The sequence below is a fragment of the Amphiprion ocellaris genome, chromosome 8 (assembly GCF_022539595.1).
Source record: "Amphiprion ocellaris isolate individual 3 ecotype Okinawa chromosome 8, ASM2253959v1, whole genome shotgun sequence".
NCBI classification, from domain to species: Eukaryota; Metazoa; Chordata; class Actinopteri; family Pomacentridae; genus Amphiprion; species Amphiprion ocellaris.
In genome coordinates this window covers 2,646,116-2,786,987 of record NC_072773.1, presented here as the reverse complement: position 1 = coordinate 2,786,987, position 140,872 = coordinate 2,646,116, and the positions used below count along the sequence as shown (strand labels likewise).

Genomic DNA, 140,872 nt, shown 5'->3' with positions numbered 1-140,872 from the left:
GAACCCAAATATTACTGATATCGAAATAATGGATCAGTGAGTCGACTTATAGCTAAATTGTCGCTATTTTTGGCATATTCATTAAGAAATACGTCAAATTTTTGGTCATATTTGCCAATTTTGTCATGTTTCCTGGTGTGTTTGGTTGTTTTTGTTGTGTACATTTTTTTATATACATTTTTTTTAAAGATTTGTCCTTTTTTTTTACATTATTTCATGATCCGCATAGAATAATGTTAGAGGGTAAATGTGTGATAGAAGGTAAATGTAGTGGTAGAGGGTAAATGTAATATTAGGGGGTAGATGTAGTATTTGAGGGTAAACGTAGTGTCAGAAGGTAAATGTAGTATTAGAAGGTAAATGTAGTATCAGAGGGTAAATGTAGTATCAGAGGGTAAATGTAGCATTAGAGGGTAAGTGTAGTATTAGGGGGTAAATGTAGAGTCAGAAGGTAAATGTAGTATCAGAAGATAAATGTAGTGTTGAGAGTAAGTGTAGTATTAGGGGGTAAATATAGTGTTAGAGGGTAAATGTAGTATTAGGGGGTAAATATAGTGTTTGAAGGTAAATGTAGTACGAGAGGATAAATGTAGCATCAGAAGGTAAACGTAGTATTAGAAGGTAAATGTAGTATTAGAGGCTAAAAGAAAAGCATTTTTTTCAATGAAGATAACATGAAATGAATCATAAATCCAGTCTAGACATTGTTAATGTGGTAAATGACTATTCTAGCTGGAAAAGGCAGATCTTTGATGGAATATCTACATAGACCGCTATGTAGAGGCCCATTTCCAGCAACCATCACTCCTGTGTTCTAATGCTACATGTGTTAATTATGTAGAGCAACTTTGACTCATTTTTGAGCAACTTGAACTAATAATATCAACCTTATCTAATATAGAGCAACTTTAATTCATAAACACTATTGTTCAGAAGTTTGGGGTCACTTCAAAATGTCCTTACTTTTGAAAGAAAAGTATTTTTTTTAATGAAGATAACATTAAACTAATCAGAAATACAGTCTAGCGTGAATACAGTGGAGACTGACTTTCTACTGGATTCTAACCCCGACTGATCCTGTCTCCATGTCAGGAATAATTTATAATTCTAACTAATTAATGTACAAAATTTTGTCATTTTTATGTCACTCCTATGGATTCTGCTGCTGTCTGCTGGTGTTAAATAAACTCTGAAGAAATAGTTCTAAACATCTGGAAGCAACAAACTAAACTGTGACAACTCAAATGTCATCCTGTCACCATGTCAGGGATCGTCTAGAATTACAAGTTATTTATTTCTTCTACTAACTGGGGAAACAAGAGGCAGGTTCATACTAATGAGGGCGATCAAAGAGGAGGGAAACAGAGACAAATGGAGGAAGTCAAATGAGACACTCAAGAGCAGGGATCTGTGCAAAATAAAACAGGAAAAAGGTAAATAAAGCTTCAGACCAGGACAAAAACTGTCCCATCTGTGGGACTACAACTAAAGAATCCACAGTAAGGAGGAAGAATCGCAAGAATCTCAACATCAACTTTAAGAAAAGACAAAGTTCCATTTATTCTTGCAGTCTGGAAACCTGCAGACATTTTGGTTTAATAGAATATTTTTTTTTTACAAAAAATATGTTACTGACTCAGTCAGTTTGCAAGAATCCTGGATGGCGATCCGTCATGCTTTTAGCAAAATATTGGTTCCAGGCAGCTAATTTCTGTGTTTATATTCAGTCAGATTTTGAAATAAACATTTAAAATGATTCATGTAGAAGTGTGACAGCCCTGATTAACACCATTCACATGCTGTTTCCCTCAGTTTCTATAACGGAGGTTCAGCGAGGCACATTAACCGGGAAACATGCAGGATTCCTCTCTAACATTTGCTTTTAACAATTATGGACCAAACATTTATTTGGTTGAGGTGTTTCTGCAAAAATCTGTCATGAAATAAGTCCAGTAGTAATGAGTTAATAATGAGATGCAGCAGGTTATTGTTTTATTTCTTTCACCTGATCTCAAAAGAAAAATAAAAAGCATCAGTCATGGCAGGAAAAAGGCGAGGAAGCAGGTTTTATTTTGCTAAACGGATTATTTTCTTTTGGAAATGTTTACCAGCGACAGGAGGCGAGGAACATTAATTCATGTGGAGCGAGCAGATTTCTGAAATCCATCTGAGTCGCCAGTTTCCGAGAAAACAATCACAGATTTACAGAGAAACAAACAAATAAGTATTCTGATCAGACCTTTAGTTTATCTATCTATCTATCTATCTATCTATCTATCTATCTATCTATCTATAGTCTATCTATCTATCTATCTATCTATCTATCTATCTATAGTCTATCTATCTATCTATCTATCTATCTATCTATCTATCTATCTATCTATCTATCTATCTATCTATCTATCTATCTATCTATAGTCTATCTATCTATCTATCTATCTATCTATCTATCTATCCATCCATCCATCCATCCATCCATCCATCCATCCATCTATCATCCATCCATCTATCATCCATCCATCCATCCATCCATCCATCCATCCATCCATCCATCCATCCATCCATCTGTGCTGTTGTCCTGCAGACTGTCTTCACACTCTGCTGTTTCTGCGTCTTCCTGTGTTGTTTCTTCCACCTACGGCCCTCTGCTGTGAGAAATCATATTTATAACCGTGTTAAAAATTAAACATTGTCGCTGCTCAGACAGTCAAGCAATCGAGTGTCGTTGTTGTTGTTTTCACGGAGCTAATGAAGTGAAGTTAAAGCCCAGTACTCATATTTATGCTGCTGTTTGTCCATGTATGCATGCACAGGAGTTCTACTGATCTCTGAATGTATTAAAAACGTGTAAAACAACTTCTTTACAACTCCTAACGTGCTTTTACTTATTTATTAGCTCTGCTTTGGCGTGGGTCTTTGATCTGACAGATGAGGTTCATGTTAAATACTCGTACTGTGATGAGTGTCGCTGCCAGATGTTGATGCTGGATCTATTTAACTGTAGAACAGATGAGACGATGCAGCCTCAGTGTCACATCCTCTAACTCGTCAATGGATAAGTGAAGACTGTCGTGGCCGGTGTCCAAAAATTAAAAACTACCTTCCAGTCAGCACTCAGGGAATTAAAACCTCAGAGGGCAGCAGAAGAGAATTAAGTAATGCAAATATAAAGGTTGTACTCACATACATTTTTCTCCATTTCACCACTTTTTATGGATTTTATCAGCTACTTTGATGTGCTTTTCTAATTAATTATTCTTCAGGATGGGTTACTCTTGGCAAGAAGGTAGCCAGTTTTGGAAAGTGGAAAAGGACGAGTTAGATCAGTTTTTATCTTAATCTTAGACTTAGATGACTTTGTTTATATGCCGAGGGGAGTTAAGTTGTTACCGCAGCATGGATATTCAATAACGGGGTAAACAATAAGACAAGACAAAATGTTAGGGTGTAACGTAAAGGTCAAAAAATTTAATTAAAGTTAAATTAAATACGATAAAAATACATGAAATAAAATATAGAAAAAACAAAAACAAGACAGCACAAAATATAAAGGTATAAAATGAAGGTAAATGAAATAAAAATAAAATAAATAAAATAAAGTTAAATTAAATAAGATGAAAAATATATAAAATAGAATATAGAAAAAACAAAAACAAGACAAAGAATATTAAGGTATAAAGTGAAAATAAAATAAAATTAAATTAAAGTTGAATAAGATAAAAAGATATATAATAGAATATAGAAAAAATTAAAACCATAATACAACACAGAATATTAGGTTATAAAGTGAAGGTAAATTAAATTAAATTAAATTAGAAGTTAAATAAGATAATTATATATAATATAGGAAAAAATAAAAACAAGAAAACAGAATAGTAGGGCATAAAGTGAAGGTAAAATAAAAATAAAGCATAATAAGATTTAAAAATGTAGAAAATATAATATAGAAAATATCCACAGCCTATACAAGAGTGACAGTATTGATTTATTTTTTAAGAGTATATAGAAATTCACAAATCAGAATGTGCTGGGAAATCTTTAACTTTAAACTATTTACGTTGTAAACAAACATGGCAGGAAACATGTTCAACATAAAGAAATCTGTACTGTAATTAAGATAAGATCTACTTTATTCATCCTGGAGGGATTATTTTAAAAATTATTCAAAACCAATAATCTAAAGGCTTTCCAAGGTAATTAGAGAACACAGGACCTCAAAATTTCTAAGCTCACCAGTCGTGTTTATTGGACTTGAGCTAATAATATAAAAAGAGTAAATATTGTGGGTTGAAGACGAGGAGCCAGAAGGCTGCTCAGCCTGGATGTTCCCTGATGAGGAGGCAGAAAAGTCCGGGTGATGGATTTATGAGGCTGCAGAGAGCTAAGCTAGCTGACGGGCCGAGCTAATGGACTGCTCTCCACTCAGCAGTTCAGACAACATTCACAGATCAGCTGAGAACTGGTGGCTGCTGCTGGACGGGCTTCAAAAACACAACCAGAGATCACATTTTAACATATAAACAACCAAATTATGCCTAATTAGTTGATGTAAAGTTTACGCTTCACAAGCTAGCACATGTAAAACTTTATAATTCGATAAATTTATAGTGACATTTGAAACCTGTCAGCTAATACGCATACCACAGGAGGAACATTATCCATATAATCAAAGATATTTACAACCTACCTTGGATGAAGGTGAAACATCTTCAAGAACCTACAAGAGAAGTCCAGTTGATTTCTACTGAAGCTCCTACGATCTGGAAAATCAGGAATCAGGAATCAGGATCAGGAAATACCATTTCCATGATGGGTGTAGATGGTCTGGAGCAGTGCTTAGGTAGGAGGTACGTGTTAAAGAAACCTCCATATGGACGGTAGCACCAAAGGTTTCCCAGCAGAACGTCGCCCAAAGCATCACACTGCCTCTGCCAGCTTGCCTTCTTCCCATAATGCATCCTGATGCCATGTGTTCCAGGTAAGCAACGCATCTGACCGTCCACGTGAATTCTGAGTTATTCTGGACAATTGTTTATGTGTTTGGAACAGGTTTTAGTCAGTTTGGACTAAGTTTGGATAATCTTAGGTCATTTGGTCATGGACGGATTTCACCTAATTCTTGACACATTTTAGGAATTTTGGATCACTTTTAGTCATTTAAGACATCTATAAAAATATTTTTGACAAGTTTATGTCATTTTAGACTAATTTTGAGTAATTTTGAGAACATTGAAGTCATCAAGGACACAATTTGACTTTATTTTTGGACACATTTGAGTCATTTTAGACTTTTTTCTGTCATTTTGGACACAATTTAGACAAATTTGAGGGATTTGTTTAAAAAGTTGCCGTCAGTTTGGTCTATTTTTGGGTAATTTTTGACCAGATTTATGTCACTGTGGACTCATTTTGAGTCTAGTTTTGTGTATTTGCAATGATGTGTGTGGCTAGAAGCAGAACAGCGCTAGCACATCACTAAGTTGATAAATCAATAAATTTGTCATTAAATTTGAAACTTGTGTCATCTTTTACACATAACACAGCAGGAACATTATCCACGTGATCAAAGACATTTACATCTGCAACAAGGTTGGTGGCAGCAAAATCTGTAACATAGAGGTTTAACATGTACAGGTAGATTAGCAGTTAGCATGTTAACAACAATGCATTGTGTTTCAGACACATTTCTGTCCCAACGGTTTCCACAGTGGAAGGTCCAGTTGGGCTCTATGCAGTTTAAAGTGAGACTCAGTAAAGAGAAATTAGAAAAAGATGCATTATTTATTTTAAAAAGATCACATAGAATAGTTTCAATACTACAGTTGTTTACAAAAGTTCACATCCACTTCTAAGGGAGGCCACATACATCATGGCAGACTAGAGTTTCCAGCGGCTCCAATAAAACTGAATTTTCTATGATGGAACCATTGAAACGCCTGAATCTTTGTCACTAATAACAATCATGTATTTAGTTTTTTTCATAGTTTTACCAAAGGTCTTCTGGAAATATCACAAAATCTGTTGGATCATAAATATACAAACATCAGTTCTAATATTTCTGCAAATTTGTCTATTTTCACCTCAGTTTGGTTCTTTTGGTTTCAATCTTCTGGTTTATCTTTGACTCCTCTGGACTCTATACCTACCGTCAAGCATGGAGGTGGCAGCATCATTATACTATCAATTTAACTGATTCAAGTCTGAGTCAGAAAGGCAATAAGTTTAGTTGAACCATTTCTTTACCACATCTGATGTATGTTTGGGCTCATTGTCTTGTTGAAACGTCCAACTGTGTCCAAGATCAACCTTCTGCTGATGGTTTTAGGTTTTCCTGAAGAATGTGGAGCTAATCCTCCTTCTTCATTATTCCATTTACTTTGTGTGACGATCCAGTTTCACAGAACATGATACTGCCTCCACCATGTTTGATAGTAGGTTTGGTGTTTTTTGGGATTAAAATAAGACCTAAAAGTCCTTTAAAAAAAAAAAAAAAAAAAAATTCCTAAAAAGGTCAAAAACCAGGACCAAAATCAAAACTAAAGTCCCAAGAATGTTCAGAACCAGTCAGAATACAGTCTGGAACCAAAACCAGAACTGAAACCAGTTTTAGAAAAAGTCCAAAACCAGTCCTAAAAAAGTTAAATACCAGTACAAAATCAGGACCAAAACCTAAACTACTCCTAAAAAGAAGTCCAAGACCCACCCAAGACAGTCTGAAACCAGTCCTCATCCAGGATCAGAGCCAGAATAAAATAAATCCTAAACCAACTTTAAATCACATCCAAAACCAGGAGAACCAAGACTGAAATCAAACATAAACCAGTCCCAAGAAAGTCCAGAACCAGTCCAGCAGTCTGAAACCAGTCTAGAAAGCCCCAGAACATGATACTGCCACCACCATGCTTGATGGTAGGTTTGGTGTTCTTGGGGTTAAGACAGTCCTAAACCAGTCCCAAAAAGGTCTAAAACAAGGAACAAAATCAAACCTAAACCAGCCCAAGAAAATGTTCAGAACCAGTCAGAATACAGTTTAAGTCAGGACTTTGGGGATATTATTATTACTATATATCATTACATTGATGCAACATTATTACATTACCCACAATTCATGAAAGTAATGTTTGCAACTGAAATGGTCTATCTAAATCAGTAAATTAGAATATTTGTCTTTGAATTTGGCAGCTTTAGTTTCTTACCTTTGTATAAAAACGACATCGGAAACCCAGTTGTCGAGACGCTGCAGTTTCAAGGTGCTAGCATATAAAAAAACAAACTACTGGCATATAAAGAAACACCAGATGGATGCAGTGACAAGATAAAAATACGTATAAAATACGTTTGTTGGGGGGGGGGATCGGCACCAGAGTTGAGGGAGTTTAGGGGATCGATTCTCATTTACATATTGACACTGATTTGGTCGACGTACAACCAAGTGCTGGGGTCCTTCCTTAATTTTCACTGCAGAGCGTCTTTAGGCTGCTAGTGGATGAAGCAGCATCATTTGTTGGGAAGTTTTTAAGCTTCCGAATGATGAAAAACTGACCTCAGTTGATGCTAATGCTAATGCTAACTCCCCTCCATGACTTATGTGTTATTCAGTGGAACTGTGAAGTCAAAATAGATGTGAATAAGTTTTCCATCGATATAAATCAGGTAAATCTGCTTGTTTCTCTAGGCGACAGCGTTAACGATAATATTTCCCTTCTTTCTTTCTCAAGACGTGATTTGATTCAATGCTATCGGTACGAAAAGGCTCCCTGCAGGCGAATCAAACGCACCCGACTGATGATTGGATTTCAGACATCAGCGGTTAAAGGCACAGCATGAAGTGATTTTTGGAGAGAGCAGACGTTCTGGGATCCTGGAGGATTTCTCAGATTGGTGAATGCTCAGCAGGCTTCGTGGAATAAATCTTCTCCTTTAAGGACTTTTTTTTTGTCTTAATCCTCCTGACTGATGTTGAAAGTGACCGTCGCTGCTGCCGCCGGCTCAGAAGCTGATCTCACCACATCAGCCTGTGTGCTAAAATGAAACGAGCCTTTTTGTCAAGCTTCTTTCTTTCTGTTTAAGTGAGCCAAAGTACAATCACCGACTCTCACTGATTGTTATTCCTCAAGTTTATTCTTATGGATTCTTCTGACATGATTTTCGGTGCCTAAGTCAGCCCACAGCTTTGAGAAAACCCAAATAAATTATTATCAAAACGTGCAGCCCAATCAGGAATAGTGTGCTGTGACTTTTGTTAGCGATTTATTCTACAGTTTTTATGAAACTTGTAAAAAACTGCTTTAAAAATCCCCATTTAAATGAACAGGAAGTCGGCTGGAAAACTGCCAAAACCAGCCATCTTTGGAAGCCTGTAGCTCTGGCAGATTTTACAGTAGAAACTTCATTTGATGTTTAAATGAGTCACACAGCTTTGAATATATTCATCTCAATCAGTGTTTTGATATCTTTTACGTTTTTTATGCAGGCACAGTTTCGATTTTTATTAATTTTTGGAAAATCCAGAAATTTTCTTCAGCTGCAGTGAGTGGCATTGCATTTTCATTTGAATTTTTGGGGAAAAAAGTGCAGTTAACCTCGTCTCCTTCTCACAATTTCTACCCTACATTAGTGCTGGGCGATATGACGATACATATCGTGAGAACGATAGAAAAGTGTGTATCGTGCCATTTCTCTTCTATCGTTTCTATCATTTCTAACCTAATTTTATTAGTTATTACAGCAAATATATCATTAAATAGCCTGCGACGATTGTATTAGTGTTTTCTTGTCACTATGCATACTCTAAGTTTATATATGTGAAAATAAAGTAGAATAAAAAAGATTTTTTGCAAAGAAACTCCGTCTTGTGGTTTTTGCGACATGACGCTGCTTTACGTTCTCTGATTCTCACGCGGGTTTGCGACATGCTTTACGTTACTTAACTCACGAGTGCTGAACGATGGACGCGCAACAGGTAGGGCTGGACTGAATAACAGTTTCTGGGCTCCGGATATTCGGTCCCCTCCTTAACGTCCGGGGGAGGAATTTGACGGACGGACGAAGGAATGACTTGACTATTCGGTTCGGTCCGTGAGGCCAGAGGCGGTGAAGTGACGGAGGAAAGAGCCGAATTTTCGGCTCGGTTCGTAACGCCCGACGGGGGGTGGAGGTGGAGGTAGGAGGGGGCGAATATTCGGATCTCAAAATAAATACCCGCATACCACCATGGGAACCGAATACTGGGGTCCAGCCCTAGCAACAGGTTGAAGTTTCATGGAGAAAAGTAAGCAATGAAATTTTTGTGAAACTTTTCAGAGAATAACTGAAAACATACTTTGTGGTATATCGTCATATATATCGTTATGGTGATATAAAATAATCCATATCGTGATATATGATTTTTTCCATATCGCCCAGCACTACCCTACATAAACAATTTATACATAAAAACGTAGGTATTTTTTTTAATCTTCTTTAACCTAATTTAAGCCTAGTTAACATAGGATTTATAGTTTTTTCATAAATCACCTCAGAGCTCAGAGTGTCGACCAAAACTCTCACTGACTCCCATTATATCTGAGCTGTAAAACCAGAAACGGTGAGTCTCTTTAATCTGCCACCAAATCTGTAGAAAACCCAGAATGGACATGAAAACAGGTCAGAATGTTCACAACAAGATTCTGCTTCACGCGATGAAAGAATTTCTCTGATACGACTTTTAGTTTTTGAGCTGTGACTGTTTGAGTGTCTAATCTTTAGTCTGCCTGCTCTGCTCACTGCAACCAACCAGAGACTCACAGCTGATTGGCTGATTGATGCACTTTCAAAGTAAAAGCTCAAAGATGTTAAAAGCTGCTGATCAGGGTTTGTGAAACATGCTGCCTTTTTTTCTACTTTTATTTTCAGTTTGACATCAGTTATCTTTATCAGTATTTTAAAGCTGCTCCTCCAATCTCTTATCAATAATTTAGCGTTTTGTGCCTTTTCTCCGGTCTTCTGTTCTTCTTTCGGTTTCTCTTTATTTCTAAGATTCTGTCCTTGTCATTTATGTTTTTCTTTCCCAGACTTTCTATTGTTTGTTTCAGCTTCTGCTCATTTTGGTCTTTTACCAGATTTCCATCTGTCGTCTGCAACGCTGAATTTTCTACCAGAAGATTGGTTTCATTTTTTTAAACTTCATTAGATTTTTCCTTTTTGTTATTGTTCTTGATGTTCGTTCTTTATTCTGAGGTTTTATTCTCTATTTTCTAGCATTTTAGATCCTCTCATCTTTCAGTTTTTCTTTTCTGTGATTGGATTAAACTTTTAGGAATGTAAAAGAAAGCATTTTTTGCTGCTGTTTGAGTTTCTATTTCATGTAAAATGTATTTTAATCACAGAAAATAAAAAAATGATGCTAAATATCTGTAAAAGAAAAAAAACTTTTTTCTAGTTTACATGTAATTTAATAAAAATGCAACTACAGATTAAATTTTTTTTACAGTCAACATGTAAAAAACAAAAAACAGGGAAAACCTGTAAAATCTTAGCTTAAGTCAGTTTTAATCTCTAATATAGACATTTCATTAAATAGCAGCAAATGTCTGTCAAACTAAAATATTTTTGCTGATTTAAATACAGTAAACCAAATGGCGTAATTGTGTTAAATGTTGTAAAATAATGCAATCTTTTTTTTTTTGACGTGTAAATTATTCTGTAATTTAACCAGGAAAAGAATCAGTAAAATAACACAATAAAATTATTAAATATTTTGAAATTCTTTATATATATATATATATATATATATATATATATATATATATATAAATGTTAACATTTTTTTTCTGATTGAAACACAATTTTAAATTTATTTACAGCTTTTTAAAAACATTTATTGTAATTTACTTTACATTTAACATGTAATTTTTTTCATTGATTGATTTTATTTATTTTTATTTTCGTAATTATTGTCTCTAATTTTACAACAGAGAGAAAATGTGTAAAGTTAATATACATTTTGTTTTTAAAAATACTTTTTTGATTTAAACACCATTTATTAAAAATGTAAATAATGATTTTTGATTTTATTAACATTTTTTTAATTATTGTAATTTTCTTTGCTTTTAACGTAAATTAATCACTTTTTATTTATTTTTGATTGATTTTATTTGTTTGTTATTTTACTAATTATTGTCTATAATTTAACAAAAATCAGTAAAATTTATACACATTTATTTATTAGAAATGACCATATTGTTTCAGATTTAAACACCATTTTTAAAAAAATATATATACTGATTTTTGATTTCATTTACTGCTTGTTTTTTCAGTAAACTTGTAAATCGATACTTTTAATCTCTACTTTTTTCAATAGGAGTAATTTATTTTAAAGAATTACAGTTAAATTGTGTGTAATTTTACAGTTAAAGTAATCTAAATTCAGTTTCTTTGTAGAAATGACTGGACTTCATGAACTAAAGACGCTCAGCAGAGTCATTTTAAGACACAACTGTTGGTTTAGCTTCATTATTTTCTGTCACTCTCCACTGACAGTCGAGTCAAAATGTAAAGAAGGCTTATTTTAAAGCAGCACAGATGTTCTAGAAGCGTCTGTGAAGCCGGGAGTCTGTCTGAAGCCACCAGAGTGAAGCACATCACTGATCTGAGACCTTTAATTAGCTCCCTGAGCTCCCACACTCATAACGACCCTCATTTGTCAGGAAATGTGCAGCAGAAAGCGAGCGGTGAGTTCGGATGAAGCAGAAGGAAAACTGTGACTGTCAGGGGAACGTTTTAAAGCAACACGGTTTATGTTGACTTTCTAAACAGGAGGGGGCGCTATAACTAGAGGACAGAATGTCACTGAAAGCTCAGCTGAAAGCTCTGAGAGGGGAGCAGCATTTTATTTTATTACATTACAGTGACCCTGCAGCAGGTAGAAAGACACATCTTTTTGTTTTAACTCCCAAAAGTTACACAATTACAGAGCCAAAAATTTAGAAAAACGTAAAGAATCATGGGATTTCCAACTTTCTGACGGTCCTCAAACTCCTCATCTACACCTAAATCGAAGCCTAAAATTCTAATATTTATTCAAAATCGCTTTATTCTTCATTTTGATTTTAAAAAAATCTGCAAAAGTTATTTTTTATTCTGTAAAAAAAAAATTGAAAAAGTAATAAAAAATAAGTATATTTCTGCATTTCTTGGTGTCTGACGGTCCTCGGACTACTCTTCTGTCTCCACATCTGAGCTTAAAATTCTGACATTTATTCTAAATCACTTTATTCTTCGTGTTTCATTTAAAAATTCTGCAAAGACAAATTGTCGTTCTGTAAGAAAATTAAAAATAACAAAAAAAAATAAATGAAATTCTGCATCCCTAGGTGCAGCCATGAAGCTGTTATCATGGGATTTCCAACTTCCTGATGTCCTTGAACTCCTCGTCTCTCATCAAAATCACTTCTTTTCTCGGGGTGTCCTGCTTCAACCGGCCAATCAGGACACATCTTTTGTCATATCTGAAGTCCCGCCTACTCAATGAACCAATAAAAGAGCAGCTTTGGAGGCTGTTTCCTGTTTAACGTCCAGAACAAGATGGAACTCCAGGAACTCTGAGGGATCTTTAAGCTGATGTCTATTTAACATTCTGCTGCTTTAATCTCACAAATAAACTTTATAAACCACATTTTTATCTATAGTTACGTTGTTTAAATAAAATAAACAAAAAACATCTCTAAACACAACAGAACTTTTGCTTCCTAATGGAGACAAATTAAAAATGTGTCATTTTTGCATCTTTTAGTGTCATTTTACATGTTTTAGTGTAATTTTTGTATCTTGTAGTGTCATTTTTGCATCACTTTGAGTCATTTTTACATCTTTTGTGACATTTTTGCATCTTTTTGTGTAGTTTTTTTGCATCTTTTAGTCTCATTTTTGCATATTTTTTGTCACTTTTGCATATTTTAAGTGTCATTTTGCAATTTTTGGTATAATGGTTGCATCTTCAGTGTCATTTTTGTATCTTTTAATGTCATTTTTGCATCTTTGTCGTTTTTTGTCTTTTAGTGTCGTTTTTGTATCTTTGAGTGTCATTTTTGCATCTTTTGGTGTCATTTTTGCATCTTTTAGTGTCGTTTTTGCATCTTTGAATGTCATTTTTGCATCTTTTCGTGTTGTTTTTGTCTCTTTGTGTCATTCTGACTGTGTCCTACTGACAGAAGTCATCTCTGAGTTTCTTCTCCTTCTTCATGTTGTTCCATCTCCACGGAGCTGCAGAATTTTCTATTGTAGTGAAAAATGAACCACAGTGAAGAAAAATGAGCAAAGAAACGCTCAGAAACATTACGAGCTGAATTTGAAAATCAAGATAAATGTCATCATGGATATGAGTAATATATAATTTCTTCCATTACGTTTAATGAATTTAATGTCTGTTTCACATCCAGCTGCCTGTAGAATCTGTACCTCGTCATATTTCAGACGTTTAAAGGGTCTGATCAGTAGAAAACTTCTCCTAAATGAAGCTTCCCAGATGGTTTTAACGACTCACTGCTGTATAATTCACTGTTCTGCTTTTTGTTCCGCAGCATACATCAGAGAAACACAGATTTGTCTGAATATTTCTCCTTTTTTTCTGATAAATGACGCCCATTATGAGTTTGAGACTAAGGGGAGCTAATTAGAAATCATCTCTGCTCAGACTGTGACACACTTTAGTTCTGAAAAAAGAAACTCACTGTTTCTAAACACAACTGGAAAATGAAAAGTTTCACAACAAACAAGCCTGAAAAGTTCGTCTTACTGTAACAAAAGGAGAATTAACATCAATAAGTAGGTCTGTCATCACCAAAATATGGATAATATGGAACACAGATGCTGCTGTTACCATGGCAACATGCCCAATAGCTCTGAGTTGGATCTTTAGTTGAGTAAAACCTGAAGTCACCTGTACATAAATACAAATGTTATTGTAATTATCTGGATAAACACGACTTTATTCAGGAAAATCTATTTCATGAGTCAATAAATCAGCAAAAGCAGCCTGAACTCTACTTTAATTGTTCAAATTTCTGTCCAAATGTTCAAGTAACTAAAGAAAAAATATCATTAACTGTCCTTTTTAAGTAGAAAAATGTTTGTTTTTTCACCACTCCTTAATTTTAAACATCTGACTAAATAATTCTGGTTTATTTGCACAGTTTTGGGTTTTTCTGTGCAAATTTCACAGTAAAAATGTTGTCAGACTTAACAGATATGCAGTCATGATTGTTTTGCCAACATGAAACAACCACATCAGAGGTGAATGTTGGGTAAAACCTCCGGGGTTTTTCAAATACAGCATGTCGAGTCTTTGGTGTTTAACCTTCCGAACTCCATGCAGCAGCAGTTTCTGGCCGTTTTCTGCTACTGTCACGTTTCTTCACTGGAGTTTCGTTTTTCTCTGCAATCCAAAGTCCTGCATTTCTATAAAAACAGAACAACGAGAAGAAGGAGAGAACTCAGAGATGTCTTCTGTGCAGAAAGACACAAATACAAAATGGCACAAAAATTATACTAAAGGATGGGAAAAATGACACGAAAAGATGCAAAAATTACAGAAGATTGCAAAAGTAGCACAAAAAGACACAAAAATTACACTATAAGATTCAAAAATGACACAAAAATGACACTATATGATGCAAAAATGACAGTACAAGATGCAAAAATGACAGTAAAAGACACAAATTACACTATAAGATGCAAAAATTACACAAAAAGATACAAAAATTACACTATAAGATGCAAAAATGATACTAAAAGATGCAAAAATGACTAAAAAGATGCAAAAATGACAAAATGTGCAAAAATGACAGTACAAGATGCAAAAATGACAGTAAAAGACACAAAAATTACACTATAAGATGCAAAAATTGCACAAAAAGATACAAAAATTACACTATAAGATGCAAAAATGACACAAAAGTTGCAAAAATGTCACTAAGATGCAAAATGACACTTTAAGGCGCAAAAATAATACAAAAAGACACAAAAACTACACTATACGATGCAGAAATGACACAAAAGATGCAAAAATGACAAAAGATGCAAAAATGACAGTACAAGATGCAAAAAATGACACAAAAGATGCAAAAATGACACTATATGATGCAAAAATGACACAAAAATGATACTATATGATACAAAAATGACAGTACAAGATGCAAAAATAACACAAAATATGCAAAAATGACAGTAAAAGACAAAAATTACACTATAAGATGCAAAAATTACACAAAAAGACACAAAAATGACACTAAATGATGCAAAAATGACACTAAAAGATCCAAATATCCAAGTGTCCACTTGTGTTTTTAATAATGTACAAAAAAACGTCTCCATCTAGATGAACACTGTCTGCAGTTCAACCTGGTTTGGCTGAAAAGTGTCTTCCTGGTTGTGCAAAGTACATTCAACACTTTTACTTTGTTTTTTTCTTTTTAAACATAATCTTGTCAGAGCAAACGCTTTATTATCATTGTTATTATTTAGCTTTGTTTAACGAACCTAAAAATGTAGAATAAAGAGTTTTTAATAAAACATGATTCAGTGTAGATTTGGTTGCAGATGAGTTCAAGGACCGTTGGAAAGTTGAAAATCCCAGGATTCTTTCTGTTTTATTTTTATTTCTTCGTAAGATAATGCAAAGTTTTGATGCCATAAATATTAAAGAAAAAAATAAAGTTAAATTTCTGTATTTCCTTGGTTTAGAAATTAACTAGAAATCTAACTGGTTGTGGTGAGGAGTGCAGATTTTTCATTTTATTTAGTTGTTTTAAAGAATCAAGTTAAAGCCAACTGTATATTTTTGGCAGTTGTCCAATAATAATAAGATTTTTAGAAGATCTTATAGTTTTTAAGCATAAACTTGGAAATGTGACAGTTGTTTCAGTTTCTGGCTGATAAATGTGTAATTTTGATGGTATTACAAAGTAAACCTGCTTTGGGGTGTAAAGTGTTGAATATTTTGGAAGTTTCTGGTAGATCTTCCTGCGTCTCTGGTCCCATCAGGACTCATCCTGCAGCTGAATCGACTCCAGACAGAACCAGAACCCAAACATGAACCAGAGCAGATGAATAAACAGACCTTCCTATCTGGATCTGCAGATGTTTGGGATTGACCAGAGCCGGAACTTTCCGGTTTTACTGCCGCTCCAATCAGCTGCTGCTGGAAACGTACCGGTGGATCAACGGTTTTCTGCATCGCCACCTCGTTACCATCAGACAGAGAGAAATCTAAATCCTTCTTCTTTATCTTCTCGTTGAGGACGAATCCTGTTAAAGAAGCAGAACTAATGAACCAACAACACGTTTGTCTGAATCTTCATCCTCATCATCTTTATTACACATGAAGGAGAAAGAAACCACAAGTTTCTTCATGTTTTGGAACTCAATCCAACATTATATAGATGAAAACGTCTAATGGAATTATGTTCAACCAACTAAATACACAGAGTTGTAATTGGCTTTTCCTCTACAATAAATACAGAAAAAATAATTAGGGAATGTTTAAATAATAATAATGTTTCATACGGAACTATTTTTTGTTTATTCATAGCAAAATCATTTATTTACAAGAAAATATTTAATGATCATATTTCATTAAGGAATGTAATTTGTTTATTTGTGAAAAAATATTTATTTATCTATTGATAAATATTTAATAATTTAGTAATTTTTCATGTTATTTGTGTATTTACAAATACTAACTTACTAATAAATGTTTCATGCGTAAACATTATGGTTGATTTATAAGAATTTTTAATATTTAATTCAAAGCAAATATTTAATAATATTTCATACATAACTATTTTTGTTTATTTATGCTAAAATAATTTATTTATTTGATATAATGTTTCATATATAAATATTATTTATTTTATTTATGACTAAACAATTTATTTATTTTCATAAATATTTCATAAATAGTAATGTTTCATACATAAATATTTGTTTATCTATAACAAAATTATTTCTGTATGAGCAAATATTTAAACAATATTTGATATGTGAGTGTTTTTGTTTATTCATAACAAAATATTTTTTATTTACAAGCAAATATTTAATGACAATATTTCATTGATGAATATCATTTGTTTATTTCTGAAAAATCATTTATTCATTTATTGGTAAATATTTAATAATATTTCATACATGAATATTATCTATTTACAACAATATAATTTATGTATAAGAAAATATTTAATAAATAATATTTCATACATAAATATTTATGTTTAGTAATAACAAAATCTTTATTCACTTAAATGCCAACATTTCATGATATTTAACTGATATATTAAATGTGTTAATACATAGCAAAATCATTAATTATTTATTAGTAAGTATTTAATAAATTAGAATATTTCACACAAAAATGTTATTTATTCATTAAAATTTTTATGTACAACAAAATATTAAATAAATAATATTTCACACATCAATATTTGTTTATTTATAGCAAAAATATTTATTTATTAATAAGCAAATGTTTAATACTAATATGTAATTGATAAATAAGACATGATAATTTATTTAGAGCAAAATTATTTATTTCATACATTAATAATTTATTTATAACAAATTATTTATGTATAAGCAAATGTTTGATTTAAAATATTTCATATGTAAATATGTTTGTTTATTCATAACAAAATTGTTTTATTCATAAGCAAATGTTACTATATAATGAATAAATATTATTTGTTTATATATAACAAAATCATTTATATATTTCTCAGCACATACTTATTAGTAATAATATTTGATATGAACATGTTGCTTATTCATAAGTAAATTATTTATAAGATTTATTTATTTATATGTTCTGAATTTGAAAAGATGATTTATTTTGTTGTTTTTGCGTTTTTTAAAGGTTTGATTAATGCTGCAGCGGCATCTTTAATTCTGAAATAAGAGCTTTTTACATGCTGGATTTATATTTTTATTGATGTATTTCTCATGTCGCTGTTGTTTCCAGAGAAAACAGCCTCACTGCAGTAGTTTTTTAAATGTATTCCAGGTTTTTTTTTCCTTTGCTGTGCATGTTTCTGAAGCTGGAACATTTTTTAGTTTGTTTTCATGGAGAAACGTTGAGGCTCCTTCAGGATTTTTACGTCTTCAGATGAAACCTGGAGCTGCTGTGATCCAACAAACACTCCATCAAAGTTTAACTTCCATGTTTCTGTTCCATTTTTAATGGACAAGAAAAGCTGTGATGCTTCGACAGCAGAAAAACAACTACAGCTGAGAACTTCTTTAATCTGCATATTTTAATCGTATTTACTGTCAGTAAAATCATGCTTCTGTGATTCTCCCTGAAGGCTGAATCCTCAGACTGCAGATTTATGATGATATGTTTCTCTTCTTCATGAAAATCTGTTGATGTGTAGAAATAGAGTTCAGACCAGCCAATAAAATGTCCTTCCAGCTTCATTTCTAATAAACTCTTTGGACAGTTTGCAGCAAAATAAAGAAACAATTTTTATTAAGTATTTTTGAAATTAGTTGAACTTCATGATGAGTTAAGAAAAACCTGGAAAAATGTCTTTAGTTTGGTTACAAATGATTTTTAAGGCACTGATGTAAAATTAAAAATCACTTTCACCTTTTCTTATTGAAGAAGCATCAACATGCAGATTACACTGTAAAAAATGTAAATTTATAGCAGGCTTTTAACAGTAATTTTTTAAAAACAATTTTCTATATTGTTTTGTTTACAGAAAATAACTTGTAAAATCAGTACAAAAATGAATTGATTTACATGTTAACAATAAATAGAAAAATAAATAAATTCATTTTAAAAATAAATAAATTGACAAATAAATAAAAAGAATAAATAATAAACAAATAAATAGATAAATAAATTTTAAAAATAAATAAATAAAAGTAATAAATAAATGGATATGTAAATAAATTAACTTTAAAATAAATAAATAGATAAATTCATTCGAAAAATAAATAAATTGATGAATAAATAAACACATAAACAAAAGGAATAAATTAAATAAACACAAATAAAAAGAATGAATAAGCAAATAAATAGATAAATAAATATATATATATATATATATATATATATAAATTCATATATATATATATATATATATATATATATAGAAAGAAAGAAAATCTATGGATGGTAAAGATTTAAAAAATGCTAAATACATACGGCATATATATAGTCACTGAAAAACCACATCAAAAGTCTACTTTTACAAATAATAATAATATATATATTTAAAATTTTTATTTTCATAATGCGGGAACATAAAATTACAGATTTACTGCATTTAAATCCTGACAAATCTAATTATCTTATAGGTGTGAGCATTTATTTGAAAGAAAAAAGTCCAATAATAATATTCTTCTTTTATAAAGTCACAGCACAGTCAACAACATTACAGTTTCACTGCATTAAAATCAGCTGTAAATATCTTTATTTTACAAGTATTTGCCTTCATTTAAAAGAAAAATGATGCACAGTAAGGACTGAAAGAGAAACATTTACATAAAACTGAGCAAAATATCAAAAATCAGTTTTTACAAATAGTATTGAGTTATTTTACAGTTTTTCTGCTTTAAATGTGATTATTTTGCAGATATTTTCCCCATTTTAATACTTTATGAATGTTACTGAGTTCAGACTGTTTTTAACTTTTTAAATTTTCTTTCTGCAAATTTTTGACAGAATTTTATTTTACTTTTTCTTCTGCGGAAGATAAAGAGGCAATGATTTGTAAACCTGAGCAGAGAGAAGAACCCATCAGAATCTTTCTAACCCTCCACATGCAGCAGCAGCTCAGATTCATCTCCATGTTTCAACCGTCACTGACTCCTGCAGCAGCACCTGAACGCATCATTTATTACCTGCGGACCGTGAAGTGTCTCTGATCAAACACCTGAAGGTTTACCGGGAGGACCGACCGTCCTGCAGCTCTGGAGCCGTCCTGCCGGTGTCCCGGTGTTAATGAGGCTGTCCGTTAATTGGCTGATGATGAGGCTAGTTATGATGTAATCTCTCCCTCCCTCCCTCCCTCAGCCTCCCTCCTCTCTCTCCGTCTTTCTCTCCATCCTAACCAACATGGCCGCTAAGTCGGATGGAGCAGCAGTGTCTGTGGAAGATGACAACACGCCCAGGAGCCTGTCGGAGCCCGGGATCCCCGCCGCCCGGCTCCGCTGCAGCGCCGCCGGCGGGCAGCCGTTCACGCTGCTGGACTGCTGCTGGGTTCTGTGCGCGCTGCTCGTCTTCTTCTCCGACGGCGCGACCGACCTGTGGCTGGCCGCCGACTACTACCTGAGAGGAGACTACTGGTGGTTCGGCTTGACGCTGGTCTTCGTCGTGGTTCCCTCCGCGGTGGTCCAGGTGCTGAGCTTCCGCTGGTTCGTCTACGACTACTCGGATCTGAGCGGCGGAGACGGAGCGGCGAGCGGCAGCGGCGCGGCGGCGGCAGGAGCGGCAGGAGCGGCCGCGGCGGGTGACGCTTTAAGCACCAAGGACGGCGAGCAGCGCGGCGGGAGCGCGGCGGCGGGGAACGCCGCCAACGTTACCCCGGTGTACACGTCCTCCGGGGCGCCGGTGACGGCCGGGAGAGTCGGGGCCCCCCAGAGGTGCTGCTCCGTCTGCATGTGGGTCTTTCAGACCGTCCTGCACGTCCTGCAGCTGGGCCAGGTGTGGAGGTAGGAGAGCTGCGGGGACCGGGGAGTGCATGTGAGCGTGTGCGTGTGTGTTTGATATGTGCACATGTGAGCTCTGCGTTCTGCAGATGTGTGCGTGCTCGCCCTGTGCGTGTGCACGTGAATCCTCCGAAATGTTCCCTTTTCTCGCTGACATGGAGGCAGAGATGAAGCTGCTCCTTCTGCACAACTTTTCAGTGTAGTAACTGTGTGTGTTGGTGTCCAGCTGCTCCAGATGTGATCACATCCTCTCCTCTGCTGCTGCTGCTCAGCTCTGAAGTGGGTTCTTCTTTTGCTGTGCCTCAGAGATAAACTGAGAGAGAACGCATGAGAAGAATGTGTTGAGGTTCTTCTGCAGAGCTGCAGGTCCACTGGAAAGTTTTTCTGCTCCTTAACTCTCTAAAAACTACGATGTTCAGACACAGTGAAGCACATTTTCATCTTTTGGGTGAGTTTATTGTGGAGCCTGAAGAGAATGAAAGATACAGCAGGACTGATGTTTGCAAATTTAGCCAGGAAAAGTGTTTTAGTGCAGTTTACTTATGTGGAGACGAGTTGGAGCAGCTTGGAGTCGAGATTAAATCCAAATCAAGGCTCTGTAAAGTCGAAACTGAGACAAAAATATTTCTAAAAAAATGGAGAAATTTTCTCTAAATTTCTTAGATGCTTTTGTTTCATTCCGTTTTTTGTGACCAAAAGAGGTAAAAATCTCCAATAAATCACTAAAATATGAGTAATAGATGAAAATCCCAAAATAAATCAACATTTTTGCAGCAGAAATCTATTTTTTCTTCATTTCTCGCCACCCACTTCTCAATTTTATCTTTGAGCTGGACGTATTTTACTGCATCGGTTGGATTTTAAATGCAGGACTTGGAGTATTTTTACATTCTGGTATTTCTACTTTCTTTTAACTAAAATATCTCAGCGTTTAAATCATTGCAGCCTTTTAGATTCCCTCTTTCTGAAGCTGAAGCTTTTCCTCAGCCTGTTTGTCTGAATGTCATCCATACGAGTGTTCATTTCCTCATTTCTTCATTTGATTTCATGTTTTTGCTCGTATGTGGCGTGAGCTGATGCAGTATTTATAACCTGAGCCGGTTTGCAGTTTCTGTCCCTCGATGGACCTTTTGAAATGCACAGAACACGAAAACGCAGCAACGTGTCCATACATTAGAGCAGAAAACACAGAAACAAAGAAGAAAACACCCTGCAAGATGCAAAGAAATGCACAGAAACACCAACAGTCACGCAACAGAAGCAGAGTTTCCTGAACCAGCGCCTCGACAAGCAGCAGAGATGAAAGTTTTTGCAGCTTTGTTGGTTAGATTTCAGCACAAAAACAGCTCAGTTTAGCAGAAGGTCAAGGATGCAAATGCAGATTTTTTTTAATGAGAAAAATGAAACTAAAAGATGCAAAAATGACGTAAAAAGACAAAACTGACATAACATGCGAAATGTTGCAAAGTTAACTCTAAAAGATGCAGAAATTACAATAACATACATAAAAATGTCACTATAATATGCAAAAATGAGACAAGAAAATGCAAAACTGACACAAAAAGATGCTAAATATTGCAAAAAATGACACTAAAAGATACAAAAATTGCAATAAAATGCATCAAAATTAAACTAAATGACACAAACTGTTGCAAAAATGATACTAAAAGATGAAAAAATGAAAATAAAATACATGAAAATGAAACTAAAAGATGCAAAATGACACAAAATGTTGCAAAAATAAAACTAAAAGATGCCAAACAGCCACTAAAAGACCAGGGGCAAAGTTTTCACAAAAATTTACAAAAATGATGCTAATAGATACAAAACTGACACAAAATGTTGCGAAAATGACACCAAAGATGCAAAAATTACATTAAAATACATGACAATTAACCTAAAAGATGCAAAATTACACAAAATGTTGTAAAAATTGAACTAAAAGATGCAAAAATTACAATAAAATAGATAAAAGTGAAACGAAAAGATGTGAAATGTTCCCAAAAACTTACAAAAATGACGCTAAAAGATGCAAATATTTTCTTTAGTGTGTCAAATGTTTAAGTTTCTGGTGTTGGATGCAAAAAGATCGAACAAACCTGTTTAGTTTTTAGTTTTTTCAGCATCATAAATAACCAGGTGGCTGCAGCTCCTTTTGCAGCTTTCACAAGTTTAGTTGGCAGAAAACAACTTAATGTTTGCACGCTTTAAGTCCATTCGCCAAGTTGGATTTTCCCAAACCAAAGTGTTTGTGCAACTTTCTGAAGCCTGCATTTAAAGAAAAACCGAAGCTTTCAAGTGATGCAGCGACGGCGTCTCTGGAAAAATAAAGAAATAAAAACATCCAGCTGGAGTTTGAGGCGTTTCTGACTCGATCAGATCAGCTGATTAATGCAGAACTCTGCTTCTAACAGACCTGGAAGCTCCCAACCAGATTCAGAAGTGATGGATTTACATGAAGAGCAGAAAACAACGTGGAAAATCTGCAGAGTTTTATCTGCATGAAAGATATGAACACCAGCTGGGTTATTCTGGTGGGTTGATGCTTTAAAGGGTTGAGAAAAACTGAAATGGACAATATGACAGAAAAAATAAGGTGATGGAGCAGTCAAGGTTTTAGGAGATGTAAATGTTTGGTTTGAAATTGGAAATAAACCGCAGCATCTCAGAAATGTCTTCTGTGTAGTACGACACAAGTACAGAAACAGCACAAAAAGATGCAAAAATTACATTAAAGTCCATGAAAATGATACTAAAAGATGCAAAATTGACACAAAAAAATGCAAAATGACAATAAAAGACATAAAAATGAAACTAAAAGATTCAAAAATGGCATTAAAATGCACAAAAATGAAACTGAAAGATGCAAAATGACACAAAAACTTGCAAAAATGACAATAAAATACACAAAAAATGACACTGAAAGATGCAAAACCGACACAAAGACAAAAATGAAACTAAAAGATGCAAAAAGGCCAATAAAATACTTGAAAGTGAAACAAAAAGATGCAAAATGGCAAAGTTGCAACAATGACACTAAAAAATGCTAATGTGACACAAAGACATGAAAATTAAACTAAAAGATGCAACAGACACAAAAAGACACAAAAATGAAACTAAAAAAATGCAAAAACGGCAGTAAAGTGCATAAAAATTAAACTAAAAGATTAAAAATGACAGACGTGAAAATGAAACTAAAAGATGCAAGAATGACATTAAAATGCATAAAAATTGAAGCTAAAAGATGCAAATGATGTAAAAATGACAATTAAATACACAAAAACTTACACTAAGATGCAAAACTGACACTGAAAGGCAAAAAGGAAACTAAAAGATGCAAATGTGACAAAGACACAAAAATGACACTAAAAGATGCAAAAATTACACAAAAAGATGCAAAAATGACAATAAAATACATGAAAATGAGACTAAAAGATGCAACAATTCTAATAAAATACATGAAAATGAGACTAAAAGATGCAACAATTATAATAAAATACATGAAAATGAGACTAAAAGATGCAACAATTCTAATAAAATACATGAAAATGAGACTAAAAGATGCAACAATTCTAATAAAATACATGAAAATGAGACTAAAAGATGCAGAATGCCACGCCAGCAGTTATATGTTCAATCAGAGGGTGATAAATGCAGCCAGTCATAAGAAGCTTTCTGCTACTTTGTTTTGCTGCCAGCAGAACAACTTTTCTGTGTCGTTGGCTACAAGAGAAATCAGCGATGCAGAAATAAAGAATAAAGTCAAATCAGGTCTCAAGACACCAGCGAGATCAAGACGAATCTGAAAAAACCCCGTCCCAAAGTCCGACCTGACGCCTGAATAATGCAGCGTTTGTGTGCAGATGTTTACTGACGACGTTGTTCTGCAGAAAAGAAAAAATGCTCAAAGAAAAATGAAACTAGAAGATGGAAAAATGGCATTAAAATGTCAGAAAATGAGACTGAGACGCAAAAATGACCCTAAAATATCAGAAAATGAGACTAAAAGGGGCAAAAATGACACTAGAATACATGAAAATGAGACTAAAAGATGCAAAAAAACTTACAAAAAGACACTAAAAGATGCAAAAATTACCCTAAAATATACAAAAATAAAGCGAAAAGGTGCAAAAATGACACAGAATGATCAGAAAATGAAACCAAAAGGTGCACAAATGATACTAAAAGACGCAAAAAGACAAAAACTTACGAAATGACAATAAAATGTGCAAAAAGGAAAGAAAAATATACGAAAATGCTTAAAAATTAAACTAAAAGGTGCAAAAATGAAAGAAAAATTTGTGGAATAATGGGATAATTTGCTCCTGAATTTGATCTTCTGCCAGTTCAGATTTCTGGTCTCTTGTGATTTATTTTGGGGACAAACAGAACAAAGTTTTCATCACGTGGCAGGAGTTGTGTAGCGGCCGAGGCAGCCTCTGACTTCCTGTCATTTAACGGGGAAATTAAACGTGAAGCTCGGAAGGAACGATCGGAGGTGAAAGAAAGATTTAAATAACGACGTTAAAGTCAGACGAGTGAAACTGTCTAAAGCTCTGAGAAGAATTAAAGGAAGATTCGACTAATTCTGCAGGTGGGGATTCAGACTAGATACAGACTCAGTGATGAAGATGCTGAGAGCTAAAGAAAGCTGCTGCCAGGAGACTCCAAGCAGCTTTACAGACACTCTGCTTTCAGCTTTTTCATCCAGCGCATGTAGAAGCTGCTTTAAAGTCCTGCTGGAGACAATTTACCTGCAGTTGGATCATGCAGCGGAACGTTCTTTTAATTCTGAGACCGCTGAGAGAAAGAACGTTAGCAGCATTTGGGCCTTTAGGAGAGGAAATTGATGATGTTATGTTCACAAATTATTGCTTTGGAGTTTGATTTTGGCAGCACAGTAATAAAAACTGCAATGGTCCAAAAAATGACACCAAAGCACGCCAAAATGACACAAAAATATGCAAAAATGAAAGTAAAATACACAAAAATGACAGCAAAATATAAAGGAATTACATGAAATGTTGCAAAAATGACACTAAAATATGCAAAAATGAACTAAAAGATGAACAAATGAGAGAATTTTGCAAAAATGAAAAAAATTACAATAGAAGGTGCAAAAATGACAAAAACTTTAAAAAGACTCTAAAAGACACACAAATTGCATTAAAACTTAAAACAATGAAACTAAAAGATTCATAAATGACATCAAAAGATGCAAAAAAATGACACTAGAACATCCGAAAAAGGAACTAATAAACAATGGTACAAAAATGACTGATGAATCAAAACTATTTCCAAGAAAATAAAAGAAGAAACACCCAGGAGAAGTCAGGTTTTCTGGATCTGTGGTGAGTTTCCTCTAAAATATCAATCTGAGTTGTTTTGTGAACGTGGCAGCGGAAAAAAATAGTATTTTATGTTATCATTTTAGCAACTTGAATGTCATTTTTGCATCGTTCAGTGTCATTTTCATATGTATTAGTGCAATTTTTGCATCTTTTAGTGTAATTTTTGCAACATTTGGTGTCATTTTTGCATCTTTTAGTGTAATTTTTGCAACATTTAGTGCCATTTTTGCATATTTTAGTGTAGTTTTTGTGCCATTTAGTGTCACATTTTAGTATCAGTAAACCAGCCTCTGCATTATTGCATTTAACTGTGTGCTGCTGCTATGATTGTAAAGTGAATTTGTTTCCGTTTTGGACTGTTGATCATAACGTGAGGATGCATTTTATAGACCAAAGCAATTATAGAGGAAATAATTGGCAGATAAAAAAAGTCCTCATTAGCTGCAGCCTCTGAAACGTGAAGCTTCTCGGCATCTTTAAAGGAGTTTCAGTGAAGATGACAGACGGTCTGAAGCATCAGATGCATCTTTAATCTGTGTTTAACCTTTAACACCTCCATCCAGCTGCATATTCTGCTGGATAAACAGTCTGGAAGGGTCTTTTCTTGTTAAATATCTGATATCCAACGAATTTTATGAGAAGGAATCAGGAATTAGTGTTTGGTGTGACCGGATTAGAGACTTTTATCTTCCTCTGTGGTGTTTAAATCCACATAAATACCCACAGAGGAGCCGATTCTGTGTTTAAACGTCTCAACAAGTGGCTGTTCAGATGTTTCCAGATGTTAGTTTTTTATCCTACTGACCTAAAACATGAGTTGTGGGTTGAGCTGTGGTTTTCCCAGCAGCGTTCAACGATCTTCCTCCTTCAGAGCTGCAGAATCAAGGTCCACTCACCTCCTCTCACTCAGCTTTTGTTTTTATTTTATCGCTTTTTCCATCTACATTTAACATCCAGCTGCAAAGCAAAGCGAGGTCACGTTCCTTCAGCTGGTATATGGATGGGAATCGTAGGGAAAATCTTATTTTAACTCTCCAACCTGCTTTTGTGTGTTTTGTTTAGACTCTGGTGAACAGAATATCAGGATTAATTAATATTTCATTTTAATAATGCCCATTAGCATCGACTTCAGAGCTTAAATTGTTGCAAATTAGTCCGCTTTTGTTTTTGTGTAACTTTAGATTTGGAATATTTTACATATTATCACAAAAAACTGACTAGAATCAGCTCTTCTGGAGACACAGAACTAGAATAAGAAATCTGTCAATTATCAGTTGTGTGGCTGTTTCTTTTAACAGAAATTTATAAAAGGTTATTCACATGTGTTGTATTATTATCAGCTGATGTGTTTGTTGTTTTGTTCTGTTTAAGAGAAATTGTAATAAATTCCAAAACTCGGGACAATTCAGTCATTAAGAAACATATTATTTCCCTTGTATTTTAGGTTAGAACTTTTTGGGAAATGTGAAAAAAATATAATATCATAAAAAACTTTTTAAATTTAAAAAAATTTTTTTTTCACTACAGTCAGGTTGTTTAAAAATTCACCAAGTAATCACACAAATAAATAAAAATAAATAAAATATAATAAATCTAAATAATAAATAATAAATAAGAAAATAAAATCATTTAATAAGTCAATATATTAAATATTACAATAAATAAAAATAAACAAGATATTATAATAAATCTAAATAATAAATGAAAAATAAAATCATTTAATTAGTCAATAAATTAAATATTCCAATAAATCAAAATAAATAAAATGTTATAATAAATCTAAATATTAAATAAATATAACTAATAAATTTTAAAAAATAATCATTTAATCAGTAAATAAATTAAATATTACAACAAATAAAATAAATAAAATATTACAGTAAATCTAAATGATAAATAAGTAAAGATAAATAAGATATACTAAATCTAAATAATAAATAGAAAATAAATCATTTAATCAGTCAATAATTTAAATTTTACAATGAATAAAAATAAATAAAATATTACAATAAATCTAAGTACTAAATAAATAAATATAAATACATTCAAAAATAAAATCATTTAATCAGTCCATAAATTAAATATTACAATAAATAAAAGTAATGAATACATTTGTATAAATAAAAAATGTGATATAATAATGAATATAATTAATAAATATGTAAATATAAATAATAAATAAAAATAGAAAATAAATAATGAATAAAAAATAAATGTAACAATAAATAAAACAAATAATTACCTGAAGGAAGTTTGGGTGGGTGGGTTCTGCAGAGTAAATAACATTACACAGTATAATAGCTAAGATAGACCCATAATGAGTGATTAAATAATTAAATAACCTGAAGGATTGTAATAGTGTCTGTGTTCAGTTCCTGCAGTGGAAAGGTACTGAGTTTTTGCTGATTTTCAACATCTCTGCTGCTTTTGCACCAAGTAAATAGATATTCTGCAGTATTTAAATATGTGCTGTTAGAAGTGGAAGAACTCAGCTACGAGTTCTTGTGTTCTATTGGGTCTAGAAAGGAAAACCTGGCCGACTCGTTCGTGTTTTGTGGTGAGTTCCAGTGATGGTCAGGGGGTGGGATTTTCCGTTTTCCTCCTGATCAGATGCAGCTGTCTCTATAACGTACGTTTTTTTGAGGTTTTTTTTTCTGGAGCTTGGCGGTCAGCGAGTCCAGCAGTTTCTAGAACAATCCGATGGCTTTCCTGCCTTCCTGTGCCAGACCAGATCAATCAATGGCTTCCAGACGGCTCAGCTCAGGTGGTCCGTCCGTCCAACAATCAGGCCGAGTGGCTCGCTGGCAGCCTCGGTGTGGCTCAATACGCTGAATCATTCACATCCGCGGATTCGTGTCGAAGCTGCTCATTCACAAATGAAGCCACTCAGTAATTATCGCTCTGAGTTTTCATTTTAGTTCCTGTCCATCGGAGACGACAGCGATCAAAGATCTTCACCTCTGGAACTCCTCACACCAGCTGCTTTGGCTTCAAACTAAATACCAAGAAGAGATTTTTTAAATTGAATGTTGCTGAATGTGCATTTCTGTGTTTTTTCTATTCTTGTGTTGAACACAGGAAGTTAATCCATACTGCACCTTTAGAACAACGGTTGATGGTTTGAGTCCACAGGATCCGTCAGTTTCTCGGAGCTCGTTCATTGTCGATGTGAAACACATCACATTGCATGCTGTTTGTGTTGTGGCGCGTCGCCCTGGAGCTGATTTGCATGAAGTAGTTTCATTTCTACTTGTTGCAAATTCGGTGCGGACAGCGGAGATCTGATGCATCACGAAACTTTCGTCGTGTCTAAACTAGCCGTTGTTGAACTGAAAACCAGGACAGATTGAGCAACTTTTTCACCTCAAATGCTTTCAGAAATACTTTTTGATGAACTGTTTTTGTAAAGAAAGAGAAAGGTTGAGACCGAGCCGCCGTGTTGATCCGATGTTTCTATCAGACTGAAGGTCTGAAGGCTGTCATGTGACCACCTAGTGACCCGCCCACCAAGATGGTAATATTCAGATGCAGCACGTTTCCATGCGAGAAAAATGGATCCTGTGGACACGTAGCTTGAAATGCACTGCATTGCATGCTGGCATTGCCGCACATCGCCCCCAAGCTCATTTGCATAAAGTAGACTTGACTTCTACTTTATGCAAGTTTGGCGTGGGGAGCACAGGTCCGACACCTCACGAAACTTTGGTAAAACGTCTCAACCAGCCGTTGTTGAACTAAAACCAGGACACATTTGGCAACGACGGCTGGTTTATGAAAGTTTCGTGAGGCGTTGAACCTCCGCTCCCTGCAGGACATTTGCATAAATTAGAAGTCAAACTGCTTTATCAAATGAGCTCCAAGAAATTGACGGATCGTGTGGACACGCACCTTATGGCCAATTACGTCAATTTCTCGCATCCCATTCATTGTGAATGAAACACATCATGTTGCAATGCTGCTTGCGTTGCCCTGGAGCTCATTTGCATAAAGTAGACCAGACTTCTACTTCATGCAAATTAGGTTTGGGGAGTGGAGGTCCGACACATCTCAAAACTTTTGTTAAACGTCTAAACCAGTCGTTGGACTAAAACAGATTCAGCAGCTTATTTCTTGTTTCAAATGCTTTCAGAAATGCTTTTCGCTGAACTGTTTGCATAAAGAAAGAGAAAGTTTGCGACCGAGCTGCCATGTTGGTCCGACGTTTCTACGGGACTGAAGGTCTGAAGGCTGTCATGTGACCACCTAGTGACCCGCCCACCAAGAGTAGTAGTCAAACTACTTTATGCAAATTCGGTGAGTGGAGGTCCGACGCATCGCAGAACTTTTGTAAAACGTCTAAATCTGCCGTGGTTGTCGAATCTGTCCTCATTTTAGATGACGGCTGGTTTGTGTTTGATGGGTTTGATGTTTAACGAAAGTTTTGCAATGCATTGGACCTCCGCTTCCTGCACCGAGTTTGCGTAAAGTAGAAGTCAAGTCTGTTTTTATTAAATTAAATTAAATTAAATTAAATTAAATTAAATTAAATTAAATTAAAACAAGCAGTGAAGCTGTGGTCTGTGACTAAACTTGAGTGGCTTTTCAGCTGAACTGCAGGCAGTTCTTACACAAAACAGAGTTAAAATCTAAATAATATGTAGAGTCACTATTTTTCCAATATTTTTAACACCTGTGGGCACTAAGAAAAACATTGTGTGTTGAATCTAAGTTTTTCAGTGTTTCTAAAAAAAATCATCAGAAAAATCATATTTTTATGTCAACACATTTCTGCACAATACATAATTTAGATGGGAATATTATGCAGTTTTTGTTTTTAAAAATATATACTGTGTATTTAGATTTGTACATCTTTTATTGTCATTTTTGTGTCTTTTCATGTAATTTTTCATCTTTTAGTGTCATTTTTGTATCTCTTAATGTCATTTTTGTATCTTTTCATGTTGTTTTTGCATTTTTTAGTGTCATTTTTGTATCTTTTTGCCAAATTTTTGCATCTTTTAATGTAATCTTTGCGTCTTTCCGTGTATGTTCTTAAAAGCAGCACTTATTTTTAGTATAGAATGATTGAAATTTCAGTTTCCATCTTGTTTGAAAACGAAACAGTTTGCTAATTAAATACTTAGTCAACCAGCAGAAAACAACATGAACATTTAACAACATTTCAGTCATTTTTACAGGAATTTCAAACATTCCAAACTGTCATTGAAATGCATCACTTTCAGCTCCACCAGGAGACACAGAATAAACAATAAAGTGTGAATAAATAGTGAGACAGCTGCAGGAATAACTTTATGTCTGTTTGTGAAGTTTAGCTGTCAGGTTTAATACCAGAGTGTCAGTTTGAATGAAGTCAGTGCAGCATCTTTTCCATGTTGTTCTTGTTTGTAGAAAAAGATGCTGATTTCTGAATTTAAAATAAATGTGAGCTGCAGAAAGTGTGGAGTTGTGCAGGATGGAGTCACCTGATCTGATTGGTTCTTCGTCACTATTGACTGTTGTTTGGAGGCTGCTCAGTGTTTAGAACTTTACATTTATTGAAACTAGTTCTGTCATCAATCATTTTTGTAACTTTTAGTCTTTGTTTAATATTTGTTTCACTTTTGCATCTCTTTGTGTCATCTTTGCATCTTTGAATCTAACTTTTGCTTCTGTTAATGTCATTTTTGGGTCTCTCTGTTTTGTTTTTGAATCTTTTGGTGTAATTTTGCATCTTTTAACCTCAATTTTGCATCTTTTAGTGTCATTTTTGCGTCTTTTAACCTAATTTTTGCATCTTTTGGTGTTATTTTTGCATCTTTTCGGTATCATTTTTGCATCTTTTAGTCTCATTTTTACATATTTCAGTGTCATTTTTGCATCTTTTATTGTCATTTTTATATGTTATGGTGTAGTTTTTGCAACTTTTTGTGTCATTTTTGCATCTTTCAGTGTCATTTTTGCATCTTTTGGTGTAATTTTGCATCCTTTAACTTCGTTTTTGCATATTTTTGTGTCATTTTTGCATCCTTCAGTGTAGTTTTTGCATCTTTTAGTTTCATTTTTGCATCTTTTGGTGTATTTTTGCATCCTTTAGCTTCGTTTTTACATATTTTTGTGTCATTTCTGCATCCTTCAGTGTAATTTTTGCATCTTTTAGTTTCATTTTTGCATCTTTTGGTGTATTTTTGCATCCTTTAGCTTCGTTTTTGCATATTTTTGTGTCATTTCTGCATCCTTCAGTGTAATTTTTGCATCTTTTAGTTTAATTTTTGCATGGAGTCACCTGATCTGAGGTGCTGCTGGCTCTGATCTGATCGGTTCTCCTTCGCTATTGATCATGTTGTTTTGTCGAGGCTGGGTTTGTGTTGTCGGCTCTGAGTTTCTTCTTCAAAGGAAACACGGCGAATTTCATGAACTCTTGAAGAATTTAAAAATCCCCGGACTGTAAGTGCACACAGGTTTATGTAAAATTTAATAGAGTTATTGATTATGGATAAAAATCCGCCTGGAGGGGAGTTTTGATGATCTGCAGCCTTCTGTCTGTCTGTCTGTCTGTCTGTCTGTCTGTCTGTCTGTCTGTCTGTCTGTCTGTCTGTCTGTCTGTCTGTCTGTCTGTCTCACTGTGCTGAATTATTCACTACAGCCCTTGAGGGAGCTGTCAATCACGTTTCCTGTGTGTGTGTGTTTGTGTGTGTGTGCGTGTGTGTGTGTGTGTGTGTGTGTGTGTGTGTGTGTGTGTGTGTGTGTGTGTGTTCCTGCGAGACGTCATTTAATGTCGCTGCTTTATTTGTCAAATCAACACAGATGTTTTTTTTTCTTTTGCATTTAACGTTTGTTTTGTTCGTATGTCGGACAGCGCGTGCCGTTCTGCACATGCTCAGTGTGCGTTTGTGCAGCAGTGATGCATGTTATTAGCGTGTCGCCCTGCAGGTGCTTCACACACACACACACACACACACACACACACACACACACACACACACACACGCTGTGACTATGTATAGATAATAAATTCAGCCCGTACGCGCTCTGAATTCCAACCATGATGTGTGATGTCGGCTCTGAAACTTCCCAAACCAAACCTGCACCAATTAAACTGACGGATTCTGACACTCCAGCTGCAGCAGGAAATTAAACCCAGAATGAATTCCAAACGGCAGCACACACTCGGAGTTGATTTAATGTGAAACGAACCTTACTGACTCTTTGGTAGCGTGTCTATGTGCTGTTTTTTTACATGCTAGACGACACATCATGAGTGAAATAGGCAGTAAACGCCTCGACTGAGTATCGATGAGCCTCAAAAACATGCATTTAGACTTCCAGAGTTCCATATGTTATAAACATAAATAGCAAATCATATTAAATTCTAGAGGAGGTAAAGGTTTAGAGTTACATTTTGGACATTTAAGGCAGAAAAATATGTCTAAATCTGTAATTTTTGATGACCAGAGATGAATTTAATGCCTTTAAGTTTGAATAATTCCAGGAAAGGAACTTTAAAATTGTGCAAAAGTTTAATTTTTTTGGTTATTTATTTCGAAGATTGTATAAAAAATGGAATCAACATAGTAGAAAACATTGGCAGCTATGCATGTATTACTGTGTAAACTCTGTCTGCAGTTCAGCCCATTTAAGTCAAAAAGTTCCTGAATTTTTGTCACGTCGCTGTTGGTCGCAGCTGAGTCACAAAAGCCTTCACAGTTTTCCAAAGACTGCAAAATTTTTTGTTTTTTACAGAATCTGATTAAAGCAAACTGTTTATTTTTGACAATTTTTTCAATGAGACATGTAAAATAAAGAGATTTTAGTTGAAAAGTAAAGGATTAGAGTGAAATTCTGGATGTTTTAAGTCAGAAAAATCTGCCTAATATGTAATTTTGATGAACAGAGATTAGTTTAGTGAATTTAAATTTAATTAATGCCAGAATGGAGTATTAAACAATGCAGAAGTTGAAGTTTTTGGGTTATTTATTTTACAAAAATTGAAAAAAAAATCCATTAACAGTAGAAAAGCAATGGTGGCTATGCATATATTACTGTGTAAACACTGCCTGCAGTTCAGCCCATTTAAGCCAAAAACGTGCTGAATTTTTGTCACGTCACTGTTGGTCGCAGCAGAGTCACTGAAGGCTTCATGGTTCTAACAAAGACTGCAGAATTTTTTTTGTTATTTACAGAATCTAATGAAAGCAAACTGTTTTTGATAAGTTTTTACAACGAGACGTGTAGAATAAAGAGATTTTAGTTGAAAAGTAAAGCTTTAGAGTTACATTTTGGAAGTTTTAAGACAAAAAGTGATATTTGTCAGATTTTCGCCTCATTTTTGTTGTTTTGTGTCTTGTTCATGTTGTTTCACACCTGTTTCAGAAAGTTTTGTCTCCTCTCTGTAGTTTTGAGTGTATTTTTTGTCATTTTGGAGCAAAAACCAGGTTTAGTGTTCAGACTGACACCTGGATGGATGTAAAACTGAGCTGGTGTCAGTTTTTAGCAGAACTCAGATGGAATGATGGGAAAAATCCATTAAAAATGATAAATTTGTACTTCAAGGACCTGGAGATCTGGAAATGTTCACAGTATGAAGGTAAAACTTTGCTTGATTAAATAGACTGAAGTCACTGTAGGTGAGAATGCAGCTTTTTAGAAGCATCAGTGTTGGGAGATAAAGTCAGTTTATTTCGTGTAAAATCCACATTTTTCTGACTCCTGACTGGATCAACGGCGGCGTTGGGTGTATAAATATCCTTGTCAGCGTCTTCTGCAGTAACGACCCAGATTCTCCTCAGGGATGGTGAAAGTTCATCTTGTTTTACAGCCTTTGCTCTAAATTAACTGCTCCGTCAGAATATCTGCCGTCTGAATTAGATCTTTATCCGCTGACAGATGGTTGCAATTTTAAATAATTTTTTCAACTGTTACTTTACTCATTTTTACTGTTAAACTATGAATACTATGTCGTAAAATCACAGGTGTGGTTTGATGTTGATGTTTAATGTTAAATTTTTTAAAAATCAGGTCAACACTAAAAAAATGTGTGTCAAACTTTGTATTTTTGTGAATGATAATTTGTTTTACAATTTTTTATTTTTTTTTACCATTATTGTAGTCCAATCATCAACAGTGTCATTATTTTGCAGGTATTCATCTTTATTTTAAAGAGAAATTGTGTATTTTAAATGAAAAAATTGTACATTTTTAATTAATCAGTAATTTTTCATGTTATTTTACTCATTTTCAATAAAATCACCAAAAATTGTAATTTACGTTTTCAAAACTGCAAATAATGTGTTTGACTGTAGTATTATACACTTCTGCTGTGAATATTAACTTATCTGAAAAAAATTATTTACTGTATATTTCTATAGTTTCTTTTTTTTTTTTACAGTTTTCTAAGATTTTAATATTACACTGTCTTTAAACATACCAGATTTTCTTGTTTTTTTTTTGTTTTTTTTTTACAGAATTTTGGTTAATTTTTTTTTACAGTGTACCACTTTATATTGAACTTCACCATTTACATGTTTAGTGCCACAAAATAATCCTTGTAAACAGGTTGGAATTAGGGCTGTGTTTAGCGAATGAAATGCTATTTATAAGTGGAAAAAAAACATTTTCACTTCTGGAATTCATTCTTTAAATGCCTTGTTTTGCCTTCAAACCCCCAAAGATTCAGTTTATCATCATATTTAACAAAGAAACGCAGCAGATTTTAACACCAGAAAACAGATTTTTGCAGATTTTTGCTTGAAATTCCTCTAATTCCTGAACAGATGTGTAATAATTAGCCGTTTATTCCAGCGTTGGGTCGACCAAGTCGTCCCTCCTCAGACGCTGCTTCCTGTTTTCTCCGGACCGATGCGAGTCATCCGTCCTCCGGTTGAAGGACCAACGTAAACATGTTGTGGCAGTCGAAGAAGCTGCTGTTGGTTTTTCTCTGTCGGCCCTCTGGCTGCTGCTTCCCGGTTTGTTTATTCCAGCAGCCTGAGTGGAAAACCAGTCTGAGGAGGAAACCAGTTTTATGTCGCTGAACGGGGCTGATAATTGTTCTCAGATAGCAGCTAAACTCTTCGTTACTGAGGCGTTCACGGCCTCCAGACATTCTCCAACTTTCGTTTCTGTTTTGTTTTGGGTTGGATTATGTTGCTTTTAAACCAATCACTTGCTACAGCAGAATGAGAGTGAGGTGCAGCAGACCATTCTACACTCCACAATAGACTAGAGACTAGACTTACCAACAACTATCTCTACTGCACTGAGGTTCAGCTACTTTATTGCCTGATATGTTTCAGTACAATTTAAAATAAAATTTTTACCTTAAAATCAGTAGAAATCACCATATTTCCTCTTTTAAATGCAGCAGAGCTGGAAATAAAGCTTCAGTCTCGATTATTATTCTCAGATAGCAGCTAAGCTCTTCACTTCGTCATGATTGAGTTACTGAAACAGTCAAATCAAAGCCTCCTCAGGTTAACACCACCAAAGTCAATTATGTTTCCTTTAAACCAATCACTTGCTACAGCAGAATGAGAGTGAGGTGCAGCAGACCATTCTACACCTTTCAGTACATTTTAAAATAGATTTTTTTGCCTTTAAAGAAGTAAAAATCTGCATATTTCCTCTGTTTAAATGCAGCAGAACTGGAAAGAAACCTTGAATCTTGACAATTGTTCTCAGATAGCAGCTAAATTCTTCATGTCATCAGTGAGTTACTGATGCGTTCACGGCCTCCGGACATTCTCCAGCTTGTTTCTGTTGTTTTGGGTTAATAAATGCACGTTATTTTCCTGGTCTGGGTGCTGGTTAAACACCTCTCACTGCTGATAGACGGACTGACATGGAGATATACGTGGAGATAAATATCTGGGACAGAACATGGACTCGGGCCTGCACAGGGTTTGTTAGTTTATCTCCGTGTGCGCTTCAGTGGTGCATGTTATTAGCGTGTAGCCTGCAGGTGCACACACACACACACAGACTTCTTCTTCTCCTTTGGTTCATACAAACACATTCAGACACGTTCTCCTCGAGTGTGTGAACTTTGTGCTGGAAGCCCAGAGGAACGGTGGCATCGCTGTGGATTCTAGTTTTCTCTCTGAACTCGTACACTCTCTGATCTGTCTCTCTGGATTTTCCTCTGTGTGTGTTTCACAGGAAAGTCCTCCCCATGCGAGGACCTTTTGTGTCCCCGGACCGAGACCGGGGAGCGTTTTTCGGGGTTTGGAAGTGGTGATTTCAGAGATAATTCTCCGTGCCGCTGTAATCGCAGCAGTAATTCGCTGTGTGAGCGTTTGATGCCGTCGGACTCCGGGGCTGGAAACCGTTTTGCTTCCGGGAAGTGATGCAGTTTCATGTTTTCACTAATCCCGTCTCGCCTTCAGATGAGAGTTTGTTTATTAAAGCGGGAAGTTTAGCTCAGGCTGCACTTGGTTCTCACACTGTTACTGTCCTCATATAGTCTGATTCACTGGATGCAGGCTGAAGGTATAAACCTGTAACTGGACGCTAATTTCAGCCACATTTCTCCACATTTTTGGCTTTTTGCATGTTTCAAAATCCCCCTACTGCAACCTGCGTGCTAGACTTCCTGCAGATTTCAGTCATGCAGTGCTAAATTGCTTTGCAGGGACGGCCATGCGTGTATTTTTAAAAGTATCGTATTCCAACCATGACTGATTGTCTGCAGTGAGCTAGCAAAGGTAGACGATGACATCTGATAGGACAAAGCTGACACTGGATGCTAATTTACCAGCTTTTGCAGCTTTTTGCATGTTTCAAAATGCCCCTGCAGCAACCTGCATGATGAAAATGACAAGATTTGCTGCTGATTCGGATCATACGATAAGCAAAGCATGCTAAATTATTCTGCCAAATGGTTGTAAGGATGTGAAGAATATGTTTACAGGGACGTTCTTGCATGAAACTTCCTGTCTGTTCATATAATCCTGCAATGTCAGATTTCTGATTATTTTTAAGAACATGCTGATTATGAATACACTGGAGTGACTGCTGGCGTTGGTCCCATGTTGAATGTTTTTAACCCCAGTAACAGTCATTATTATTATTATCGTGTTGGACTATTACAGCAGCCAACACCTGCCTTAAGGTGAGAGTTTGGAGATTGTTTATTAAAGCAGGAAGTGGCTTCAGGTATAAACCTGCCACTGGATGCTAATTTCAGGCCTATATCTCTTCTTTTTTAGCTTTTTGCATGTTTTACCCAACCAAGAACGTTTAGCTACTTTAAAGCATCAGTGCAGGATTTTTATGCTTTATTACATTTTAAAATCTAATTTTTGCCTTAAAATAGGTAAAAATCACCATATATCCTCCTTTTAAATGCAGCAGAACTGGAAATAAAGGTTCAGTCCTGATAGTTGCTCTCAGACAGCAGCTAGACTCACCGTCATTGCTGAGATTTCTGGCTGAAAGCTCATCGTTTCTGTCATCCTTGTAGTTTCATAGAGCAGCAGACTGAAACCTGCAGAACTCTGAGCTTTCTGTTAGACCACAGAAGCTCATGTTCCCAAATAAAACATGAAGCGACGGCGGCAGCTCGACTCCAGACGACGTCGTAGCAGAGCAACATCTGCACCAAACTGGTCTGGTCTTCTGCACATCAACAGAGTTCTAGTTTAGATGATCTCAGTCTCTGGAGGAAACACATCAGCTGAATGTATTTGAGTTGTAGATTTCAAGGCTGCAGGTAGTGAATAAACCGTCTCTGACAAAGAAAGACAGACCACTTAGAGGAAGTTTGGATTTAGAAATGCTGCTAACGGGAATCAAGCATCAGACGTTCTGCAGAAATCAGGAGGTAAACTTCACTGCTGACTTTTCCTCTCAACTGTTGAGTTTAGTGCAAAAAACCAGATTGCATTTATTCTGACAGGTGTTGCAACATGACTCATCATTTTAGAGACTTTTTCCACTGACAAAATATTAAATTCTGTGTTTTCTGCTGCAGTCTGAAGCAAGCAAGCGACAAGAATCTGGAAAATGACATCAGATTTTTCTTTCAAACGGCAGATGTCTGTAAAATTCTATTATTGCTGCATTAAATATAGTAAAAAAATGGTTGTTTTGTTGGTTTTCACGGTTAGAATGTAACTTCATACTCTTTTTTTGTGATTTTGCAAGTTATAGTCTGCAGTTTAACAAAACAAACAGTAAAATATCAGTAAATTGTTCAATATCATCACAATTAAAAAGTGTTTTAAAAAATCCTCAGTGTTCCACAGAAGGAAACGGCTCTCTGTGACGTCAAATCAATGAAAAATGAATCAATTAAAAATGCTGAATGCGACAACATAAATAAGGTGAAATCTTTCAGTTCTTTCTGGCAGGCTGATTAATCGATCACAGATAAATCTCTGGACTCTACTTGTCGGCCTTCAGCATAAAGAAAAGTGTTGTTTTTAGAGAATTATAAATATGTTAGGAGGAGAATAAACCACATTTTATTTATTATATCTTCACTGTGCTGGAATGAGTCGTGACTGGGATCATTTAAATCATCAGTCTTTCGGCTCACGGTTAAATAAGGATAAAATTTCTTGCATTTATTTGATAAAATACTTTTTTTTAACCTGTCAGTTGTCCAGAAAGTGAATGAAATCTTCTTCAGAGCCTTTAAGGTTGGATTCATGAGCTCTTAGTAGTTTGTGGGGAATATTTACGATGAACTTTTAAACTCTTCTTCTTCGTTTTTTCTTATGGATCAGTAATAATTTATAGTTTCCTCCTCAATGGAGTCTTGTATCATGAATAATATCAGATCAGTGAATTTAGAATTAAAAGATCAACTTTAATCTCTGCAGCGTGACGAAGGAAAAACGTTTCTTAGAAATATCTGCAGAGAAAACTGGATGTGATCAAAAACGACAGAATATTTGTAAGCAGTGCCTGGTAATAATAATAATAATTAGTATTATTATCTAAATATAATAATAACAATAATAATAATAATTATTATTATTTTATTTTAGCATTTTTATGATCTATTATTGTTTTATAATAATAATAGTCATTATTATTATTACTATTATTATTACTTTTCATGATTTTCTGGTTTAACATGTATCTGTAGATTATTATTATTATTATAATTTTTTTTTTGAAAGATTTTTTTCACAGTATTTAGTTAAGTTTCTGTCCAGGATATTCCAGTGTAGAATGTTGTTTTCATTCATTTCTCCTGCAGCAGTTTCCCAGGTTATTAAGAGACGTTTATTTCACATAAACTTCTGTAATTATTAAATTAAAATCTGCGAATGCAACCAAACATCTGCCACATGTTTGTGTAGAAACTGGTAGATTTGTGATGTTTGTGGCTTGGAGCAAACAGACTGGTTTTAGTTTGACAACATCTCTTATTTTAACAGAAATGAGTGTAAAATTGTGAGGTTTTTAGGGATTTGTAGTGATGTGGAAACCCACCAGAGGGTGGGTATCTCTGCAGATCTTCAAACATCGCTTCATCAGGAGTGCACATGTTTAACTTCCTGCAGTGGAGCAGCGTTAGTGGAGCAGCGTTGGTGGAGCAGCGTTGGTGGTGCAGCGTTAGTGGAGCAGCGTTAGTGGAGCAGCGTTGGTGGAGCAGCGTTAGTGGAGCAGCGTTGGTGGAGCAGCGTTGGTGGAGCAGCGTTGGTGGAGCAGCGTTGGTGGAGCAGCGTTGGTGGAGCAGCGTTAGTGGTGCAGCCTTAGTGGTGCAGCGTTGGTGGAGCAGCGTTGGTGGAGCAGCGTTAGTGGAGCAGCGTTGGTGGAGCAGCGTTGGTGGAGCAGCGTTAGTGGAGCAGCGTTAGTGGTGCAGCGTTGGTGGAGCAGCGTTGGTGGAGCAGCGTTAGTGGAGCAGCGTTAGTGGAGCAGCGTTAGTGGTGCAGCGTTGGTGGAGCAGCGTTAGTGGAGCAGCGTTGGTGGAGCAGCGTTGGTGGAGCAGCGTTAGTGGAGCAGCGTTAGTGGAGCAGCGTTGGTGGAGCAGCGTTGGTGGAGCAGCGTTGGTGGAGCAGCGTTGGTGGAGCAGCGTTGGTGGAGCAGCGTTAGTGGTGCAGCGTTGGTGGAGCAGCGTTAGTGGAGCAGCGTTAGTGGAGCAGCGTTAGTGGAGCAGCGTTGGTGGAGCAGCGTTGGTGGAGCAGCGTTAGTGGTGCAGCGTTGGTGGAGCAGCGTTAGTGGAGCAGCGTTGGTGGAGCAGCGTTGGTGGAGCAGCGTTAGTGGAGCAGCGTTAGTGGAGCAGCGTTAGTGGAGCAGCGTTGGTGGAGCAGCGTTAGTGGAGCAGCCTTAGTGGTGCAGCGTTGGTGGAGCAGCGTTAGTGGAGCAGCGTTAGTGGAGCAGCGTTGGTGGAGCAGCGTTAGTGGTGCAGCGTTGGTGGAGCAGCGTTAGTGGAGCAGCGTTGGTGGAGCAGCGTTAGTGGAGCAGCGTTGGTGGAGCAGCGTTGGTGGAGCAGCGTTAGTGGTGCAGCGTTGGTGGAGCAGCGTTAGTGGAGCAGCGTTAGTGGAGCAGCGTTGGTGGAGCAGCGTTAGTGGTGCAGCGTTAGTGGAGCAGCGTTAGTGGTGCAGCGTTAGTGGAGCTCAACCAGCAGCTTGTGGAGGACTTTAGGCTCAGCTTCATTGTTTGCTCTGTTCAGCAGCTCGTTGTTCCTCCCCTCCCGTCAGTCAGTCAGCAGATTGTAAATCCTGACGTGGAGACAATAACATCACATGTGACATTTTCATTCTGCCTTGTTTTCCTGCGTGTCCGTCCGTCCGTCCGTCTGTCTGTCTGCCTTTCACCTCGTCCTCCCTCTCAACTCTGCTTTGTTTCCTGGCGTTTTGTGGAGAAGCCAAGACGAGACAAGTCTGCAATTGACGGACAAAACACTTCTGCTGAGGCCTGTGTGTGATTTCTGTTCGTTTCAAGGAGAGAAAGAAGCAACAGTGTGTGAATGTGTCACTAATGAACACTTAGAACAAAGAGAGAAAAACGCTCGTAATCATCAAAGTAGAAGAATGAAAGAGAGCAGGGAGCTAGCAAAACAAGTTTTCTTCCTTTTAGTTTCATTTTTTAGTTACATTTGTATGTCTTTTAGTGTCATATTTGCATGTTTTACTGTCATTTTTGTGTCTTTTAGTGTCACTTTTACATCTTTTATTGCCATTTTTGCATCTTTTAGTGTAATTTTTCCATCTTTTAGTGTCATATTTGCATCTTTTGGTGTCATATTTTCATCTTTTAGTGTAATTTTTCCATCTTTTAGTTTCATATTTGCATCTTTTATTGTCATTTTTGCATCTTTTAGTGTCATTCTTGCATCTTATAGTGTATTTTTTGCATTTTTTGTGTCATTTTTACGCCTTTTAGCATCTTGTTTTGCATCTTTAACCTTAATTTTGCATCATAGTGCCATTTTTGAATCTTTAGTGTCATTGTTTCATCTTTCAGTGTCATTTTTGCACCTTTTAGTGTCATTTTTGTATGTCTTAGTGTCTTTTTTGCATCTTTTGGTATCATTCTTGTGTCTTATTTTGTCATTTTTGCATCTTTTAGTGTCATTTTTGCATCTTTGTGTCATTTTTCCATCTTTTAGTTTCATATTTGCATCTTTTAGTGTCATTTTTGCATCTTTTGGTGTCATTTTTCCATCTTTTAGTTTCATATTTGCATCTTTTAGTGTCATTTTTGCATTTTTTAGTATCGTTCTTGCATCTTATAGTGTATTTTTTGTGTCATTTTTACCCATTTTAGTGTCTTTTTTGCATCTTTAAGCTTAATTTTGCATCTTAGTGCCATTTTTCCATCTTAAGTGTCATTGTTTCATCTTTCAGTGCCATTTTTGCATCTTTTAGTGCTATTTCTCTTCGTTTATGTCATCCTGACAGAAGATATCTCTGAGTTCTCTCTCCTTCTTCATGTTGCTCTGTTTCCATAGAGCTGTAGGATTTTTTACCGTAGTGAAAAATGAAGCACAGTGAAGAAAAACGAGACAGAAACGGCTGCTTGGAGTCTATAAAGTGAACACATCTTTGTCTGGGCAGATTCTTCTGTGAAGCTCGTCTTCTCTCCTCTTTTTAACCTCCATCCATCGTCAGTTAAAGCCCGGAGAGGGAAGCAGACAGAGATGAATCTGCATCAGGACGAGTCAGAGAGAGGTTAAGCCCTCCGTTAAGGCAGATTCTGCTGTTTCCTGCCGTCTCATTACTCCCTCGCCTTCCTCTCAGTCCTTCTCTTCTGTTTCTTCACCTCCAGTCTGATAATAAAACATTGTGTTTGTGGCCTCTTTACATACAGACCTTCCTCTTCGTCTTTCTTCCTTTTATACCGTCCTGCTCTCTTTTCATTCTTCTACTTTGATGATTACGAGTGTTTCTCTCTTTGTTCAAAGTCTTCATTAATGACACATTTGCAAACTGTTGCATCTTTCTCTGCTTTAAACAGAGAGAAATCACACACAGGCCTCAACAGAAGTGTTTTGTCCGTCAACGGCAGAAATGTCTCCTGTCAGAACGACACAGTTAGAATGGCATAAAGAAAGAAAAACGGCACGAAAAAATGCAAAAATATACTAAAAGACACTAAAATGACACAGAAAGATGCAAAAATGACACTGAAATGTGCAAAAACACTAAAAGATGCAAAAACACACTAAAAGATGCAAAAACACACTAAAAGATGCAACAAGGACACAAAAACATTCAAAAATGACACTAAAAGGTGCAAAAATGACAGCAAATGGTGCAAAAAGAACACAAAAAGATGCAAAAATGACAATAAAAGACACAAAAATGACACTTAAAGATGCGAAAATGACACTAACATACAAAAAATTTTGTCATTTTGTATCTTTTACTGCCATTTTTCCATCTTTTCATCATTTTAATTCATGCTAATAAAAACTTGATATTCATTGGAAGTCTTTATTAATGTAATGAAGCATTTCAATGATTCCAAAAAGTGCTTTTTCTCCTCCGTTTTACTTTTGCGTCCACCACCTCTAATATTTCGCCCTTTTCCCTTCGTTCCCGTCTGTCATTTCACTGCCTCCACTTCTGTCTTCAGGGACAGAAAACAAGAAGAAGTGGGTTTGAGATCTCCGGCTCTCCTCACCTCTCGTCCTGCTGCCTCCTGTTCCATCAATATTTCATATCTGCCCTTTTTTTGTTCCTGGATTTGTTTTGGTGTTGTCCCGTCTCCTTGTGTTTTTTCTATACATTTTGTTGTACTTCGGTCTGCAGGGACTCAGAAACAAGAAAACCTGCGTATAAGTCGCTCAGTCCAACATTTTACACACAGAAAACCAAAGCAGCCAATCAGATGAGAGCTCACCTGAACGCGTACCTGCTCCCTGATCCGTGTGTTAACAGGAAATCCACAAACCTGCTGACCTGTAACGCTGCCACTCATAAACACCGACACACAAACCCCCAAATCCAATTAGAACGGCAGCAGACGGCTGCTTAGTGAATGAAAGGCTCAGCTCTTCATTCCAGCAAACAAACAAACAAACAAACAAACAAACAAGCGAGGCGTCGTCTGTCCTACAAACCTGAAGACAACCAAAAAAAGCTGTAAGAAAGTGCAGAGAAAGAGTGAAATAAATGAGTGTAATCTTAGAAGACAGTTAAATGAGACACAACAGAATATTGTTGGAGAGGGAAGGAACGATTACGGATGAAACAACATAAACAGGAGGATAATCAATAAAAACAGAAACACAGTGACTTAATTAACAGCAGAGCATCGGATTCAAAACAGAGATGCAGATAATAAAAACACTTTTTATAGAAAATGTCTTCTTTTTATGGCTTCTGCTGCAACCAGTGTTTGTTTTTAATCACTTGGTAGTCTATAGTCGACTTTAAGTTCTGTAAACTGACACTGAAAATAACACTAAAAGATGCAAAAACGACACTAAATGATCCAAAAATGACAAAAAAAGATGCAAAAATGGAACCAAAAGATGCAAAGATGGAACCAAAACATGCAAAAAGACACTAAAAGATCTAAAAACATCATTAAATGGCACAAAAACGACACTAAAAGATGCAAAAATTACACTAAAAGATCCAAAAATATCACTAAAACAACTAAAAATGACACTAAATGATGCAAAAATGGCACTAAAAGATGCAAAAATGACACTATAAGATGCAAAAATAGCACTAAAAGACCCAAAAGAAAAGTACACGATGCAAAAATGGCAAACGTGCAAAAATGACAGTAAAAGATGTAAAAACGCATGATAAAAAAGAGGTTTTCATTATGTAAACTGTTTGAAACCTCAAAGATTTTCCATTTCCAGTGACATAAACAGAGAAATATGTCAGATTCTCTCATTTGAGAAGCTGGAAGTCTGGCCTGGGTGATAAAACGACGCTGATATGTCTAGATTAACGAATATTTTATTGACAGAAATAACAAAGCTGTTCAATAATCTCGTTAGTTTCTCTTATATGCAGCTTCAGATGGTAGATCTGTAGCAGAAACAATCTCTAGGTGTGCAAATGACAAACAACCACCGATTCTTCCGTGCTTCACCTCATGATGCTGCCACCACCATGCTTCACATCATGATGCTTCCACCACCATGCTTCACATCATGATGCTTCCACCACCATGCTTCACATCATGATGCTTCCACCACCATGCTTCACATCATGATGCTGCCACCACCGTGCTTCACCTCATGATGCTGCCACCACCATGCTTCACATCATGATGCTTCCACCACCATGCTTCACATCATGATGCTTCCACCACCATGCTTCACATCATGATGCTGCCACCACCATGCTTCACATCATGATGCTGCCACCACCATGCTTCACATCATGATGCTGCCACCACCATGCTTCACATCATGATGCTGCCACCACCATGCTTCACATCATGATGCTGCCACCACCATGCTTCACATCATGATGCTGCCACCACCATGCTTCACATCATGATGCTGCCACCACCATGCTTCACATCATGATGCTGCCACCACCATGCTTCACATCATGATGCCACCACCATGCTTCACATCATGATGCTGCCACCACCATGCTTCACATCATGATGCTGCCACCACCATGCTTCACATCATGATGCTGCCACCACCATGCTTCACATCATGATGCTGCAACCACCATGCTACACATCATGATGCTGCCACCACCGTGCTTTTAGTGTCACTTGTGCATCTTTTAGTGTAAATTTAGCATCTTTAAATGTTGTTTTTGCATCTTTTTGTGGCATTTATGCATCATTTAGTGTAAATTTGCATCTTTTTGTGTCATTATTGGATCTTTTAGTGTCATTTTTGCGTCTTTTAGTGTCATTTTTGTTTTTTAGTGTCATTTTTGTTTTTTAGTGTCATTTTTGTATCTCTTAGTGTCATTTTTGCATCTTATAGTGTCGCTGCATGCTCTAAATGAAAGCGTCCTAAATGGGAGGTGTTAAGTGGAGTTACTTTTATTTACTCGCTGCAGTAGCTGTTGGTATAGCCGAACCCCGCTGGGAGGACATGGTGAAAGCGAAACTAAGGTCTCTACTGTTTCCCAACGCTCTGTTCGCACTCCTCGCCGTAAAACCAGTGCTGACAATCCATCCGGCGGGGAGTCCGGCTCGCTGTGTCCTCCTGTGGGCAGAGCAATTAAGATAGGAGGCGAGGGGTGAGGACGAAGACGGAGAGCAGAGGAAATGGGGAAATAATTACAATCCGGGGTGAAGGATGGAGCAGGAAAAAGGCAGAAACGAAGAAAGGATGGCGGACAAAACGAGAGGGATTAGAGACAAAGAAGAAAACAAAACGCAAAGACAGGAGGGGTGAGGAAGGCGCCCAGATAAAGGGGCGATTGGAGCAGAAACAATGAAATGTCCCAATTTCCCATAATCCCTTGCAGTTGTAAGTAAGTGCCTGCAGAGCAGTGAGCCAATAATGGTCGCGGCGCTGCAGGTCGCTCTGTTCCCATTTCTTCTTCTTTTCCTGTGAGATAACAGAGCGGCTGCCTGCAGTCTGGATCTGAGGGCGACAAAAGCCCAAAGGTCGAGGTCGAAGGTTCAAATCCTCCCAGCGCCTCCGACAAGAAGAAGAGGAGGAAGAATGGCTAACGCTGGGGAGCAGAAAAGACAATTAAAGTGCTGCTGGACTTTGGGTTGAGCAGACCAAAGACTGTCAGTTTTTCAGAAGCTGCTCTGAGTGCAGCTTTAAACAGAAATACTCCCGCTGTTCAGAAAAAGCCTTTATCTGTAATATAAGAAATGTTATTTTTGTTCAAATAAATTGGCTTCAATCACAGCGTGTCACACTAGATTTTAACTGGAGTAAATACATACAGACGTTGATCATTAAATATAACTTTTATTTGTTTTTTATGTTAGCAGCTTAAAGAAAACGTCTAAATGATTTGATAGATATATGTAGACAGATAGATGTCTTTTGTTGTCATTTTTGCATCTTTTAGTGTATTTTTAGCATCTTACAGTGTCATTTTTGCATCATTTTGTGTAGTTTTTGCATCTTTCAGTGTCAATTTTTGCCCTGTTTAGTGTCATTTTTGCATCTTTCAGTGTCATTTTTGCATCTTTTGGTGTTATTTTGTATCTGTTAGTGTCATTTTTGTGTCTTTTAATATAATTTTTGCATCTTTTCGTGTTTTTTTTGTTTCTTTGTGTCGCTCTAACTGTGCCATCCTGATAAAAGACATTTCTGAGCTCTCTCTCCTTCTTCGTGGTTGTTCTGTTTCCGTAGAGCTGCAGGATTTTAGATTGTAGTGAAAAATTGACCACAGTGAGGAAAAATGAGACAGGATAAAAAAATTTTTAAAAAATCCCAGAAACTGCTGCTTGGAATGAAGAGATTTAAGGGTAGGTGGGTACTTTATTCATTCATGTTTGAAAATTTAATTACAATTCATTCATTTGCAAGTGATTTAATGCTTCATAAACGTATGTAAACAGAACCTCACCATGCGGCCATCGTCTGGGAGTAAACAAGTTAGGAAACGTAGAAAACCTGTCTGCCTGACAGTTTCACCTCAAGAGCCATTTATATGGATGTATTCTGTCAGTTTGAATCATCACATGGTCTTTCTTAGAGATTGATTTTGTTCATGCTTGTTTCAGAGTGAAGTTTTTCTTTGTAATTTGTCTTTGGTTTAAACTTTCCCTGCTTGGAGTTTGTTCGTGCAACAGAGCTTTGTGTTTTAGAGATGGATTTTCATGGCCAAACTCTCAATTATTACATTGACCAATTTTCTTATGGTGCTCTTTAGTAATTGATTGATATGTATTTTTTCAGAGCTGATATAGATTATTGGATCAAGAAACGCAGATTACCAATATCTGGAATTGTGATATAAGAACAGCATGTGATAGCAATGATTACTCTAAAGGAAGATGTACAAATAGTAGAAACAGAAGTGATGATGTCAGAGCACTTATGATGATGTCATTTTTGCATCTTTTAATGTCATTTTTGCGTCTTTTAGTGTCATTTTTACGTATTACAGTGCCATTTTTGCATCTTTTAGTGTCATTTTTGCAGCTTTTAGTTTCATAGTTGCGTCTTATATTGTCATTTTTACATATTTTAGTGTCATTTTTGCGTCTTTTAGTGTCATTTTTGTGTCTTTCAATGTAATTTTTGCTGCTTTTCATGCCGTTTTGTTTTAGCCAATGCAAAAGTAGCTAATTCCCTGATTTGTGGACACGTTTGTGCTTCTTGTTCCGTTTTTTCAGGTTGTATCTCTGCTAGAGAGTCATGTCAACATTATTCTGACTTTATACAGAAGTTACAGTGCTCCAGTTAGCGCTAACTGCAGACTAAGAGGCACAGCAAAACTCCTAATGATGGCCTTAGCTTAGCGCCTTCGGCAAAGTAAGTTTGTGTCTTTTGGTTTAATTTTTGCATCTTTTAGTGTCATTTTTGCATCTTTTTGTGTCATTTTTTTTGTATCTTTTAGTGTCATTGTTGTGTCTTTTAGTGTAGTTTTTTGGGTGTTTTGGGCCATTTTTGCATAATTTTGTTTAGTTTTTGTATCTTTTAGTGTCTTTTTTGCATTTTTTGTGTAATTTTTGTGACTTTTTCGTATCTTTCAGTGTCACTTTTGCATCTTTTGGTTTTGTTTTTGCATCTTTTCGTGTCATTTTTCTGCAGCATATATTGCAACACATGATGTGATCAGTTTGTGCACATCTTTCTCTACATTTGTCTCAGTTGTCCTCTCTGGAGACACACTGATAAACACACCATCACTGCAGTGGATCATGGGATATCTCTGCTTTTCACTGAATCAAATGTACAGACATTTTTGAACTTCCTCAACCATCAGTTCGAGGAGTTTAAATTGGAGTTTAATCAGTGTTTCACTGGCTTGCACTCGTTTTGATAATGGCTTTGGGTACTTTGGTTTGCAGTTAGTCCTAGTTGATGCTCTCCATCTGATAGCAGCATTGTGAATCACTTTTATTGGCTGTTTTTTTTAATGGAAAACCTTCCTGTATTCTTTGGTGCAGATTTACGAAGCTCCAATGAAACTCGGTGTTAAATCTGTGTCACTAAAACTCTCCAGTAGTAATAAAACCCAGACTGTAAAACTCAGTTTGACTGTAGTACCAGCAGGTGTTCGCTGTCCAACAGCAGCAACCAAACAGAAGTTACCCGTTTCAACCATACAAATAATTTAATGTTCTTTTCTCTCACGCACCAAAGCAGTAATGGTCCTCACTGAAAGACATTTAATCTCTGAAATACAGAACATTTCAGGAGCCACATTTTCAAAAAAAAAGACCCTAAAGGTGAAGAGTCTTTAAAAACCAACAACAGTCATGACAGTTAACATTAGTTCTAAGACCAAAACCCGCCAACTGAAGTGACAAAAATCTGCTTGAAGCACAAAATCTCTCCAACAAACAACACAGTTAAAATTCACATATAATATCAGAACTGATTGTTTTGACCAGATGAACTAAGGTTGTTGGAATAATCTTGGAGAACTTACCTACTGGGTCATGTCACTGAAGACAAGATTGTTTGAGACTCTTTTGTTTGAGATTGTTGTCATACCAATAAATGAATATGATTTCTGAATAGTTTTCTTTTTCAATTCAAACAGCATTATCAATCAATAACTGATTAATCAGAAACATAATTTTAGCACAATGTACATTTGTCCTGTAGTGACATTGCTGCTATGCATGCCACCAGGATGTAGAATCTGTCCTAGTCAACCCCAGTTTGTCTGAAATAAATTAGTTCTATTCGTCGGTCATTAATCATCACAGGAGTCTTTGTCATGGTGCCCGTTGCTAGCTAAACTCCCACAGTTCTCTCTGCTTGACAACATGAACTGTAGTCTGAATGATGCCTCCTCTGGTCTCTAAAGTATTAAACAGTTTGGTTCCATCTGGTGGAACAACCAGGTACTACAGATAATCTACAATACATTTACTGACATCATGTAGAGAAAACAGGTTTTCTACATCTTTTGCTTGTGAAGCAAAAGATATAGAAAACTTATACATCCTTTCATCTGCTACATTTACCCTCTAATACTCCATTTACCTTCTAATACTACATTTACCCTCTGATACTACATTTACCCCCTAATGCTACATTTACCCCCTAATGCTACATTTACTCCCTAATACTACATTTACCCTCTGATACTACATTTACCCCTAATGCTACATTTACCCTCTGATACTACATTTACCCCCTAATGCTACATTTACCCTCTAATGCTACATTTACCCTCTAATACTACATTTACCCTCTAATGCTACATTTACCCTCTAACACTACATTTACCCTCTAATGCAACATTTACCCTCTAATGCTACATTTACCCTCTAATACTACATTTACCCTCTAATACTACATTTACCTTCTAATGCTACATTTACCCTCTAATGCTACATTTACCCTCTAATGCTACATTTACCCTCTAATGCTACATTTACCCTCTAACACCACATTTACCCTCTAATGCTACATTTACCCTCTCATACTACATTTACCCTCTAATGCTACATTTACCCTCTAATGCTACATTTACCCTCTAATACTACATTTACCCTCTAATGCTACATTTACCCTCTGATACTACAGTTACCCTCTAATACTACATTTACCTTCTAATACTACATTTACCCTCTAATACTACATTTACCTTCTAATACTACATTTACCATCTAACACTACATTTACCCTCTGATACTACATTTACCCTCTAACACTACATTTACCCTCTAATGCTACATTTACCCTCTAACACCACATTTACCCTCTAACACTAATTATCCACTGACAGTTGGTTTAAGTTGAATCTATGTGTTTGCAACATGTTTCTGTCCAGTTTAACTCTGATGAAGTCCATTGTGTTCCGTCTTTAGCACAATAAAAGGCAATAACTGAAGCAGCCTCCATTTTATACTCTTAAAACTGACTGTGTAAGTGAAGTCTAGGAACTGTTGTGGTTTTGCTTTCATTTGTCAGCGTCACTGTTTGGGGATACACAAGGCTGGAATTCATCCGACTGAATGAAACAAGACGTGACTTTTGTAATTGTTCACCATAAAGCAGCAGTGTTTCCATCTGTCTCTCCTCATCCCTGCATCTATTTAAACACTACAGCTGTGGAACATTTGTCGTTGTGATTTACCGTTCCACAGCTAAATCACAACAACAAACGTGACGGCTGCGTTTGTCACGTGTAAAATGTAGTAATTTACTGGTATTTGATTTTATCTGTGTGGTTTCCTCTGACATATAAACCCTGAGTTCACTGTTCTATAAATGTGGGGCAAGCAGGAACACAAAACCTGGGACTTAATGTCTACAAATAGAGGAATTTGTGCAATATCAGTGTTTTTCTGCTTATAGATTAACTCTGTCCAGCGTCATTATTTTCTGCATTCTGAGGAATTTGTGCAATATTTAGATTTTCTTCATGTAGAATCTTTGCAATATCAACAGTACTTGTGTGTTTCATGTTTTCTATCATTAAGTGTGACGATGCATAAGGATATTCCTTGGTATCATATCACTAAAAGCATCATTCTGATACTTGTAGTACTTTTATCTCTTTAAGACAGGCTTGTATTCCTGTTTCTGTGTGCCAATACATGAGCATGTTCCTTCATGTTCTTCTTCCATTTCCTTGTGTATCTCGTCCTTGAGCTTTGAGAAAACCCATACAAATTATATATCAAAATGTGCACCTTAATCACGAATGGTGTTTTATGCCTTTTGGTAGCGATTTGTTGTACGGTTTTAACAAAATTTGGAAAAAATGTTTAAAAAAATCCCCATTGAATTAAATGGGAAGTTGGATAGACCCGGCCATCTTTGGAACCTTGTCGCTCTAAAAGATTTTACAGTAAAAGCTTCATTCAGAGTTTAAACAAGTCTCAAGGATGTGAATGTTGTGGGTCTAAATCTGTGTTTTGATATCTTTTATAGTTTTTCCACAGCCGCAGTTTAGGTTTCATGATGTTTTCCTTGAATTTTTCTTCAGTCCCAATGTCATGTGTGACATATGCTGGCTTTTCAAAATAAAATATACTTATTTAAATGACACCTTATGTATAAACTTAGGAGGACATGTTAACTGGCAGGAGTTGCATTGGCACACTCAAAATGTCTTCAAAAATGATTTAGTTAAGTGTTTGAACCATTAGCATTGAATCTCACTTATTACTGTTCTTCAGGTTTATTCTTTTAGACTCTTTCAACGTGATTTTCCTTGCAAATCTCGTCACGCAGCGTTGGAGAAACCCATACAAATGATATATCAAAACGTGTGCCTCGAACAGGAATGGTGTTTTATGTCTTTTGGTACAGATTCATTGTACATTTTTTTTCTTTTTTTTAACAAAATTTGGAAAAAACTGTGCTAAAAATCTCCATTGAATGGGAAGTCAGCCAAAACCAACTGTCTTTGCAACCCTGTAGCTCTGAAAGATTTTACAGTAAAAGCTTCATTCAAAGTATAAACAAGTCTCCAGGATGTGAATATTGTGGGTCTAAATCTGTGTTTTGATATCTTTTATCGTTTTTCCACAGCCGCAGTTTAAGTTTCATGATTTTTTTTTCCATGAATTTTTCTTCAGCTACAGTGTCATGTGAGGCATATGTTGGATTTTCAAAATAAAATGTACTTATATAAATCATACGTTATGTACAAACATAGGAGGACATGCTGACAGAAGCTACATCGGCTCACTCAAAATGTCTTCAGAAATTTAGTATTTTTTAAGATTTTTACATATTTTCTCTACATTTTTGCAGTTTGTCCGCTGTGGGATCAATAAAGCAGCGTCTTATTTTACTATTTAGTGAAATAAAAAGTTAACGTGATGACTTTTCTTGTGGGGTGGAAGCCCTGAGAGGAGCCCTGGGAAACCCCTTTGATTCTGACACGAGGCCTTATTAAAGCTGGTTTGGTCATGAAACACCAGCTGACATTTACATCTCCCTCATCAAACCGCTGATGAGAGGGAGGACGAGGCGACGGAGACGAAGGAAGAGTTGGAGACGGGGGAGAAAGTTGGAGGAGGGAGAGAGACGAGGATGTGGTGGAGAGATTGAAGGGGGAGATACCGGCGGAATACAAAGCAGGAGATCAAACGGGAGGATGAATAAAAAGAGGAAACGAGCGTACGTGATAGAAACAGAGGAAGTGATAGACGAGTGAGAGATGAAGGGAGGAGAGAAAAATGAAGCAGGGCAGATGGAGGATAAAGAAGATGAGTGTGCAGAAGAGAATGTAAAGGAGACGGAGGTAAATAAAAGATAGTGATGGAGGGAGTGGGTTTGGCATCGATAAATATATAATATATGAGCGTGTTGTGTGGATACAAGTCTGGTGGTGGTTATTTCACAGATTTATGTGTTCGAGGGTCAAACAGTGACATTATTTGAACGCCAGGTGGAGAGTGAACACTTTTTACAGTTACTGTGTGACATTTTTGCATCTTTTAGCTTAATTTTTACATCTTTTAGTTAAATTTTTCTGTATTTCAGTGTCATTTTTGCATATTTTAGTGTTATTTTTGGGTCTTTAAGTGTCATTTTTGCATAATTTAGTGTCATTTTGCATGTTTTAGTGACATTGTTATATCATTTAGTGTTGTTTTTGCATCTTTTAGTTTCATTATCGCACCTTTTAGTGTCATTTTTGCATCTTTTACTTTCACTTTTGCATCTTATAGTGTCATTTTTGCATCTTTTACTTTCGATTTTGCATCTTATAGTGTCATTTTTGCATTTTTTGTGTCATTTTGTATCATTTAGTGTTGTTTTTTCATCTTTTAGATTCTTTTTTGCACTTTTTAGCGTCGTTTTTGCATCTTTTAGTGTCATTTTTGGGTCTTTAAGTGTCATTTTTGTATCATTTAATGCCGTTTTTTCATCTTTTAGTTTCATTTTTGCATCTTTTAATGTCATTTTTACATTTTTAGTGTCTTTTTTGGATCTTTTAGTGTCATTTTTGCATAATTTAGTGTCGTTTTGCATGTTTTAATGACATTGTTATATCATTTAGTGTTGTTTTTGCGTCTTTTAGTTTCATTATCGCACCTTTTGGTGTCATTTTGGATCTTTTCGTGTCATTTTTGTGCCATTTAATGTCGTTTTTGCATATTTTAGTGTCATTTTGGTTGAATTTGTGTTGTCGCAGCAGCAAAGGAGACAGTGCAAACATTTAGGAAATACCAGTAGAAAAACAAAAATAAACAAATAATATACTTAAGCACAAGTTCACATTGTTAGTGGTATGCACCGATTCTTTCCTGACTAGAAATACTGAAAGAACTGTTCATTTTACACAGATTTACCCGTATGTCAGTAGCAAAACACTAATATTCCACATATCCTTGTATATGTAGAAAAACTGTTGTGACACAGAATTTTTAATTGCGCAAAATATTCATAATTCACAGCTTTGAATGTGTTGATATTGCGCTAATAGAAGCTGTGCTGGTTGTAGAAAAAGGTGTTAATTCTGCTGTAAAGTTGCACATTTTAACACTGAGGTCTATGGAGACTGGTTCGTTTTGGGAACCAGCCCCTAGAGGATGTTTGAGGAACTGCAGCTTTTGACTCTATGTTGGTTTCACTTTTCAGCCTCACTAAGACACTGGGTTTACCTTCAATTTGTCTGTAGCTAAACACAAATAATGATTTCCAAGTGTCTGCCTGTAGATTTTTATACAAAATTAACCGGTGTGATTAGTGAAATAATGGTGATTTGCATTCAGAGGTTTTATTTTCACGCTAGCAGCTCATCCACAGACCAGGAGTGATGTGGAAGGTGTCCGTTGTGGGAACAAACTTGCAGAGAATTATCAGCCGACAGCCCTCGGCTCTACACGGCTTTTTAATCTTTTTTGGATCGCTGCTTTAGATTTCATTTCCAGCAGCGGCAGGCAGCTGTACTGAGTTTAAAAAAAAGGAAAAAAAAGAAAGCTCTCAAAACGCAGCGCACGCCGCCTGCCCAGACGGAGGAAGCAGCTCGAAGAAAGTGAAGCATTTAGCTGCTAAAGAGGCCGATTTCTGCAGAGCGTTATAAAAAAAAAGATGCGTGTGAGTTTAACGTATAATTCAGCCGAACATTTACGCTCTCCGTCTTGTTTTCGTGTAACCTTCGCACTCTCTCGGCTTTGTTTTGATCTTCAGATGAGTGGATCAGCTTCAGAGTCTGTTCCACACCATGAAGTCTGGTCTTTGAGATGCCTAATTGTTTTTTTTTTTTTTGTTTTCTTTTACTCTAAAAACTTGGATACTGTGGATGCCCTGCAGCTACAAACTCAGCTTCAGGCTTCTTCATAAATGTCTCTTCAGACTTCCAGATGAGTGAATACGATGCGCTGAAGGCATCTACTGCCCTCTACAAGACAAAGAAATGGATAAACATTCTGAAGATACGTCTAGTTTGCATTTGCTTTGAGTTTGGGATTAGAATCAATAATATTTTTGGACAAATGTCCATGAATTTCAGAATCTCTCAGCATTTGTTTGGTTTTTTCTTGCTTTAACACTCCAGTTAGGTTCATTTCTCAGGAACAGCAGTGATGTTCAGTTTGAACTGGGGCATGTTTGATTATCCAAAAATGACAGAAACCATTTAAATATTGTTTATATCTCATTATTAACTCCATTATTAAACATTTAAATCAATATTGAATGCAGTGGAGTTCATTACCTCTGAGATCATGGTTCAATGAGGATAATTCATTTGTTTTTCATTTTAAAAAGTGCATGTTGAAACTCTTTTTAGACCCTATAGAGCTCAGCATGGCGCCGGCGCTGAAACTGCATCTTCATTTTTGATTGGCGGTAGATTAGAAACCAGATAAGATTCTTTTTGCATATGAAATCTGGGGAGTTCCACTAACATTTCACACATTCACCAGGTCTCAGAGCGCTTTTTCATTGCAGTGATGGATTTGTAAAAATACACAATAAAGCTCACATCACAAAAATCTTTATAAACAAGATCATGGGATATTGTGCAACTTTTTTTTTTTTTTTTTTTAACAAATTTGAGGGATACAGCTATGTAATTTCTGTATTTCCAAATATATGTGAAAAAAACAAAAATGATTGTCATTTTTTTAGGTTTATTGCAACTTTAAGCAATTTATTGTAGTAGTTTAGACATAAGTCAATACATATTGTTAAAAATTGGGATATAAGTGTTATATTGATGTAAAGGGAAAAAAATACTCCAAAATACTTTAATACTGTCACACACACAGATACTTTTTGTGTGGGACAACAGATGGAAATTAGCCTTGTGCTAAATCTGTCGTATTTACTGCAACCTTGTGTAAACTATTGTGAAACTGTATGTTTATTAATATGCACTATTCCGTCCAAATAAATAAATAAATAAAATATTGCACTACAGTATGTAAAAATGTAAGAATATGTTGCACAATGGTAGGTCTGAAAGGGTTAATGTAGATTAAAAAGACCAACATATAAAAACCAATAGTTTCACTTGACAAGGATTTTTTAAAATTATATTTTACATTTTACATTTTTTCTGTTTATGGATTGATGTTGATAAATGAACACGACTCCTTTCATTTTATATGTTGATTACACCCATTAAACCAAGCAGAAGAAGTTTCATACAAAAAATACTTTTAACAATTAAAAATGGGTCAGTTTGCACTCAAAAGAACATTAGAGTTAATGGCAGAAACACTGGATCTGCATGGACTCCACCTGTTCATTCAGTCCTGATAGCATCTCAGTAGGAAGAGCTTCTTGACTGTCGTGTTTTTCATGAGAGTTCAGCGATGTTGAGGTCAAGTGTCCGTGCAGGAAAAGTCCACTAACTCCTCCTCTGGTTTTCAGGTCAAAGCTTTAAGGTGAATTTATCCTCATTTTCTGGCTGCAGGATGAATATTTCTCCACAAAGATGCTAAGTAGAGGGTGGAGCATCTCTCTGAAGTCTCCTCGGTCAGCGTGGAGTCCATTCGCTGCAGGTGTCCGAACCCCTCCGGACTTAAATGTTCCCAGCAGCATGTTCCTCTGCAGGTTTGATCCACTGCGGAATCGTCGGTATCCTCAGATACACCCTGCTGTTACTCCCTGGCACCGCTCTGTTTTTCAGCCCACCCCAACAGCTTGTCCTCGTTTCCCCTCTTCAGAAGTGGTTTGGAGACGCTGCTCCTCCTCTGAGACCTCCACTAGACGGCCTTCTTCTGACACGTTTTTTTTTGCTGATTTTGAGTCTTTATTTAGTAAATTCTGTATCTACGATGAAGCTGCTTTTCTGTTTTCTCGGTGAACGAAGCTCGGTGTGTTTATCGTCCGATGGTGTGATCCAGTTTTAAGAAGGTGTTTTAGAGCTTCATTTGCTACCATCTTAGAAACATTCAGTCTAGACATGATTTTATTCTGAATCTAAAACGGATTTTCTTGCATCTTTGGTTGCGTTTGTGTTCGGTTTTCCATCCTAATCCCTCATTTACTATTTTCCTGAATAACACATACTTGAAATAATGTAGATGAGCTGCAGTACCTGGTAATCATTACTGATTAAAACATGTTGGCAAGCAGAGAGCATTGTGGGGGTTTAGCTAACAACGGGCACCATGACAAAGACTTCTATGGAGCTTAATGACCTCCAACTAGAGGTCATCTGTTTGAGACAACTATGCAAACTCTGAGGCTTAACATGCTTTTGAGAAGCAAACCAAAACTGGCCCAACTGTAGAGGATTTGAAATGCCTAGATAAAAACAAATTAAAGCAAGAAAATGAAATACAATGCACGTTTTCCTCGTATTTCCTTTTGGTTCGTGCATTTAATCCGTTGAAAGCGTACGTTAAAAGGATAATTATTTAATTTTTAACCTTAGTTAATAAATAACTGATCAAAAAAAAGTTGCATTTTATTAAAAAATCTATTCAAAATTTGCATTCCTATCCCCCTGTCATAAACTGTTTGTAGGTTTTAGCTCAAGACACATAGAATAAACTAAATGGCCTAAATTAGTTCAAGGACAATTGTAAAGTGTATTTTTCCAGTTTCTGGCTCTGGTAAATGGTGTTTCTATCTTTGTGTCAAAGGCCAGCGTTTGGTTAATTGGCTGAAATATAAAAAAATACTGATTGCTGGAGCTGCCAACCATTATCCTCTTTTCTGTATGATCAACATCGTTCCATTTCAGCACCGTTATAAACGAGTTTATTCAGATCCAGTCGTAGGTTTTAGTTCAGCTCGGCCGCCCATCAAACTGTCAGCTACCACAAAGAAGCTCGTCCCACTTCGCTGTGTTAAAACGTCTCTAAACCAGCAGATACACAAAGGAGAGTTGAGTCATAGGAGGGGAGGAGTGGCTGTCGGGAGGATGGATGGATGAAACAATGGAAATCAATGAAGGAGAGAGAGATGTAGCGTCCGTACGAGTGTGTGTGACAGATGGAGAGCTGGGATGTGTGAAGCCTGAAACGTGGTGGGCGTGTCTCGCTCTTAACGAGTTTTTCTTTTTAATTACCTTTGTTCTGACCACAGTTTGTTTCCCGGGAAGGCAGCCAGAAAACCCGTAGAGGAATTACACGTTTGATGCTGCTGGATGGCGGGTTTCCTCTGCTTAAAGCTGTTTGAAATGAATTTTCATTGATGCGTTTCACCGCAAAGTTTCAGCTTTTTTTTGTTCTTTTTTCTTCTTCTTCCTGCACGTTCTTTCTCTGGGCTTGCATCATCCGGCTCGTAGCTCACAGGTGTCAGTCTTTCCTCCAGAGGTTTCCTGTGGGATGTTAACCAGGTTAATGTCAAACTCCACCTCACCGCCGAGAGACTGTTTGTTTTGTAAAAAATGTGAGCGATGACGGCAGAACATCGGCTGTCAGGAGCCGGTCTGAGATTTTCTGCAAGGATTTCACTTTTTTACTCCGAGCTGCCAGAGTAGAAAAACAGACCAGAGCAGATATTGGATTCTAGTTAATACGTCGATATTTTCCAACTCATTCTGGCTGATTGCTGATATATGCACATATTTGTTCCACCTACTGCCGAGAACATCGGCTCTCTCCTGCTGTGGAATTAACATATTATTATAACTGCTCTTATAATGGTCAACTAGCAGGTGCAGACATGAAATATAACACTTTTACCTTCACCTTCATTGGATAACTTAAAAGAAACTCCATGAAATATCTATTTTTGTGTCACGTTTACAAACAAAACTGTGGATTTTAAATTAAATTCTTACTTTGCACTGATGCAGATGTTTAATTTGAGCCTCAATTTAATTTTGAAATCATGAACTGAATTTCATTGCAGATTCATTTTTTACAAGAACTGGGGAAAAAATGGAATAATGGTGGCTCTACATCCCGTAATTCAATTCTAGTTTGCTCCCATGCTCATCGACACAGCCTGCAGTTCAACTGAGAAATCCCTGAATTTTTGTCACATGACTGTTGGTTGCAGTGGAATTATTAATTTGGGGGGGAAAGTGCAGAATTTTAATTTATTTTACAGAATCTCATCAGTGTAAATGGTTCATTTGTGGTGAATTTTGAACTGAGACACGTAGAATAAAGTAATTTTGAGGAAATATTACAATTTTAACCTTAACTTTTTATTGTTTCTGGCTTTTTGTGATGTTATTTTGAAAGATAACAGGTCTTTTAAACCTGTCCGGAGTTCAGGGGGGCAAACATTTTTCAGCTGATAGATGATGGTGATGATAATGACAATATTATCAGGCTTAACAATTTTTTGCACATCAGACACTCAACCAATTCCCCCCAAGAAAACCTTTAAAATGCTTTTAAATTGTACATTTCTTGCTTCACTGGGTAACATCAGCTCTATTTCCTCCGCAGCAGAGAATCAACAGTGAGAAGTTGCAGGTTTAAGTTTCTATCGATGGTCTGATGGTATCATTGCCTCGACTCTGGGTTTCCAATAGTTTATTGTTGCTGCTGTGAATTCACACCATCTGCAGCTGCTGTTTTCAGCTAAAAGCAGGATGAAACTTTGCAGTCAACTTGTCTGCAGGTGGAGAGCAGCTGAGGGAAGAATTTGTCTATGTATTTATAGATGGAAAAAAAGTCCACCTGAAGACTCTGAGATACACAATAGCATCAAAGTTTTAGCTTTTTTAGACTTTTTATATTGTCACAGCAGAAATTGTTCAGCCAAAAAAGTCCATGAATTTTCATCACATGACTCTTGGTCACAGTGAGTCACTAATAGCTTCTCAGCGGCTCAGAAAAACGCAGAATTTTTTCTTTTTTAGAGAATCTGGTTGCTGCGCACGGTTTATTTTTGGTGAATTTTTAAACGAGACATGTAGAACAAAAGGATTTTTCCTGATTAAACGGCACTTCATAGATGATTAGTTCAAGGACCGTAGGAAAGGGGATTTTTACAATTTCTGGTTCTGATAAATGGTGTCATTTCGGTATTTAAAAAAAAAAAGAAAAAAACATGATTTTTGAAGTTGAGAGTGTAAAACTAAATAAATTATATGTAATTTGACAAAACTTGGAAAATCTGTAAAATAGCGATGAACCATTTTCACACATAATATACTTAAATTCAGTTTCAAAAAAACAGCAAATATCTGTGAAACAGTGATATTTTCTAGCAGATTTAAATACAAAAACACAGTGTAATCTGATCACTATTTGTAAAAATGCACATCTATGATGTGGACGTACTGTACAGTCAGTTATTTTTTTTAAACAATTAACATGTAAATTGTTACTGTGATTTTTACCAGATATCTACAATTTAACGAAACCAAGAAAGTCTGTGAAGTAAATAGAGTTAATTTAAAGAACGAACCAATGAACAAAACGGTGAGAATCTGGAAAACAGCAGTTAATTAATTTAAAATAAAATGTGCTTTTTGAGATTGAGAGAATAAAACATCGTTTTGACACTGAACCATCTAAAAAGTTGAAGGAAATCATGGATGGAAGAAAAGAAATAATAAATACAATAAAAAATAATAGCAAATTAACTCTACAACTTAAAATCATGCACTTTAACAGCAGGGGTCCTTGTAGATTTAGAGAAAGTTGGAAATCTCATCATGAATCTGTAAATTGTAAATATTTGTTTCAATAATAACAGATAACTATTTGTAAAATTTATTTATTAGTATTTACAGTTTTGTATTTAGTAGTTTTTTTAGTTTAGAATGTAAATTGATGTTTTTTTCTGGTGGTTTTACTAGATAGCGTCTGTATTTTAACAAAACAGGAAAATTGTATTTTAAAAAAGAAAAATTACCTGTCATTTTCTGAAAAAAACAGACTTTTTTTCTTTTTTTGAGACTTTGGTTCCTGCACATGGTTTATTTTTGGTGAATTTTTTAAATGAATAAAGTGATTTTTGACAGTAAACGGCACCTCATGGATGATTAGTTCAAGAACCATTGGAAAGGGGATTTTTACAGATTCTGGCTCTGATAAATGGTGTCATTTTGGTACTTTTTTCATCGGTAACATGATTTTTGAATAACAAATTAACTGCATAAGTTAAAATCATGGACTGGAGCTCTAGCGGGGGTCCTCGTGTATTTAGAAAAATCTCCATGAGTCTGAACCTCCAGGAAACGTTAAATCAATCATTTGGAGTAAAGGTTATGGGTTTTGGAGGATCTTTGCTGCTGATTGTGACGTTTCATTAAACTTCTGGTTGTGTAACATCATGAGTCTCTTAACGAGCCTCTTTCTGATCATCAGACTTTTCCTCGTTTTTTCCGGTTTTCTGATTTTCCATCTTTAAATTGGCCTCTTACATAACAGGTCGATGAATTAGTTCTGCTCTCTGAATCAATAAGCGCTGCTGGGTTGTGTTTTTTGTTTATTTTTTGATGTTATTTGGTGTTAAATGGATTTCCTGTGAAGCTAGCTCCAGCGTCTCGCTCTGATTAGATATTGTGCTTCTTCATAGAAACTCGTTCCCGTATTTACCGTCCTGTTTGAATCTGTGCTGCTTAAACTCGCTCATCTGCTCCTTTCACGCCGTCTCTCCCTCATCAGCATCATTCAGAGTCATTCAGACGCTGTGAATCGACCGGCAGCTGCTCTTCTCTGCGTTTAAAAGGAGACGGATGAGTTTGTTTTCAGGAGGAAACAGTGAGAACGTTTCCCAGCATCGTTTCCTTCCTCGCTGCTTGTTTTGTTTCCCTCACCTGTTTCTCTTCCGTTCATTTCACCTCTCGGATTAGAGAACCTTCCTCCTCCTCCTCCTCCTCCTCCTCCACCTCAGACCGGTGGCCCATTTCCCAGCATCCCTCCCTCCATCCTTTCATCTCCGCCTGTAGGAATCTGATTCGGTATTCTTCGTTTACCTCCAGCTGTGATCTGCCCAGATTTCAGCTGCAGCTCAGACGGCTGAAGAAGCTGCAAAGACTCATATCAAGTCGTCTTTTTTAGGATTTTTCTTTTTTTTTAGTTTTCCTTTTTTTTTTTTGGGATGATGGGGTTGCCTAGCAACGCCACTTTAATTATGGCCTACCTGTCATCCGATGTGTTTTTGTCTTTTAAACTTCTCTCTTTTGTCACTGTCACGACTGAAAAGATTCGGATGTTGGTGGAATATGGAAGATGCACTGTAAAAATGAAAAATAATCCCATTGAAACAAACAAGAAAATGAATAAAAATTATTTATTTAAAATAATTCAAAAATTTAAAATGATATTTATTTAAATTTTAAAAATCACATTGAAACAGTCATCACAAGGTGCATTGTAAAAAAAAATAACGCTATTAAAATGTAAAAAATATTCACCTTAAATAAAATTAAAAGTACATTAAAAACAGAGAAATAACATTTTTCAGAAACTGTAAATCAGAAAAAAATAATGACAAATATCCATAAAATACTAAGTAATTTGATGTATTTAACATTTATTTATTAGTATTTCCAGTTTAGAATTTAGCTGTTTTTTTGTTTATCATGTAAATTAATACTTTATTCTGTGATTGTGCTAGATACCATCTTTCATTTCAACAGGAAAAATATGTAATTTTTAAATTATTATAATTTTTTTGACCATTTCCATCCATTAATATACATGATTTCTCTTTCAAATTAAGGCTAATGCCTGTAACATTACATTATTTTTGCTGTTTTAAATGCATTAAAAATGGTGGAATTCTCTGACCATTTACTGTTTGAAATTATTGTTTAAAAAAGATAATACAAATTTATTTTCTTTATTCATTTACATAACATGTAAATTAACATTTTTTTGTGATTTTATCAGATATTATCTAGTTTAACAAAACAGGAAAAATATATAAAAGGAAGAGAAATTATTTATCATTTTCAGCAGTTAATATTTATATTTTCTGTTTTAAAATGAAAGCAAATGTCTGTAAAAAAAAAACCAATATTTATGCTGATTTAAAAACAGTAAAAGTGGTGTAATTTTGTGGCAAATCGCTGTTGTACAGATTTTACATTATTGTAAAATAAAAAAATAAAATAGAGGGAAAAAATGAAAATATTGCAGCCAGGATGCCAACAATTAACATGTAAATTAATGCTTATTTCAATGATTTTAGTAGATATTATCTGTAATTTAACGTAACAAATATATGCAAAGAATTATATTTTTAGCTCTTTTATATATAATGAAATAGTCATTTTTTATGATCACACTGTAAAATAACATTAATATCTGTAGAAGTGAATTTTTGATGTGACAGTTTTGACCCCCTTTTTTTTACAGTTAGTAAATTATGGTTAGTAAATTAAAACTTAATTTTTCTGTAAATTTATTCATAATTTTCAATGTAAGACTATTAAAGAGAAGCCTTTTTTTTACAGTGTATCCTCAAATTAAAGACTCTTTAAAGCTAAAAAAAAATTAGGATTTAAATCTGAAAATAATAGTATTTTAATAATAATATTTGAAGCGAATGAAACCAATAATAATAATAATAATAATAATAATAATAATAATACTAATAATAATAATAATAATAATAATAATAATAATAATAATAATAATAATACCTTTACTTGTATTGTACTTTCCAAAACTAATTTACAAAGAGTTTAACAATTAAATAAAAATGTCAAATTAGGAAAATAAGAAAATAAATAAGATTTTCAACATGAAATTGAACATAAAATAGTTCATTTAAGTCAAAATGGCCTCCAGTAAAAATGATTCTGATCGGTGTAAAGTGGAATTATTTATTCTGTTATTTCTGGTGTGATTTTTACAGAATATTTGACATTTTAATGATTAAAATCCTCCAGAAATGACATGAAATACTATTTTAACCCAACTATGATGCACATTAAAACTGAGATTCTTCATTAAAATGGATAAAAAGTTGAATATTTGACCCGATCAGTCGATTGATCCACTACTGAGGCAGAATGTTTCCAGCTGATGAACTGAAACAGGAACAAACGGAGATAATGAGCATCTTGTTAATAGTTTAATGACATCTTTCAGCAGCTCATTACTGAATGTGGGATTTAACTCTGGTGATGTGAGTCTGAGGAGAGGTGGGAAGATTTAAAAGCGTTAGATCCAAAAGGTGTTTCACAAATATGCAGCTAAATCTCTCCTCATCTTTCTTCCTTTTTAAAAGACTCTTTTTACATAGAAACCAGTGTGTGAAGCCACCAGAACGCCTCCACCAAGTCTGGCTGAACATTTCACGAGTTTGTTTCCAAAATGAAAATCCACACTGTTTGAACGGAGCAACACCTCCTAAAAAACACACTAAAAAAACTACAAAAACAGTCAAACTTTCATGTCAAAATGGATTTAAGAAACTTTAGTTGTGTTTCACTTTCCTGAGCAGGCTTTTATTCTGAAAAATAAGACAGAAGTGATCAAAATGTGGATTAAAAACATTTAAAATCAGATAAATATGTCTTTTCATGAATATACTGTCTAAATAAGGGATTTTTTAAAAATCCAGGTGTAATTTGTCTAATCTGAATGTAGTTTTGTAAAAAGAATGAGTTTAAATGATGATTTAGTTTCTTTAAAATGAGAAAAACCAGCAGTGAAGCAAAGCAATGAGCTGCTGTGGACAAAGTTAGTAGCAAAACTTATTTTAACCACACAAAATATACATAAAATTCAATATCTGCATAAATGTGAGCTGTATTTAGGATATTTTCACAGCTTTAACTTACTGTCACATGAAACTTTTATATTTTTATATTATTTCTCTCCAAAGCCAACAGACCGCTAAAACAAACAACAAAAACTGTAATTTGATCTCACAGACAACAGGAATTTCTGTATTTGCTTAAAAAACAAAAAATCCTCAAAAATTATATATATGTATAAAAAAAAGGCGGATAAATACATTTAAAAAATGGTTGAATATTGTAAATGTCCAAAATGTGTATGAATTAATAAATAAGTAACAGCAAATATCTGTAAAAAAAATTCTCTTTTTAGCAGATTTAAATAAAATAAAATTGTGTCATTTTATAATCACTGTAAAAGAACAAATTAACATCTGTAAAAATACAGGTTTTTGATGTGGATGTTATTTACAGTTTTAGCCTGTTCTTTTTATAATTTCTTTTAAGTCGTCCGCATATAAATGAATGATTTCAGTGATTTTATTTGTGCCTTTAAAAAAATTTACTATTTTTCTCTCAGTAATTAATTAATAAGTTAAGCATCAGTTACTATAGTGATGTGACTGTGCAGCATTGGTTACCATGGAGATCCAGCTGTGCAGCATCGGTTATCATGGTGATGTAGCTGTGCAGCATTGGTTACCATGGTGATGTAGCTGTGCAGCATCAGTTACCATGGTGATGTAGCTGTGCAGCATCGGTTACCATGGAGATCCAACTGTGTAGTATCAGTTACCATGGTGATGGAGCTGTGCAGCATCGGTTACCATGGAGATCCAGCTGTGCAGCATTGGTTACCATGGAGATGTAGCTGTGCAGTATCGGTTACCATGGTGATGGAGCTGTGCAGCATCGTTTACCATGGTGATGTAGCTGTGTAGCATTGTTTACCATGGAGATCCAGCTGTGCAGCATCAGTTACCATGGAGATCAAGCTGTGCAGCGTCAGTTACCATGGAGATCCAGCCGTGTAGTATTGGTTACCATGGTGATGTAGCTGTGCAGCATCAGTTACCATGGAGATCCAGCTGTGCAGCATCAGTTACCATGGAGATCCAGCTGTGCAGCATCAGTTACCATGGAGATCCAGCTGTGCAGCATCGGTTACCATGGAGATCCAGCTGTGCAGCATCAGTTACCATGAAGATCCAACTGTGTAGTATCAGTTACCATGGTGATGGAGCTGTGCAGCATTGTTACCATGGTGATGTAGCTGTGCAGGATCGGTTACCATGGTGATGTACCTGTGCAGCATCAGTTACCATGGTGATGTAGCTGTGTAGCATCGTTTACCATGGAGATCCAGCTGTGCAGCATCAGTTACCATGGAGATCCAGCTGTGCAGCATCAGTTACCATGGAGATCCAACTGTGTAGTATTGGTTACCATGGTGATGTAGCTGTGCAGCATCGGTTACCATGGAGATCCAACTGTGTAGTATCGGTTACCATGGTGATGTAGCTGTGCAGCATCGGTTACCATGGTGATCTGGTTGGTTAAAAGAGAGACACACTTTAAATTAAATATAACTGGAGAGTGATTTTTCCGTGAGTTTCTGTGAATCTAGTTTATGTTCAGCACTGATTAACAAACGTTACTAACAGGATAAACTAACATTCTGAACGTATCGTGTTTCCTGAACTCACCACGGAGCTGCTGCTGTTCATAAACTCCACTTCTTCTGTTTGACTCTCAGCTTCAATATAAAACATAATAACCTCCAGTCTGCAGCACAAACAGAGATCAGCGACCTGCAGCAGGTCTGAGGAGCCTCGAACACGGGGACAGAAAGTACAATATAAGAGAGAAAAATCCTACTTTGAAATGTTCAAACTGAAAGAATGAATGCATGAAGGTGTGGTTTTGAGGACAGATGCTGCAGGTTCAGAGGGTTTGTTTGAGGTGAATGTAAATGAGAAGCAGATCTCCACCGTGGCTGAAATGTGGGTCAGTATCCATAGCGACTGTTTGAGGAAACCCAACCGACATTTCGTGATGCTTCCGAGCAGAACACCGGCTCTAAGTTTGTTTCTTTCTCCTCCTCAGGTGCACAGATGTTGTGTTTCAGGGCCTCGGTTTATTCCAAACGCTCTGTGCTTTCTGCCGATGGTGGAAATGTGCCAGAGAGAACGTTCTGAGGCGGGAAGCAGTGTTCACTTCCATATTTAACTCATCATCTGGCTGCTTTTAAAGAGCCTCCCTCTGGAGCTGCTCGGCTCGTGGCTTCACAACAATAAATTCTCTGGTTCCTCGTCTTTTATAACCTCGTTCAGCTCACCACTGCTTTTATCTCTTTTACTAACAGCATCTGAGCCTCCTGCTGCTGGTAGTCCACACCTGTTGTCTCTCGGTGGTGCATTCAGGAGCTGTCGGAGAGCAGAGTTTCGTCTCAGAAGGATGTTGTTTGAGAGATTCCTACAGCACCTGAAGGCAGCACCAGCTCAGATTGTAGTTTTGGTTGTTGCTGTAAATCTGAGAATGTGTTTCTACTGGTTTGATCTGTGCAGAGTTGCCAGGTTTGTGTGTTTTTCAAACCCACCAGCAAGTTTGAAAAGCAGGTTGTCTTTAAAATATCACAAAAATAACATTGTTTATGAGAGTGAGATACTGTAAAAAGAAACCACGGCCCTTGAACATATCATATCTGACATTTCATTCTGTTAGACATTGAAACATGCAAAAATTAGACTAAAAGATGCAAAAATTACATTAAAAGATGCAAAAATTTGACTAAAAGATGAAAAAATTGACTAAAAGATACAAAAATTTGACTAAAAAATGCAAAAATTTGACTGAACAATGTAAAAATGAAACCAAACGAAGTTAGACTAAAAGATGCAAAAATTACAGTAATAACGCAAAAATTAAACTAAAAGATGCAAAAAAAATTGACTAAAAGATGCTTTAAAAAGTTGACTAATAGATGAAAAAAATTACTGAAAGATGCAAAAATTAATATAAATATGCACAAAATTTGACTAAAAGATGCAAAATTAGACTAAAAGATGCAAAAATTACACTAAATGATGCAGAAATTACACTAAAAGTTTCAAAAATCTGACTAATAGATGCAAAAATGACACAAAAGTTGCGAAACTTAGAATAAAATATGCAAAAATGACACTAAAAGACTTCAATGAGGTAGCATCGGTGTTCTTTCTCTTGGTGCTGTTTTTTCAGCTGTTTTTAAAGAAGTTTATTTTTTGGATCTGATTTATTCCTGCTTAACATCACCTGCCCTAAATCTAAATACCTCCAAACCTAAAGTGCGCTGTAAACCAGAGTTTCTGCGTTTAAAAGTAAAACGTGCAGAACGACGAAGCTCCAGTGAAATAAGCCGTTAAATTCCTTTTAGTGTGGCCTGAGGGGGGCGCTATGCCCTGCCGCGGTTTTATCTCCGACTTCAGCCTCGTTCCTTCTTCCTCGCGGCTCCGATTGGCCCGAGGGGGGCGCCGTGCTTGTTTACTCGTTGCTGATTGGCCCAGGGGCTGCTCGCATCACTCACAGGGGAGGAAGTGTTTATTCTCACGCACAAACGCACAAACGTACAAACGCACAAACGCACAAACGCACAAACGCACACTTTCCCTCTCTCTCTCTTTTTCTTCCTTCTCTCTGGATTTCTACCCCTCGCTCTCAAACACACGGCTTAAAATAACACACACACACACACACACACACACACAGCAGTTGAGTGGCTATGTGGGGCAGCAGCTCGGGGAAAGACAACTGATTCACTTTGAGTGGCACACAGATATTTATAGCGCATGTGTGAGTGACAGTAGGTGAAGCTGCTGACTTCATAATGGCTGTAAATTTGGTGTGTGTGTGTGTGCGTGTGTGTGTGCGTGCGTGTGTGTGTGCGTGTGTGTGTGCGTGTGTGTGTGGCAGCCAGGTGATCAGCAGCAGTGAGCATGCTCAGACGTCTTGTGTTTGTTTCTCGTGTCCTGCCCTGCGTAACCATGGCAGCAGCAGTGTTGGGGAATAAAGAGCTATATTGGACGGCCACTTTCAGACGCCACACAGACGGATGATGGATTCTGATTAGGTTTCTGAGACGCCATGTTTTATTTTCCTTCCTTCTGCAGGTCACCTTCAGCACACAAACACTACGTCTTGAAGCCCACTGCTGCTTTTTTCTGATCGAAAGAATAAAGTTGGAGCAGATGGGATGTGAATTACATGTAAGGTGTGTTTAAAACATGCAGAAATTAGCGTTAAACAAGAAAAACAATGAACTAAATGGATTATGATCATCCTGGAGCGCATTCTGTGTAATCCTGTGCATTCTTAGATGATTAATCTGCACATTCTTCCACACTGAAAGTATTTGTTTGACTTTTTGTGACGTATAAACCCTTCATTACACTCAATTCAACCATAACACTGATTCTTATTTACAACTTTATGACATCAACATCAACTTCACCAGTTTTAGTCATTAAAAAATACAAAAATGAGACTAAAAGATGTGACAGTTACACTTAAAGATGCAAAAATGAAACTAAAAGATATGAAAATGTCAATAAAAGATGCAAAAATGAGCCAAAACTTGCAAAAGTGACACTTAACATTGCAAAAATGGCACTAAATGATGCAAAAATTACAAAAAATATTCCAAAATGAGACTACAAGATGCAGAAATGAAACTAAAAGATGTTAAAATGACACTAAAAGATGCAAAAATGACACTAAAGGATGCAAAATTTATGCAAAAATGACACAAAAATATGCAAAATGACACCAAAAGTTGCAAAATTGATGCAAAAATTACACAAGAGATGCAAAATGACACTAAATTTGCAAAAATTGATGCAAAAATTACACAAAAGATACAAAAATGACAGTAAAAGTTGCACAAAATTACAATAATGATGCAAAAATGACACTAAAAGATTCAAAAATGACCAAAAGATGCAAAAATGACACTAAAGGATGCAAAATGACACTAAATTTGCAAAAATTGATACAAAAATGACACAAAACATAAAAAATTGACAGTAAAAGTTGCACAAAATTACAATAATGATGCAAAAATGACACTAAAAGATTCAAAAATGACACAAAAGATAAAAAATTGACAGTAAAAGTTGCACAAAATTACAATAATGATGCAAAAATGACATTAAAAGATTCAAAAATGACCAAAAGGTGCAAAAATGAGACTAAAGGTTGAAAAAATTACATAAAAATATCCGGAAATGAGACTGAAAGACGCAAAAATGAAACTGAAAGATGCAACATTGTCAATAAAAGATGCAAAAATTAGACTAGTGACACATAAATGAGACTAAAAGATGCAAAAATGACGTGAAAAGAAACAGTTTCCTCAGATCTGACCTGAGCTCCATGTAGTTCACTGTTTCAGGTGACTTTGCTCCATGAAAGGTGAGTTTTTTAATATAATGTTTGTCACGGAGCCATTAAAGTGGAACAGAAGTGGGATTAGAGGAGGATTATAGAATCACACTGAGGAAAATTAGCAACATGCTTTAAATCCTTTCATAAAAACTGCTTTCTTTCATGGTTTCCTACCTTTGAATTCACGCTGTTATCTCTTTAATTTGCTGGACCCTCATGAGATCAACTGAATTCTCCCTTTTCATGTCAGGTGGTTTGTAGGATCAGTGTGGAGCTTTTCAAAATAAAACCTGCTGAGATTTAGTTGAGGAAGAAGCGTTCAGGGCTGCAGGAGGCCCACCAGAAACTCCTGCTGAGGTTTAACCATCTGAGAGACAAGCCTCAGAATTTACCTGAAGAAAAGAAAGAAAAGAAAAGATGGAGTTAATTACTGTAAGAAAACAGATTCCAACAGTCAGGTGCAGTTTTCTCTCCTAAATCTGGTTAAAATGGTCAAATCTGCTGCTTTTAGGAGCCAAAAACGAAAATGTAGACATGAATTTAACAAAAACTCAAAGTTCTATCAGCAGCTGGATTTAGACAGAATAATAATAATAACTTCACTCTGATGACATCAAACATTTTGGTGTTTTTTCTTCCTTTTTTGCATTAAGTTCAGTTATTTTTCTTGGTTTCTAAAATTTTTGTCTTTTCAGGTCATTTTCACATTTTTTGTGTCATTTTTGCACCTTTTAGTTTAATTTTTCATCTTTTAGTCTAATTTTTGCATATTTTAGTGTCATTTTTTTAAACTTGTGTCATCTTTGCATATTTCAGCGTCATTTTTGCATCTTTTAGTGTCATTTTTGCATATTCCAGCACCATTTTTGCATCTTTTAGTCTCATTTTTGCAACGTTTAGTGTAATTTTTTACATCTTTTCAGTGTCATTTTTGAAACATTTCGTGTCATTTTTGCATCTATTTGTGTCATTTTTGCATCTTTTAGTTTCATTTTTGCATCTTTTAGCTTCATTTTTGCATCCTTGAGTTTCCGTTTTTGCATCTTTTTGTGTCATTTTTGCATCTTTTAGTGTCATTTTTGCAACGTCTACTGCTATTTGCATGTCCCTGTGTCATTTATTTCACATTGCAGTGAAAACTGTTGCTGCTTGAATCTCTAAAGGGTTAAACAGCGAAGTACCTGAAGATGTACTTTCCTCCACACAGTGTAATCTGATTACTTTGTGTACCCGACTCACTGCACACATGAAGCCTGTCGTAGTTCCTCTGAACTCCTTGCAGTCGACTCCACACTTGTTGCCATTTTTGTCACTGAACAGGAAGATGACGTCTTCGTTTTCCTTAAGCCCCGCCTCTGCCAACAGCTGATTGGCTCCTTTCCTCCTCCAATCGGGGAGATGGGGAGGGGAGGGGGGCTAGCTGTCAATTAGCACGGCAGCAGTTCTGTTTGAATCCTGACGTCTGATGGAGGAGCAGAAAAATGAAGGAGCAGAGGAGGAAACAAAGCAAACTCCCAGCATGCATCTGTTCTCTGCTGCAGCCCCAATAAACACTCAGATCCTCCATAAACACTGATTGATCAGCAGCTCAGCCACAAGCTCCTCCTCCATCTCCTCCTCCATCTCCTCCTCCTCTCCCTCCATCTCCTCCTCCATCTCTTGTGTCATTTTTATTTCTTCTCCTCCTCTCCCTCCATCTCCTCCTCTTCCTTCTCCTCCTCCTGGTTTCCTCCTCTACCACCTCCTCTTCTTCTTCTCCTTCCTCTTCTTCCTCCTAGTTTCCTCCTCTACCACCTCCTCTTCCTCCTCATCTTCTTCTTCGTTCCTCTTCCTCCTCCTCTTCCTCGTTACTCAGCAGAATGACGCCTCTGAATGACGAAGGCATGAACCAGATAAAAGATAAAAGCCTGCAGTTAAATGATAACATCACAAACACACACACTAATACACACACACACACACACACGCGCTAAGACACACACATTAATACACACACACACGCGCTAAGACACACACATTAATACACACACATACACACACATTAATACACACACACTCCGTCTCTCTTTTCCTAATTAAACCCTTCATTGATCGTATCTGATCAGCAGCATCATCGTTTAAACACATCAGCACCTCGCTTCATTTTCTCTCCTTCATTTTCTCTCCTTCATTTTCTTCTTCTTCATTTTCTCTCCTTCATTTTCTCTCCTTCTAGTTTCTTTTCTTCTATTTTATCTTCACTTTTTCTTTCATCCTCATTTATTTTTGGAAACCTTTTTCTTTCTAGTTTAATGTATTTCTTCATGCTTTTCATCTCATTTTCTGCCTTTTTTCTGTCTCTTCTCTCCATCGTTTTTCAGTTTTTTGTCCATTTTTCTTTCTGTTTCCAAACAATCAGGTATTTTCCTCTGGTTTTGTCTCCTTTCTTTGCTTTTTGCCTCCTTTTCTTTCCTACTTTTTCTTCCTCTTTGCCTTTTTCTGTCTCTTCTTTCCTCCACTTATCCTTCATTCTCTTGATTTTTGTCTGCTTGCATTTTTCTAACACTATTCCTCATTTTTCCTTCATTTTAATGTTCTTTTATCAATTTTTTTGCATTTTTTCTACATTTGTTTTTCTTTCCAAACGTATTTTTGCCTCATTTTGTCGCCACTCTTTCCTTCTCCTCCTCGTCTCTTTGGTTTCCTTCTTTTTTGTCACTTTTCTCATGTTTTTTGTCTCCTTTTTACATTTTTCCAACACTTTTATTTCTGCTTCCGTATACCGTGACATTTTTCTCCTTAGTTTTGTTTATTTAATTATTATTTTTCACTTCTTGTTGTCCTCGCCTCATTCTGTTTTCCTTCTTCTTTTCTGTCTCTTCTTCGTTTGTTTTTCCTTCATTTTCATGATCTTTTATCTATTTTTTTTGCATTTTTTCTACATTTGTTTTTCTTTCCAAACGTATTTCTGCCTCATTTTGTCGCCTCTCTTTCATTTATCACCTTCTTCTCCTTCTTGTCTCTTTTCTCTTTTATTTTTTGTCTCATTTTTGCATTTTTCCAACACTTCTCTTTCTCTTTCCACACAATGATGGATTTTTGCATCGTTTTGTCTCCTTTCTTTCCTGTTAATGTTTTCCTTCTTCTTCTCTGCTTTTTCTCTCTTCACTCTATTGTCTCTTTTTTGAATTTTTCTGACACTTTTCTTAATTTTTTTGCAAACAATATAACATATTTCTCCCTTGTTTCATCTTTTTTCTTTCTTTTAGTCTCCGTGTCGTCTTCTCGAGCTTTGCATCTCATTTTCTGCTTGTTTCTGTCTCTTCTCTCCTTCATTTCACCTTCATTTTAATGATCTTTTATCAATTTTTTTTGCATTTTTTCAACATTTATTTTCCTTTCCAAATGTATTGTATCTTTGGTTTCCTTCTTTTTCTGTTTCTTTTCTTATGTTTTCTTGTCTTATTGTTGCATTTTTCCAATGTTTCTCTTTCTCTTTCCAAACAATGACAGATTTTTCTCCTTTCTTTCGTCCTCGTCTCTTTGTTTTCCTTCCTTTTCTGTCTCTTTTCTTGTGCTCTCATCTTTCTCTTTCCAAATAATCTGACGTATTCCTTCCTGTCTTTCCTTTTGGTCTCTCCTCTCCTCTAATCTCTCTCCTCTCTGAGCTGGTTTCTGGCTCTAACTAGGTCGGTGTTGACAGCTGAGGTCCTCTCAGATGTTATTTCTGCCTCCGTACGAACGCTGTGGCTGTGCAGACTCTCCCAGCATCAGAACCCCAGAATCGGGCTTCAGGTCCGGGCTTTGTAGTCGTCCTCGGCTCTGCGTCGGCGTGAATCCGCTGATTTTTACCAGGAGCCGACAGCTTGTCAGGGCCTGTGTGCTGCTGCGTTTATTTGTGTCGCGTTCGGTGTCGTTTTTAGGCTGCAGGAACACCAATGTGAGACGTTCTCCGACCTGAGAACAAAGATTCCACCTTAACGAGCAGCTGAGCAGAATCTGCATGGATGGAAATGGACAAACTGGAGAATATGAAAGACCCAGTGTGACCAGAAAGCGAAAGCTGCTGTTGTTGGAGATCTTTGTCTTTTTGATGCACGTGTGCAGCCATGCAGTAGAGTGAACTGCTTTAATGGTGGAATCGAGCTTGGATTGATGGTTTGTTTATTAAAAAGCTGTTTGTGGGCTTCTTTTTGAGAACATTGGGTTGCACAGAGATGGCAAAACCCAGTGTCAGTGTCAATTTTTTAAAATTCAAGCAGAATTTCTTCATATCTATGTGATTTTCATGCATCAGGTCTGTAGTTTCTTGTAGATTCTTTGGTCGATTTGCTCACATTTGACCAATTTCTGGTTGGTCAGATAATCTCTGGTGTACGAAGAAAAGCTTTACATCCACAGTGTTGTATTTCACAGAATTACTGAGGTCCACATCCAGATCATTGTAGAAGGTTTCAAACTCCAAAACAACATTTATGCAAACTTTTATGGTCTTTATGTGCTTGGCTTGCAGTGTCCAGATATCCTGGTCACTTGATTAGTCAATATGCTCGAATTCGACCAAATGCTCATTGGTCGGATAATCTCTGGTGTTATTTTCTTAACTAGAAAAGTTCTACATCAACGTCCTTCTGGGATCAGTCCATTATTTTTAGCAGCAGGAGGAGCAGACTACCTGTGAACACCCCTGTATTTCACAATGTTGAACTGGTCCAACCAAATGGCTGTTGCATCTACATAATTGAACTTTTGCACAACGATTGCTCCTAACTAACTGAGAACATGTCAAAGGAATCATCTGTGTGGCTGCATTCTGTTAAAACAGATGGACAGAAAGACTAAAAAAGAGTGTAAAGATTTAAAATCACCACAAAGACAAACACTATCACCCCAAAACGATGCAAAATGACCACAAAGACTCAAAATCTCTACAAAAACATCAAATCATCCAAAACAAATACGAAATCACTTCAGAAAGACTCAAAGTTACCACAAGAAGACTCAACATTGGAGATAAAAGCTCCAAAATAAGTATTAAAGGACTCACCAGTTTATATATGCTCAGAAATGAATGAATATGTGATTGCTTCCAGTCTGTTCTCATTATTTCAGTAGAAAATGATTGATTCTGCTGCAAATACTAGATTTTATGTTCATTTAAAATTGATTTGAGTTTCCGGGATGATTTTCTTTTCTCCTACAACTAGTCAGTTAGTAGAAACTCAGATTTTCTTTGGTTCATTTCAGCTCCATCAACGTACAACTGAACATCCAGTTTAGCGACACTAATAATTAGCAGCAGAAAGAAACATTGTTCATTTTAAACTAACCAATGAAACACCTTTAGAAACAAGGTGACCTTTAAAAAACATGACCTTTAAAAACACATGGCTGCCTTTAAAACACATGGCTGCCTTTAAAACACACATGGCTACCTTTAAAACACATGGCTGCCTTTAAAACACACATGGCTACCTTTAAAACACATGGCTACCTTTAAAACACACATGGCTACCTTTAAAACACATGGCTGCCTTTAAAACACACATGGCTGCCTTTAAAACACATGGCTACCTTTAAAACACACATGGCTACCTTTAAAACACACTTGGCTACCTTTAAAACACACATGGCTATCTTTAGAACACACATGGCTACCTTTAAAACACACATGGGTACCTTTAAAACACACAAGGCTACCTTTTAGACACACATGGCTACCTTTAAAACACACATGGCTACCTTTAAAACACACTTGGCTACCTTTAAAACACACATGGCTACCTTTAAAACACACATGGCTACCTTTAAAACACACATGGCTACCTTTAAAACACACTTGGCTACCTTTAAAACACACATGGCTACCTTTAAAACACTTGGCTACCTTTAAAACACACATGGCTGCCTTTTAAACACACATGGCTACCTTTAAAACACACATGGCTACCTTTAAAACACTTGGCTACCTTTAAAACACACATGGCTACCTTTAAAACACTTGGCTACCTTTACAGGATCAGACATGAAGCCGTTTAAAAATAAGTTTTAATGACAAGAATCAGATTAAATCAGCTGCTTTTAATGATTTTACTGGATTCATATCTGTTCGAGAGAGAGAAACGTGGATGTGTGTGTTTCAGTGTGTGTTAGTGTACATATGTGTGTGAGTTAGTGTGTTTCAGTGTGTTAGTGTACATATGTATGTGTTAGTGTGTGTTAGTGTACATATGTGTGTGTTAATGTACATATGTGTGTTAGTGTGTGTTAGTGTACATATGTGTGTTAGTGTACATATATGTGTGTTAGTGTGTGTTAATGTACATATGTGTGTGTTAGTGTGTGTTAATGTACATATGTGTGTGTTAGTGTGTGTTAATGTACATATGTGTGTGTTAGAGTGTGTTAGTGTACATATGTGTGTGTTAGTGTACATATGTGTGTGTTAGTGTGTGTTAGTGTACATATGTGTGTGTTAGTGTACATATGTGTGTGTTAATGTACATATATGTGTGTTAATGTACATATGTGTCTGTTAGTGTGTGTTAATGTACATATGTGTGTGTTAGTGTGTTAGTGTACATATGTGTGTTAGTGTGTGTTAGTGTACATATGTGTGTGTGTTAGTGTGTGTTAGTGTACATATGTGTGTGTTAGTGTGTGTTAGTGTACATATGTGTGTGTTAGTGTGTGTTAGTGTACATATGTGTGTTAGAGTGTGTTAGTGTACATATGTGTTTTAGTGTGTGTTAGTGTACATATGTGTGTGTTAGTGTGTGTTAGTGTACATATGTGTGTGTTAGAGTGTGTTAGTGTACATATGTGTGTTAGTGTGTGTTAGTGCACATATGTGTGTGTTAGTGTGTGTTAGTGTACATATGTGTGTTAGTGTGTGTTAGTGCACATATGTGTGTGTTAGTGTGTGTTAGTGTACATATGTGTGTTAGTGTGTGTTAGTGCACATATGTGTGTGTTAGTGAAAACGCCTCGAAACATTTCCAAAAATGGCAAAAATTTGTCTAAAATTGCTAAAAAAGTTGTCCAAAATACCTTAAAGTTACTGCTGGAATGATGAAGTTCTGAGGCTCAGAAATGATGGAAAAAGTCAATTAAAAAGTGAGAAATCTGGATCCACCTCTATGGACTTCAAGGACCTGGAACTCTGGAAATATTCTCAGTATGAAGGTAGAACTCTGATCATTAATGAAGCTACTGGAGATGAAGAACCAGATGGTTCTGAGGAGATTTGGTTGTTTTTTTATGGAATATTTTCACTTTTAAACCTAACCTGTGTCATTTTGAGGCATGTTAATAGATTTGAGGTATGTTGGCTAATTTGAGAGTCATTTTGAACAAAAGTCCCTCAAACAATGTAGTTTTTGTTAACTTAATCAATAACTCATTTAAGACACGTTTCAGGTGGTTTTGAACTGGTTTTTGAACACTTTTTTGAGTCATATTGACAAAATTAGTCATTTTGAGTCAAGAGTCATTTTTGTCAAGTTTTCAAGTTCTGAGTTGTGGAAAAGTTTCTAGGTGTTCAGCATCGGAGTTTCAGGTCATTTGGTCAATGTTTTTGTCCTTCTGGTCACATTTTGAGTTGATCTGGAAACAAATCCAGGTAGTTTGGATAATTTGGATAATAGACTGTGGCAACCTGATGGACGTAGAACTGATCTGGTGTCAGGTTTTATCAGAACTCAGATGTGTTTTTCCTCCTAAATGTCATGGTTCTATCTGATGGACTGATTAAGTTCTGAGGCTCAGAAATGATGGAAAAAAACCATTAAGAAGAGATGAATCTGGACCCACTTCTATGGACTTCAAGGACCTGTGAACTTAAAGACTGGAAGCAAGGATGGAGAACGTCTCCTGGAGAAAGTCCTAGAGTAGACCTACCGACAACTGGGGAAAGTTCCAGAGTAGACCTACCGACAACTGGAGAAAGTCCTAGAGTAGACCTACCGACAACTGGAGAAAGTTCCAGAGTAGACCTACCGACAACTGTAGAAAGTTCCAGAGTAGACCTACTGACATCTGGAGAAAGTTCTAGAGTAGACCTACCGACACCTGGAGAAAGTTATAGAGTAGACCTACCGACACCTGGAGAAAGTTCTAGACTAGACCTACCGACACCTGGAGAAAGTTCTAGAGTAGACCTACCAACATCTGGAGAAAGTTCTAGAGTAGACCTACTGACAACTGGAGAAAGTTCTAGAGTAGACCTACTGACAACTGGAGAAAGTTCTAGACTAGACCTACCGACACCTGGAGAAAGTTCTAGAGTAGACCTACCGACACCTGGAGAAAGTTCTAGAGTAGACCTACCGACAACTGGAGAAAGATCTAGGGTAGACCTACCGACAACTGGAGAAAGATCTTGGGTAGACCTACTGACAACTGAACTGTTGATCATTGATAAAGTTACTGGACATGAAGAACCAGATGTTCTGAGGAGGCTCTGGTTGTTTTTTTATAGAATATTCTCACATTTTAACCTAACCTGTGTTATTTTGGAAAAACTTTGAGGCATTTTTGATGAATTTTAGACATTTCGTATATCTTTGTTTTTAGTAATTTTGGAAAATGTTTGAGTCGTTTAAAGCAAAATATGTGGTGTTGGAAAAAAACATTGAGGCAATCTGGGTGCGTTTGAGGTATTTTGAACCATTTGGACTTGTAGTTTTGAGTCATATTGACAAAATTAGTCTTTATGGACCTTTTTATGAGGCATTTTGACAAATTTTTAAGTTTTGAGTCATTGTAGAAAAGTTCATTGGTGTTTTGAGGTAATTTGGTTGATGTTTTGGTCATTTTGGTCACATATTGAGTTGGAAATATTCTGTGTATGAAGGTAGAACTCTGATCATGAAGTTACTGGAGATGAAGAACCAGATGGTTCTGAGGAGGTCCGGGGGAAATTTTGGTTCAGATTAGGTTGATTTTTATAGAAAATGACCCGATTCTGTGCAGGTTGATCATCACACGTGTCTTCATTTAAACTGCTTTTATCTGATAACATCCTAAAACATACTCTAACTCCAGAAGTGGTTTTATCTATATGCATGTAACGGTAAAAATAAAAGCCTGGAGACAGGAGTGAGCTGCAGGTTCTGAAGGAACCGAGTCAAACGAGATCCTCCGGTCAGACTGGAACGCTGCCAAACGTTTATTTATACATTTCATTTATTGCACAACAGCTTCCGTCTGGACGTGACTCAGCCAATCAGGAGTGAGAAGCAGCGCTGTGTGTTTCATAAGAGACATTTGAGCACAGAGAGTGTGTGAACGGTGAATGTCAGTGATTGCTGCCGTGATAATGTGCAGGTCGAGAGTCTCTTCAGTCAAGTGATGAAGGTTAAAGAGCTCCTTCTCCTCTTCCTCTAACAGCTGGGAGCTTTTCAGGATCCACAGGAATCTGCTGGGTGAAGCTAACAGATCAGGCTGGTGCTGATTTATCGCCGTGGAGACTGACGAGGAGGCGGGTCACAGTTCCAGTTGAGGCTTTGATCAGGGACGAATTATTAATAAACATTTGGTTTCCTTAGTTTCTACGTCATTTCTGAGCCTCAGAACTTTATCAGTCCAGCAGATAGACACATAACATTTGAGGAGGAAAAACATCTGAGTTCTGCTAAAAACTGACACCAGATCAGGACGGATGATTCAAGATTCAAGACCTTTATTTGCAGGGATTCATTGAGTCTTTCTTGCACACTAACAGCAGAAACTCCAAGAACTCACAGTTTCTGTTCGCCAGGAAATAGTTAGAATTCCTGCAGAAAAAGTCCCCATGAACCTGAACATTGTTGTATTTGTATTTCTGTTTAAGTTTAAGCTTCAAAAACAAGACAGCAGATATTAATCAGTGATCTTTCCAGTTGTCAGTAGGTCTACTCTAGAACTTTCTACAGGAGACGTTCTCCTTTCTTGCTTCCAGTCTTTAAGTTTCGTCTCACTTAGAACATTCCAGGTCCTTGAAGTCCATAGAAGTGGGTCCAGATTTATCATTTTTAAATGGTTCTTCTAAAATCACTTCAAACATTTTCAAAGATGTCTTAGACTTGTCCATAAAAGAACCAAAATCACTGAAAAACATGTTTATTATACCTCGAACCTGTCTAAATGTCCTCGACACAGTTCCACAATGACCCGTAATTTGACTAAAATGATTCAAAAATTGTCCAAAGTACCTAAAAGTTATCGACAAAATGTAGAATTGTTTCCAAAATTACTCAAGAATTGTCCAAAGGTAATCAAGACCTGTCTTAAATGAATTTTTAAAAAATTACCAAAATGCCCCCAAAAATAGTCTAAAATGTTTTAAAAATTCTTGAACATACCCCAAATTAACTTAAAATGTCAAAATTAAGCAAAATGACCAAAAAAAACCCACCATAATCCCATCAATACTGCCTTAGAAGAATTCCAAAATGGCAAAAAATGGCTAAAATGACTCATATTTTGTCCAAAATTATTAAAGAAATTGTCCAAAGCACCAAAAAGTTATTGGAAATATCTAGAAATGTTTCCAAAATGACTCAAAATATGTCCAAAACCTGTCCAAAGGTAATCAAGACCTTTCTTAAATGAGTTAAGTTTACCAGAATGCCAAGAAATTGTCCAAAATGACTCAAAAATGTATCCAGACGATCTCAGAACCTCTCAAATCAACTGTATAATCAACTCTGAGCACCAGTATCATGGGATATATCATAGTTTCAACAGTTCCAATCTGCCTTACAAGCTTCCCACAATGAAAAAAGTGACCTTAATTACTCTGAAATTGTCAAGAAATTACTTATAATTTGTCTAGTATTATTAAAACCCGTCCTAAATTAGTTAAACATTCACCAAAAGGACTAAAAAAGTGTCCACAAGCAGTAGATAGAAGATGAACTGAATGATTTAGTATCACTTTTATTATCATCATGGTTGTTTTTAGTCTTGTTTGCTCCTTTTATCTAAACAAATCATTAATTAATTAATGAGTTTCCTGCTGTTTGTTTACAGCCTGAATGTGATCAATGAGCCGTAATAATGACAGAATTAATGTGGTGACAGTTATTATTGGAATAAAGCTGATAATTGTGGGAGTCAGGTTGAGACGCCACAGATATGAGGAAACACAAACGTCCCAGCTACATTAAACGCACCACGTCAGACAATCTGCTGCTCCACCAGCGTCATGTTTGTGGTTTGAGGTTTTTCCATCAGATTTTCTCCCGTCGCTGCTGCTGATGTTGTTCCAGATAAATCCTGAACTCGCTCAGTTTATCGGCTTCATCCTAAAAAAAGCTGGACGGAGTCGAGGTCATGACAAATCTGAAAACATTTCTCATTTAGCGAGCTTCCTTCTGCACGTTAGCATTGATTGATGGTCAAACAAATGAAGTTTCACAGAGGAAACTCTACCTGCAGCGTCATTAGCCTGAATTCATTATAAATTAAAGCATATTAAATGAGTTCAACCTGGTTATTTTGTTCTGAAACGACAAGAACAGACAGCTGCACAGAGCTCAGCTGCTCTTTTTATGGTCATTTAGCATCTTTTTGTGGTAATTTTGTGTGTTTAAGTGGTGCTTTTTAGTCTTTATTGTAATTTTGCATGTCTGTATGCAGATTTTTTTTTGTCTTTTATGGTGATTTTGCTTCTGTGGTAAATAGGCAATAGGCAATTTCCATTTTTTTGTAGTGATTTTTAGTCTTTTTGTCACAATTTTGCATCTTTTTGAAGTAATTATTTGTCTTTTCTGGTGATTTTTATGGTAACTTTGCATCTTTTGTGGTGATTTTTAGTCTTTTGCGGTGATTTTGCATCTATTTTTAGTAATTTTGTGTCTTTTCTGTGATTTCACATCTATTTATATTGATTTTATGTCTTTCTGTGATGATTTCGCATGTTTTTTTAAAATGATTCTGTCTCTTTTTTGGAGATGTCTTTCTCTGGTGATTTTGAGTCTGAGGCAATTTTGTCTTTTTGTGGTTTTCTGAATCTTTTTGTAGTGATTTTGTGTCTTTGTGGTGATCATGCATCTGTTTGCGGTGATTTCTGGGGTAATGTTGAGTCTTTTTTTGGTGATTTCACATCTATTTATAGCGGTTTTATGTCCTTCTGTGGTAATTTTGAGTTGTTTTTGGTAATTTTGTGCCTTTTTCTGTGATGTTCTTACATCTTTATAAAACATTTTCTGTGTGTTTGTCATGATGGATAGTTATTGAAGAATATAACTCAGGATGTTGGTTGTTGAGCTGCTGATACACAAACTGCTGTTTGCAAAGCTTAAACTCAACTTTTTGTCCATCTGTTTGGGCAAAATGCAGACGCACTGAGAACTTCTTTGACTTGGTGTCATTTGGTTTTAAGTCGACTCCCAGTAAACATTCAGGAAACTCCCAAGAACTTTAAAAAGTTACATCAGGTTGGAATAGCTCAAAGGTGTTATCACTAATAGTCTTTTTGTAGGGATTTTGTGTCTTTGTGGTGAATTTGCATCTATTTTTAGCAATTCTGTGTCTTTCTGTGGTGATTTTGAGTCTTTTGTGGTGATTTTCAGTCTTTTTGTGGTGATTTTGAGTCTTTTGTGGTGATTTTCAGTCTTTATGTGGTGATTTTTAGTCTTGTGGTGATGATGCAGCTATTTTCAGTAATTTCCCAGCTTTTTGTGGTGATTTTTAGTCTTTATGTGGCAACTTTCAGTCTTTTTATGTAATGCATCTTTTTCCAGTGGTTTTAAATATTGTTTGGTGATTTTGTGCCTTTTCTGGAGATGCTGAGTCTATCTGTGGTGATTTCACATCTTATTGTGGTGATTATGCATCTGTCTGTGGTGATTTTTGGTCTTGTTGTGGTTTTCAGGGTTTTTTTGTCGTGAGTCTATGTCTTTTTGGTGATTTTGCATCTGTTTCTGGTGATATTAAGTCTTTTTCTGGTAATTTTGAGTCTTTCTATGGTGGTTTCACATCTTTTTTGGTAATCTTTTGTGTTTTTGTAAGGATTTTGTATCATTTTGTGGAGATTTTCAGTCTTTCTGTGATGATTTTGAGTCTTTATGGAATATTTTGTTTGTCATGACTGATTCATGATTCTCCTGCTGCTAACAATGAATGAATCGATCCTTGAGGAACTTTTCCCCTTAAAGATCGTCTCACCACTGAGACTTTGGTCAGATTAGAGCACATCAACCAACCAGTCACCCTGAAATGTCGACACCTTTAAAAGCGTCTTCCTCAGGGCCTTCAGCATTGTTCTTTGTTGTCTTGTATCTCAGCAAATCTGGTTTGTTCACAGTTTCAGCTGTAATTTTACACTTTACGATCTGCAGAACAACAGCACAACGCCACACTTTAATCTTAGCGGACAACAACTGTCCTCCCAAGAACAACAACAGCATCTATCATCAGCAAATCCCCAAAAACCACATCTGTTTAAGTGGCAGCTGTAATTATCAGGAAGTGAAATGACATCATAGACTTTTCACAAAGGAGCTGCTTTCTCTCAGCAACAGTCAACCTGAGTTTGTCTTCAACACAACCACAGCTGTTCTCAGTAACTAAATGGCTCCTATTTTCTATTGCGTATCTTTATGTGGTGATCTTGTGGCTTTTGGTAGAGATTTTGAGACTTTCTGGGGTGATCGCACATCTTTTCTTGGTGGCTTTGTTTGTTTTTGTGATAACTTTGAGTTTTTCTGTGAAAGTTTTGCAATTTTTTTATTTTATTTCTTTATGTAGTGATCTAGACTCTTTTGGTAGAGATTCTGAGTCATTATATGAGGATTTTAAATCTTTTCTTGATGATTTTTGCGTGTTTTTGTGACAGTTTAGCGTTTTTCTGTGGTGATCTTGAGTATTTTGGTAGAGATTTTGAGTTTCTCTGTGGTGATTTCATATCTGTTCTTAGTGATTTTGTGTTGTGGTGATTTTGTGACTTCATGTGGTGACTTTGAGGCTTTTGGTAGAGATCTTTAGTCCTTTTGTGATAATTTCACATCTTTTTTTTATGATTTTATTTCTTTGTGTTGATCTTGAGTCCTTTGGTAGAGATTTTACTTTTTCTGTTTTGATTTTGTATCTATTTTTAGTGATCTTTTGCTGATTTTGTATGTTTTTGTGGTGATTTGAAGTTTTTTGTGGAGGTTTTTACTGTGATAATTTTGAGTCTTTCTGTGGTGATTTCACATCTTGTTTTGGTATTTTGAGTCTTTAAAGTTTTTTCTTCATCTTTCAGTTGTGATTTCAGTGATTCTTGCAGTTCTGCTCTTCTTCTCTTCAGCAGAGTTCACAGTACTTCAAGGTTGTGTCTCACTTTTAACCAGATCCTTTGATTTTAACAGTTTCTAATGTTGTTTGCAGAGTTTCTCAACTCAACGTAAACATTTAATTTTATATAGTTTTCCCCTCACTGAATTTAGAGCAACAAAGTCCTTGAAAACTGAAGTTTGCACTCATAAAAACACATTTAAAATGCAACTGGCTGCATTGTTAGATCCATCTTTCATGCATTTATTACAAAATACCATCAGCACAGTGCAACTTTACTGTTCAATATTAACACAACAAATGTACCTTTAATGTTGTGGACATGAATAAAACTGAATGAATGTTAAAAGCGCTGCAGCTTCTTATGGTGATTTCAGTTTAATTCCAGACCTCTGCCTCCTTTTTTTTAGCTGCTCTTTGGTCTGCTTCATCCCCTGACCTGTAATATTCATTAAGGAGACATTTAAATGAAGTTAATTTCTCCAAGTCTCTCTGCTCGGGTTCAGTCTCGGTTCAGCAGAAGACTTGGCAGCGTTTTCTGTCCGACTCTCGGCGGTGCGACTGATTGGAAGCTGCAGGCGGACGGAGAACACCTGAGGGAAGAAGCAAATAAATTGGATGGAGAGAGAGGGAAAGAAGTGAGAGAGAAAGAGACAACAGCTGCATGAAATTGGGTTGAGAGAGAAACAAAATGAGGGATAACAAGCAAAGGAAAGGAGGAGACCCAGTAAATGAAACACTGGAAAACCAGTAACGGACGACAGAGGCGGTGAGGAAGATGAAGAGAAAACTGATAAATAGCCGGAGGAAAGAACGAGAGAAAAGGTAAATAAAAGAATAGAATATGAAGATGCACCACGTTCTCAGTGGGAGTTTAGCTTGTTAGCATGCTAACACTTGCTAATTAGCTTGAGGAGCAAAATACTGAGCAAAATTTGTGATTATAATTCACCCTGAAGCACCAAAGTCAAAAGCTGAACTGAAAAAAGGACAAATTGGAATTGAACTCGTATTTTAAGAAACTTTATAGGCATTAAAACAAATATGAAAAGGCTGACGTGCTTTATTTCACAAAACACAGAATTATGCTCCAAATTCTGACTGTGGAAAAACATATATAATCATACTGTGTGCAGTTTATTAAACAATTTCATTGTAAAAAAAAAACGGACATGAATAAATAAAAAGTCAAAACATTGGCACCGAAAAGCACAGAAAAATACAAAAATACATCAAAATAAAGCTTTCTTTTCAAATATCTGCCTTTTTGCCTTTCAGTACACTGGAAAAAATACTCCTCTCAAAACAAGAAACAAAAACTTATTTCAAGGAACTTTTACCTTGAAATAAGTGAAAAAATTTGCCAATAGAACAAGTGAAAAATGGTTTGGTGAGATTTCTTGAAATAAGATATGATGTTTAGAATATTGAGATCTTAAAATTAGCTGGAAAACTTATTTTAAGCTCTATTTTACCAGGATTGTCAAGCTTAGGTGTCTTAAAATAAGCCAGATATGCTTAAAAAAAATAGTAGGTTTTCACTCAAAAATAGATTTTTGCTTTCATGTAACCTCCTAATTTGAGATGTTTTAAACTTATTTTGAGTTGTATTATAGCAGCATTTCTCTAGATTTAAGACCATCTTGTACTTGAAATAAGATTACAAAGATTATTGAAGCATTTTAAGATGTTTTCTCACAGTTAGATAGAAATCCTGATATTTATTCATGTTTTGACAGCATTTGTTGTGTTTTAGGATCAGCCAGCTACGCCAAAAGCAGCTGTTTTTAACTCAAAAGTAGACATTTGCTTTATAAACATTCATGTTGAGTACAAAATTTAAGATATATTTTACTTATTTTAGGTTGTATAACAGCGAAATGATTCTAGATTTAAGACCACCTTCTCCTTGAAACAAGATTAAAAAGTGTGATTTAAGCATTTTAAGATATCCGTCCACATGCAGTTGTCTTAAAACAAGTCCCTTTATCTTATTGAAATGTCTCTTTTTCAGTGAATTTATCTTAAATCAAGTGGGATGAGACATTTTAACTAAAAATAAGACAAATAAACATGGTAAAATTTTGAGTTTTTGCAGTGTTCAACTTTTTTCTGTGCTAGATATGAAAAAAAATCTATGCTAATTTCAAACACTGTTAACTCAAAGCAACACAATTCAACCTGGAAATCAGAGAATTGCTCAACTCTGAAGTAAATTTGCACAAATACAAATTTGCCTAGTGGCTAGCTGTACTTTGCCAGCAAAAAATTTAAAGATTGGTGTTGAAAAACATATCAAAATACAAATAACAGGTAAACAGCACATTTTAACCTGCAAATCTGAGAAATTCATCAGGATTTGTTCTCTGAGGACAGTAAATTTGCACAAAATGTCACGATGTATTCACTTTTTTGCTGCTGAGATATTTAAATCTGGACCGACTGAGCCACCAAAACAGGAATAAGAAAAGGAATATGAACAGAAAAGACACATTCAAAGAGCATAATTCAGTATAAAATAGAGAAAAATGTAAAAGCCGGCTGTGCTTTCCAGCAAAAACTCTAAAAACTGACACTGAAAAACACAACAAAATAGAAAAATGTAACAAAATTAAGTGATTTTTGTTTTTGATATCTGTGTTTTATCTTTGTTTTTGTCTTTCAGACATTCTTCTGTAAAGCAACTCATTTCAACCTGAAAATCAGAGAAACTCATCAGGATTTATCTTCTGAGGACGATAAAGTTGCTCAAATTCTCACAACAAATTCATTCATTTCCTGCTATCATATTTAAATCTGGACCGACTGACCCACTGAGCATTTATCAAATAGGAAACAAGACACATTCAAAGAGCAGAAATTCAATATAAGCAAGATAAAAGTGTTAAAGACGATGATATAAACAGACAGAGTGAGAGTTAAAGAGGCTGAATGAAGGAGAGCCAGCTGTGCTTTGCCAGCAAATTATTTGCAGAGCTACAGATTTCCAGGATGCCTTGTTGGCCTTCCTGCCTGTCTGTCACTCTGTGTGTGTGTGTGTGTGTGTGTGTGTGTGTGTGTGTGTGTGTGTGTGTGTGTGTGTGTGTGTGTGTGTGTGTGTGTGTGTGTGTGTGTGTGTGTGTGTGTGTGTGTGTGTGTGTGTCTGTGTGTGTGTCTGTAAATACACTCCAGACATATTGTATGTGTGTCGGTGTGTTTAGGTGTGTCGACCGCATACACATGTGCATCCGTGCATGTCTGTATTTTTGCAGGCTTGAACATTGTCATATGTGCTGACGCGTGTGTGCGTGCGTGTGTGTGTGCGTGTGTGTGTGCGTGTGTGTGTGCGTGTGTGTGTGCGTGTGTGTGTGTGTGCATGCGTGTGTGCGTGTGTGTGTGTCAGCATGCGTGCGTACGTACGTGCACACACTCGAGGGTTATTTTTACCCTCCATTTAAAATCTGCTTGGGGATGCAGAAGCACAGGAAGCGAGTGTCGTCTCACTTTTCCTGCAGCCGATCTTTGCTTCTGCTCCTCAACTCGTCCGTCCTGCTGCACTGCTGCAACTGTCGGCCATGTTCCTCTCCCATGATGCACCTGGGCCTCCCCCTGTACACATTTACACACATTTTTAATGCCATATTCATTCATATTTACACACATGATGATGTATCTGACACAAATTTCCTGTATTTTTGAGAAATGTTAGTGAATTCCTGTTTGTTTCAACCTGCTGTTTTTCCCATTAATGGTTCCTGTATAATTTTTATACTTGTTATTTTCATAACGCTTACTAGAAAGTGTTTTGATGCAAAGCCTGTTGTCTTAAATGTGCAGTATAAGATGTATTTTATCTTATTGATCTTGCATGTTTGAGATCCTGTTTACTTGTTTGCCTCAGAAATGATGGAAACATTTTATTTTTGTACTTTTCTGTACTTCAAAAACCTGTTCAAGCCTGGTTTTATCTGAACAGGTCTGGTTAATATCTGGTGTGGTGTATCCAATGTTTGGTTCTGGTTTAGATCTGGTTTAAAGTTCAAGTCTGGTTACTCTGCCAAGAAACACAGCGGAGGTATGTGATGATCAGCGTTGGTTTGTCTGTCTGTCTGTCTGTCTGTCTGTCTGCAACATTTCTCAAAAACGGACAAACGGATTTGGATGAAATTTTCAGGGAAGGTCAGAAATGACACAAGGACCAAGTGCTTAGATCTTTGCAGTGATGCAGCTTATAGTCTGGATTCATGGATTTGGTACATATTTCAGTATCATTGTGAGACAGTGACATGGCGTCACTGTAACCATGACAACAAGTGAACACTACCTCAGCTGCCTGCTGACGATCACATGATTGTGATCCTACTACAAATCCACCGCTGCGGACTTATTATTTCTGTCGAAAATGATACAAGGAACAACTGATTAAATTGTTGGGGTGTTTTTAGTCCCATTAATTCACTACAACACAACACTATTCATAATTTCCCTCAAACCAGAATACACTGAGGACGTGCTAATATGACTCCAGTCAAACATTTTCTCTGATACTCACATTATAGAATCCACAATGTCATTTATAAACATGCTGAGTCATTTCTATCAATATAAAGTGGATTTTCACTTCTAGTAAAAGCAACAGGACTTGCTCACAGCAGATATTTTGACTTTTTTATTTTTCTACTACATATTTAGGTCATGCGATTTGGTATCTGTACATAACGTGCACATGCATAACACACGCCTGTGCTCAGTGCAAGGTCATTTAGTTTGTGGGTACATCTATATTTATATTATAGTATTTATTATATGTGATCATCAATAGCTAATAAACAAATGCTGCATTTTCTAAAAAATATGCTGCATTTCTGACAATGCCATATGGGGGAATTAGCAGCCTTGGAGGAGTACTGCTCTCTCTGAGGGCTTTTCTAGTTTGAAGTGTTTTTCTGGTTTATGTCTGGTTTAATGTGTCCAGATATGGTTTAAAGCTTCAAGACCCGGTGCAAGTTTGTTTAAATAGTTTTGTTCTGGTTTAGATCTGGTTTCGTGTATCATGGTCTGGTTTGAAGAGTTCAAGTCTAGTCTAAAATTTCCAGGTTTGGCCCAAGTCTGGTTCCATGTCCAAATCTAGCTTAGATCTTTCTTTTTTGTGCGATAAAACTGCTTTGTTGTGCATCTAAAAGTTCTGGAAAGACCAGTATTCACAGAAAATACTGCTTCTTCCAGCTTTTCTTCCATTACCTATCTTTATCATGATGTAACAGATTTGCATAACTCCACCTACCAGTTTGTTTGGCCAATCAGAATAGACTAGGCTTTTTAGGAGGAGGGCCTTAAAGAGACAGGAGATAAAAAGATGCTGCAGTAATGTACAGTTTCAGAAAAATAATGGATTTCAAAGCATGTAAACATATACCTATAAACCTATAAATGTGCATCATATGGACTCTTTAAATCATAAAAGTTCTGGTTTGTTTTTCATTAAATGAACTCGATGTTTTTCTGTCAAACTCCTCTTGTTCCTCCTGACAGCTGCGTCTCTTTAACGCCGACCTGCTGCTGGTGAAAAAATAGAAAAACCTCCAACAAAGTGTCACAGATCTCTGAACGTTCCTGCCCCTTTGTTCTGTTTGTCACCACATTTTTTTTAAAAAATTTGATGCTGCCAATTGACCCGTTGCAGTCGAGCGACCGACGGCGTCACTGACAGCAAACAAAGCAACCAAACAGCATCACATCAGCGCTGCGACAGGTTCCACTTCAGGTGTTTGTTTCTTCTCAGGAGAACATCATGTTCAAGGTTCACGTTTCCTCCTGAAAGATGTCATTTAGTTCTTATTCCTCTGGTATCCTCCACTCTGTATATAACGCACAACGTTGCTTACAGGAAGTGATAGAGAGCACACACTTCCTAAAAATCCAAGAAAACTGAGAGAAATCAGAGACACTGCAAACTGGGGGTTGAGGTAACTTATTTAAACAACCCAGAATTTAATATGATATAATGCAAAATGTTTTTCATTTTTATATTTCTCATTTCAGGAACTGCCAGTGTTTTCTTTAAGGTATCCAGGACTTTGTAGTTGTTTTTCAGTGGTACAGTTTAGCAGGTTTACAGATATATCTGCATTTTATCTTTTTGTGGGATTTTTTGGTGTCAATTTCAGACATTTTTCACTCAAAGCAAGACATTTCAAGCAAAAAATTGAGAGATTGACATAGAAAAACACATCAAAATACAAAAGTACACCAAATACAGATATTTTTGTTTTTAAAATATACATTTTATCTTTCAGTGGAACTTTAGCGGTGGCAATTTAAGACATTCTGTGCTCAAAGTATAAAATTTCAACCTGAAAATGAGAGAAACTCATCAGGATTTATTCTCTAAAGACAGCAAATTTGAACAAAATCTCAAAACAAATTTGTCCGATAGCTGCTGTGATATTTAAATCTGGACCGACTGACCCACCAAGCATTTATCAAATAGAAAACAAGACACAGTCAAAGAGTGAAATTTATTATAAAAGTGTTATAGACGATGATATAAACAGTGAGAGTTAAAGAGGAGGAGATGAAACTCAGAGACAAAATCTAAAGACAAAATCTCAAGATTGACATTAAAAACGCACAGAAAAATACTAAAATATATCAAAAATAAAGTAATTTTTGTTTTTTACAGTGTATCCAGGATTTTGTAGTTGTTTTTCAGTGGTACAGTTTAGAAAGACTACAGACTGTTTTAGTGCAGTTTTCTTGCTGGTTTGAGATGTTTGCTGTGAATTATACTGTGGAGTAACTGGAATATGATGAGTTTTTCAAAAATGTCCTCCTCCACAACGTTTGTCGGCAGCAGATCCCTAAACAGGTTGATATGTGAATGTTGATTCTGCTCTAAACATCCATTTTTGACACCTACAACTGATGACTTTACATGCAAGACAATGCATAGTCATAGCAGCAAACAAAACTGTGTGAATTCTACTTTTTGCCGCTAAAAGTCTGAACTGTCTCGGAGATGCAGGAATAATAAAGGAACAATCAAGTGTTTGCACCCTGGAGGTCTCTGTCCTGGAACCAGACTGGATTCTGTTATTAAAACACAACCAGACGCTGATGTTACGAAGGTGCAGAGCTTTCAATAAAGAGGCCACCTGTGATGAAAACAGATGCAGCATTGTTGTGTTTATTTTCTGTTTCTGCAATCAGAGTTTTTTCTGTGAGTTTGTGTGGTTGTGTGAGGTGTTGACAGTGAATTTTAAACAGTAGAAGTGAGCTGAACAGATGGGGGGTTGGCACAGCTAAAAAATAATAACATCTGACCCAATGTACATCATATTTAGAATATTTTCACTGCTCCGAAGTCCAAACTAACCCTTTAAGTTGTTCGGAATCATTTGTCACTGTTCTAACCCTGCCTTTCTCCTCCTCAGGTACATCCACGCCCTCTACCTGGGCGCTCAGAGCCGATGGCACAGCAACGGGCCTCGCCGCCATTTCCACTGGCAGCTGATGTTTGAGAGCGCTGACATCACTATGCTCCGCCTACTGGAGGCCTTTTTAAAGTCGGCTCCGCAACTCGTCCTGCAGCTGAGCATCATGATCCACGGAAACACCGTCCTCCCCCTGCAAGGTCAGAGAAACACACTTTAGTGGCACCTCTGCTGCCACATTTTCATAGTTTTTTTCTCACAGTTTACTGCTCCTCCTTCACTACGGACAGCTGCTCAAAGAAATTCAGTTTAGGAACCAAGAAGGGTCAACAACCAAGAAGTATCACAGATCAAAGTTGAAGCACTAAATCAGTCTGTAAAGCTCATGTTTTTTGATTTGTCAGATTTCTTGTTTCCAAATCTAAACAGTCTTTTTCCTCCAATGCAGCGTTATTATGACTGATGAATTAGTAATGAAGTAAAACCAAAGTTGTAAGAAAACTGAGTTATTTTGTATGAAAACTGAAGCTTATCTAATCAGAAATTACTTCTGATAAAATTCAATAAAATAAAGTCCAGATGTGTTTGTTCTGAAGGCTTCCTCGGACAGAGAGAGTGTGTAATGTTTAATGAAGAGAGTCTGTGTGTGCTGAGGGCAGATATCAGTAGGAGACTCCATGCTTTATTCATGCACCTCTTACAAGAAGCAGATTGGCCTTTGATGAATAAAACAAAACACACACTCTCAGATACACTTCACACTTTGTATTCACACACACCTGGCGGCAGCAGAAGACAAGTGTCAGAAACATATTTAAATAGTACAAAACACACAGCCGACACAGAAAACCCACAAAAACACACATGAATGGTCTACAGAAAGGCCTGCAGAGTGATTCTGCACATTTGAATAGCTTTTAAAGGAAACCCACGAATTCTGCTGGGACCTTTCTTTCTGTTAACACTTCAGAAATGCAGCGTGGGCTAAACATCTGTGCACAGTGAGCGACCAGAGCAGCTCAGCGTAGCATGGACAGCGACATGCATGGCAGCAGTGATGGTGCACTGAGCCAAACCACATCTCAGTGTCTCTGCTGGAACCACAGCGAATCTGCTCTGACAGTCACTAGAAGATCACTTATGTCCCTCTGGGAGTGTTACTGTGTGGACTCCTGAGTTTTAGCTCAGCTAGCAGCTCTCTGCTAGTGTGTGTGAAGGAGATCCAGCACATAATCGTAGCCCTGCTGCTATAGTGCTGCTCATTGTGGTGAACATTACTGCTTTTACTGGTATGCTTTCTAGTATAAGTATTACCATAAAGCAAACAAGAAAGTTGTTGAAAACTAACCCAAACAGCACTTTATGGTAAAATGTCATGGTGATTACAAAGCTTAGTTGTAAGATAAAGTAGTATGTTAAAATTCTCCATAACAAGTAAAAGTCTTGCATTGAAAATTTTACTAAAGTAAAAGTATATAATTACAATCATTAAAATATACCTTAAAACATTACAAGTAAAAATGTAGGAAAATTACCTGCATTCTGCTATATTATGAAACTACTATTATAGATGGTGTAGTTGATTAAGGTATTTTGTAAAGGACTGCAGTTAATTATTATTTATATAATTAATCTGCTATTTAATTTTGAGATTAATAGATGTTTGTGGTTTGTAATTTTACAAAAATAATGACTAAGTGGCACTTTCACCATATATATTTTGTCCAAACCTCAAAATTGTTAAAAGTATAATTAAAAAAAAAAAAAAACAGCTAGTTGTTACTCTGAGAAGCTGTAACCATTAAATATTTAACATTTTTACATGAAAATGAGTAGCTGCTAATTCATTTTCTTTATATCAATGAATTGTTTCAGCTTTACTAGTTTTTGCTGTTGGATAGGTTACAATGAAGCATTATTTTTTTATATAAACATAAATTTACTTGCGAGTAAAGCTGTGGGATAATTCAGTTGAATACAGGTTACAATACTTACTTCTGAAATATTGTGCAGTATAAAAATGAAAATACTCAAGTCAGGTACAAGTACCTCAAATGTATGCTTGAGTACGTATAATTTGGTTTAGTTAGTTTTTAATCTTGGAAAAGACAAAATGTCCCCATTTACCAAAATGTCCTCTGTCTCACAGTAAAAAAACTGTCCACACACAGATACATGGATCAGAACACACACACACACACACACACACACACACACACACACACACACGTATATGTTCTTATGTATTTTGGTGACCTAACATCTGCTATTAAGCATCATGTTTTTACTTATACAGAGTCTCTCTCACAGCCTATAATACATAAGTGCTTGTTAAGATTCACTGATCCTCCCATTAGTCAATCGATCACATGAATCAGTTGTCAATGTTGCCAATTAATCATTCAAGTCATCTGTTAAGTACAAATCCCAAACATTTGCTGGCTCCGTTTTCTCCAAATGTTGGGATTTGCTTGGCTTTCCAAGCATAACAAACTGCATCTGTCACTTTCTACCCATAATCCCCTTTGTTTTGGGTTCATTTACTGTATGGCTGCTTTGGTTTGTTTTCTCGATTTGTGCTGCAGGACACTTATGTCCGATTTGTAAACTCAGCCGGGTTTTATCAACTCTAACGTCAGAGGTGGCCATGCGTGAGGATAACTGAATTAGCATGCATTATTCTGAGGCCAGTTAACAAACGTGACATTTAAGAGGAAAATTAAAATGCAAAGAGAGCTGCATTTTTGATAAAAGTGAAAAATTCTGCAGAGGAACAGCTCTCTTAGGTATTCTTAATATTGTAAATGCCATATAACTGTAAATTTCCACATGTGAGATTTTTTTTCCCCCAGAATGATCAAAATTACATTAAAATGCCAAGTTAGTGCAGTTCTTCCTCAGTTCAAATTTTAATGCCTTCTCAGTGTGATTCATGGCTAATTTGAGACAAGACTGCATGATTAACGCACATGAATGTTTAATGTTTTAAACTGTGCTCTGGGCGGCTCGCAGCGGGACTGAAAGTTACGTGTTCGGGCTAATGGTCCTTTGACTTCGGCACAAACTGGTTCAGGTCCAGCTGAATATGCTGGAAGATAGATATTTTTTAAAATACTTTATGGCCAGAAATGTAAAGAATAACTAACCCAAATTTACAGTTTTACCAGTACAGTGCATACTAACACACTTTATACACTTTGTAAGGGAAAGACGTGACGTTTTGGAAACAAGGGTGGAACAATTCCCTCTTGAGCCTATTTTATGGCAAAAAAATATTTTGGTTATATTTTCCAGTGTTGAGATAGGAAACAAAGCCATATACAGATGTAAAGCTAGAAAAATTTATACTTCAGCACACCAAACACAATTACAAAAATTTATATTTACAATTAAATAATTTCAAAAATACTCATTGTGTATCGAAGCAAACAAGCGATGAAGTGGCAACTTATTTTGTCTGTATTATTACATTTTTGTAACACGTTTCCAATTTCCTTTTTTAAAAAATCTTCTTCTGTTTCTGCAGGTCTCTCGGCTTCGGCCTCCCTGGTCTCACTGGCCTGGATGATCGCCTCCTACCAGAAGGTTCTCCGGGACTCTCGCGATGACAAACTGCCCATGTCCTACAAGGCCGTGATCGCCCAGATGCTGTGGCACTTCTTCACTATCGGGGCGAGAACCGTGGCCTTCGCCCTGTTCGCCTCCGTCTTCCAGCTCTACTTTGGCATTTTCATCGTCAGCCACTGGTGCGCCATGTTGGTCCTGATTCTCAGAGTCACATAGTCCATGTTTTACTGCCACAGAAGAGAAATTAATCTCCTGTTCATGTTCTGTCGTGTCTCTCCGCCAGCATCTGTGAAAGCTACGTTACTCAGCCTGGTTAATTAGTTTAGAAACACAGGTCTGCAACCACAGTAACAACTAATAATGCTAAGGCATAGGAAGTGATTGATAATGAATGTAAAGCAGCACCTGCTCAAGTCTGCTTTTATACTTACTGATTGTTTTTCTCCTTGATTACATCTTTGAATACGATTGTTCTTGTACACAAACACTTCAAAATCCAAAATCTTTTTGCTCATTTGGGATGTAGATACTCTCTAAATACAGGGAATATTAAGTAAACCAACTAATTCTACACAGTAAAAATGCTCCTTTACAAGTGTGACTCCTGTTACTTAAGTAAAAGCACATAATTGGGAAAATAAACAATTAAATGTAGAAGTTTAAAAAAGTAGCCCTTATTGTTTTATATCATGAAATTACTACTATTGAATGCGTAGTTAACTGAGGTATTTTGTATTGGACACGACATGTTTTTCAGTGGTTGCCTCAGGTTTAGTAATGAGCATTTAATGAATATTGTATTAGTACACAAGAAATCATACAGTATAATATAGTATTTCTCCACAATGCAGTAAAGAGCAATGTAACTGCTTTGTTATGTAAACTCAACTATGTCCTCATATAGTATAAACCTTTTAATCAGCTCAATCTTGCTAATTAAATAACAACAAATGGCTTCCTCTGCACTTTACAGGTTCTTCCCCCAAGGAGAGACACTTAGAAGTGGCTAATTTATAAATTCCCTCCCCTATCTGTTGTAATTATTTATAGGTTTAACAAATTGCTGCTGAAAGAATGCGGCTTTCTGCGAGTATAAATTCAGCATTAATGTCTCATCTTGTGCCAAGTGTGATAATTTGAATTTGGATAAATCTGCGTGCATTCGCTGTGTTCTGAATGTTTCAGACAGAGTTTCCTTTCATACCCACACTGTTCATTTAAAAAACTCGAAATAGAAAGGATGGAATTACATAACTAATTATGTCATTGTGTTTGTGTGGGTGTTTTAAAAGGCACTACAGTCTAAACTGAGATATCTACGTTATATGCCTTGTATTGTTCCTTTATCCCAGTATCTATGTGTGCTTTCCTGTACTCAAAGGAACTATAATTGATTTTTTTTGTGTGTGAAAACAATGTGACATTGTGCAGAGTTACTCGTAGTGAAGAACCTGCACAGAATTATCTCCTGAGTCTGCAGCTCCTGTCAGCTTTACAGGGCTTTGCAGTGGGTTTCAGCTGATTATTTGGCTCTCTGGCCCACAGCTTTACTGTTTCAGGCTCACTTTTCAGCACTCTCAAACTTTTTGGCCACAGCACAGATTCTCAACATCTGTTTTGAGTGACAAAGCTCTAAAAATCCTCTAAACACATCCTGCTCACTGCCAAACAGCAGATATTAAAAGTGTGCAACCAGCTGGTGTATACAGTCGGTCATTTAGTGGCTTTAGAGCCAGTTGTGTCCCTCGGAAGGTGGTAAAGACTAAAAAGCGACCTCATGCAGAAAATACTTAGCAGGTAGCCCAACATGTCACTCTGGAGAAAAAAAAAGTTGCTTTTCAAGAGCTAAAAGTAAGCAATAAAATTGGTCACATCAACTTAGAATGTTGTAATATGTCAATGTAGTATTCACAAATTGTTTCTGCTGTTCCACAATAGTACAAAAATAGTCAGTTTTTGCGTGTTACAATAATTCGAGCAAGTTTAAATGCTTTTATCATCATGCTGCAGTAACTCGCAAGTCAGAAACAGCTTTGTGTGGGATTTAGCACATTATTAGTGACAGCTAATACAAGAAGTTTATTATACCTGTAGAGATAAGATAAACCATTAACATTTTGACAATTTTACTACATTTGAATCTTTCCAGTAGTGGAAATACAACGGAAAATTCTGGTGGAAAAGGAAGGCTAAACAGACAGTAGAATAGTAAAATTTCACCAGTTTGAAGGTTGCATATTATGCCTCTGACCATGATACTACACAATAACTTGCAAGTAAAGTGTTCAAAATCAAAAATGTTCTTTGTCTGCAGAACATGAATGTGCTAAATATCTCATTTCAGTCTGAACAGCACTAGATGAGGATATTTCTTATAGATGTGTTGAACTGTTTGTGAAGCTAGCATCATCAGTAATCATCCTGAATTCTAAAGATCGGCCATCATGTGACCTGTGCAGAAATGCATTGTGGAGCCTTTTGGATTATTTGCAAAAAACCTTCATATTTCAGCCTAATAAAAAAAAGCCAAGCCAGTAAATCTCTTGGCTGGACAAATGAAAGCTTCTCCTTCCTCGTTGCCAACTAATCAATAACAATATTTTTCTTATTGTGTTGAAAAGTTGTGTTAAGTGGAGGGTTTTTAGCTGTAGTTACGACATGAATTTTGGAAGTAGTATTGGTTCAAGAAAAATAAAAGGCATGTTGGTACTTGCATAGAAACTTACTTTTTAAAGTTGTCCATCTCAGTTACCAAATTAGTACCAGTCATCAGTGTTGACAGACGTTGTATTGCTGGTACTACTTGTGTTCTTTTTTGTCTTTCAGGTGTGTCATGACCTTCTGGATCATCCAAGGTGAGACCGACTTCTGCATGTCCAAGTGGGAGGAGATAATCTACAACATGGTGGTGGGTATCATCTACATCTTCTGCTGGTTCAACGTCAAGGAGGGCCCCAGCCGCTTCCGCATGACCGTCTACTACTCCGTGACGCTGGCCGAGAATGTGGCTCTGACCGCCGCCTGGTACACCTACCGCGGCCCGCACACCTCCGACTCCTACGCCCTGGTGGTGGTGTGCCTGGTGGCCTGCAGCTTTGCCCTGGGAACCTTCTTTATGTTGGTGTACTACTGCTGGCTGCACCCCGACGGGCCCGTTCTTGGTTCCCAGTGGGGTGGATGTGTGGACGAGGGTGTGGTGGGTGCAGGAGGGGTGGCGGGAGTGATTGACGCTTGCCTTACTCCGTCCCAAGGGTCCCAGACGGACATGGTCATTACCAGTCCTCCAAGGACTCTGCCCAGGACTAAAGACACCGGGGAGCCGGTTCCCGGGGACCGAGACAGGGACAGTTGCCTGCCCGTCTTCCAGGTTCGTCCCTCCCCGTCCTCCTCTCCTGCACTCCTGCACAGGACCTCCTCCTCATCCCGTGCACAGGAGGGCCCTGTGATCCGGATTGACCTCCCCAGAAAGAGATACCCAGCCTGGGATGCACACTTTATCGATCGCCGCCTCCGCAAGACCATCCTGCTTCTGGAGGCCACATCTGCCGTCAGCCCTCGGATACAGTACAGGAGTAGCATGATGGGCAGCAAAGAGGTGTTAGAATATGAGACAACTGTTTGAGCCAACAGGGGCTCTTACGCTTAAAAGTGCAGTCTGGGACTAAGGCTCAGCCGGAGATTAGTTCTCATCCCAGGACTACCTTCACCAGGAGAAGCATGAAAAGAAGACACAGAGTGTCTTTTTAAGAAGAGACATTGTCAAAACTTGATTGTAAAATGTGAAGCGCAATCTGGGACCAAAGCAGTCCAGGAGTAAGTAGCATGAATGAGCTGTGGGAAGTGGACGGAGTAATACTGAACTGGGATAATCTCCACTTATTTTTTTGGAGCTTGAAGGTGAGCAAAATAATCTCTCATCCTGGGACCAGGGAATGTTGGATTTAGTTTCATCCTGCACGGTCAGTACAAGAAGTAAAAGATTTGAGAGAAATTAAGCTGTGGAGTTTGAGATCATTGAGAAACAGCCTGCTGCATGAACTTGAGCCTCGGAACCCAGAGACACAACAGAGACTTGCCGATTAAGAAACTGGTGGCTAGAGTATGCATGGGACATGCAATCGTTTTGGTTTGGTAGCAATGCTAGACACTGACATAAAAATGGGGCCTCATTATCCAATGCTCAAGGGATTTGTCAGTCAAAAGATGCCAAGATGTCTGTTAAAATGTTATAATACAGACAACTGCCATTGCAACCAAATTCAACCTGGGTTTTGCCAAGACAACCAGACACTTTCTTTGACTTCCAAATCGTCAATTCACTCAGCATTCATCATATTGTGATAAGTACTGACTTTCAAAGAATATATCTACAAGTAACAGATGATCTTTTTTTTTTGCTTTTGCTTCCAAAAGGTTGCATGTCCCTCACAAACATTTGGTAATCATCCTCTAAACATTCTTTTCGTGGTGTCCAAAGAGAAACGTAGTCTTGGACACTGGGCTCCAATCTCACGAGACCTAAAGGATCCATCTAATGCAGGCTCACATCTCAGTGTAGGTCCAATTGGTTTATTAAGTTAAGGCCTGAGATACCAGTCACCCATCCATATGTGCTACTAAAGCAGCCATTGCACAAGTCTCACTGTTACTGCCAACATGAGGAAGGACTTGTTGAGGGGAAAAAAAGCAGTCAGGACTAGCATGTAAGGTGAGCAACTTCTGCAATGGCTACCACCATATGGCATGCTGTAACTCACCACAAATAGGCCTGTGATGTACAGATGTCAGATATAAGCTGTTATAATAAGCTGTAGTTAGTTGATGAATGATTTTTGAGTGAAGAAGCTTCATTTACTCGCAAGAGTCTAAATGTCGTCCAAAGTTGTCCACTTTTTTTGGAATTCATAACCTGTAGGGTGTGAAGGACATCATGAGGAACCTCATTAAGCTATAAAACATTTTCCAGGGTTTGGTTTTTTGGGAACAGTAGCTGTTGAGAAATGTTTCTTTATCAGTTGAAGTTGAAGAAGAGTGTGCTGAAGTCATTCCATAAGCAGCCATTGCAAAAAAGAGACTAATGCTAATTTAGTTTTAATGAAGAAAACTTACATTTCAGTTCATACAGATTTCACAAACTTAGCAAGAAAGGTACAAAAGAATGAAAATAGAGCTGTGGGAAAATGGTCTCACCCTTCATCGGGACACGTTAGTGTTCTTAGTGAAGCAGTTTTTGACTAAGAAATGCATTGCAGTACTTGAAAATCTCCCTACCCTACCTAACACCACGGGACATTTTTATTTTCCCTAAAATCAAGTCTGCATTTGAAGGAACAAGTTTCATGTCGCTTCCACAACCGAAAAAGAAAATAAAGAGATTGAGTTTTGTTTTGGGGAACAAAATTGTGCCATTTTCTCACAACCTCAGGTGCTAACACAAGAAAGAAAACAAAAACAATTAATTATGTAATGAAAGTGTACAACTTATAGCAGTCATGAACACCAGTGTCACAACTGTTGTGAGAATTATGGAATTTAGGTATAAAAGTACACAAATAACACTGTACAACTGAATTCTACATTCTTTAATGACATGAACAAAATACTACCTAGCTAGTGACCTGTGTGTACTTATACATAGTATAAATAGGAGGCGCAGTGACGATAATGGTGCAATGTAAAGTGTTAAAGAAAAAAGAAAATTATGGAGGTTTGGAGACAACTAGTAAAATATGTTTTTGCAATAGAGTGTAGCTGCAGAAGGTGAATATATCAAGGTTTTTTTCATTGAAGTTGAATCCCAGCATTAGTCTCATTATTTGTTTGCTGCATCGCGTTTGCTCAAAGTAAACTGATCACAAAAAGTGAATGATGCAAAACACCAAAAGCTGTTATGATCAGGATGTGGATGATGTAGGATTTAAACTTTCTGAAAAGTAGTGTTGTGTACTACATGCACATTTCTCACAACTTTCTTCAATGGTCTTTTCCAATAAGGTGAAAATAATCTGAACGCAAAAGCGACCACATGTAGGCCTTTAATTTAAGCTATACTTTGCCAGATCTGAATTTATAATAGCTAATGCCAACACTAGACTGAATGAAAAAGAAACAATCTGGTAAGAGCTGGTGAAAAATGCTCTTTTACTCCTTTAAACTGCTGATGCGATGCCCTGCAGCAACGTTAGCGCATCGAGCAGAGCTGATCAGTAAACAGCTTCAGAGGTCGGAGTTTAAATGCAGCAGCTCCCAGGTGTGAACAAGTGTTACTATCAATTAGAAGCCGCTCGGCGCTGAAAAAGTCAAGCACGGTCAGCAACACCATCTGAAGGAAGAACAGTTTTTAAAAAAAACACTAGCATCAAAGCTAACTTCTGTCCACTCGCATATAACAACAGATTTCTCTTCGGCAGCTTCTCTTTGAAGTTCTTTTCAAAGGCGCTTTTCTTTAAAAGCTTTAGGGTTCGTCTGTGCATTTAAGGCTGTTGCAAAGAGAGAGTTCTTTATGTAGCTCCAAAAATACTGAAACCGAGGCTGTGATTTTTTTTGTAAAGATGGCAAAAGGTTTTTAGCATCGCCCTAAAAAAAACCTGCGTTACATGACCTGGAGGCATTTATAAAATGAAAAAAAGCGCTTTTCAAACTGCCTTTAGGAACTGGTTTGTTAACCTTAATGGCTGTAAAAAGCAACATTTTGACGTTGCTGCTCAGAAAGCATGTAGAAGATACCAATGCTAAGAAAGTCGTCAATTAATGGTTGACTGATACAAACAAAAAAAAAATTAAAAATTCAACATATTACAGAAAAACTCAAATTAAATAGCTATGACAAGTAAGCTGATCTGGTGGCATAAAATGGAAGCATTTTGTGCAAAAACAGTTTGTATTTGTAGAATCTGATGTGGTAATTCTCACTTCTATGCTGATGATGCTTATTCTGAGGAGTTGAAGGGATTCGCATTGGAACTATTTCTGCTCTCCTGCATACTTTAGGTCAAGTAGTACAGAAAATCACAAACAACAGTTTAGATACTTTATAAACAAGGCAATCCTTGATAAGCATCTTACTTGTCTATACACTTTGTGTCTACTCGTCCACTCGGAGGTAAATCAGACGAAATCCTTCCTGGCTGACAACTATCTATTACAAATATTATCAGGGTACAAAAAGCTAAATTCACAGGCTTTTACTTTGAAAAGTCACTAAAGTTTCAACACTATTTTGTCTTCATCAGAGTCAAAAACATTGCTGTGTTGAGTTTGTTTCCCCAATAAAAGGCAATGTGCTCCAGCAGTCATTTCTTACTCTGGAAACCTGCTGTCCTTGAGGTGAAACGCTCCTGTTTCAGCTGCGTTTGGCTGGAAAATGCACAGAAATCCATGTTTCTATCGGAATATTACCCTTTTAAACTTTGAATTACTCTGTATTAGGGAAAATTTGAGCTCAAGGTGGCACTAAAAGTAAAGGATCATTGACAGTGTTCACATGTACTTCAATATCCTGGTTAAGATCAGGTTTTGGAAGTGTCCTGTTTTTGTGTTCTTGCATTACAACGTTGATTTCAGACACTGGACTTAAACCCTTATGCCGGTTTTAAGAAACCAGGTTGTGCTAGCTGCAGTAGCAGGTTTCTGATCGGTGCTGACTACCTGAGCATCTTCAGCCAAGGGACAAAACAGCTACATGAAGTAGCTCATGGCCTTGTCCACCATACTGCAGCCTCAAACTGTTTAGAAATCAACTTCTTTCCATGCAACTGCCTAGTTTGTGCAACACTCCCATTGGTCACTGGTCTCATAGAAGGTTCTAAAGGATGCACTACTCAAACAGGAAAGTTCTCACCAATCGAGGTCCATGAACTCTATCATGACAACCATATCCTACCACTACCGATGGCTGGCACTTTGCATGGCATTGGATCTACTGCTGTTGGTGTTTAAATGTGTGAATAATAAACACACTGTAGAGCTTTGTTGAACCTAGATAAGATGTAAAAGGTGCAACATAAGTGTTGACCATTTGTCATTTACCGCTCCCTAGTCAAACACAGTGGCAGTGGTAGTCTGACACCCTTCTATCATTGGCAAAAAGGAGGATAAATGTGGTATAATCTGACTAATCTCCAATGTGATGTTAGTATTTACTTGGGCTGAGCTTGCTATAAGCCAAAGTGGCCTCAACAACTACGGTCAAATTCATCTAAAGCTAGGCTAAAGTTAGAAAGTTCTGATTTAAATCGAAACATCACAAGTATAATCGGTGTACACAAGGACACGAATAACCATGTGAGTCCCAAATATCATCAAAATCAGGATGTAAACACAGTCGATGAAATCATTAGGGATCTTTAGCTGAATTTCAAGACATCTGGGACAGGAGTGTTAGCTAACTCTGAACCATCACTGCTGTTAATCAGTGGTTAATATCAAGGTAAAAACTGTAAATGCACATAATTTTGGCCATTTTCTACTAGTCTGTCTTGAGTTGAGTCTGCTGCTGCCGTATTTCACCTCCGACTCTTGTTTGCTGATGTGTCCGTTTGCATCTTGTGGATGTTTTGGCCCAATTTCTGAGAAGTTGAACAACCGGCATTTTGAGGGATTGTAAGACATGTAGAGAACCAATCATACCCACTGATTCGCATTATTAAACGCGAGTATGAACAACTGGGTTTGCGGATGTTTGCATGTCTCCTGTTTTAACGTGGCAGTCAATAATTCAGGAATGCAAATAAAAAAGCTTCTGTTGATGATAACTTGGTAAAATAGAGTTTTGCTCTCCAGACGGGGTTGTTTCCTGCCTGAACTTGTGGATTTTGTTGGTGCAGTGGTGACAGTCACGGCGATGTTAATGGTGCTGAAAACAATGACTCGACATCACACGTGATCATGTCAACATGTCGAAACACGATAGGCTAATGTACAAATGATGCGTACGTTAAAAACACCCAATCAGGGGGCCGAGGTTTCGTTTGCTTTGATTGGGTACTGAACCAGTCATTTGTTGTCGAGGTAAAATAACAGTTAATAGTGGTGCGCTGATTATATATCGACTTGAACAAAACATGTTGAAAAGTAAACAGTGAGTTGAAAAAAAAACTCAAATCATCTTTTATTAATTAATGCAAGTATTTATGTTTATTTATTTTTGTATTTGTTTTATATCTATTTATCTATTGTTTACTCACTCGGTGGCCATGTCTTTGGTATGACTCTTATATTAAGATGTAAAAACTGAAAATAGATTTTTTTTTACTCATTCTATATATCTGTATATATCAGAGTGGCGCAATTCTAGGACGTGCGTGTATGAGTACGTGTGCTTTGGTTCGTATGTATGTATTGTATGTACAGTATGTATGTAAGGATGTGCTCTAAGTTTTTTTGATAATGCTGCTTAAACATCCTCCGAGTGACTGAAGCAGAAAAATAAAACCAGTGGTGAAAATATCTATGACGATGTTAAAAAAGAACTCAACAAGCTGTGCTGATAACTGTAGATGGGAACAATACTGTAGTAAATATGGCTGAACAGCCGTCAAAATAAAACCCATGGAGGTGTCTGTGTCTTCTTTAATGGTAATACAGGTGGAAAGTATATGTACTTGTATTTTGGCCTTGTCCATGCTGACATGGGTGTTTTGAAAAACATTTTCACTATGTTCTGGCCTACGTTTGAGAATTTTTTTAAATACTGTCTAAAATGCATAGTTTCAAAAACTGCTTTGTATCTTCCCCATGAGGACATGCAATTATGTCAATTTTTGCATTCCCATTGTTGGTTTGTGTGATGAATATGTGACTAAAACAACAGCAACAAAGGCGGATATAAGTACAGATTTCATTACGTTTGGTTAGCACGACCATTTACAGGTTTATAGCTTAAATACCAATATTACTTGATCTGCATCCACAGTTTAAGCCAAGTCAAGTGAAGGTATTTATAAGGCACATTTAAAACCAAGCAACAGTTAACTGCTTTCCAGTAAAACGTGAGGAAAAAAATATATAAATTAACCTACCAACTTTAAATAATGTGGATAAGACTGTGTAGTGTCATTTATGGTCTGTGTAGTGTCATTTATGGTCTGAGTAATTTCCATATTAGGGGTTAAAACCCATCAAAAATTGTCTAAAATAATGCTTTGCTCGATGATATTGCATAATAATGGTGAACCTGCAAGAAATTACAAAAAAGACAATCTTCTTTGGTATTTTTTGTATTGTATTGATAATTCTGTAAAATGATGATTGTGGTTACTTCTTTAAATTTAAGTGGAAGATACTTGTATGATGTAGAAGACCTTAATTTTAACTCCTGCACCCTAACCCCTAAACCGTAACCTAAACCCCTAAACCCAAAACACTAGCCCCTAAACCCTAACCTAAACCCCTAAGCCTGAACTCCTACACCTTAACCTCCTTACCCTAAACTCCTAAACCGTAACCTAAACCCCTAAGCCCAAAACACTAGCCCCTAAACCCTAACCTAAACCCCTAAACCCGAACTCCTACACTTAACCTCTTTACCCTAAACCCTTAAACTTAACCTAAACCCCTAAGCCCTAAACCATCAACACTAATCTCTAAATCCTAACCCCTTAACTCTAACCCCTAGACCCAAACACTAATCCCCAAATCGTAACCCCAAACCCCCAAACCATAGCCATGAACCCTAAACCCTAGACCCTAACGTTAACCCCTATCCCCAAACCTTAATTATAAAATCTATACCCTAAGCCCTAAACCCTAGACCATAACACTAAACCCTATTTTCCAGACCATAACCCGTAACGCTACGCATGGACCCTAAACCCTAATCCCAAGACCCTAACCCCTTAACATTAATCACTAGACCCGGAGCCCTAACCTTAGCCCAAAATCCTAAACCCTAGACCCTAACACTAACCCCTAAACCCTAATCCCAAACCTTAACTATCAACCCTATGCCCTAAACCCTAGACCACAGCATGAAACCCTATCTCCTAGACCATAACTCCTAACCCTACCCCTGAACCCTAAACCCTAACCCCTAAACCAAACACTAAACCCTAAATCCTTACTCCTTAACCTATATCTTTACCCTAAAGTTACAAGGTTGATCAAAAAGTTCTGGGGCGCCTACATCCCTATAGAAGATCTTACGACTGTTTTTTCTTGATTTTTTTTCAAGAATTTCCTTCATGATTAATAAAGTTCTATGTTATTTTATCTTATTTATGTTTTTGTGACCACTGGTAGGCTCACATTTGAATTACCTTCATGGAGCTCAAACTGGAAGAAAGAGGAACATTCTGAATGCATCAGCAGCTGAATGATCCAACCTTCATGTGGAGGATTATCACTGGTGTTTAGTGTTGGGTTTGAGGCTGCCATTAGGACAAGAAACAACACCTTTCACAGTGGAAGATCCAGAATCTCCAAGTCAGAAGCAGCAGGAGCATGGTTCACTGTTTCCTTCTACTTTCTTCCACCTTGAGATAACCCCCTGGATCGGACTTTCTAGGCAGAGTTTCACCGTAACATCTTTACAGCAACAGTTACGTCCAGGGTTTTTGCCTCAACAGTACAATCGCTGTTGCCCTACTTTGCTAGATTTGACTGCCTTTGACATTTTTTCTTCCCCAAATTAAAATTTCTGTTGAGGGGTCACCATTTTGACAGTTTAGGTGATTCAGCACCTGTTGCTGATGGTGTTTGATTTCCAGGTAACATTACGAGTGTTGCAGGAGCACTGGGAGCAGAGCACCACTGCACAAGGATGCTACTTCAACATGGAAGTATTAACATTTTGATCACTCCTCATACAGTTATTAATGTATTTAAGCTTTGAATACTTTCAATTTAGGCTTCCATTTCAGTACATTGAAGTGCTACCTTGCTTTTTGTGTTCATACATGGACAATGTGCTATTATAGCAACCAAATGTATGTAGTAGGAGATAAGGTGTTTTAGATAGTGTATATTTAAGTATTGATTGGAAGGTTTGATTGACAGGTGTCTCTACACTGTGAGCAGAATTCCCTTAATTCAAGCAAATAAATCCAGTTTTTCCTTTTCTTTGCTGTGTAAAACGAGCCTCAGCAGCTCTATCTTAATTCAAAATACCATGCTGATTTTACTGAAATGATTCATTCAACAAACAAACAAACCAAGTTGCCTTCAGAGCTCAAACTCTGGACTGTGTGGAGGTTTTTCCAGAGCGAGGCGGAGCTGAAAGTGAAGCTGGAGCTCCACCAACCTTCTTCCCTGAATCTTCCCGCCCAGTTTCTCCAGTTTTTCCTCCGTCTTTCCTCTTGAGACAACAACAAAATCCCTCCGTCGAACCGGCATCCTTTGATCTCTCCGTCTCCCACATCAGCATCCCTCCATCCTCACGATTTCTTGTTTATTTGGTTGACGTCTCCGGAGATCCAGCGACCAAACAGCGATTCTTCCTCCTTTATCTTCTGGTCCAAACTGTTCTGTTTGTGTGTTTTCAGTTTTCAGTTCCTCCTCTGCTTGTTTAGTTGTCATTTGTTTTTAACAGGAAACAGAAAAAGAGAACAGTGGTGAGTTTTTTTTCCCTTTTATTGTCATTTTTGTTCTCTATTTTATCTTTTGTCGCTCCATGTGTTGTTCTTCTAATTCTATTTACCTCCTGACATCCTTTCACAGCAGCTTCTTATCATTTCACCAGTTCTTTAAATTCCTAAATCCTCCCCTTTTCTTTCTACACATTTTTTTACAGATTAAACTGTAATTTATTGTTTTTAACAATTTGCTTCTATTTTACAGATTTCCCTGTTTCGTCAAATCACAGAAAAAGAGTAGTAATTTACATGCTAATCATTAAAAATACCAAAACTGTAAATAAAGCCAACATTTAAAAACAAAACTGTATTTTTATAATCCTTATAATCCAATATTTACTGTAAAATGCCACTTTAAAAATGCTTAAATAAGCATTTAAATAAATGTTATTTTTACAGATATTTTCTGGTATTTGACAGTCAAATTATGCATATTAAGGATTTCAAAATGTTATTTTACACATTTTCCCTGTTTTGCTAAATTACAGATAATAACTAGTCAAATTACCAATAAAAGAACGGGTTAATTCATGTTAACATAAAAAAGGCCAAAATTGTAAATATTGTCCACATAATTTTTTATAAACGGTAACTTGTTCTTTTACAAACGTATTTAAATGACTAAAACTCATTCATGACTCTCAACTCATTCAAAACTCTGCTGCCTGACTCCTCACCCGAACCTGTTCTCACGACCATATCACCCCCGTCCTGCAGAACCTCCATTGGCTCCCCATTTCACACCGCATCCAGTACAAACTGCTTCTCCTCACCTTCAAGTCCATCCATAATCTTGCCCCCTCTTACCTTACCGATTTGCTCCTCCCCTACACCCCCCCCAGGAATCTCCGTTCCTCCCACACAAACCTCCTTTCCATCCCGCACAGGACCAGCCGGCGACATTGGGGGGACAGAGCCTTCGCCATTGCCGCCCCCACACTCTGGAACTCACTCCCCCATGCCCTCCGTGACTGCACCAACCTCACCACATTTAAATCCCTTTTAAAGACTCACCTTTTTAGATCTGCTTTCCTGAAGTGATTCTGTATTTTATCTTGAACTTGTTTTACTATCTATTGATTTTAATTAACTGTTTTGTTTTATCTTATTGTATTTTATGTACAGCGTCTTTGAGTTTTTGGAAAAGCGCTTTATAAATAAAATTTATTATTATTATTATTATTATTATTATTATTATTATTATTATTATTATTATTATTATTATTAATAATAATAAAAATGACATTATTTAAAAGAGATTTTCCTTTATTGGAGAGCAAAATTAAGCATAATAAGGCTTTTAAAGTAGTGAATAATTTTGTTAAAACTCAGATTTTACAGATTTGCTTTGTTTTGTTAAATTCCAGATAACTAGACATAAAACAACACAGATTTTTTTTTAAAAATTTAAATCTTAAAAAAACAGGCCAACTGTAAATTTCTTGTACATCAAAAATCTGTTTTTATAAAGGGTAATTTGCTCTTTTACAATGTGTGGTCTATTTAAATCAGTAAAAAATGCACATTATTTTACAGATATTTGCTCTTATTTTTAGTAAAATTATGCATATTAAGGATTTTAAAATCATACATAATTTTAAATGTTACTTTACAGATTTTTTTCTTGTTTTCTTAAAATACACCTAACTAGTAAATATTTTTTAAAATCTTTTAACCTAAAAAATTATTAAATTAAGTCTCCATCAAATACACATTTTTGTATATAAATGTATGACTATGAAATTCCATTTATTTTCATTATTTGAAAGCAAAATTATGTTTTACCGAGGCACTAAAAATGGTAAATGTTTTATCTACTTTACAGATTTTCCCTGGTTTGTTTTTATTATTATTTATATTATTTTATTAATTTCAGATAACTGGTAAAATCTGAGAAAAAAGGCCAGATTTATATGATTTACACAACTGTCACATCAAACATTTGTTGTTTTATAAATATTGATTAGTTCTTTTCCAATGTGAGACAGAAAAATAACAGATTTACTGCATTTGAAACAACTAAAAATATCATTATTTTACAGATATTTGCCATAAATTTCACTGTTTTTCAAACATTATAGTATTCTGACATTTTTCAACATATTTTTTGGCACCTTTGCTGCCAGATTTTACTGTTTATTCACATTTTTCTATATTTTTTCTGTATTTTTCCTCTCATGCTTCCTTCTCACATCTTTTTTTTAATTCTTAGTGATCATAGTCCTCATTTTAAGAGTCTGTTTTATTTTCTTCCTTTTCAGTTCTCTTCACTTTCTTTCCTACTTTTCTCACCAACTATTCGTTAAATTATTCTTTATTTTTGCCAGTTTTCTCCTGATTTTTCCTTCTTCATCTGTATCTTTTTTCTCTATTTTCTACTTTAACCTGTCCCCATCTTTTATCCTCATTCCCTCCATCATTATTATGTTTTTTGACTTCCTTTTTTCCGTCTTTTTCCTCCTGTTTTTCCCTTCTAGCTTGTTTTTTTTTTTTTTTTGCTCTTCTTAGATCATTTGTGTGAAGTTCAGGCTCTTTTAAGGATGTTTCCTCTTTGATTTCGTTGCTGCAAACACACATGTGTGTGCATGAATAAATCCACACGCAACGCTGCCAGAACACGCTCAGACATGAAGTCGATGCAGAAAAAAAATATATCGAGGTTTGATGCACTTTGAAGATGGAGGATTGATGCCAGTGTCAAAGAGAGAAAACATCAGAAGCAGGTGAGTCTGTGTATGGATTCTATATGCTTTTATTTTGTAGGAATCTCATATACAAGTTTATTTCAAGTCTTTAATCATTTCTTTTACACTAATATTTTCAAATTTACTCAAAAAGTTGTGGCACACTGTAAAACAATCACCTTTTCTGATGGCTTTAACTGGAATATTTTACCTGTTAATCCAAAAAAATAGACCAAAACTGTAAATAATTTCAAAAAATAGCATTTTTATAATATGGAAATTAAGTATTTTACAACATTTGGTGGTGAAGTTACACAGTTTAATTATTTGTATTTAAATTAGTTTTTAAAGACATTTTGCAGACAATTCTACAATTTTTAAAAATGGTCAAAAAAATCATCTTTGAACTTTTATTTTACAGATTTTCCCTCTTGTGTTGAATCAGAGATAATAACTACAGGAATAGGAATAATTACAGGAAAAAAACTATTTATAAAATAATAAAATTTATGTAACTTTGTATCACCGGAAAATAAACAGCCCAACATTTTGAATATCATCCATATCAAAAAAATGTATCTTTATTTTTAGAAATAGTAATTTATTATTCTATGTTTTATTATTTTTATTTATTATTTTATGTTTTCTTGTGTAATTACACTATTTTGACTATTTGAATGTGCAACAAATGTCATTATTTTACATATATTTTATGTTATTGGAAAGAAAGTAATAATTATTAAAAATCTAAAAACTATGCCCTTTTTTGTGCACAATTTTGGGTGAAACAAACCTTTAAATCATATCTTTTTCATCAGAATGTACTATTTGGATAGAATAAACTTTAAAAAACATAAATACTTCCACAGAAAATAATATGTTGATAAGAATAAACCTTTAAAACCACAACCCATTTGTTAGAAACTACTGTATGGGTGGAATTACCTGTAAAACTACAAACACCTGTACAAAAGAAATAGCTTTTTGTGGAAAGTAAACCTTTAAAGTTGTAAATACTTGTACAGAAAATAGCATTTTGAGTGGAATAAACTTAGAAAATTATAAATACTCTTACTAAAAATTTTATTTTTGGTGAAATAAATAAAAATATCACCTTTGGCCCAAAATATTTTAATTAAAAAAGAGAAAACTGTTGATTTTGGACTCGTCTGTTGCTCAGTGTGACAGTTTAAGTTCCTCGGAGCTTAAAGACAAACAGACGAACCAGAACAAGATGAATGCTCCAGCTTTGTCTCCCGTTGCCATGGTAACAGGATGATTGTTAAGCCATGAGGCCTCCGGTCACTGTGGAGTGGTTGCCGTGACGATAGGTGTGTGTGTGTGTGCCGATGTTCACATCAAACACTCAAGTAGTTTTTACCGTCTCTGTGTACGTGACCTAATAACACGCTTAGACTCTGTGATGTCATGTGATGATGTCATGTGATAACATCATTGTGAAACAACTCAAACTAAAAATGAAATGATAATCGAAAATAAAACAAAAATCACTTAATTGAAAAACTATATTAAAAATATTATAATAACAAATGTCTAATCAAAAATATTAAATTAAAAACTAGGATATTCATAATATTATTAATAATAATCAATAGTGAAATAAAAATTAATTAAAAAACTGACAATAATGTTATTCATAAAAATCAAGTCTATTAAAAATCCTCAAGTAAAAACTATGACATTAAAAATATTAATAGTAACCAAATGTCTAATCAAAAATAATAAATTAAAAACTAGGATATTCATATTATTAATAGTGGTGGGATGCGATTAAAACATTTAATCTAATTAATTACAGGTGTTGTAATTAAATAATCGCAATTAATTGCAGTTTTGTCAAATAGCAATATTTGACACAATAAGTGAAGTTTTTCAATTCAAATAAAATTGTGGTTGACAGTTGAATCAATGAATAGACATATACATGTTTATAATTTAAAATTTGTTTTAAAAAAGGAAAATGGGACATATAGAAAAAAGTGATTTTGATGACTTAAACCTGAATTTATTTTTTTCCACTGTATGGCACATAAAATCAGCATAAATAGTTCAAGGAGATTCAGAAAGTTGAAAATCCAGAGATTCATTCTGTTTTCATCTTTTCTGGGTCTGATAAATGGTGGAATTTTGATGGTTCTTTTTATAGGAATATCAATTTTTATTTATGTAATTTTTTAATAAACAAAAAGTTTATAATGAAGTTATTAAAAGAGATATTTTTGTTGTTTAGGTTATTCCTCCTCCAAGGAGGCAGAGCCTCGATGGAGTAAAAACTTAAACCACAAAAATGTTTCATTTCTATTTATCTGCATTTTTCATCTGTCTGCTACATTCACAGATTACTGCAAATCTAAGTGCAATTATAGCGATTTTATTCAACATTTGAAGACTTTCTGTAAACTCAAGCACTGTCTAGAAAAGTGGTCTATTATGGGATGGCTACACCGTTAGCCGTTAGCATGACTCGTAGCTAACGTTAGCTCTGGTGCTAACAGCAACATGTTTTACATTGAGGTGATACCGTCGGCTTGAAGTGACGCAGTGATCAGAAAACTCTTTGTTGTACAATTTTCACACAACCAGGATTTTATCCAAGCTGCCATCAGGAAGATTTTTAAAAGGAAACTTTCTGTCCAACAAGCTCAATCTCATCTTCCTTCACTGTTCATCAGTGCCTGACTTCACTCAGTGCTTCCTGTGCTTCTTCTTCATGGCTACAAACAGACTTTAGGTTCATTACCGCCACCTACTGGGCTGGAGTGTTCATCAGAGATACCGGTGTGCCAGAAATGAGGGAACCGAGGAGGCCGTAATTAATTGCGTTAACATTTTAATGCGTTATTTTAGCTGTACTTAATTAATTAATCGAAATTAACGCGTTAAAGTCCCAGCCCTAATTATTAATAATAACAATTAATAATGAAATTTTAAAAAAACTAAATTAAAAACTATGACATTAATGTTTTTAATAAAAATCAAAAGTCTACTAAAAAATACTTAAGAAAAAATATAATAATATTATTGATAATAATCAAAAATTAAATGAAAAATTAAAAGCTCAATTTAAAAAATTGGATATTAATAATATTATTAATATTAATCTAAATAAAAATACTAAATTAAAAACTGATATTTCAAAATAATATTAATAATAATCAAAAGTCAAATAAAAATAAAGAATACTCATTTTTAAAACTATGATTTTCGTTCTATCAATAACAATGAAAGTCAAATCAGAAATAGTCAATTAAAAAACTGTGATATTTATATTATTGTTATTAATAATCAAAAGTCAAATAAATGTAACCCATATGAAAATGCACTGTTGGGTTTTACTTAGGATATTTTAATTTTTAGTTTCAGTAACTTTAATATCGGAATTTATTAAGATAGCTGTAATAGGATGATTGTAGTCACTTTAAGCAGCCGCTAGATGGCTCTATGTGCGCTCAGTGTAGGGAATCTAGTAGACGTGCGCATTGCATGCTGGGACATAGACACCCCAGCTAAGCCAGATTCTAAAGCTGCTACAGTACATTCATCACAGTTATTGATATTTTATTGAAGAAAAACTGCTTTAATTTTAAAGTTAAGAGTGTGTACATGTTTTGAGTTGTCCCGAAAGAGTCCCAGACGGCTGCGACGGGAGGATTTGTTTTCTTTTGTTTTTCTCCACCGAGGACTCCGGTGAGTGTATTAGCTTAGCATGCTACGTTTCTAACGGCCATGTAATTCTCAGTTCGGTTATAGATGAGCAATATTGAACCTTTCTTATAATTTAAGACCAATCGGAGTTAATTGTAAATATTAAGAAGATGTTGTAATGAGTCAATATGCTGAGTTTTGTGTTCCAGAAATGCCTTTGTTTTCACGTGAGAACGGTAATTTTTTGCTGCGTCATTCCTGGGCGCTACGTTCAATGTCGAGTTATAAAAGTGGTACACAGTGCGCTAAAGTTCATGATATGTACACATACGGGTTTTCCTTGGTTTTCATGGTATAAATAATATGTTACAGTTCATTTTGGGTAGATTGAAAGTGCATAAATGTGAATGTGAATGAGAAAACATGATTAGAGATAAAAGATAATTTGTGTAACATGATTGGTTAATACTGTTAAAAAACACATTAATGGTGACTAAGAGTTTAATGTCTCACGATATAGCTCATTATTCTTTTGTGGCCAGTATTATATGTTACATTTAAGATAAAAAGAGAGAAATAGATATGATACTGTACAGTAGCTGATGATTGAAATTTAACTTTATTTCTTGCTATGGCAGATTGTTTTTTCTGTTGCTGGATCTACAGTCAGTGGACAGCAGTGATTCCAACCAGGGTTAAAGAGGATCCAGAATTCTCTATCTTCATCATCTTCATGAAGATTCATGTTGGCAGATAAGATTTAAACGGCACGCAGTAACCATATAAACACACACACTACCCGGGTAGAACACAATACACACACACACACACACACACACACACACTGAATGAACTGGGACGGACATGGATTCAAACTGAACACTTTGGACTGGACTTTGATAGACTTTGATATCAGACAGCATCAGGCTGTGAAAGGACACTTTGTTTTTTTTTTTTAATGTTGGGATTTTGAAAGTGAATCTGTTCCACTTCATGTCAATTTTTGAAATAAATATGTTTGTGTTTACCTTTTTACATTAACCATCCCTTGCTCCTTGAGTCGAACCAGAGTACAGTAGTCAAGTAAAGGTTGTTCTTACTGGGTTACATAAAAATACTAAATAAAAATCTAGGTTAAAATATTAATGACAAAAAGTCACATCAACAATTAAAAAAAATAATAATATTCCAAAGTCAAATAAAAATTACAAATAAAAATACTCAATAAAAACTTTGATATTAATAATATTAATAATAATAATCAAAAGTCAAATCAACAAATATTAAATTAAAAATAGTTGAGTCATTTAGGACTATTTTGATTAAGTTTTTTTTATCAACCTTGAAAGGTTCTGGACAATTTTTCAGTCATTGTGAGCAGTCTTTTAGGACCGTGGTAATTTTTTTTCGTCATTTAGGTCATTTTTTGTTGAAACAGAAAAACGTGATGAATTTTTGACAGCCAAAAGGTTAAAGGTAGCTAAACTCCTGCATTTTCTTCCTCTTCCTCCTGCTTCTGTCAGTGTTTGTCGCAGTGCTGCCCCCCTGTGCTCAAACCTGCTCACTGCACCTTTTCGTTTTTTAATATTTGATCTCCAAAGTTGCTAAATTCTGACTATTGGAAGAAATTACATCAGCATCTTTTTCTAAACTGATCTGTAGCCCCTTAAAGCAAACAAGAATGGAAAAAATAAACACAAATGCAGAAATCTCCTTTGTAAAACAACCGATCTGTTATGATTTTTGAGGAAAATGTGTGTTTATGTAGAGCTCCATCGCTGATAATAAGAAAACTGGACTGTAAACTCTAAATCCACAGGCACAGACATGGTTTTATATCTAATTAAAGGCCTTCGTTAACAGACTTGCAGCTAAAATTAAAAGTGCTGTGAAAGTTCACACTGAGTCATTTTTCGAGAGAAAGAATCCTGCAGAGAACAAGTGATGATCACAGTTTATTATTCTAATGAAGCTCATATTAAAGTGCTGCTGAGCTAAAAATGACCAATAATCAGTGACAAGAAGCTGCAGACGTTCAGAGATTTATGGAGCTCTGTTCGGTTTAGCTGTTAAAAAGTGATTTAAAGAGGGAACTAAAGTACAGAATTAGAAGACAAACAGAAAATAAGGTGATAAAAGGAGAATTAAGAGGTAAAACCTTCTTTAACCCTGGAACAGCTGGAATTCTTGCTGCTCACAGAAAAATACCTCCTATGTCAGGAATAAAATGTATGTAAATGTAGTTGTACTTTAGGCAGCTGAATAAAAGGTCTAATTATTTCCAGTGAAACTAAAAACTCAACCTGGGATCTGAGGAAAAGTCATACATTTAAAATCTGTTCGAAATGGACTGGCTTATGTTTGGTTTCAGTCTTGGTTCTCCTGGTTTTGGATGTGATTTAAAGTTGGTTTAGGATTTATTTTACTCTGGATCTGGTCCTGGATGAGGACTGATTTCAGACTCTCTTGAGCTGGTCTTGGACTTTTTATAGGAGTAGTTTAGGTTTGGTTTTGGTCCTGATTTTGTACTGATTGTTGACATTTTTAGGACTGATTTTGGATTGTTTCTGAAACTGGTTTCAGTTTTGGTTTAGGACTGGTTCTAGGCTGTATTCTGACTGGTTCTGAACATTCTTTGGACTAGTTTAGGTCTGGTTTTGGTCCTGGTTTCAGACATTTTGAGAACTAGTTTCAGATAGTCTTAGGCGGGTCTAAGACTTTTTTTTCAACCCCAAGAACACCAAACCTACCACCAAGCATGGAGGTGGCAGTATCATGCTCTGGGGCTTTGTAGAAGAGCTCCTAGACTGGTTTCAGACTGTATGTTGGACTGGTTCTGGACTTTCTTGGGACTGGTTTATGTTTGATTTCAGTCTTGGTTCTCCTAGTTTTGGAATGTGATTTAAAGTTGGTTTAGGATTTATTTTACTCTGGATCTGGTCCTGGATGAGGACTGGTTTCAGACTGTCTTGGACGGGTCTTAGACTTTTTTTAGGAATAGTTTAGGTTTTGGTGCTGATTTTGTACTGGTTGTAGACTTTTTAGGTCTGGTTTCAGACCGTATTCTTACTGGTTCTGACCATTCTTTGGACTTTAGGTTTGATTTTGGTCCTGGTTTTTAGGACTGGTTTAGGACTGGTTTCAGATTGTCTTGGATGGGTCTTTCTTGACTACAAGAACACCAATCCTACCATCAAGCATGGTGGTGGCAATATCATGCTCTGTGGAACTGGAGCTTTACACAAAGTAAATGGAATAGTGGAGGAGGGGGATTAAACCCTAAAACCATCAGCAGAAGGTTGATCTTGGACACAGTTGGATGTTTCAACAAGACAATGAGCCCAAACACACATCAGACGTGGTAAAGAAATGGTTCCATCAGGCTAGAATGAAGGTTCTAGACTGGTCTCCACAAAGTCCTGACTGAAACCCATCGAGAACCTGAAGAAACAAATCTGAGTCAGAAAGAAAACAAATTTAGTTCAACTGAACCAATTCTGTCCAGAGGAGTCAAAGATAAACCAGATGATTGAAACCAGAAGAACTGACCTGTGGTGGAAATGGACATTTAACTAAATATTCACATTTCTGTATGGATGTTTTTGACCCAGCAGATGTTGTCATATTTCCAGAAGATCTTTAATAAATCTATGAAAAAAACTAAATACATGATAGTTTTTCGTGACAAAGATTTGTGTGTTTCAATGATTCCATCATAGAAAATTTTAGAGTTCTAGGAGTTTCCAATGACTCCTAGTTCTGGGAGTCATTGGAAACTACAGACTGAAATCATAAACATGGACTTTACAAGTGGATTGTACGTGCATCGTGTACAGTCTTGAAACTTTCTGATCAACCTGTGTTTTTGCTGCCTAATCATCAATGCAAAGCTCAGAACAACAATAAAAGGTCATTAGGTCCAAGACTAAAGGTTATACGTTGGATAAATATCTTTGTTTTGGTCACAGAGAGAGCGGCTAGATGTTGAAGTCATGGACGAATAAAACTAATAACACATCTACTCCACAGATTCTGGTAAATTTAGGTTTTTGTCACCGACCTGCATGTGCTGACTGCCTGTTATCAGGGCAGAAAGAAGAAAGGATGGATGTTATCAGGCCCTGGTGGAGTTTCCTCTCGGACAGGAAGTGGGCTTCCTCTGCTTCCTGTCCGTGTGTGTGTGTGTGTGTGTGTTTGTGTGTGTGTGTGTGTGCATGTGTGTGTGTGTGCATGTGTGTGTGTGTGTGTGTGTGTGTGTGTGTGTGTGTGTGGTCTCAGAAGAACAATCAGAAACACAGAACAAGAGTGAAACAGCAGAAGGGACCGAAGCTAAAATAACCGAAAGAGTCGGACACAACGATGGAAAAAACAACCGAGAGTCGTACGCAGCGACAACACAAGACAAACTGAAACGGGAAATAGATTCAGGAAGAGTCTGACAGGGACCAGAACCCACCAGAACCACCACGGGACCAGAACACAGGAACCTCCAGGATGGACTATGAGCCAAAGAAATCCAAGAAGGTAAAGCTTCTCATGTTCTCACCTTGTTCCGGTCATCGTCCAACTGGAAATTTAGCATTTTTGGAGTGAAAACTTGTTGATGTGTTGAAAATCTTAAAACTAACAGGAAATGGAGTTTTATTTTTTCTCTAAGTGGGCCTTGACAAGCACTGAAACTTTTAGCAACCCTAAATGTAAGGCCTAAGGGTGAACTATGAAGCAAATTTGACTTATCAAGGTTTTGTTAGCATTAGTCGGCAGTGACAATGGATAGAAATCAGATTTAACAGGTATCATTAAAGTGGTCATCAACTTTCTTTATTAACCAGGTTTTCTTCACAAGGTTCTTCTCCTAAAAATGGATGTTTATATATAATTTGACTCTTTTTCCACCTAAAATGGACCAATTATGTGCTGCCTACCTCAGAAACAGGTTTTTAAAATGAAAAGCTATGAAGCAAATACTAAAATATCACACTAAGAAGCATTGTTTCTGCAAATGCAAGACAGGAATGCTGGTAGAAAACTGTTCATGTTGTAAGTCAATCTATTTATTTAAACAAAAAAAAAACAAGTTCCAGTTTTTTGATATTTTGACTTGAACATATCCAAAATTACTTCAAACTGGGAGAAAATTGATCTAAAATGTATCGGAAATGACAAACTGTTTGAAAATGACATTTTGGACACAGTTGAATTAATTTCCGATACATTTTCATGATTTTAGACCCTGAAAAGTTGATGAAATGTCGACCAATGACCACTATACCACCCTTAGATGAAGAACTTGCACTATAAGGGCCAATAAATATTCATTATTGTCATTTTTGACCACTTAAAATCATTTAAACAAGTTTTGAGTCATTTTGGGAAAAGTTTGTGTCTTTTTGGACAGATTTCACAACAAAATGATAAAAAAAAAAATAAATAGAACCTTGTCTTGTCATTTTTGCCACACATCAAATTCTACTGATGTTAGAGCCTCAAACATTGGTGAAATGTCGACAAAAGACTGTATTTTAGTAGAACTATGGATCCATCCATAGATATCCACTTACAGGAACTTTATGGAGACACTATAACATCTTCAATCCTTATGTCATCATGCCGATATGAGTCCATGTGGACAATTTTTCAGTCCTTTTGAACAAAATTTAAACAGTTTCTGACATTTATTTGAGTCATTTGGGACAAATTTTTAAGACATTTAAAACCATTTCTGAAAATTTGTGACACATCTGAGTCATTCTGAGTCCATTTGTTGTGACATAAAATGCAAAATATAAACCTTAATATTCATGACACCAAATGTCTGAAATGCGAATCGTCTTGTTAATTAAACTAATGAGACTCTTTAAACCAAGCTCTGTTATGAGAGACTTCTCTTAACATTTCAAACAAAGGTTTAGAAAAGAAAAATATGTCCTAAAAGCCAGGACAGTTGGGGGAAAACAGAGTGATAAAGCAGAAAGACAAGCTCCGCATGAATTCTGAGCTGCTGGTTAATTAACCAACACTCTGCTCTGGGCCAGTTGTTACTTTAAGTACATTCATTACAAAATCCAATTATTTCCTCCTCTTGTCTCCTCAAAGACACAATGGAACAAGAAGAAGAGCAGAACTCATTATCCAGCGCTCCGTCTTTGTCCTTAAATTCAGCTGACAGCAGAGATGTTCATCAGAAATCTGCCTACATACGCATCAGCGCTGGTTATTATTCAGGACGAGGCGGCTTTCTGACTCCACCACGTCCTCTTTCTGTTCACTGTGCGTGTGTTGTGATGTCGTGTTATTGTGTGTTTGCGTGTCTGTCAGAGTGTTGTCAGACATCACCGCTCGCCTGTCAGTCACGGCTCAAACAGCCGAAGGGATGAACCAAATTAAAATTAACATTCTGTGAAACTGGACTTCAGATTCAAGACATCAGTCGCCACCAGAACTCGAGATTTGGAACCAATGCGGATTATTTTAGAGCTTTAAAAACACATCCATCCATCCATCCATTATCTATACACCTCTTAATCCTCACTAGGGTCATGGGGGGGCTGGAGTCTATCCCAGCTGACTCAGGTGAAGGCAGGGGACACCCTAGACAGGTCACCAGTCTGTCACAGGGCTACATACAGAGACAAACAATCACTCTCACATTCACACCTACGGGCAATTTAGAATGATCAATTAACCTCAGCATATTTTTGGACTGTGGGAGGAAGCCGGAGTACCCGGAGAAAACCCACGCATGCACAGGGAGAACATGCAAACTCCATGCAGAAAGATCCCGGGAAAGCCGGGACGTGAACCAGGGATCTTCTAGCTGCAAGGTGAAAGTGCTAACCACTACACCACTGTGCAGCCCCCTTTAAAAACACAGATGTTCATAAATCAACTCATGTTCTTTAGATATTTTATAGATTTGTTAGATTAATAATAAGAAATGAGGGAAACTGATGGTGTCTTCGTTTATTTACTACTCAGCAGCTGGACTTTCTCTGCTACATGTGCTGCACGGTGCTGAGAGAGCGCCCTCTGCTGGACAAACTGACAGCACTTAGGAATTAGCATATTTTTCTGCTTTATGTTCAGCATATATCAGGCAAGATATATGCCAAATATGCAATAATTGTTGGCTATTACTGGAAAAAGTGCAAAATTCTCAATCGAAGGTGGTATCGTGTCCCCATAAAGTTCCTGTAAGTGAATCTGTATGGATGGATCCATATTCCTACTAAAATACAGACTTTGGTCAACATTTCACCAACTTTTGAGGCTCGAACTAGACAAGGTTCCAGTTTTTAGATATTTTGTCATGTCAAAATGCTGATATGAGTACATTTGGACTTTTATGGGGTCTTTTGGGCAATTGTTTGGAATAATTTGGGGTAAATTTTGGGTCATTTTAACAGATTTAGTGTTTCTTTGTTTTTTTGTTTTTTTTTTTACCAATTCAGTGTAATTTTGGGCCATTTCTGAATTGATCTGGGCAAAATTTGAATTGATTTGGACAATTTTTTCATCAGTTTTCAAATTATTATGGACACAGACAGACCAAATGAGTTACTGGTCCCAGTAGAGGAAAAATTTTTAATCATTGACCCTGAAAATTGGAAAAAAAAATTATATAATCTTGCAAAACAATGATGTGTCCAAAGAAAGTTCCAGTAAGAAACCATGTCTTGCCATATTTGCTACACATCAGATTTTACTGATGTTAGACCCTCAAAAGTTTCTGAAATGTCAATCAAAGGCTGTATTTTATTAGAAAATTGGATCCATCCATAGATATACACTTACAGGAACTTTATGGAGACAAAATACCAACCGCAATTGAGAATTTAGCCCCTTTTTACATTTTCAAGAGTTAATAATTAAAATAGGTCCTCTTTTGGAGCCATTCAATCATTTGGAGCCAATGAAATGAATTCTGTCTCTGTCCTCACCAAACTTCATTTTATTTCTAGAGATACTGAAGCATGAATATGGCTTCCCAGCTAAGACATTTCTTACTCTAGCAGACAAAATATGTTATACTTAGAATTCTGCCAAAATGTTTTAAAGAACTTAGTTTTTGGCCCAAATTTACACACATAAGAAGACTGAATGAAATCTGAGACTGTGTAGAAACTGCATTCTTGAATTGACACCGAGTGATCCAGAAGATTCAACATCTGGAAACATGAAAGTGAAGATATACAATATGTTGACCAAACTCATCCATCAGATATATGCAAAAATTTCAACTGGTGTTACAAGAGGACGATTCAGGTGACACTAAAGTCCAAATTAAAGGGCAGTTTGTCTAATAACCGTGAAGTTTTGGAGACTCTTCACTCTCTCTCATCTTTATTCTTTCACCAGGGCTTCGTTTCGCCCATCAAGCGGCTGGTTTGGTCCAAATCCGGTCGCCGGTCGGTGGATCGAGGCAGCGTTTACCGCCGACCGCTGCACACCGTCCCCCTCTACGCCCCCGACTACCTCATCCACCCTGAGAGGCTCATCTTCGACTACGTAGAGAAGGAGGTCAAGGTAGGACCTGCATCAGAAACATCCTGATACTACTGATCCACCACAACCGATCGATTGACTTCTGACCTCTCCTTTAGTTCCTTGGTCACCTGACTTGGGTGTCGGTGTCGCTGAACCCGTCCAGTCGAGACGAGCTGCTGCAGCTGCTGGACGCTGCCAGGGTTGGTAATCAATATGTTATCAATAACTCATCACTGAGGTCTGGAATGGAGCTGATGAACAACTAATCTGCAACTAAACACAGCCCAGATTATCAAAGCTCGAATGCGTTCAATGGTGAACACAAGAGTCCTCAGGCATGCAAACTTGCACAAATGACTTGAAAATTTGTCTAAAACAATGCAGAAATGGCTCAAAACCTGTCCACATTGACTTAAATGTGTCAAAAGTAATTAAAACTTCTCTAAAATGAATTGAAATTTGTCCAGAATAAAAAGGAAAAGTGTTCACATGTCCAAAATGATTCAAAAGTAGCTTTAAGTGTGAACACAAGAGTCTTCATGCTCTCAAATTTGCAGAAAATGAAAAAGTAAAATGTGTCCAAAATGACTTGACGTTTGTCCATAGTGACTCAAATTGTTTCCAAATTTTGTCTAGATTGACTAGAAAACATCAAAAACCAGCTGTTGGCTGCAAAGGTGAACACAAGTCTTATCCAAAATTGGTTAAAAAAAATTATCCAGAATGACTCAAAACGAGTCCAAAATGACAACAACTAGCTTTAAGTATGAATACAAGCATCTTCCTGCATTCAAACTTGCCTAACTTTTTTGGAAATGAGTCTAAAATAACTCAAATCTTGTCAAAAATGACTCAAAATGTGTCTAATATTACTCAAAATGTGTCGATAACAAAAACTTGCGCAAATTTTCCAAAATTGAATCAAAACTAGCTTCAGTGGTGAACATAAGAGTCTTCATGCATTCAAACCTGCACAAATGACTTGGAAATTAGTCTAAAATAACTCGAAAAAGACTCAAAACTTGTCCACAATGGCGTAAATGAATCAAAAATATTTTAAACTTCTCTAAAATGACTCAAAATGTGTCCAAAATGACTCAATATTTTTCAAAAAAAGTGTCCAAATGTATCCAAAATGACTCAGAACTAACTTCGTGTGAACACAACAGTCTTCATGCGCTCAAACTTGTATAAAATGACATGAAAGTTAGCCTAAAATAACTCAAAACCTGTCCAAAATAATTGAAACTTATCTAAAAATGACTGAAGATTTGTTCAAAATGACTCAAAATTTGTCCAGAATAACAAAAACTTGTCCGAATTGTCCAAAATGACTTGAAACTAGCTTCAAATGTGAACTCTGTGAACTTACTGTAAGCTGCTGTTAGCATCTGTTAGCTTCCCTCCTGCTGTCTGTACTCATTAAACGGCATTTTAATCTGGCTGAACTCACAGGCTGAGCTGATCTCATTCACAGATTTTACTGTTTCTGTTGCAGAATGAGGATTAAATGGCAACTGAAACACAGTTACTGGTCATTTTAGAGTCATTTCTGCTTTGCTAAGCTACTGATTTTACAACCACGTCGTCACCAAACACAGGAGCTAAAAATACCGGCTGTGCTTTACATTTAGATCTGTTTCCATGCAAAATAATTCCTCACAGTGAAAGTTAGAAGTGATAGAATGTCTGTACTGTCAAGCATATACACAGAGAGAGTCTTCTTCCTGAAGGGGGCGGGGCCAGCAACAGCTAAGCTACATTTAAAGCTACAGACACTTAGAGTCAGCCCATTTAGAAGATAACTAAAACCAGGAGTTCTACAGTCATGGAGAAATCAGCCATCTTTGTAGTGTTCTGAAATGATGTGAGGTCATCAATCGATAATCACTAATCGACCGTGTCTGTGTCGGTCAGTAGCAGCTGAAGGTGCTGCCGTTGAAGACCAGCGTGGATCAGGACTGTATCCTGAGTCTGTCGGCTCGCTGCCTGCTGCTCACCTGGAGAGACAACGAGAAGCTGCTGATGAGGATCCCGACTCACGAGATCGCTGCTGCCTCCTACCTGAGAGACGACGCACTGCACCTGCTGGTCCTCAAGACAGGTGAGGACGCACCTGAGGGACAAATAAGGAGGACATTCAACAGCAAGAAATATCATTCGGAAACTCTAAAATCCAGACTATTAAACTGCATTTTATGCTTGCAAATATTGGATATTATATAATATAGTATAACTTATACCACACTATAAAAAAATACCATAAAAAACACACTGACAAAGCTGAAGTGTACTGTAAACAAATGGTGAAAATATGAATATTTGTAAAAAAATAGTATTTTTTAGCTTATTTAAACACAGGAAAACTGTAATTTTATGGTTAAAATCTGTAAAAAGACATCGCTTTTTGTAAAAAAAAATAAATCTGTTTTTCTGTGGACATTATATGGCCTGTTTTTTTTTCTTTTTTAAAAAAATGTAAATTAATTTTCTGTGGTTTTATAAGATATCTGTAATTTAACAAAACAGGGAAAAATCTTTAAAATAACAGTTGAAAAATTACCAATTTTAACCTTAATATACATAATTTTTTTGTTTTTTAATAATTATATTGAGAAATTGAAAATACTGTATCTGTAAAATAATATTTTATGATTTAAATACAAGCAAAACACAACTCTAAACTTTATGCAAATGAGTGTGCGATGCGAAGAAACAAAGTGCAATGAAATGTGACATGGCAAAATGCAACTCGACAGCATGCAACATGGCGAAACACAACACCCCAAATTCTACGTGACGAAGTTCAACTCACCAAAACACTACTTCACAAAATGCGACTCAGTAAAACACAACATGAAAAAGTGTCACTGGGCCTGCCTAGCCCAACTCAAGAAAATGCAACACAAAAAAACACCATCAAATGCAACATGATGAAATGCAACGTGATGAAACCCAACACTATGAAGCGCAGCAAGACGAAACGCAACTCAACAGAAATGCAACTCCATGAAACTCACTAAAATGCTCCTCGACAAAATGCGACTCAATAAAACACAACACAACGAAGTGCAACATGATGAAACACAACCCTATACTTTACGCAAATGAGGACTGTGTGCAATGCAAAGAAACAAAATGTAACATGATGAAATGCAACTTCACGAAATGTAACATGCCGAAATGCAACGTGATGAAACCCAACACTATGAAGCGCAGCAAGACGAAACGCAACTCAACAGAAATGCAACTCGATGAAACACAGCTGAGCGAAACACTGTGACAAATCTCAACAGGAAGAAATGCAGCATGACACAACAAAAGTCAACTTGCTGAACTGTAACACGATGACATGCAACGCTACCAGAATAACAAACATGGCTGCTTACATAGACGATGAATGTGAAGCTCTGAAATGTTGTATTAAACTTCTTCTCTTGTTTGTGAATTTATGAGAAGAGTTAAACCTTTTAAACTCTTTAAATGTTGATCATTTCTGTTGCTACAGGTCTAAACGTTGACACGGTGGTTGCCGGGGACGACAGCCTGGACAGGAAGAAGCCAGCAGGTATTGACGGGCGACGCCAAACCATGAGCTGCAACGCCGACCCTCGACCTGCAGGGGGCACCATGGAGCGACGACACACCATCTGTGGGGTCGACTGGAGGCCTTCGCTGTCCAGGAGCAACCACGACAAGAACCAGGCTGTGGAGAGAGGAGGTGGAGGAGGAGGAGGAGGAGCAGAGAGAGGAGGAGGAGCAGAGAGAGGAGGAGGAGCAGAGAGAGGAGGAGGAGCAGAGAGAGGAGGAGGAGGCAGTCTGGAGAGGAAGAGGGTCGGAGGGAGCTGGGAGAGGAGGCAGCAAACCAGGAAGACCACTGGAGGCAGCTGGGAGAACCGCAGGGCCCGACCCATGAGCGGCAGCTGGGGGGTGGGAGGGGGAGGCAGCTGGGAGAGGAGGCACGGAGGAGGCGGAGGAGGCAGCTGGGAGAGGAGGGGAGGAGCAGGAGGAGCCGGAGGAGGCAGCTGGGAGAGGAGACAAGCCTGCACAGGAAGCTGGGAACGGGGGAAGAGCTACGGCAGCTGGGAGAGGAGGAACCACAACCCTCTGGAGCCGACGCCCTGCCCAGACGCCTACTGCAACCTGGTCATCCTGGCCGTGGAGAACAGGGTGGGGCTGCAATATTCACGTTTAAATTAATCCGTTTTAGCAACCAAAGTGTTTAACCCTCCTGTTGTCTTCATTTGCAGGCACCAAAAACTATTGTTTCCTTGTCTGAAAAAAAATTCCACAAATTATTGAAAATTTGCAAAACCTTCGGGAAGAAAATTTCAATAATTCCTTAAAAGTTTTATTTTTTTTAAAAATCCCCCAAATTTGGCAAGAAAATTCTTGTAAATATTTTCCCAAAAAATTAGTAAGAATCTTCAAAAAAAATCAGAAAAATAGCTACAGTGATTACATATATATCAGTAAAACTTCTAATATTTTCTTTAAGAACATTCACATAAAAATCAACCATTTTTTTTGTGAATGTTCTTAAGAAACATTTTTAACATTTTTTTCCACCAAAAATGTTCAAATCAGAAGTTTCACTGTGAAAATCTGTATTTTTTCCACATTTTCAAACTTTAAAACGGGTAAATTTTGACCTGCAGGACGACATGAGGGTTAATCTATAGGGAACCTCAACTTACGTCGGAGTTTTGTTCGTACGGATTGACATAAGTCGTTTTTCACCGTAAGTCAGAACTCCGGTGAAAATGTAAACATAGCCGTTACGTGCATCACAATATTGATCACTTCTTCAGAAAAGTCATAAAAACCAATGACTTTCATGCACGTATGAGTCACTTTACAAGAAGATAACAGAATATGTTGCACTGTTTTTACAATTTGATCTAATAATGTCCCTTTGTGTGTTTGGTGTTTCGCCCTGTTCCGTTGTTATATATAATTTCACTTCCATAGAGATGGCTTTCCTTTTCTTCGAAGTGCTGCCATCAGAAGAGTCTGACTTATGCTTGGGAACCATAATGAAGGGCAAAAAGTTAGTGAATATAGCACAATCCATGGTGGTGTAGAACCAGAGAATGAAAACAAAGCCGTCTTCCCCGTGACAACGTATTCATCCACTCCGCTCCCCAACTTGTTCCACATAACTAGTTCTGACCTAACAATGAAATGTCGTAAACCGAGGACCCTCTGTAAGCAGTTTCTGTGTTTTCACATTTGAATGTTTTCTGAAATCATGGCGGATTCTTTAAAGAATCTACAATCCAGTTTTCTTATTATCAGCGATGGAGTTCTACAGTCAGACCATTCTACACAGCACTCACTACGATATTTACTTATTGAGAGAACAAATGTAGGGGAAAACCAGCAATATATACAATTAGCTGTGATAGCAGGATCAGTTAGACTATTCTACACAGCACGGGAGAATGGTCTGTGTTCTACTATCTATTTACTTACTGAAGTGACAAATGTAAGGAATTAGCTGTGATAACCTTCAGATTTCTGTTTGCTTAAAGTTTGTTGCTGTTAGTCACGATTTCTTGTGTCAGATTTCACCTTTTCTGAACTCGGCATGATGGATTTATGTTGGAAAGTTACCAGAAATCCCACTGTAATAAAGTGAGGCGTTTTTTTTTTTTTGGTTTGTTTGTTTTTTGCGTTAACCTCAAAGTACAGGAGACAGAGACGTTTAGTTTGTCTAAATTGTGACCCTGTTAGTGGTGAAATTATCTGAAAATGTCTGATAGTGGTTCGGATACAGTTCTTTGATTGGATTAGTTTATTTGACTATGTACAGAAGAAAATTAAACAGGGTAAATATAATCTGTACCAGATTATAGTTTCCATCTGCAGGAAAGAGAGAAACCAGAAAAGGTAGAAAAAGCAGAAAAGCAGTATATGACATTTAAAAAGATCTCACATTCACACGGTTAAAACGTCATTTCAGGGATTGTCAGTGCTGACAGGTTTGGTTTCTCCAGATCCATTTTTCTTGTCTCTAGAAAAGTCTTTAAAATCAGTTATTGTCTTTAGTTCATGGGGGAGCTTGTTCAATTCCATTATTGCTTTGTAGGAAAAAGCTGATTGTCCAAATGCAGTTGTACATAAAGGAATGCGACATTGCCACCTAGAAGAAGCTCTTTTTGTCTTGGCAGTATTTCCAGAAGTGCAGTGAATACAAAACTTGAGAGGTGAGGCCACAAAACCATGAACAAGCTTGAAAACCAAACGTACACTTGCACACACGATCATGTTTTCAAAGTTTAACATCCCATACTTATCCAATATACGACAGTGGTGATACTGTTGCGTGTTCTCATCCGGGCTTTTAAGGGCTTATTTATATCAGGATTCTAGAGGTTTCAAAGGTGTTCTTTTGGCTTGTGACCAGCATGAGATACAGTATGTGAAATGTGACATAATGGAAGCTTTTAAAAAAAGGTTTTTGCACCTTCAAAAATTAGAGAGTTTCTGATCCTTCTGAAATGAGAGCGGTTATATTTCAGTGTCCAGCCCATCTGTTTAATATGCTTTTTTCTGTTTCCTTTTCTTGATTTCTGGATCCAAATGTTGGACTAGCTAAGCACTGCTAGCGGCTAAAAGCACACCAGTAGTGTGTGTTGATGCTCGGAGCAGCAGGGTGAGAAAATAACCGTGACAAGAAAGAAAACAGCAAAGAGAGTTCAATAATCGCTTCATATCGGAGCAGCAGAAAGTGGGTCGACACTGATGCTGCTCAGTCATCCACAAACACACACAAACACACACTGCAGTGTTGCATAACCTCATTCATTGCATCACGTTTGCAGCATCCTCTGATCAGTTTCCTGCAGCTTCACTCTGTTTAACTAGTGAAGCTCCAGGTTTCATTGTCTTTTGTTCCCTTGAGCAAGGCATCATCTCTGTACAGGAGGACTGCTGTGATAACAGCTGGTTTTGTGTTTTGTTGTGTGCAGGATGCTGCAGAGGAATACTGCTCCCTGATCTGTCAGATGTTTCAGATCATTTATGGACATCAGACCATCGAGTGTGTGGACAGGGCGGGCTTTCACCACACCATGCCGGACCGCTATTGGCTGCAGAGGAGTGAGTGACGCACTGATTCTAGTATAATATGGTTTAATATTCATGTCAATGTGTGTTTTTCCAGAACTGATGCTGTAGAATGATCTGACTCCACCTCACTGTGATTCTATCAGTAACCAAGGAGGCTGACAACATTTAAAACGTACTTTTACCAGAGAGATTTTACATCAGTTTTAATTTTCTTAAACTGTCTTTTCTTTTGTTTATTGTGTGTTTTTATTGCTACTATCCTTGAAAGGTATTTTATAGATATTTATTATATTTATAATTTTACCTTTCCTACCCTGCATTGGTTTTTATGTAAATTAGTTTCTTCTTGTCTTTAAACTTCATGCTTTGCTGCTGATGTGAAGCACTTTGTAATGTGTTTTGAAAAGTGCCAAATGATTATTATTATTATTATTATTATTATAGTAGTAGTTTATTTTTTATTTTATTATTATCAATTGTTATTATTGTTATTAATAATAATAATAGTAATAGTAACAACTGATATGTAGCTCTGATATATATTTCATTACATAAGAATCTTGGTGTCAAAATTCAAAATCAGACAAACTTCAACACAAAACTTCATTTGGATTCTTTTGTTTATTGAAGTTTTGAATGTGTTTAAAGCTGGAGTGCAGAACTTTTACATAAAGGTGAACATATGTTGTATTTAAGCCCAATGAACTCACACATTAAGTCTGATAGCCCATTAACAGTGTTAAAATTAACAGTGTGAACTGAACAAAAACAGTTCATGAAGTAAAGTTTAGAGCTGCAGCTTGTTTTAAGCTGCTGAGAATATTACTAATGCCCTAAATAGACTGTTTTTAGATTTGTTTTTCATTAAATTAAACTATTCTCCTTAGTCCCAGTTAAAGATATTTATTAGACTTCTATATTTAATGTATTTTATCAATTGTTGCCTTTTAATAAATGTTCCTCTTCCATAAAACATCAACTTTCTTTATCTTTTATCCTTGTTTTTATGTCTCCAAAACCTTCAGGATCTAAGAAAATAGAATCATTATTATGTTGTTTCTTCTTTTTCTTGGACAATATTTAATAAACTGTGTATTTACTGTGTATTTATTGTGTATTTACTGTGTATTTATTGTGTATTTATGTTGTGTGTGTTCAGGTGACAGCTGTCTGACTGATATGTCGTACAGTTATGATCCAGAGTTCAGCTGCTGCAGCTCGTAGTGAGTAAAAATTCTTTTCTTTGATAAAACATGTTTTTAATTCACAGTAACTATTTTATATAATACAACATTTCTTTAATTCACAGTAATTATTTTACTTAATACAACAGGTTTTTAATTCACAGTAGCTATTTTATTTAATATTTTTAATTCACAATAAATATTTTATTTAATATGTTTTTAATTCACAGTAAATATTTTATATAATACACTATGTTTTTAATTCATCATCTTACTGTTGTCTTTAAATACGGGAATGAACATTTCCTATAGTTTCCAGTTTTTTACTTAACCTGTTTTATAGTAACGACACAGAAACATTAAAAAAAGAAAACAGAAAAAGACATATTATCCAAATAAATATATTCATATTTACTGGGATAATTGAACATAAACTTAAATAACCTGAACTTTTACAAGTAATTCTGTATTTTTAAAGTAATTCAAATGTCTAATTTTGCTGATTCAGATAAAAACTTTCAAGTTTCAGACATATCTTTGATGGATAGGTTGACATATTAATATTGGTAATTGCATCTGCAATTTAACATTTTCTGTCATTTAAACTCTATTTTTTTGTTTTTCTTGTTGAGATTTAAATATGTGTTCAAATACATGTCTGCGTTTTAAAATATGACAGAAATAAAAGAGCCAATCAGACAAAATGTTGTTTAATGAATTCATTCCAATGATGTGAAAAGGCCGAAAACTACAAGAAAAAACAAAGTTTATTTATTCAGTGTTTTCTACTTCAAAAATTGTGTTGATATTTATGGCAGTTAAGTACAAAATACCTAAAAAAAAAATCCCCAACCAACTTAAAAACTTCTATATATCCACTAAATAAGCGGTAATTAAAATGTCTCTGACTATAGAGGGAAAGTTAATTCCTCTAACTTGGTTGAACATAACTTCATTATAAGTTGTCATAACTAAAAAAAAAAAAAAAAAAAACCTGATGCAAACTATTTATTTTATTGTTGAGCCCAAACATTATGTTTTAGTTTATAGATTTAAATTACCAAAGCTAAAGTCTAGAATTTATTGTATTCACAACTTTTAAAGCATCTCAAACTAATTTATTCTTTTTCCTTCTTATTGTCAGTAGTTGGTTTGTTATTTTCAACGAGGCGAATGGTCCAGTGGAAGCACTTTTTAGAGAATTTTTTTCAGTGTTATGTAATTATTACTCAATTGTTAAGTAAACAGTAGAGAGGACTTGAAATTCTGACCTCAAAGTGAAGAAAAATCTAGTCATCAAACCAATTATATTAAGTTGCCTCAACTTAAATGTTGTTTTAAATCAACAAATGCACTTATTCGAGTTTAAATTACACAAACTATTAAGTTGATGCAATTACCAATGTTAAGATCTCAAGACAAATAATTTAAGTCAGGTTTGTGACTTTAAAAATTTGTCTTAATCTAAAAATTTGATGTTATTTTTCCTTCCAAATTGTCTCCTAGCTGTTGTCTTATTATATTTTAATGGTGATTTGCATTTTAAAATCAGTTGCAACTTCACAAAAACAAACTCCAGAGGACTGGTTTACTTCATCTGCAGAATCCTGTCTAACTTTTAGTAATATTTATGATTGAAGATTGATTATGGGATGCATCTGAAGCTGCTTAGAAACATCTGCCAGCTGTGGTGTGCTCTCATAGTTTACCTCCAACTCTTTGTTTGTCAGCGACGGCTCCCAGGAAGCCTTCGAGCTCTACTACAGTGAAACCTACAGCGAGAGTTCGTCGTTGTCGCTGCAGGATTCCCGTCGCAGTTTAGCTTCGGTCAGCGACGGAGGCGACAGCAACCCGGCGCTGCTGCTGATGCAGGAATACATGATCACTGTGAGTCTGGGCAGCTAAAAAACAAATCAAACACAGCTTCTCTTTGTGAGCATTTTCACTTTAAGTTGAATTACTGTTAGCATTCAAAGCAGTCAGACTCTGAAGGGTGAAGGTTGGACTCATGTCTCAGTGGAACGGATATTTCAACAAATGTTCCACCAGAGAACATCATCTCTGTATGCTGTTTTTATTTATACCCATGTTGATTGTGGTTGGTTTTAAGAAATACAAACAAGTAAGAACATTTTCCCCCATAGTAGAATAATAGTGAGGTGAAGTCAGACCATTCTACACAGCAGTAGAGAATGGTCTGACTACCTATTTACTCACTGAAGGGACAAATGTAAGGAAAAGCCAGCAATATATACAATTAGATTTCTGTTTGCTTAAAGGTCAGAGCTGCAGTTTGTTGCTCAGTCTTTATAGTAGAATAATAGAGAGGTGCAGTCAGACCATTCTACACAGCAGTAGAGAATGATCTGATGTTGTTATTTACTTATTGAAGGGACAACTGGGAGACAAATGTAAGGAAAAGCCAGTAAGTTCCTCAACAATAGGGCCACTATGAAGGGCCAAGATAGTTTTTGTTGGTATTTTTGTCCTCAGTATGTGTCTTTGTGTGTTTTTTGTTGGTATTTTTGTCCTCAGTATGTGTCTTTGTGTGTTTTTTGTTGATATTTTTCTCCTCAGTGTGTCTTTGTATGTTTTTTGTAATTGTTTTTCTCCTGTGTATGTCTTTGTGTGTTTTTTGTTGGTATTTTTCTCGTCAGTGTGTGTCTTTGTGTGTTTTTTGTTGGTATTTTTCTCGTCAGTGTGTGTCTTTGTGTGTTTTTTGTTGGTATTTTTCTCGTCAGTGTGTGTCTTTGTGTGTTTTTTGTTGGTATTTTTCTCCTCAGTGTGTGTCTTTGTGTGTTTTTTGTTGGTATTTCTCTCCTCAGTGTGTGTCTTTGTATAGTTTTTGTTGGTATTTTTCTCTTCAGTGTGTGTCTTTGTGTGTGTTTTGTTGGTATTTTTCTCCTCAGTGTGTCTTTGTGTGTGTTTTGTTGGTATTTCTCTCCTCAGTGTGTGTCTTTGTGTGTATTTTTTTGTTATTTTTCTCCTCAGTGTGTGTCTGTGTGTGTTTTGTTGGTATTTCTCTCCTCAGTGTGTGTCTTTGTGTGTATTTTTTTGTTATTTTTCTCCTCAGTGTGTGTCTGTGTGTTTTTTGTTGGTATTTTTCTCCTCAGTGTGTGTCTTTGTGTGTTTTTGTTGGCATTTTTCTCCTCAGTGTGTGTCTTTGTGTCTTTTTTGTTGTTATTTTTCTCCTCAATGTGTGTCTTTGTGTGTGTTTTGTTGGTGTTTTTCTCCTCAGTGTGTGTCTTTGTGTCTGTTGTGTTGGTATTTTTCTCCTCAGTGTGTGACTTTGTGTCTTTTTTGTTGGCGTTTTTCTCCTCAGTGTGTGTCTTTGTGTCTTTTTTGTTGGTGTTTTTCTCCTCAATGTGTGTCTTTGTGTCTGTTGTGTTGGTATTTTTCTCCTCAGTGTGTGACTTTGCGTGTTGTTTTTGCGTAGCTGCGTAACAAACTGAGTCCGGTAGAGCTGCAGCATTTTGCCGTGCTGCTCAGAGAATACCGTCTGGGATCCAACATCGAACATTTCTGCTCCGAGCTGCTGCAGCTTTACGGAGACAACCGCAAGTTCCTGCTGCTGGGTGAGAAACTGAAAGTGAAACTGAGAGAGAAGAAGTTTATTAAGAGAATGAAAGTCTGCGGTGAACCATGACCTGCTGCTAAACATGTCTGTGGTGAAGAAAACGTGGCTGGATGCTGATGTGTGAACAGTTTACTGCACGAGTTTAGAAGGAACAAACCACAGCAACTTTGTGTTGCTCCTGTTTAATCATCAGTATGAAGCGTTTAGCTGAGGAGGAAACACGAACCACAGGAAGTAGAACCAACAAACGAACACTGGAAGAAAATCTGTTGTTTCACAGAATTTCTACATTTTATTTTACTGGATGTTTTCTACATTTCTGAATAATATAATTGATTTTTTATTTTTAATAAACTAACAATAATAATAATAATAATAATAATTTTCATCATTTTTTAAATGTAATTCTGTAAATATATTTCTAAAAATTAAATGCTATTAGCAATTACTGACAGTTAATGGAAAAAAGAAGTAATGGTTCTGTAATTTTACAAAGAATAGATATTTCCTTTAATTAGAAACATTTTCTCAACAAAAAATGTTCAATGATTGTGTTTTAATAAGTATATAGGATTAATCTATATCTTGGAGAATGTCTGCAAATGTCTTTTATTAAACAAAAAGCCTAAAGCCAAATAATATACAATGTTATGTAAAATTAAATCTAGAAAAAAAATAATTCTGAGTAGTTTTTGAGAAGCTTCTGTAACTGTGGGTGTTTTTGAACAGTTATTTCCCTTTATTTTATTATTTCCTTTTAATTTATTGGATGCAGTTAGTGACAATTACCAGATTTTTGTGTGTGTGTGCGTGTGTGTGTGTGTGTGTGTGTGTGTGTGTGTGTGTGTGTGTGTAATTTCACATAGATTTGTTATTAAATGAGAGATAGTGTAGAATTATAGAAGTTGCACATTATCCCATTAAGTCATAAAAATATTTAAATTCAGGAAAATTACTGCATTTTCACAACATTTTTTTGGGTATTTCGCTCAATTGTTAAAATTTTATTTTATTTTATTTTTCAAATTTATTAGCCAGCATTGGCATTAAAAAATAATTGTGATCTTCTTGTTTTATGTATTTATTAGAAAATATTGTGTATTTATTTTAATTATGGAAAGTTAGTGTGTTTTTACAACATGGTTAGTTTTTGTTGTTTTAGTCCAGCTGTTAAGATTTAATTTAATTTAATTTAATTTAATTTAATTTAATTTGTTTGTGTTTTTCAAATTTTTAGTAGCTTATTAGACCAATATTAACTTTAGAAATAATTGTGGTGGTGTTCTTGTTTTATATATTTATTACAAAGTGTTATGCAATTATTCATAAGAAAACATCTGCTTTTATTTCCTAATATTTTCCACCATGACTTCATGAATTATTAGCACAGCTTTATTTCATCACCTCTCATGACATAATGTCACTTTTCATAGGAAACCTCATGGACACTGTTCCTCTTTAGCAAACCTGCATATTTAGCTCTCATGCGTCATGGAAATTTGTTAAGTTCTTAATTTAACAGCCACAGAAGTGTTGATAAAAACTGACTAGAACATTATGCTCAGTTAAAAATGCCATGTTTTGAAACTTACAATCTGACTAAAGTGTTCTCAGAATCCCTCAGATTGAACAAAATTGTAATTAAGGTTAAAATAAATAAAATGATGCAGAAACAATAGTTTATTTTAAATAGACTAACTGTGTTGTTTGTGTCTCAGGAATGCGTCCGTTCATCCCAGACAAAGACGTCGGAGCGTTTGAGAGTTTCCTGGAAAGCATCGGGATCCGAGAAGGAGGAATTTTAACTGACAGCTTTGGACGAATCAAACGCAGCATGAGCAACACGTCGGCTACAGCCATGAGAGGGTATGTCAGCTGGAAACGGAGATAATCTCATTTAAACTCTTCAGACTCGGTCCTGACTGTCCTCTTATTGACTTCTGGGGTCTAATGTTGTCTTTGAAAGAAGAGATGCTGCACCAATGTGGAAAAAATACAAAAATAATGTGTTTTTTAAAACATGTCGACATATTTTATTCAAATATTTTCTAATATTTATCTAAAATAAAAAATAAAAAATTCTACATATGAATGAGCAAATAAATATTTAGTAGTAAAACACATTTTAGACGCTTTATTCATTTGTTCCAACATGTAAATTAATAATAAATATCTATTTTGTTGTGTGGTTTTGCTACATAGTATCTGTAATTTATGAAATCAGGGAAAAATCTCTAAAATAACAGTTTGAAATTATTTTGTTATTTCTTTATATGCATACTTTATCTTTCAGATAACAGAAAATATCTGTCAAATAATAATATTGTTTGCTGATTTTAATACAGTAAAAAAAAATAGTATAATTTTCCCATGAGCCATTGTAAAAAATGAATAGCCATATGTAAAAAAACAGATTATTTGCAGTTTTGGTCTGTTTTTTCACGGTTAATATGTAAATTAATGCTTTTTTTCTGATATTTTACTATTATTACCATCTGTAATTTTAACAAAATAAAACAGAGAAATTCTTTAAATAAAAGTAAATTATTAGTTAAAACTCTTGTAAAGCATTTTTTTACAGTGTGGTGACAGACAAAGATTGCATTATAAGTACCTGATAACTTTATATGCTATATAGCAGCATTTTAATGCTAAAAATGGATTTATATTAAAAAACTTCATACAAACAAAGGAAACAATTTTTAAAAAGCCAGACTGATCTATGTTGTTAAGAATATCTGATGTTTTTAATGTTACCGGCACTTCTTTTGTGTATTATTTATTGTAATTAATCTGACTGAAGAGGTTTTAGTGAAAGTTAGGTGTGATAAACTGTCTTTATTTCTCCCAGCAGGTACGACAGTTGCTCTCTGGCTTCAGGATCTCAGGAATTTAACCGACGAATCACCGACATCACCCACGACATCCAGGCGTTGGGCTTCCAGGACACTCATGGAGACATCGAGGAGGAGGATTACTACCTCTGATGGAGAAATAGACTGAATTCAGACAGCTTTTAAACTAAATCCTCCCTAAATAACTCTGAACTGCAGCAGCATGAACACTATAACAAAACTAAAATACTGGAAATAAGTTGTAAATTTAATTAAAGCTGCATGCAGCGTTGGTCGGGTTCTCTATCCTTGCTGGTGAGAGAATCCAAGCATGTCCACCAGGTGGCGCTGCAACTGAGAGTGTATTTCAGCCTATGGATATGATGAGGGTCCACCTCTGACCATACATGTAAAGTTTGACAAGGACTGAATAAAATTACTAAATCAGCATCAAATGTTAAAGATTTTTAATTTTCTTAGAATGCATAATTGTGTTTAAAAGGTGCAAAAAAAGGAAAAATTGTTCTCAGAGGGAATATTCTACTGTAGTCATGTACATTGTATTATAATGTAAATGGTAAAAGATGACTGTGTTTCTTTAGAAAATATCAATAGTTGCTTTCTGCATTATAAATCCGCAAAAAAAAAAATAGAGATTTTTGATTTTTTGTATGTCTGCTTTTTTTTAATATGGAGTCGCAGGAGTGCCACAATAAATATAAATAAATAAATAAGGAAATAAATGTGGAAATATAAAGAGAAATAAATAAATAAGGAAACAAATGTGGAAATATGGAGAGAAATAAATAAATGTGGAAATATAAAGAGAAATAAATAAGAAAATAAAAGTGGAAATATAAAGAGAAATAAATAAGGAAATAAATGTGGAAATATAAAGAGAAATAAATAAGGAAATAAATGTGGAAATATAAAGAGAAATAAATAAGGAAATAAATGAAAAGGTAAATTTTGTCTTTGCTTTTCCCTTTTCTCTTTTTTCCTTTTATTTTTCCTTTTGTCACTCCTCAGTCCACCAAGTAAAAACAAAGACAAAAGACTCTGCTTTCATTTAGTGGACTGAGCTGTCAATCAAATGGCTCTGGGCGGGGCTTTCTGTCCAGGGTGGGTAGTCGTACCTGATCACAGGATTCCTGCCTGACGCACCTCCTAGCAAGGCTGAAGTCAAGTGATGGCACCTTGGTGCTTCGGCTGATTCTACCAGCAGACACTGAAAGGGCTCTGATAGTTCAGTAAGTTAACTTCTGTGACTCTATATATATATATATATATATATATATATATATATATATATATATATATATATATATATATATATGTATATGTATATGTATATGTATATATATATATATATATATATATATATGTATATGTATATGTATATATATATATATATATATATATATATATATATATATATATATATATATATATAAATAAATAAAAAATCTGTAATAATAATAATAATAATAATAATAATAATAATAACAGGTGTTAAAATAATTACTATTTTTCCCTCCTTGATGTACATATTTTGTCCTTTAAATAACTGTAAAATCATATTTTTTTTGCAGAATTTTACTACCAAACACTGTAAAAGAATTAATAACAATTTGTAAAAAAATATAGATTTTTTTTTGCTTATGTGAACAATATATACAATATATAAAATAGTTTTGTACAGATTTTTTACAGTTGCCATGTAAATATTTTTTCAATGTGATTTAACTAGTTATTATCTGTCATTTAAAAAAACAAACAAGGAAACTCATTAAAATAACATTTAAAGGTGCTTTACTATTTTACAGTCCTGACTGTGCATAATTTGTCTTTCAAATAACAAATGCTTGTAAAATAATAATAATTTTCGCTAATTTTATTACAGCGCAAACTGTGTAATTTTTCATTCTAAAAGAACAAATTACTATTTGTAGTCTTCTATGTGGACATTATTTACAGTTTTGGCCTGTTTTTTTTTATAGGATTAACATATAAATTAACATTTTTTTTGACTGATTTTGCCAGATATTATGTGCAGTTTGTTTATTAAGAAAATTAAATAATAGTAAATAGTTTTAAAAACTTACAGCTAAAAAGGATTATTATGTTATAGTTGTCCACAGTGTATTATAATGTAATCACTGCTGCAGAAACTTCAACAGAAAAGGATGTCTGCAGATTTATATATTTATAACTTCAATCAATCAAGAAAAAAGAGCCAAAATAAAATACATGCATCAATGTGTAATCATATGAGAATTTAAATCGAAAATCTATAAGATTTGAGTTAAATATATAAAAATGTGTAGGTTTATATAAAAGAATAGGAGCTTATTGCTTGTTAAAGCTGTTGAATGATATTGTGTGAGTGTAATACTGAGATTTAACCACAAGGAGGCAGATGAAGACTGAAGAGCTGCTTTACATCAACTGAAGACTCAATATCAGGCAGAATGAGAGAGTTTTAATGAGGGATTTTAATAAAAAATAACACAGGCAGATGGCTGGATTGACAGATAGATAGATGGATAGATAGATAGATCGATCGATCGATAGATAGATAGTCAGTCCCAGTGCTGCATTGACCCGTTCTCCTCACGGCGGCATCATGACC

At 36.0% G+C, this 140,872-nt stretch overlaps 2 protein-coding genes across 5 annotated transcripts; both read left to right on the top strand.

Annotated features, from left to right (window-relative positions):
* The first annotated feature begins 20,042 nt into the window (after nt 1-20,042).
* On the top strand, nt 20,043-105,711 carry LOC111576182 (XK-related protein 7-like). The gene is made up of 4 exons (XM_023281749.3): nt 20,043-20,688; nt 92,599-92,798; nt 96,125-96,344; nt 98,992-105,711. Exons 1-4 carry the CDS (start codon nt 20,093-20,095, stop codon nt 99,785-99,787), a joined length of 1,812 nt encoding a protein of 603 aa, XP_023137517.2. The 5' UTR covers nt 20,043-20,092; the 3' UTR covers nt 99,788-105,711.
* Nucleotides 105,712-119,365: 13,654 nt separating this feature from the next.
* ccm2l (CCM2 like scaffold protein) lies at nt 119,366-138,702 on the top strand. Of its 4 annotated transcripts, none has more exons than XM_023281708.3 (11): nt 119,367-119,608; nt 123,443-123,610; nt 123,688-123,771; nt 125,492-125,675; nt 127,080-127,741; nt 130,546-130,675; nt 131,805-131,868; nt 133,560-133,716; nt 135,266-135,404; nt 137,125-137,272; nt 138,258-138,702. In XM_023281708.3, exons 1-11 carry the CDS (start codon nt 119,579-119,581, stop codon nt 138,391-138,393), a joined length of 1,902 nt encoding a protein of 633 aa, XP_023137476.2. In that variant the 5' UTR covers nt 119,367-119,578; the 3' UTR covers nt 138,394-138,702. The 4 variants fall into 4 exon arrangements, 2 of the variants coding, with proteins under 2 accessions (XP_023137476.2, XP_023137486.2); XM_023281718.3 differs by having other exon boundaries at nt 119,368-119,608; nt 138,261-138,702; XR_002746800.3 differs by lacking the exon at nt 135,266-135,404 and having other exon boundaries at nt 119,366-119,608; nt 138,258-138,398.
* Nucleotides 138,703-140,872: the final 2,170 nt, after the last annotated feature.

What these genes read in the sequence shown, in the direction of transcription:
- LOC111576182 (XM_023281749.3), top strand. Translation starts at nt 20,093, where the DNA reads ATGGCCGCTAAGTCGGATGGAGCAGCAGTGTCTGTGGAAGATGACAAC. An exon ending in CAGCTGGGCCAGGTGTGGAG is followed by an intron (nt 20,689 to 92,598) that starts GTAGGAGAGCTG and finishes TCTCCTCCTCAG; the next exon opens with GTACATCCACGCCCTCTACC. An exon ending in ATTTTCATCGTCAGCCACTG is followed by an intron (nt 96,345 to 98,991) that starts GTGCGCCATGTT and finishes TTTGTCTTTCAG; the next exon opens with GTGTGTCATGACCTTCTGGA.
- ccm2l (XM_023281708.3), top strand. Translation starts at nt 119,579, where the DNA reads ATGGACTATGAGCCAAAGAAATCCAAGAAG. An exon ending in ACGTAGAGAAGGAGGTCAAG is followed by an intron (nt 123,611 to 123,687) that starts GTAGGACCTGCA and finishes CCTCTCCTTTAG; the next exon opens with TTCCTTGGTCACCTGACTTG. An exon ending in AGCTGCTGGACGCTGCCAGG is followed by an intron (nt 123,772 to 125,491) that starts GTTGGTAATCAA and finishes GTCGGTCAGTAG; the next exon opens with CAGCTGAAGGTGCTGCCGTT.